At 47.2% G+C, this 139482-nt stretch overlaps 6 protein-coding genes across 16 annotated transcripts; 4 read left to right on the forward strand and 2 right to left on the reverse strand.

Annotated features, from left to right (window-relative positions):
- Window positions 1–368: 368 nt before the first annotated feature.
- On the forward strand, window positions 369–3257 carry GPR84 (G protein-coupled receptor 84). Its single transcript, XM_010964423.3, has 2 exons — window positions 369–1119; window positions 1540–3257. Exon 2 carries the CDS (start codon window positions 1548–1550, stop codon window positions 2739–2741), a length of 1194 nt encoding a protein of 397 aa, XP_010962725.1. The 5' UTR covers window positions 369–1119; window positions 1540–1547; the 3' UTR covers window positions 2742–3257.
- Window positions 3258–12426: 9169 nt separating this feature from the next.
- COPZ1 (COPI coat complex subunit zeta 1) lies at window positions 12427–31062 on the reverse strand. Of its 3 annotated transcripts, none has more exons than XM_010964422.3 (9): window positions 30978–31062; window positions 21042–21110; window positions 19645–19726; window positions 18941–19032; window positions 17489–17544; window positions 16108–16185; window positions 15897–15948; window positions 14654–14692; window positions 12427–13856 (listed from the first exon to the last, which is right to left on the reverse strand). In XM_010964422.3, exons 1-9 carry the CDS (start codon window positions 30993–30995, stop codon window positions 13809–13811), a joined length of 534 nt encoding a protein of 177 aa, XP_010962724.1. In that variant the 5' UTR covers window positions 30996–31062; the 3' UTR covers window positions 12427–13808. The 3 variants fall into 3 exon arrangements, with proteins under 3 accessions (XP_010962724.1, XP_045379517.1, XP_045379518.1); XM_045523561.2 differs by having other exon boundaries at window positions 21042–21194; window positions 30978–31020; XM_045523562.2 differs by lacking the exon at window positions 16108–16185 and having other exon boundaries at window positions 21042–21194; window positions 30978–31020.
- A 13757-nt stretch (window positions 31063–44819) lies between these two features.
- On the forward strand, window positions 44820–52443 carry NFE2 (nuclear factor, erythroid 2). 2 transcript variants are annotated; one of them, XM_010964420.3, is made up of 3 exons: window positions 44820–45081; window positions 49810–49978; window positions 51164–52443. In XM_010964420.3, exons 2-3 carry the CDS (start codon window positions 49865–49867, stop codon window positions 52169–52171), a joined length of 1122 nt encoding a protein of 373 aa, XP_010962722.1. In that variant the 5' UTR covers window positions 44820–45081; window positions 49810–49864; the 3' UTR covers window positions 52172–52443. The 2 variants fall into 2 exon arrangements, with proteins under 2 accessions (XP_010962722.1, XP_010962723.1); XM_010964421.3 differs by lacking the exon at window positions 44820–45081 and adding an exon at window positions 45127–49615.
- A 2372-nt stretch (window positions 52444–54815) lies between these two features.
- Window positions 54816–61373, reverse strand: HNRNPA1 (heterogeneous nuclear ribonucleoprotein A1). Of its 3 annotated transcripts, XR_835998.3 has the most exons (12): window positions 61218–61373; window positions 60548–60664; window positions 60100–60246; window positions 59776–59986; window positions 59589–59681; window positions 59411–59503; window positions 59046–59120; window positions 58672–58830; window positions 57974–58129; window positions 57641–57708; window positions 55194–55264; window positions 54816–54960 (listed from the first exon to the last, which is right to left on the reverse strand). XR_835998.3 is itself a non-coding variant. In XM_010964418.3 (11 exons), the coding sequence occupies exons 1-10, from the start codon at window positions 61230–61232 to the stop codon at window positions 57653–57655; spliced, it is 1122 nt and encodes a 373-aa protein (XP_010962720.1). In that variant the 5' UTR covers window positions 61233–61373; the 3' UTR covers window positions 56696–57407; window positions 57641–57652. The 3 variants fall into 3 exon arrangements, 2 of the variants coding, with proteins under 2 accessions (XP_010962720.1, XP_010962721.1); XM_010964418.3 differs by lacking the exons at window positions 54816–54960; window positions 55194–55264 and adding an exon at window positions 56696–57407; XM_010964419.3 differs by lacking the exons at window positions 54816–54960; window positions 55194–55264; window positions 58672–58830 and adding an exon at window positions 56696–57407.
- A 514-nt stretch (window positions 61374–61887) lies between these two features.
- CBX5 (chromobox 5) lies at window positions 61888–95671 on the forward strand. 4 transcript variants are annotated; one of them, XM_074374723.1, is made up of 6 exons: window positions 61917–62044; window positions 62211–62374; window positions 77679–77857; window positions 82199–82385; window positions 85443–85543; window positions 87220–95671. In XM_074374723.1, exons 3-6 carry the CDS (start codon window positions 77721–77723, stop codon window positions 87368–87370), a joined length of 576 nt encoding a protein of 191 aa, XP_074230824.1. In that variant the 5' UTR covers window positions 61917–62044; window positions 62211–62374; window positions 77679–77720; the 3' UTR covers window positions 87371–95671. The 4 variants fall into 4 exon arrangements, with proteins under 4 accessions (XP_010962718.1, XP_074230824.1, XP_010962719.1 ...); XM_010964416.3 differs by lacking the exon at window positions 62211–62374 and having other exon boundaries at window positions 61888–62044; XM_010964417.3 differs by lacking the exons at window positions 61917–62044; window positions 62211–62374 and adding an exon at window positions 75699–75854.
- Window positions 95672–128745: 33074 nt separating this feature from the next.
- Window positions 128746–135807, forward strand: SMUG1 (single-strand-selective monofunctional uracil-DNA glycosylase 1). Of its 3 annotated transcripts, none has more exons than XM_074374724.1 (4): window positions 128746–128803; window positions 130062–130327; window positions 131925–132226; window positions 133249–135807. In XM_074374724.1, exons 3-4 carry the CDS (start codon window positions 131936–131938, stop codon window positions 133774–133776), a joined length of 819 nt encoding a protein of 272 aa, XP_074230825.1. In that variant the 5' UTR covers window positions 128746–128803; window positions 130062–130327; window positions 131925–131935; the 3' UTR covers window positions 133777–135807. The 3 variants fall into 3 exon arrangements, with proteins under 3 accessions (XP_074230825.1, XP_074230827.1, XP_074230826.1); XM_074374725.1 differs by lacking the exon at window positions 128746–128803 and adding an exon at window positions 128812–129519; XM_074374726.1 differs by lacking the exon at window positions 130062–130327 and having other exon boundaries at window positions 128754–128803.
- Window positions 135808–139482: the final 3675 nt, after the last annotated feature.

Raw genomic sequence — 139482 nt, forward strand, 5'->3', positions numbered from 1 at the left:
CCAGATAGTAAATATTTTAGGTTGTACTGACCAAGAGGCAAAATTGAGGGTATCATGTAGGTACTTACACGACCATTTAAGGTGTGGGTACAGCTCAGTGGCAGAGCATGTGCTTGGCGTGCACAAGGTCCTGGGCTGAATCCCCAGTGCCTCCCTTAAGGGAAAAAATAATAATAAATTAAAATAAAATAAACATATGAAAAAAATTATAATAAACAAAATGTAACCATTTTTAAATGAAGGAAAACATTCTTGGCTCACGGCCCATACAATGACAGAGGGTGAGGCAGATCTGACCCAAAGGCCAAGATTTGCCCACCCCTGGTTTGGAGAACCAATTAGGCATTTATGTATTTGCCTATCTGTCTCCTCTGCTAGACTGTGCACAAGCCCACATACCATACCTTCTTGTATCCCCAGGGTCTAGCTCAGAGTCTGACACATAGTAGGCACTCAATTCTTATTTTTGGTGAGTGAATGGATGAACAAATCAATGATTAAACGGGAGCCTGATTCCCTGTGGGGACGGAAAGTCAGAATCCTAGCTGTTTCATTTCCCACCTTTCTTCATCTGATTCCTCTTCTCAGATGTGAACCATCTCCAAGTTCTGGACAGACAGAAGGCAGGGTTCTCCCAAAACAAACGCAAGGCTTCTGGGGTGCCTAGAGTCACACCTGGAACTTGGTCTCGTCCTTTGGCCCCTTAAGAAGTGGCCCAGATATTCTGATGTTCTCTGTCTCTGTGTCCCTACAATTCTCGACCATGATCTTATAGGTGTTCTGCCAGGCAAATAGAGGAAGGAAACAGAGCTTGGGTTTCAGGAAGGAGAAAGGAAGGAGTGAGCCACCTCTGAGGTAAGTAGTAGGGAAATTTCAACAGGGAAGCCCAGATTTCGCTAGCTAAAATCTAGATAAATAGAACAGAGGCAAGGGAGGAAGTAGCTGAGGTTGAGTAACTGGGGAGTTTCGTATTATTTCTGTCCAATATAATAGGAGACATGAGAGCAGAGCACCTCCTTGTCTGAAGCCTGGCTGCCCACCAGAAAGAACTGCTCTTGGGCGCGGTGGACTTCTGGAGAGAGATTTGAAGACTGGGAGACTTGGGTAACTACTTTTGTGGTGGGTGTACTTTTACATTCCCTGACTCCTCATCTCCCAGGTGGTAAAAACAGAAAAAACTGAGGCCTGGATGTGTGTGTGGCAGAGCGGGGCAGAGTCAGGGCAGCATCCTGACTACAGAGGAGAGGGAACTCCTGGGTAGTCTTAAGGGACAAGGAAGGAATTAGAAAGGACAGAGGGTGCTGGTATTACTGAGAGGATCTGGATGGATATTGAGAAGGCCTGGAGTATGGAGTAGACAGAAACTAAGAGTTAGATAAAAATTTGGGAAAATCTTTGAGAATGGGGAAGGAAGGGGTTAGGGATCCTGTGATGAAGAGGCCTGGGAAAGGCTCCAGAGGCTAGTGAACTCCCGGAGCAGTTCCCGTTCAAGGTTAGGTTCTGACTCCCTCTTCCTCTTCTATCCCCCACCCCTTCTAGCCTCCGTCATGTGGAACACTTCTGATGCCAACTTCTCCTGCTACCATGAGTCCGTGCTGGGCTATCGTTACGTGGCAGTTACCTGGGGAGTGGTGGTGGCTGTGACGGGCACTGTGGGCAATGTGCTCACCCTCCTGGCCTTGGTAATCCAGCCCAAGCTCCGCACACGCTTCAACCTGCTCATCGCCAACCTCACAGTGGCCGATCTGCTCTACTGCACCCTTCTCCAGCCCTTCTCTGTGGACACCTACCTCCACCTGCACTGGCGCACCGGTGCCACCTTCTGCAGGATCTTTGGGCTCCTCCTTTTCACATCCAACTCCGTCTCCATCCTCACCCTCTGCCTCATCGCCCTGGGACGCTACCTCCTTATTGCCCACCCAAAGCTCTTTCCCCAGGTTTTCAGTGCCAAGGGCATAGTGCTGGCACTGGTGAGCACCTGGGTGGTGGGTGTGGCCAGCTTTGCTCCCCTCTGGCCTGTCTATATCTTGGTGCCTGTAGTCTGCACCTGTAGCTTTGATCGCATACGTGGCCGGCCCTACACCACCATCCTCATGGGCATCTACTTTGTGGTTGGGCTCAGCAGTGTCGGCATCTTCTATTGCCTCATCCACCGCCAGGTGAAGCGAGCAGCGCAGGCGCTGGATCAGTACAAGCTGCGCCAGGCGAGCATCCGCTCCAACCATGTAGCTGGGACAGACGAGGCCGTGCCTGGTCGATTCCAGGAGCTGGACAGCGGGTTGGCATCAGGAGAGCCCAGCGAGAGGATTTCGTCTGAGCCAGCTAGTGCTGCCACCACCTCCCAGACCCTGGAAGGAGACTCATCAGAAGTGGGGGACCAGAGCAACAGCAAGGCAGCTAAGCAGATGGCAGAGACAATCCCTCCGGCAGCGCCTGCCAAGGCCAGGCCAACCAAAGGAGCCCAGAGAGCTCAGGACTCTCCGTCAGAGTTTGGGAAGGTGACACGGATGTGTTTTGCTGTGTTCCTCTGCTTTGCCCTAAGCTACATCCCTTTCCTGCTGCTCAACATCCTGGATGCCAGGGTCCGGGCTCCCCGGGTTGTCCACATGCTTGCTGCCAACCTCACCTGGCTCAATGGTTGCATCAACCCTGTGCTCTATGCAGCCATGAATCGCCAGTTCCGCCAGGCCTATAGCTCCCTCCTAAAACAAGGGCCCCAGAGTTTCCGTAGGTTCTACTAGAACCGTATCCCCAGTCACCAGAATCTGGGACTGTCTCCTCCAGAACTAAAGGAACCGACTGGTATGGAAATAGACGAAAGTAAGACTTGTGGGAATTTTCATAGACAACCTCTCCCCAACCCCCAAACCAGGCCCCTCCATCCCTTGCTCGACATTTAAACCCTAGGCTGCACCAGGTGCATTATTAATTATTAATAAATGAATCCCGTCCTTTTCATGCTCAGGTGTGATTTGTGGGGAAGAAGGAAATAGGCCAGCATTGGTTTGCTGCTGGAACTTAATAGTTAAAGATTTGGAGGACCTAGGTTAGAGCAGGGGCAGGAAGCAGGCGGCCTGGGACATGGTCATCAGCTGAGGAGTTTCCAGGTATAAAAATGTGAGCTGATTTAAGAGGATTAGCCCAACTTTCTGTTTAACTACCTAGAAATGGCCCCTGCCTCTAACCACTGCTGCCATGATTCCCAATCTCCACGAACAAGTTTCTCCAGCGCAAAAAGTTTTGTAATCCAGCTTTGATGGCCACTCCAGTGAATGCACCCCCACCCCCACCCCACCCACCGGCCCTGGCCCTATCTTAAGAGAACGGTCATGGAAGAGGACTCCTTGCTCTGTGAGATGGAACTGAGCTTCACTGAGGCAATAGCAGATGTTCTACGCAGGACTCTAGCTGCCTAGCAGGAGCAAGCTGATTGGAGCTAATTCACCTGGGCTCTGGTCTCTCGCTTCCCCTAGACTTGCCCTTGTCATCCTGGGTTATGAAAGCAGAACAGAGACTCTAGTTAAGAGGCTCAGGGGCCAGGCTGAGGGGAGATCATATCATTCCCTTCCTTCAGCATGACCGACATCCTGTTTCCCGTATGCGTGTGCCTGTGCGTGCATGTGCCTGTGCATGCACAAGCGCGAATTTAAAGCACCTGTGGCCACCAGGTGACGCTAGTTCTCTGTGCTTCCTTTCTGGCTTCCCTGTTGAGGACGAAAGGTGTCAGCAAGGCTGAGAGTCCAGAGATACCACCCCTCTCCTGGCCAGCATGGGTAGAGACCCAGGGATCTGCATCCCTCCCTCATCCCTAAAGCTTAGGAAGAAAAGTGAAGAATAAGACACTTATTATTCACAAGACATTTGTTGTCTACTTGGCTGGGGTGGGGGGAGCAAGATGGGCACTGGGAACAGAATGCTGAGAGTCCTGTTGATGGTGATGCTGCTCTGGGTGCATGCTGTCCCCTCCCAGCCCCCAAGTCCATGGTTTGAGAGAACAAAGTGCAGTCCAAAGAGATTAAGATGAAGGGAGAAAGAACTCTAGTTGGGGTGAACAGATTGATACCCTCACATTTCAGGGCCTGGGAATCCTGCCTCCTAATGCAGAATGTGTGCTTCTGAGTGTCCTCCTCCCACAAAAACCACAACAGCCTGTACTGAGTCAAGGTCAGGTGATGGAGCCAGGGGCTCAGACAGGTGGGGTGAAGAGGAGGACCAATAAAGAACATCAGTCTGGGAGTGTAGAGACCAGGGCTTCAGTCAAGGCCTCTCTGATTAGTTCTGTGAATTTGGGCAGGACCCTGGACCATTCTGGGCCTCAGGTTTTCCCATCTGTACAAAAACAGAGGTGGGGTGCACTTTTAGCATGAGCTCAATGCTATCCTAAATCCTGTAAACATATTGTTTTGTGTAATCCTCACAAAATTTACCGTATCTATTATAATCTCTTTCCTACAAATGAAAAAAATTGAAGCACAAATTGGGTAAGCAATTTGTCCAAAGCCAAAGGGCTAGTAAGTGGTATGATTGTGATCTGAGGGCCAAGAGTCTAACTTTAGTACCAGTTCACATGTCTAAGTATTACAGGACCACAGCCTTTCTGCAAGTAGAATCAAGTGACCAGATGATTCCTAAAAATCCTTCTTGCTCAGACCTTCTAAGATTCTGAAAGTTGAGAGTTCTCTGAAGGGTTGTAAAAGGCTTCACTTTTCATATTCCTTGAAGGCAGTTCAAAAGCTTTGGCAAGTAGAAAGGAGCAGCAATAGGGATTGAGGTTAGACCTCAGGAGGGACTTCCCGATTATCAGTCACTGGAAAACATGACTCAGAGGACACAGGAGGAAACCCTGGAGTCTGAGATCAGAGGGGACAGATCTTAGCAAGTAAGCAACCACATCCTCTCTCACCCTTCACAGTCCACGCACCTATCTCAGCCCCCCGCCCGCCCCTCCCTCCCCTCAGTCTCGATAGCCTCTGAGTGAGGGAAAAGAGGCAAATTCTCTCTCAGGCTTTCTCCCTCTTGCGAGTGTGCCTGGCGACTGTGTGCCCGCGCACGCGGTCTCTCGTGGTGCCGAGCTCACGCGTGTCTCGGGGAAGTGTATGCGTTGGTCTTGGGGAAGCGCATCACGGGGGCCCTCCCGAGCGTGTCGGTGTCTGTCTCTCTTTTCTCTTTATCTCTGTCAGTTTCTCTCCCGAGCCCCAGCTCTATCGCTGACTTTCTGACGCTATCTCTCAAGGCTCCTCTTTGTCTCTCTCCATCTGTCCGTCTCTCCTGTAGGCTGTCTTCGTCGCTTGTACCTCCGTTATCGCCTTTTTCCTCCTGAGCTCGTTCTCTCCCTTCTGCCCCCCGCCCGCGCTCCCCGCGCGCCCTCCCCGGTCCCCCGCCCTGGCGGCTCTAGCTCGTCCGCACGCTCTCTCTCTATCGCTGTCGCTTACAGGCAGATTTATGGTCAGCCCAGGGCCTTTCATTGGCCAAGCGCTGACAGGACTTGATTTAACGCCGCCTCTCATTGGCTGAGCTTGACAGGCCGATTTACGAGTCACTCTGCCATTGGCCAAACCGCCTTGACCCTGATTTATGGCTCGGGGGCGGCGGGGAGAGGGGGGCGCAGCTGGGGAGTGAGGATGCCCCTCCCCCTGCACCGCATCCGTCTCCCTCTCCCCTACTTTTTCACCCCTTGCTCCCCCTCCCCTCAAGGAACTGCACTCGCTCTACCTGTTCCTCAAGCCCTCTCCTCCCTTCTCTTTCATCCACCGGGAGGGGAAAATGGGGTGTGGTGGTGGTGGGAACTGAAGCATACAAGGGGGCCAGAAGGGGTAAATAAGAATAGAGGAATCTGACGGATGGGGTAGGGTAGGGCAGGGAGAGAAAAGGAGATTGGAGAGGGAGAGAGGATCCTGAGCTGAAGAGCGAAGGGGAAACTGAGGGGGAGACAGAGAAAAATCTAACCTGAGGAGAAAAGAAGACTGAGGGAAAGAGGGGTGTGAGGAGAAGAAGGGAGAGACTGAAAAGAAAGGGCTCGTTTGAGGGGGCAAATGGGCAGAAGCGCGGAGATCTGGGCACTGACAGAGACTTTTCTTTCCAACCCTCTCTACCCAGACTGAATGAAACGAAAATTTCCTCTTCAGACAATGGCTCTGAAAAGGGAGAGACTTGCAGGAGCAAAGACGTAGAGGAAAGCGCAACAGAGAGGAGAGAGAGGGGCAGGAAAGAACTGGAGGGAATAGCAGGAAAAGAGGGAGGGAGACAAATAGAGAACTAATGGAGAAGACAGAACTGAGGTTGGTTTTTATTGGGGGTGAGAAAAGGCTCATCTCCAGAGGAACTACTGAGAGCCACAACTCCTGCTCCTCCTCTCAGTGAAGACCCCTGGGCGTCTGCCTGGGGGCAAGTCAGACACCTCCCCCAGTAGATGTTCTGCTTCCTCAAGTCTGCAATAGGCTCCCCTTCCCTACATCTCACTCCTCCCCCTTGCCCACCTCCCCAGTTAAATTTATGAGTTCAGGGCTGGCCTTCAGGAATTAGGAATATTTATGCTTCTTTGAGAGTGAGGTTTCGAAGGTGATAAATAAGGGGCTATGGGGGGGCAGCTGGGGGCTCCTATTTTTAGCGTGGCCACTTTCCCAAGGCCCCCACCCACCAATTCCCTCTCATCCTGAGCCAGAGAAGGGAGCATTGAGGGAGGTGGGGAATGGGTTTCAGATATCAGGAAGGGGGTCTGACTATCCTAGAGAGCCCCTCCAAGGACTGCAGCTTTGCAGCAGAAAGGATTGAAGGCAGATGGGGGAGGGACTTTCCAATGATCCTGGCATTCTTATAGCCCCTGGAGTGCAGTTACTGCATTTCTGCAGAAGATGGAGAGAAATGGGGGAGAGGCCAGTTTCCCCTCTGCCCTCCTAAAATCAGTTGCTGAGGAATAAGGGAGAGGAGCCAGGAAATTCAAAGGCAGGCCTCTCTGGCTTGTCACCTCCCTCACAGGGAGAGGAAGATTTGAAATCTCCCACCCCCCACAGACCACAGCCTGGGTCCCTGGGAAAGGAGGCTAGGAATGTGGGGCTCAGGGCATCTCCTAGGAGTCTCAGCCCCCAACCTGTCTACCCCTACTGCTGGCTGAGAATTAAATACAGCTAGTAGTTCATGATACCCCTTGCCCTAGGCCTCCAAGAAATGAGGGAGGGAGAGAGGATCTGTCCTGTGGATCCACATGACTTCAGCCCTCAACTCCAGGAGCCATGTCTGTACAGCCCAGCCCAGGAGCTTGCTCTGGGCTTGGGAAGATAGTGAACAAGAGGGGTGGGTGTCCATGATATAGGGGGATCTAAAGAGAACAGAGAGAGCTGGGGAAGAGCCACCGCCTCCCTACACACACAAACACACACACACACACACACACACACACACACACACACACACACACACACACACTGTGCTTTCCATCCACTGTGGCCTCAGCAAGGTTGGCCACAGTGTTCGTTCGTGCATGTGCATGTTTGTACTGGTGCACACATACACACCAGACTGTGCTGCCTGGAGTGGAGAAAGGAGGGAGAGAAAGGTCTAGACTGGCCCTTTAAGAGCCACTTAGGGTCAGAAAGCCTGGGCTACAGAGAGGGGAAGGAGCTGATGTCAGAAGACGGATGGGCAGCAAGATGGGGATTGATGCTAATGGGGGAGTTAAAGCTAAGTACCCAGACACTCAGAGGGCAGAACTGCAGATCTGTCTTCCTTATGCTCACCCCCTCCCCAAACCTAGGCTGTAAATCTGCCTTCTCAATTGGGGGAAGGGGGAGTGAGGAAAAACGAGATGCTCACTTCTCTCTTTTCCTGTTTTTTTCTTATGCTGTGCAAACCTCCCCAATTCTTTTGTCCTCTCCCAGTCTCTTCTCTCAACCCATGAAACCTTCACACTGAAATTTCCAATTTTTGGCTTTCCATCGGGATTTGAGGGGGTTGTTTCAGTTTGCAGAAGAGTTTCAAAAGAAACCCCAAGAAGGTCCCCCTCACCAGGCCCTGGGTGGGAATAGCTTGGTGGGATTGTGGTGAGAGACTTGGAGACTGGAAGCTCCCAGATGCCTTGGTTTGTCCTCCCTCCATCCTCTTTTCACTTGGAGGTAACTCTAGGTAGGAGCCTTTTCCTGGGACAGGAGGGTAAAGGCAGGAAGCAGGATGTTGGGTGCCAGGAGCCAGCAGGGACACAAGAGCTTCAGAGCTGGGTTGGTGGAGGCCTCTGACACACTGAGATTCTGGAGGGGCCAGTGGGCCTCCGAGAGTGGCCAGGGAAGCCGCAGGAGCTGTCCACCAGAAGATATATGTCTGCTTTCTCGGAAACTCCTGGATCATACCGTTCCCTCTCCTTGAGCACACACCCTGCCTGCTGAGTAGAGACAATTTCAGGCCAATAGTCTATTTACTGTAAAGGCAGAGTCCAGCTGCTCCTCATACCTCTCAGGAGACAGTCGGGATGGCAGGGAGGAAGGCATTCTCAGAGGGGCCAGAGCTGGTAACCCTTGGGGAGTTCCGGTTCTTCTTGTACTTCCTTTTTCAGAACCCATAATCACCCTTCTCTCCCTCTTTATAGCAATCGGGACCTGTTCTGGAGAAGTCCCTCTGTGTTAGAGAGGTTCCTCTCCATCTCAGCTGTTGCAGTGCTAAACCTGAACTCCTTTCTAGTCCTGGAAACAATGGGTGCCTGATTGCTGCCTGGTTTCCAGATCCTCCCTGGTATCTGGTATCTGTAAGAGAATGACCCTAAAACATCAATCTCATCTCTCCCCTCCTCCCAGGTTTTCCTTCAGAGGCCTACAATCACCTCAAGGCCATCCTCTCTGTTTCCTAAGTCTTCAGGGACAAAGGAGAGAGCAAGGTTAGAGTGGGAGAAGGGAGGGGGAAAGTCGTTAGCAGGAGCCATTGGAACCCAGGCTTCCAGCCTCCCAGCATCTGGGCAAGCACTCCCTCCCATCCCAGGGAGGTCAGCCATTGCCCTCAGCCCTGGTCTCGGACTGCTTCTCTATCCTGGTGATAAATCCTGTCTTTGTCTCCCCTCCAACCCAGGCCCCAGGCGGCTGGGGGTCAGAGGCTGGGGGAGGGGTCAGTGTGGAGGAGGGAGGGATACAAGGAGAGGGGAAGAGAAGATGGACAGGAGCAGCTGGTGAGCAGGCATGGGGGCCGCACAGTGAGGGGATAGGGCCTCTTGATTCTACAGATCCTGACTGCACATTCCAGCAGGTCTGCATTCCAAGTGAAAAAGCCAGGATTCCTTGGAATCCTGGAAATACCTTGGGAATGGTCCCTGGAGCATCAGGAATACTGGGGGCGGGAGGGGAGTCAGGGAGGGGGCCTGCTGGGAGAACGGGGAGAATGAGAACATTGTGGGGATCATCTCTATACCCACCACAGATCCCTATGTGCCTGTGCCCTGCATGTATGCACATAGACAGACACACAGACACACAGAGCACACATGTAAGATTTACAGCCCAGCAGGGTGAGGGAGCCCAAGGGGGCCAGCCTGCCCACTGCCTGGCCCCTCCCCAGCTGCCTTCTCTTGCAGTGACTTTCGTAACTCCATCTCTCCATCTCTTTTTCTCTGCTCTCAGCCTTGCCACTCTCTCTGTGTGGGTTTCTCTCACTTTCCCAGTTTGCTGTGCTGCCTTTCTGCTAACTCTCAGCCTCTGTCCTCTTGGTCTCTGTTACTTTTTCTATCTCATTTTGCTTCTCTTTCCATCTTCCTGTCCCTCTCCTCCCACCTCTTCTAATTCTTTGGACTCTCCATCCATCCTGTCCTACCATCCCCTGATCTCACTGATACCCCAGAGCCCTTTGTCTGGCCTGGGGAGGGGGTGGGGGGACAGTCAGTTTGCAAGGAGGAACAAGAAGGAGAAAGAGGCTGGGGTCGGGGAGACAGTATAGCTCAAGTGGTAGAGCACATGCTTAGCATGCATGAGGTCCTGTGTTCAATCCCCAGTACTTCCTCTAAGAATAAATAAATAAACCTAATTACCCCCCCCCACCCCAAAAAAAGAAAAGTGTCTCTAAATGAGGCCCTGCTTTGGATGGGAGGTCTGGGATCATACTTTGTTATGATATGGGATGGGAGGAGGTGGGAGGCCAGGTGACCAGGAGAAAAGTTCAACAAGGGGAGGAGGGGTGAAGTGGGAGAGAAGAGAGATTGACAGTGAAGAGACACAGAAGGGCAAACACTAAAGAGACTAAGGGTTCCCTTGCAGTGTGTGTTTTGGGTCAGCCTGAAGGGGAGGAGCTGATGGGGGCATCTACTGAGTCCTGTTGAGACACAGATCCAGACACAAGAACCGGAGACCCAGCCAGAGAAATAAAGACATGATGTCCACCCGGCAGCCACAGTTCTGAGCTCTCTTGCCTACCTGGGAAGGTCTCACAGACCTCCTTCTCCTCTGCAGACAGTCTTGGAGGGCTGGTTCCCTCCCCGCTCACCTCTTACCCCGCCTCCCCCGCCCTGGCCCATCAGGGAGAATGACATCAGCTCTGGCTGCCAGTGTCCTCGGCCTGCTGATGTACTCTCCCCTGGGTGAAACACAGGCCAACAACCTCTGTCCCACCCATTTATTCTCCAGTGCAGGAGCTGGGGTTTACACAAGCCAGCACCCCGGGGTGGGAGTGGGAGGATGCTGTGCCAGGAAGGCCTTTGCAGGATGAGGTGGAAAAAAAAGGGGGGCCTGGGTACCAGGGGGAGGGAGAAGGACTGGAGGGGGGCATGGAGAAAGAGGGGCTGCAGCACTAAATCACCCTGTGGGGGGGCTGTCTCTGCCTGAGCTCAGTGGGGTGGGGAAAGGATAGATATTTGGGGAGGGGGAGAGAAGAATGGGGAGTCGCCACATCTGGCAGGCAGGTGTCTGGCACTGTTCGGGCTGTAGTCACTTTCCCAGCCAAAGGGGAGGATGGGGGAGAGGGCAGGAGGGGCTTCCCAGGGTCCCTTGTGGAAGAGGGAAAAGCTCACAAACAGAGACAGAGGGCCAGAATCAGACAGCAAGAGACCAAGGGAGGGAGATAATCAGACCCTGCTCCCCAGTCTCTGCTTGTCAGTACTGGGGACAGGTTTGCTCGTGGTCCTAAAAGAAAGTTGTTGGCCAGAGGACTGGGTAGGCCAGAGCACCAGACTCCTATTCCTAGTGGGAAACAGAGAAGGCAGGCAAAGTTCAAACCAGGCCAGGCTGGGGAAACAAGCTCAGAGAACTCAAGTGTGAGGACTGGATAGAACGCCATTCTCCACACCATCACTGATCAGCAGCCCCCAACTCTCACACTGACATGACCCCCCACACCAGGGTCAGTGCAGAGTAGGAAGATTAGGATGGGGAGGCTGGACATTGCTTTTCCCCCAGCTCTGACAGGCAAAGACAAAAATACCTAACCCTTATCCCTTGGACCCAGACTTTCAATGCAGGACTGTGGGGGTGGTATACCCGAGCGAGCATCCTTCTTTTTCTCCGTCTGCTGAGGGGAAACCCAGGCACAGGTGCCCCACAGTTGCTGAGCTGAATTGCTAGGTTCTCACAGAAGAGCAGGCAAGTCTAGACAACTCTAGATTTCACGTTGATGCTCGAGAGGCTCTTCCCCCTCCAGTTACTTTCCTTCCCTCATCCTTTCCTAACTCAGGTCCTGATGCCGTCCCCCTTGCTTAATCCTGGAATTACAGGCCCATCTCATGAACAGTAGAGGTGACTGAGGAGACCTTTAGAATGGCAGTGCAGAGAAGGGCTCCCCACACTCCCCCCTCCTTAAAATCCTGCAGAGGAAGGGGGAAAGAAAACCAAAGCATTCTCCTGTCGCCGCGGCAACCATAAAACCCCCAGCTAAATCCATCTTGTGAGCTCACCGCCCCATTAAGATGCAGGGCCAGGCTCCGCGCCAGCCCAGCCACATTCATTTGTGCGAATAAAGGTGGAGAAGGGGGAGGGGAGCAGGCTCTGGAGGGACGGGGAAATGGCGAGAAGAGGTTATTTACACCACCGTCCTGACCTTCTGGAGCAGCGCTGGCTCCGATAAATAACCCGCTCAGCGCCATTTCAGAGCGGGAGTGGGAGGTGCAGGAAGGGAGCCGGGGCTGCAGGCGAGCCCCCACGCAGGTGCGCGTCTCCGGGTTACTAATGGCTGAGGCGGGAGCAGGCAGCTGGCTTTGGGGTGGTGGGGGAGAACTCAGTTCCCTGGGACTCCCACAGAGAAAATACCATCCCCACCTCACCCCTGGCGCCAATTTCCAGGCGAGTGGACGGAGAGATGCCAAGGAGGGAAACAGCTCCGTAAATTAGGGATGGGGGTGGAATGCTGGGGAGTCTCTGAGGTAGGAGGGAAGAAATATTATAAGATGGGGAGCGAGGAGGGGAAGCTAGAGGAATAGGAGCAGCTGCCAAAAAGAGAGGAAGAGGAACAGAAAACATCACACAAAGGCAGTTTGGAAAAAGAAATGTTTTATTCCTCTTTGCACAGAGCAGTATATGAAGGTGGCCATCATCCTGACCCCATACATCACTGACACAAAAATGCCCCCTCAAGGATGCCCAGTTATCCGCCCCACTTGAGTCCTGGAGAGTTGTCAGTTAGTGAGTCGGGCAGAACACTAAATCTCAGGAAGGTTTTTTGAGACATTTCTGTGGGGCTAAGGGGAAAGATGAGACCCAAGAGTGGGTGTTCCATCCTCCATCTTCCTGGGGACATCCAAATCCCAAAGGTTTTCTGAAGAAAGGCACCTCTCTCAGCATCCCAGGGAGGGGAGGCGCCCAGACCTACCGCCTGGATGTGAGGCTGAGGCGGAGAGAGGACAGGGTAAAGCCGCAGAGATCACAGACCCCAGGCTGAGGAGTGAAATGCATGTGGGGGAGAAAAGGGGACCGAGAGAGCCCAGAGGCCCAAGTCATAAATTCCACCCTGTCCCCAGTATGGAGCAGAAACTCTTCTTCCCAAGACTAGAATAGTTTTAGTTCAGGGACTGGCTTTGCTCCAGGGCACAGAGAGGACAAGCCAGGCAAAGATCCCACGGGTGGTGAAGGTGGAGAGTTAAGGTATCCGGACCAAGCGATGGACACTCCCACAACGAACACTCAGACCACAGGGGGTGTGGAGCTATAAGCCAGGGTCGGGGGAAAAATGCAGCTGTGTGTGTCTGGAATACAGAATTTTTTATCAGCCCTCTCCAATAAAATTTAAATCACTGCTTCTTTGACCCTGTCCCTTGCCCATGAGCTGTTCCCAATCCTTTTTCCCAAGGCAGGAGGACTGGGCAGTAAGAAGGAATAAGAGAAAATATCGAGGCCAGTAAGCAGAGCTGCAGCTGAGACTTGCCCTGCCTCTCCCCACCCCCACTCATTCTATAGAAAAGAATTCTCTCTCCCTCCCTTTGCTGGACATATGGGCTGTTGGGATGAAGGCCGGTAAAGGCAAAGGGAGGAAAACACTCAGCACATTCTTTCCCCTGCTTTGATCTGAAGTCTAGCTGCAGCAAAGGGCACAGAAGTTGAGGAGAAAATATGGGGGACAGGAGAGCTTGGGAGCATAAGCCCGTCTAGAAAGGAAGAGGGTGCTTCCCCTGCCCTTTGTCCAAATTGCTGAGAGCTTTACTCCCACAGCTGCAAAAAAGAGTGAGAAGGAAAGGGAAGTGTATAAGGGTTGGAGCAGGGAGAGAGGGGGTGGGGGGCAACCACAAACAGAACGGAGATTGAAGGATCCTTGTGATCCCCCAAGATGACCCTGAGAGCATCAGCTGGGGGACTGGATGAGAAGTCACAGCAGACATGTGGATTTTTTGAGGGAGTGAGGAGCCAGGAACAGTGGGGTCTTCAGCGAAGGAGTGACCACTTGATCTGCTCTTTGGCTGACTGCAGCACCTGCAGGGACAAGGGCAGCACTGAGGGCGTGCTGGGGGCACAGTGGGGATGGGGACTGCGGCTCTCCTTCCCCTCACTTGCCTTCCCTGTCCTCAGAAGAATGGCAAATTAAAAAATCCCCAAGGGTAGAGGGATGGGAAGAAGCTCTCTAAGGCCCTAGAGGATTGTCAGTTTGGGAAATTCCAAAAACACTCAAATCCACTGGGGGGATGAAGAGAGAAGAGGTATACCTGGGAAGAAAGAAAAAAACTGGGGGTTACTGGACATGTGTTGGGGGGGTTACCACATCCAGATGGACTTCTTGGTGAGAATTCCAAGTGGGTAGAAAACAGAATCCCTCCTCTGCCCACCCCACGGCATCAGGTAGACAATCTATCTGCAAAATAGCAGGATAGATCTGCAAAACCCGCATATTCTAGAATACGCATTTCCAGCTTAGCCCTCATTTGAATAATAAGAGAAAGAGAGAGAGTGTGTGTGCACACACATAGACCATCTGCTTAAGGCAAGCCTCTGCTGGGGAATAAATCACTGAATGAGGCATCAGGCAGGGAGGCTGTGAAGGGTACAGAACAAGGCTGACAGCCACTGCTCACAGGAAACTGGGATGGGAGCTGGGAGGGGCAGGGAGCGGTGGGCTGTACAAGTCCCCACTCTCTGGACTAAGAGGGAGCCAAAGAAGATTTGTCTGCAGTCTCCAGTCTCCTGCAGGCTGGCTGGGTGGGTTGGGGTGGATGCTACGCTAGCCTCTTTAGAGACCCAGTCCATCTGGAGAGGAAGAAGGAGGAAAGTCATACCTGAGACACAGTCTGCTCCGTAAGGGGGACATCTTCTCCCTACGGCACAGAGAGACAAGCATTCAGCGTGGAAGAAGGCTGGAATAAGACCTGACTGAGACTGGGCAGTGCAGAAGGAGGAGGTGGTCCTTTAAACTGAAGCGAAGGGCAGATGCCCTAAATGTCTCAGTCCCTCCTAGGGACTAGTTAGTACAGCCACAATTGTACTTGGCCAGAGGGACCCTGGAGCAGAAAGGGGTCACTTCATCCATCTTCTGTTTTAAGGCAGGAGGACTTCTTAAAAGATTTATTCCATTCCAAGTCATCAGCAGGTTATCTGATCCACAACTTGGAGGTGGGAGACCTGATTCCCTAGTCAGAGAAGACCTTCCCTGAATATCAATATCGCTAGGGAAAGGATGAGGGGGAGCCCGGGGTAGTTTAATGGATCCCGCAAGGCCTGATGGGTAACGACAGCATGTTAATTTGAAGAAATAAACTGCTGCAACAGCAGCCTGAGAAAGGAAAGGAGGGAGTTGGTGAGGGGGGAGAACCTTCTCTCTTGCCACATAGAGACATATGTTAGAGGAGAAGATTAAACTATGCAAATGGAGCCCACGGCAGTTAAGGGAGAAGATTTCCCATTACCCAGCACTGTCAGCCTTCACTCTGTGGAGGTCAGAGCCGGGGACGTTCTGCGAATGGGGGAGACTGGCTTTGCTCAGACAGCTCTGCACATCTACAATTTGCTGGTGGGCTCTTCTGCACCCAGCAGAACTGGAGCTTGCTATGGTTAATTCAGAGGCCTCTTTCTGATTCCACTAGCACCAAACAGGACAGAGGTTCCGGCAAATAAGTACTTCTTGATGGAAACGTGTTATTCTCCGTTAGATAAGACTTTAAAAGACAAGGAAGACATTCCTTTGCCTCAGATGATTGGGATTCATCCCCAAGGGAAGAATAAGCTAACCTCAAATTCCTTTATAGTTTCAGAACCATCAATATTACAGTTCCTTTAATTTCATCTTTGATTTCATAAGTATGTATTAAATGTCCACTGTGTGCAAAGACTGTATGAGATGCTAGGTACCAGGTTAGGGGCAGAAATACATTCCTTTTGCTTCTCTTCTTTGAGACAGTGAGAATTTGCAAGGGAAGGAGACGTTGCATGTATTCCATAAGCCGGACCCTTAGATGCATTTAACAGGTCTGGCCCTGGAGGGCGAGCAGACGGGGGAAGGGAGGAGAGCTTAGTCCCACTTACCCTTAATGCTACCCGGTGCACCACTTGCTGGGGATCACTCTCTAGGATCACCCTGAAAAGACAAAGAAGAGACCACTGTCCATTCGGTCCTGGAGGACCAACTTGCTATGGGGATACTCTGGTCACTCAGCCCACTTGCTTCAGAACAGGGGCAGTGGCCCCACTCCCTCACCCCAGGTTCAGGGAGGTCTGCGGAGGTCAGAGAACTCACCCTCCATCTACGATTTCATCCACAGCCAAAAAGAGCCCCTCCATGTTCTCCAGCAGAGCTCGCTTTTCTACATTTTTCCTGAGTCCACAAGAGAAGAGAAAAACCAGCCTGGGTGTGAAAGGGATCCTAGGACACCATCTGAGTTGGGGATCCTAAACTAGACCAATAAATGTCTCCACTAACCACACAGACAAAGAAGTAAATAAGCAAATAACTTTCTGGCTAACCCACTCTAATCCCCTTCCTACTTTTATTTGATGAGAAAGGATTAGAGATGTCAGGTAAGAGATTCAAAATATACAGTCAGTTTCTGACTGTTCAAGGGCTGATTTCCAGAGCTACTGTTTCTTTCCTACCTGCCATGACGCAGCTGACAACGTTGCTCATGAACACTGACATCAGTGGGTGGAAAAAAGGAAATAAACAGAGCTAAAGCTCAATCTGGAGGTGGTGGGAGATGAGGAGGGGTTGAGTGCAGTCTATTTGCACTCAAGCTCCGACAAACTTTCTAAGCTTCTCTCCGCTCCCCCTCCTCTCCCTCCCTCCCCAGCTCTGCTCAGGCCTTGAAAAGAAGCCCAGCTAGGGGGCTGAGACCAGTCGGGCCCAGCACCCACCAGCCTCAGATCCGGTGGCTGGTGCATACTGCCCGTCACATCCGTCAGTTTGACTCTTTCACTAGATCACCGAAATGAAGTCTATTCATTCACCTGGCTAAGAAATAAATCATCCCCTTCCTGAGGAAATCTGAGCCATTCACCCTGCTGATTTTGTGGGGCCGAGAGTGCCTGCTGCTTTGCTCCGGACGGCTGTCTGTACGGGGTTCACTTGAGAGCCCGGGACGTTTTCAGGAAAAGTATCTTATATCTCTTCTACTGCCCATCTATGTAGGGAACAGAGGGCTGGTGGGGAGGTGGACGGGGAGGAGAAGGTAAAAGGAACATTCCTGTTCTATAGAAGGAAAAACTAAGGGCTAGACTTGAAAAATTAAGAGTGCTGCCTTCGTCCCCACAGTGCCAATGTTTCATCTGAGACATTTCCCTATGCATGTCTCTTCTCTATGTCTGATGCAAAGAATGAAGCCCAACCAGGAAAGCACCTTGAAGGTGCTTGGGCCTCTGACAGAGCCACTGGGGAACATGAGAGCAGATGCAGAGGTGAAGATTCTTCTCCCTCCCAATCCCTTTTCCCAGGAGAATTACTTTCCAGGAGTAACAGACTCTCCCATCCAGTCCTCCCCATCAGTGCAAATCACTCTGAAATAATAAACCCAACTTCTCAAGGTAAATCAACTCCTGGAGCCTCTGCTGATCCCCTACAAACCCCTGGGCCTGAAGAATAGTGACTTTCTCTCCCAAACAGATGTCAAGAATGGCCTGCTCACCTCAGCATCTGGCTCAATGAGTCGAAGAGGCAGTTCAGAACAGCCATGAGCATTAGCTGTTTGGAGACAGAAGAAGCAGAAGGATAAGGTTCAAGGCCCTGAAAGTGGCTACCTGAAAACCCTCTGATTCATTAAGCGTCAAAGGACACAGGCTTTCACAAAGGACCAAAAGCATAAGGTGGAAGTGAGAGCAAAACAGGAAGAGGACCTGTGGTTTCTCACAGAAATAAATTCTGCTACACGAACCTGCAATTAGAAGTCTCTCTTTGACCAGACTGCAAACAGAACTTCCCTGTCACAGTCCACTGCGTGTCTTTACCAACAGTGTATGTGTTACCCTATGTGAGAAATCATTAACCAAGCAATAGCTGAGGTCAGAGAGCTGTGGGAAAAGCATGGACTTTGGAGTCAGACAGACCTGGGCTTCCCTCCCAGCTGGGCCATTTCTAGCCGTGTGACCCTGGGAAAGTTATCTGGTTGAGGGGGGTGAGGCATATAGCTCAGGGTAAAGCACGTGCTTGGCATGCACGAGGTTCTGGGTTCAACCCCAGTGCCTCTGTTAAGGGGGAGAAAAAGTTAAGAAGTAATACGTATTTTAAAAAAAAGTTATCACGTCGAACCACATGAAACTGCCACTTGGTTGTCAAATACAAGTAATTGCATATGGTTCCTCAAGGTTTAGTTTCCTCATCTATAATGCCCAAAACTCAAAGAAGTGCTATAAGGTTTAAATAACAATGTACTCTACAAAGCACTTACAGCAATAAGAGCTCTGGGAGAACTGGTTCTCTCAAACTTCTACTTTTGCCTCAAATTATATGGGGGCCCATTTTTACTTATGTACTCTCCTGGAAGTTGCAACCTAAGGTTAATAGTTTTTCTGCGTATAGGAAGTAAGTTAGAACTATACCCACAGTCCTCTCAAGTGAGCTCCTCAAAATGTATGGCTTCAACATGACCCAGAATGTTGCCTAATTGACCCAAACTCAGCTGGGTGTGGACCCTTCACAGCAGGAGCAAGCATCCCTCTGAACCTTGACCACACCTCAGAAATCCATCTTAAAAAACACTATCCAGGGCGGGAGGGTAGAGCTCAGTGGTAGAGCATGTACTTAGCATGCACAAGGTCCTGGGTTCAATCCCCAGCACCTCCATTAAAGAAAACAAACAAAAAAACACTACCCAGGGAAGGCCACTGATATTATATGTTGGTATGTATTAAAACACAGACGGTGTGTCCCACATGGAAATAAGAAATCTGGGAAAACTTCCAGTCTAGGTTGCTTCAGTTGCTAGGCCACGTCTGTGAGGCTGATGGATCTCTGATAACTTCATTAAGCAGGCAGAAGCCAGAGGGATGTGACAGTCCTAGGGCCCAGAACCAGGCACTAAGTCCTGCCTGTGGTTCAGGAGGTGGGAGCAGAGACGGTAAAGAGGGCTGGGCAGTCTCACCTCATTCTCATAGGAGCTGCCAATCACATAGAAATAGAGATCGATACTGCTTTTGTATACCACCGTCAGGCCTTCCAAAAGGGCAATTTCACCTGGGGGGGAGGAGTGGAAACAGTGAGACAAGGAAGTGGGACAGAGAGAGTTACCATGAACACCTGGAATCCAGCTGTGTAGGGATGAGGTAAGGTAGGTCTTAATGACCCCCCAAGATGGAAGTTGACCTGCTTTTTCTTTTCGGGCCATAGCAGAAGAAGGCAAGTATAAACCTGGTGGAGTCTAACTGTATCTTCTCTGGCCACGCTACCCCTCCCCACCACTCCCCTTATTTCCCTCCTTGTATACGAGACAGGATACTAGTCGATCCTTCGGAGGTGAAAATGCAGAGCGGTCACCTTTACAGACTTCCATTTACCTGCCCTAATGGATGCGGTATAAGCAGAGCTGCAGTTAAATTTGTCAAGTGAGGCTCATAAATCCAGGGACTAGACAGGTAGCTAACAGCCAACCTTCTAGCACGGTATTCCCGCGTGAGGCACACTCACCTCCCCATTACATTTCTGAAGAGTTTATTATACGAGGGGAGGAGGGAAAAAAAAGAGAAAAAGGAGGCAGAGTCATTTTATCCTTTCTCCGCAGTCCTGCCGCCACCCCCTTCCCACCATGGCTCCCCCACCACAGGGTGCAGGGAAAGGAAAACGACCTACTGTCAGTCCGATGGGTCTTGTTGAAAATGTTCTTCTCAAAGGCCTTTTGCTCCTTGACACTGGGGTAGGTGTCGTCATAGTACTGGTCAGAGGGAAAGGAGACGGGGTGGGTCGTTAGAGCCAGGAGCCCAGAATGATTAGTGGCTCTTTTGCCCTGGATCTTGGATTTCTCTCCTGAACTTCAAGGCGTGGGGTGAGGGAGAAATACTGACATGAAGAAGGGAGAACTCCAGAGGCAGGGAATGGGCGGTGAGGGATCAAATACAAAACAAACTGTTGAAGGGCCCTGCTGTAAGCCACCCCACCTCACGTCCCGAAGACTGTAAAGGCAAGAGGCCTACAAGCCGGGTGGTGGGGCTCTGCCCCGTCCGCACTCTAGGACAGCAGTCCCCAGGCCATTGGTAGGCACCCTTCCAGTTCCGGGAGCGGTGCTGGAGGACACAAAAGGCACCACCCTCACTGCGTGCCGTGCCGTGCCGCTGAGGAACAGGGTAGGGCTGCAAAGACCTCCTCTGGAGAAGGGCAAGCCCTGCCCTGTGCTCCCTGCCCTCTCATACCTTAGCTTTCTTCCCAGCACCGATAGAAGCGGGAGGCGAGCTCACACACTGCGGAGCCCACTCCCAAGCTCTCCCTGGCATGGGGGTGGAGATGCAGGCTGCTAAATCGCTCTGCTCTTTAGGGGCTAATCCGTCGCAGTCAGCTGAAGACCTATGACAGGTCTGGCATTTAGTAACTGGATAACTGTTTCAAAAGGTGTCCTGCATAGTTACATCCAATTACAGGGAGGAACAGCTGGTGAATTCTAAACTAATCTCTACCTGCTGATTGATTTATGCTATGCTCGCCCAGAGTTAATACACCAGGGACAGAAAAAAATTTCTTCAGGAGGGGGAGAATATGGAGGGAGAGGAGAGGGGTGTCCTTTCTCCTCTCTTTCAGTAGATCCAAAGTTAGAAACTTCACACTGAGGAAGTCAGGAGGTGGCAAGCTTGGTGCAGACTGCAGACCTAGGGCTGGAACCCTGAGCCTGCAAGAGAATTCCCTGGAAAAATGCAGGCAGGGTGACAAGGGAGAAGGGAAAGGGACAGGAGTGACGGGCATGGGCGGGCTACTTCTCTCATCTAGACCCTGCTTTGTGCAAAAACCAAGGTTCCAAAGCTTTTCTCTGTTCTGATGCTGATGACAGAGGAGGTCAAAGTGTAAGAATGGCAAGTAGGGAAACAGGGCAACTAAGAGACAGAAGCACTTTAGGTTTTATGTGGAGTAGTCACAGGTAGTTGGAAGAATTCTCAAAATTCTGGTGTCAATGAATATGAGTTAATAGGGCCAGTCTCAAGACCCCGAGCTCAAAATAAGTCTCTGTCTTGCTCCTAAACTAATGTGAAAGGAAATCTCACCTTGGCAAAAAGTCGATCTCCATCATTGTCCAGAATCAGGATGGCTTTGACAGTATACAGGGAGGGTTCCTGAAGAGATATGAACATACCTTCAGTCCTGAAGGCTCCTGCCACCACTAGCAAACCAGATACCTTCCCCTGGTCCCACTGGGGCTGCAAGAGGATACAGAAGTGCCTCTGTATGTCCCCATCCCAACCTGGTTAGATTTTGACATTTCCCACCGAAAATGACCAAGTGGTGAATGAACTGAATTGAGGGAGGGGACATTTCAACAAAGGACTCCAAAGTAGCAGAAACAGTTTCTATGAGCCAGACTCACAGAGGGTTTAATCAAGGTAGGTCATGCTGTTATTTCCAAGTATTATGCTACAGTTATTTTCCAAATTACTCTCCCTCCCTGGTCTGCACAGGTAGGTATGGAATGTGACTAGATTAATTAATAGGCACTGCACGAGGCTATCTGAAAAGAGGGCTGAATGCCCTAGTGTACTTGGAAGTTTCTGCAGTCCCAATGCAGCAGCAATGCAGAGGCATAAAGCAAGCCTTCCCTAAACCACCCACACACTGAGCAGAGGGAAATGAGCACGCATGCGCGCGCGCGCGCACACACACACCCACCACACACACACACACACACCCACCACACACACACACACACACACACCCCAGTTCTGAATGCAGCCCAGTGAGACATTTATCTTCCAAGATTTCCCCTAGGATCCCAATTCCTCCACTCTACCCTGACCACCACCACTTAACTCGCCAAGAGAAAAACCAATCTGAATTTGGGGGGAGTTAAGGAGCAGTTAAGAAGAGGATGCGTCTAAGAAACACGCAGGAGCCTGGAGATAATGAGCAGGAGAGGAGTGCTCTTTCATTATCAAGACTCAAGCTCTGAGGAAACTGGCTCTCATAAGGAAATCAGAGCCTTAGCCTTAATGGTTACACTCAAACTCAAAGCATATCCCTTTGCAAAAGCTCCTCTATTCCTGCAACTTCCAAGGAACCAGCTAACCAGGGAAGGAAGAAGAGGAAGGGAGGGGAGTCGGTGGTACATGTGTGGAAGGTGTCTGCAAGCTCACATTCCTAGACTTTCTACTCAACATTACTTACCACTGACATCCTTCTCCAGTGCTATGAGGCAAGGCTGTTGCTTTGCTACCTCCCTTTCCTGGCCTTACATAGGAAACCCACAGTCCTCACAGGAGCCAAACATATCCTCTAAGTGTATGTTTAACAAAGACCCATGAGTACAGAGGAAAGAATCGCTGCCAAGGACCCGCAGCCTCTGCCGAGGTAAAATGCCCCATGAGGCTCCAGGAGGTTTCTGGTTCCACGCAAAGAACCAACCTTAGCTCAAGGAGTTAAGAGTGAGAGTAAAGGGAACCGATTCTTTAAAGAAGAGGGGTGATGAAGAATGTAAGCTTCCCCCACTTGGATTCTTGAGGACAGAAACTTTTGTTTTATTCACTGATTCATTACAAGTGTCCAGAACAAGGCCTGACACATACTAAACTCTCAATATTTGTTGAATGATTATGAAAATAAATGAAGTTTGATAGTAAAGTTAAAATTTACGGATGCAGTAAGCATCGAGAGGACCCCCCTCTACATACAGGTAGGTTTTCTGGTGTGGTCATTTTGTGTGATATTACTACCAACTCCTCCTCCTCTGATAGACACTCCTGAGAGGTGCCCACCCTATATACACTGCTGTCTGGAATACTCTCAATACTCTCACAAACTAAGGGACTCTATCTAGCAGAAAGAGGTCCCATAGGGTCTCACCGAAAAGGTCACAAATAGAGCAGCTTTCCTAACTCCTAATTCCCCACGGAAAGATCTGCCCATAAAGCAGGCTCAATTCTATAGCGACTTGGATCCTCAAGTCACCAAAAGGGAGACACCCCTGGGAAGGAGTTTCCTTAAGAGAGCAAAAGAAGTCCATAAGGAAGGAAATTTAGAAGTAATGCTTTTTCCCACAAAGTCTTCCCTGGAACTCTTTGGCTCTAGCTGCATTCACAGCAACCTTAGAGAGCTTCCCAGTGGTTAAAGTGGGCATTGATCTGGCACAGGCAACTGGTGCTTGCAGCCACAGAGTCTGGCATCCCTAGAAAGAACGGGATCCCAAAGCAAAGAAAAATCCTTATGGCCACCAGCCAAACAGAAGAGTCAGACAAGGTCCTCTGTGGCCAACAGGGTGAGAGAGGGCCTGAAAAACAGCTGGCAAAGAGCGAGACAGATTCCTGGGTTCTGCTCCCGGCTCTTTGCACTGGCTTCGGAGAAGATGCTATCAAGGAAACCTCAAAATAGAAACATGGATCTTCCTGGACAGAATAAAAAACAGGCAAAGGAAGGCAAGGAGAGGACAAGAAGTGACTTACTACAGGTCTGAAAGGCGTAAGAAGGTGCTAGACAAAAGGCAGGTCATTTCAAACTTCCAAAGGAATAATCCACTAAATAAAGCTGAGAACTTAGGCAAAGGCTTAAATGCCGCTTTAACTCCCCGCTCTGCTACAGCCAGAGCCAGCGGCTTCTTTACTTCTCCTGCCACCTCCTGACTGCAGCTGGTTCCACTTCAGCCGGGGGCCTTTACCTCTCTGGAGTGGGGAGGGCCTGGAGTTCCTCTCATAGCATAAAACCAGCCAGTTTAAAGGCCCCAGAAGCCATTACTGATCATGTAATTTCATTTTCAGTTTTTTGCAAAGGGCAAGTTTATAAATAACTCCCATCTATTAAGAAATGGGCTTCCTGGACAATGGACTAGGCTTGACCTTGTAACACGTTAAATGCTGATTACTGAGAAGGACCCTACGGGCTTAGGGCCATGTTCAAAGGACTGAAAAGGTCTAGTCTTCCCTCCCACTCCCAAATGGGTAGCTGCTAGAAAGCTTTCGAGACAAAGTTCTGTGATGCACTGACTTTCAGAGAGCCACAGCCTGAGTGTATAACAGAACTTCACCTCAAATGCTAACGATGCCTGGAAATGATGTGCAGGCAGACTGGTTTGTGGGAGGTGGGGTGGCTCAGACAGATTTTCATGGACGTTTTTATTATCAAGAAAACTAGACTTGACTCCTCAGGAGAGCTGAAACACCACCGAACAAGCAACAGGCCTGCTGCAAACAAGTCTTTGATCTCAATCAGAGGCTTCTGAAGCCCGGTGAAAAACATCAACATCTCCCAGTACCCCGGGCCCCAGTACACAGAGGACTAGAGGGAAAGAATCATTCCTAGTGCTGCCCCCTGTGGGCCTTCAGATGACCTGCAGCTTCCTCAGGATTATGATCATTAACAAAAAAAAATTTAAAAGGCAGCCCTGGAGAAAAGCTCTCTATTTGTGTGTTTTGAAAGTCAAACTAGGAGAGCTGGGGCCTGAAGTGCACTGAATTAAGTCTGCTCACAATGTGTACAATAAGACGATGCTCTGGGGTAGACTGTGATATGCCATCAGAAGAGGACTACGGTACTGCTTAGAGCAGGTAGACAGGATAGCTGGGGGCTGTGACTAATTATTTTATTATTTTTTGGGGGGAGCCAAGAAGCTTTCATGGAGTTAGAGGATGCTATCCACAAAGCTACTGTAAAGGGCACAAATAAAAATCTGGTTGAGATTCCTAGAAAGTTCTTCATTCCCCACTTCTAAAGAAATCTTTATAGCCATGCCAAAAGGTGGCACCCTGGCTTGACAATAGGTCTAGAAACTAGAAACAAGATGCTCTTCCTTCAACTCTATTTATAAAGTAAAATCAAGACAGTAAAAACGAGGAGAAATTTCTAGATACCACTCCCAGCTCCACATGGGTAAGCAGGGATTTTGCTCCCTGATTCTGTGCGAGTTTCTTTAAAATGAAAAGCTCCTGTGGGGTTGAGGGCGCCAATCTGCCAGCCACAAGCCTAGGAACTTCAGATGAGAAGAAAAGAAGAATTAACTAGAGGCTTTGACAGAGGAGTATAGTTCTCACCTATTACCTAAGGGTCTGCTTAGAACTGAGCGGCACAGCTCAGGAGAGAGGAGCCACAGGTCCCACAGAACATCACGCAGCTGACATGAGACCAAATATGGGCTATTAAGAGGAAACTGAACACAAGTCTTAGAAAGGAAGAACTGATGGCAGGAAGAGACACCTAGGAAGAATCCTCCTATCTGACACGGATACAGAACATGAAAGCCCAGTCACCAGCATTCTGCCACTACAGGGAAAAAATGTCTCTAAACTCCTAAAATCCTTTATAATGGTCTGCATCAGCCACTCACTCATGTTCTACCTCTCCCTGGGTCTCCGCTTTCTCACTGGAGAAATAAGAGGCCTGAGCGAGACCAGTTAAGGTTAATAACTTTTTTGAGTAATGGCAGGCCCCTCTGATAAGCTGATGAAATCTAGGGACCTTGTCACCAGAAAAATACACATTCACGAATTTTTATTATGATTTCAAGGAGTTCGTAGACCTAGGTTTGGAATTAAATGAGATTCTCTCTGAAGACAACAAGAGGGTGTGGGGAGGGGAGGAAAAAGGGGAAATGAGTGATATTTTTGTAAATCACCCCCTTTCCTCTGCCGTGCACCAAATAATGACTTCAATAAATAGGTGTGTGGCCTTCATAAATTAATAAATGATTGAGAAAACTAACACAGCCAGCAGGGGGAGCTAAGGTCAGCACCACACACTTTCAGCTCTCAATGGCTAAATCTGGTGGCTGTGAGAGGGGCAGGACAAAGATAACCAAGCCCCAAGTTTTGGGGGAATGCAAAGTCTCAGGTCCTTTCTTGAAATTCAGAAAGCCCATCTGCTAGAGAATTTTTTGCGCAGGGGTCACACAATACCTGATTCTTCAACTATTCTGGAAATGAAAGAGTTACAGAAATGTGGAACAAAGCAGGGAGCACTGCTGGGAAGAGAGATGAATTGAACAGGCAGAAATCAGAGTTCTCCACACCTGAGACCTGAGAGCAACATTAGAACTTGCTGCCTGCCTAGTCTGATCATCCAGGAGCCTTCATTTAAATATCACGCAGCAAAGAGAACAATCAAATGAGGCTAGATCTATTTCTGATCAGTCCTTGGTCATGATTTGTATCACAATTTATTCCCCACCCCACCCCCCATCTGCTCCTGCAAACAAAAAGCTAGTCTCTGAAAGACTGAATTGACAGCCCCTGTGTTCATCTTCCAGTCTATTTGCTTCTCCAAATCAACCCTGGAGGCAGAGTTGCTATCCTCTCCCCCAGTTTCAGTCTCCCTCTAATAAATAATAGAAAAGGAGCTGGAGAAAATCAGTAGACAGAGCTATCCAGGCCAATGGGCTGTGGATGTGGATATCTGCCTTAATAGTGGGAAAATTAGAAAGTCAAATAAGGAGACCTTGGCTTCATCTGCAGCACATAAGACTTAGGTTACACAACAGGAAAGACTTCCTGAAGAGACGGGGGTGGTCAAACACCAGAAGAGGTGACACAGGCTAGGAATCCAAAGACAGGAGAACTCCTCTTATTAAACCTGATCGGAGAGAAAGCCCATTCTATGCAGAATCAGAAGACGCAGGATGTGAGAGGGCCTTGCCAGTACAGGTATCTTTTAATGTGCATGGACTCAACCTCCCAATCCATCTTCATCAGCTGCCCATGGGCACTCTGCCTTCCATCGTCCTAATTACTCTAGCGTAAGTGGGTAGGCAGGCACTGATTCTTTATTCTTGTTCCATCCTTTATTTGCTTCCCTAGCTCCCCTTTTCATAACTAGTTTTCTTATCAATAACTTGACTCTAACCAAGTCATACTGATGGAGTCAGGCAAAAAACAGTAGCAAACATCTAGATGAAAAAGACCCTAAATCTGCCACTAGACTCCCTCAAATACCTGGATAATTGCATTCATCCTCTGCCTCCCAGGGAAGACCTAGCTTCTCAAGGGTCTGGCTTTCTTCATATGGAGGCCCCCTCCTCCTCTTCTGACCGTGTGACAGCTCCCCTAAACCTCTGATATAATTTATACCTTGCCAGGGACCAACTCTTTCCCACCACTGTGAAAGAGAGGGAAAAAATATATATAAATACGTCGGAAATCTATAACGAGGTCTTCTTGGAGGGCAAGACATGGGGAGAGTTAGAAGCAGCGTCAATTGCTCTTTGGGGGTTTTAGTTCAAGCCGAGGTCTGCTTCCAGCAATCAACCATTAAAACAAGCCGGCCAGAGTAACAGCACAGTTTATTCTGATCATTTAATTTGAAGTGTCAATAAATTAAACTTCAATCAATTAAACTAGGTGTGCAATAACCCAGATGGACACCCCGACACCAACATAATCACAATAAAAATTTTTATGGCTGCCAGGGACCTCACCGGGGGCAGTGCTGGCACTGCTCGCGCCCTAGCTGAGAAATATATCTCCACAGTGCAGGAACGAAGAGATTGCTTCTCCTAACGAAATGGACGGGCCAGGCACGGCAAGGACGCAGCTGGGAGAGGGGCACAGGGGACTGCCAGGAACGAGATGGGAGTGCTTTGGGGGCTTAATGTAATTGATACCTTTGCCCAGAGCAGGGGGAGGGGGCATTCAGGCCAAGCACCTCTACTGTTAGTGCCAAAAGAATTTAACAAAAGCCCCATTAAGATGATTCAGGACGCTAAGGCCACAGAGCAATATCAACCTTTAAGAGTCACTGATGTGTTCTGCATAGTTTCTTTCTCCATATATACGCACGCTCTTGTGCACTTTGGATGCCCTGATTTTTGAATGAGGCTTAGAATTCAGGATCTGGTCATTGTTTTAGGACAAAAATTTATTAAGGGGAGTGAAAGAATAGAATGAAGAAGTTTAGTTCGTAAAGCACTGGAAAAGCACTCAGAAAGTGAATCCAAAGAGGATTAGGAAAAATGAAACCTATGAGGAAAGATTTAAGGATCTAGACTGCTAGAGTAATTCAGCTTTGAGGGGGGTGGGAAAAAAAGGTAAAGGGGGAAGGGAGGAAGGGGATAAGTCACTATCTGTAAGATTCCATAGGTTATTAATGGAGAATGGTGGCCTGCAGAGAGCCCTCTCCAGTTACAACTAAGAGAGAACCAGCAGGAAAGAGGAAGCTGAATCCAAAGGTGTAGGCTAGGAGCATTCTTATCAAGCACTGGGAACAGGAGATGAAAGGGTCTCTCCTTACAGAGAGACCTGAGAAAGATTAGACAAATCTGCTTGAAAGCTCGGGCTGGATTACTTAATTCAAGAAATAAATGTGACCCATTGTAAAGTAACTAAAGGAAGGGGCCCCATTGGTATTTAGAAATTCCCATAATCAGATCAAATGTCAAATGATGATTCTTCTTGACCCCCACCCGCTAGATCACTCTTCCCTTCTTCTTCTCAATATCCTATGGCTATGTGTTTGTAGAGGTGAGGACAGAAGAATATGCTTTGATCAGATTTCCCCAGAGGTCCAGCCAAACCAGGAAACAGAAATGTGAAAGGAGGAAGCCTAAAGGAAATTTTTAGAAGGTGTCTAACCTCTCTGAGGAGTGGGTTGTTAAACACTACCCGGGTACAGTCAATTCTTTAGTTCAGGAGGGAGCTAAGGAAAGATCTGGGGAATTCCTCATCTATCTCATAATGAAGATGACCTAAGAATCAGGGGCTGCTGCTGAGTAGGCAGAGGAGGGGATGAGATTAAAAGGAGCAGTGAGGAAGGGTGATTCTGAACCAGAAGGAGCTAAATTTTGTGGACCAGTACAGGAGGGTAGTGAGAAGAGAAAATCTGAGGAAATATCACCTGATTCTCAATCAGCGTTCCTCATCGAAACTACTGAACACTGAAAATAAATACTATTTTCTCACTACTCCCTAGGATAGGACAAAACCAGTGACATTGTGGATACAGAAAAGTTGATTCATTACATTAATGAACACCTTAGGGCTTAATTCTCTCCTGGAACTCCAGTTGAGAGGGCCAAAATGGCGAGAAAGGTACACAAATTCTTAATTGGGGGCCCAAAATACATTGAAATAATACAGAGAAAAAAAAAAAGTTGGGAAGAGCTGACACAGAGGAAAGAAAATACTAGTTTAATATCCTAAGAACTCTGGAGACCAGCACAAGAACTGATACCTGTTGGTACTTTGTCCCCCAAAAAAGCTTTACATTACTAATAGCTGAAAGCACAGTTTTGCATACTGAAGAGGTGGAAAGCCCCTGAGATAACATGAGAGAGACACTTGGTCTGGGAGGATTAGGAATCAAAATCTAATCCTAGTTTTGATATTGTACTTCCTTGAGGAAGCCCTTTTCCCTAAACCTTCGTTTCCCCTCACCCCATTATGTAGGTTCCTCATGACAAAGAATCAGTAAGGTTCCTAAAGCAAACTTTAGGGGCAAGGATCTGTGAATTCAGCATCTTAGGTATAGATTAAAATGGATATAAGGAAGAAGCAGATTGAAACAGACTTCACTGAGGAAGCAGAGACAAGAAAGAGCTGAGGTAAGTGAAAATGTGACAGAGAATTTCACATACAACTCCCTCAACTCATCACTACACACAGAGCAGAGCCCTGGTTAAAAGGCCTCCCCAAGTATCACCTCCCTCACTCCTTCACCTCTAAGCAGGCTCCCTTCTAAACAGATTTAGGGAACAGTCAAAAAATTTCTAAAAACTCCCAAAGAAACCAATTCCCTAGAATTTATCCCAGTACGTTAAAAATATTGGTTAATTTCTTGGTACAGAAAATATCCTACTAGAAACTACTCAGATTTTAAAGTTTTCTACCAAGACTTAACCAACCCATATGATGGAAAGGAATTATTTCTATCTGTGTCATTTTGAAAGAGGGGAATTGAAACCTCTTATTCGCTTTTACCTGATGAGGCTCCAGCTGTGTACATGTAAATAGTTGAAGTGGGGGTGGGGGGGAGGCAAGAAAGAGACCTAGAGTTCAACTCAGTTAAGAAAGGAGCTGGGAACTAAATTCCTAGACACACATATAGGCTAATATCCAGAAACTGAAAGAAAAAAAAAAAATGACACTTGAGAGAAATGCTGCTCTGGTCCAGTTGTAAAGAAGAGGGAGAGAGAGAGAGAGAGAGAGAGGGAGAGAGAGGGAGAGAGAGAAAGAGAGGGAGAGAGAGAGAGAGAGAGAGAGAGAGAGAGAGAGAGAGAGGGAGAGAGAGGGAGAGAGAGAGAGAGAGAGAGAGAGAGAGAGAGTCTTTTTTTTTTAAACAAGCAAAAAGGATCATGTGGACAAGGACGCTAACACACCCCTTTTAGCCACCAAAATTCTCATATAACTGGAGGAATAGTTGGCATCCCAGATCCCACAATAAGAATTCCCAAAGTTTAAATGGGGAGGGAAAAGGAGAACAGAATTAGGAATCTGGAAAAAGATGCCACAATCCATCCTGACTCTATTAGGTGTCCCAGAACTCTGATGGAATGAATACTGATTCTTTACCATAACAAATCTATGTAATAGGGATTAACAGGAAACTGAAGTAAGAAGAAAATAGTTTTTCTGAAGGAATGTGATAGGAAATCAACGAAGAGTCAAACTGTGACAACTATCAGGAGGAGCATGTGATGACAAACAACTGCACTCTATGCTTACAATTTGGGGCGAGTTTGGGGGAAACTCAAATCAGAATACCACCCACAATGCTCAGAATCAAGGGGAACCTGAACGACCCTAAACCAGCACGCTTATGATCCTACGTGTCCTAAGAACTCCATGTGCTCCCTTCAACTTTCCACCGACTCTGCCCTCTCCCCGGCACAGCTTCCTACTCTAAACCGAGGTTTTAGCTCCTGCACTAGGCCACACGCTTATCCCAGGGGCCGGCAGAAGGTTCGGTCCCCGAGGATTACCCGGAACTCCCCTTTCTATCCTCTCCCACTCAGGCTGAACCCCGACTCCCGACCCCTCTGGACACCACAGCATCTCAACTGCCCCTCCGGCTCCTACCAAAATCAGCGCCTCCATCTTGCCCCGCAGCTGGTGCCGACGTGGAGCCGCAAAGAGAACGCCGCCGCTGATTGGCTCTACGTTCTCATTAGACCCCGCCCAAGATGAGGGTTATTGGACCCCCAGGTGCCAGCTATTGTTTATTGACCAATCAGTGTACTAGCCTGCCCAGCGGAAGCAAGGTGTCCAGCCAGAAGGCGCAAATGTTTGATTGTCAGTTTAAACACTCAATAAAACAACAAAACCTCATGACAGAATAGGGCAGGAGGGTCAGTGGGGCGGAGTTGTTTCCACGGGGAACGGAGGAAGCGAGTATTAATTTTCAGTTGGCTGGGCGGGACACGTGACATTGTGGGCCGGATTTAGCGACTTTAATTCGCACTCCCTTCAGGGGGCGCTGTGTCTCTTTAGCCCTTAACACTGGCAGCAATTCACGGGAATCCTATCTTAATCCACATTCCAGAGCCTCCATTAGGTCTCTCCTGTCCACGGTTGCTTTGGCAAACGCTTCTAGCTCTTCCTTCAGACTCGCTCAGATCATTTCAGCATACCCACATAAAGTCTGCGCAGCCATAGAGTAAAGCCACAAGATGGCCAGCGTGTTAACTAGATAAACCAAGGCTGCTAAAAGTTGATTGCAATAACAATCTGCTGTCCCAGGCTTTGCTGGACCCAGGGAAGGACAAGAAGCCAGTGAGTTTCTAAACGCAGATTTTTTTTTTTTTTTGGCTGGGCGTAAATCAGGGATGTTAGAGCTTTGGAGCCCAGAGAGGAGAGAGTAGGAGGGACAAAGAGATAAAGGGTCCAGGTTAAGGAAGGGTGTAGAGAGGAGGGTCTGTGGTTTTCCAACAGGGACAAGCCGTTGCAAAATGAGAAAAGAGAAGTTTACTGAATGCAGGGATTTTGCAATAGGGAAGGGTTTTGATGAAGTTTAGTTTTCCCCTACCCCTCAGTTCCTTGGTCCCTTAAGTCAGAGACACTTTCTAAAAGGTTCTTTTTGTGTTTTGTTTTGTTTTGTTTTCCCATATCTAACAATTATGTCTTTAGGAGTGCTCCAAAAAGAGCATCCCAAACCAGGAGTTTTTCTAATTATTTCAGAGTAGAGTCAGAGAAAAGTAAAGAACAATACAAAACAAACTGCAGAGCTAATGTATGCTATGAAGGAAGATGTATTATTTTCTGGTAAAGTCCCAGATGACAAGTCCCAAATATGGAAAAAGCAAGGGCTTAGCCTTTTTCTGTTCCAATGGGGAGTCATTCAAACGTTTAGCATTGTGCCTGGCATCACAAGGTTGTCCTTGGCTTGGCAGCTTAATGATAGTACTAATATTAATGATCACATACTATGTGCCAGGCACACGCTAAATCTTTGAATACATTATTTAATTTAAAAAAAACTTTATGAAGTAGATGGTTATTACTCTCATTTTACAGATGAGAAAGGTGGAGCTCAAAGCAGTTAAATAGTTTACTTAAGGCCATACAAGCATTAATTGGCAGCTATACATTTGAGCATAGGAGATCTGGTTCCAAATCCATGTTCTTACCCACAATCCACTCCTTTGATTTGTGGTACAGCCTCTCTTGTGTCCCCGTCCTACCTAAAGTACCCTACACCAGTGCCATATGTTCGATAGGGACCACCAGGAGGAAAATGTGTGATGCGGCTGGTTTGTGGGAGGGGGTTAACCCCTCTTTCTTTGTGGAATAACTGACACGTTTTAACTATCAGACATTGTTCCAGAAGACGGCTGATCATTAGCTCTCTAGCCTATTGAGTAACTGTGCTGTGGGGGAAAGACAACTGGCTGGGTGGTGCAAAGGAAATAAAATGAATGGGACAAAGCTCTGGCTCAGATGGCAAGTCTGCTGAATAACATGGATGTATTACAACATGGCTGTGACCAGAGTCAAGGATGGAGGTAGAAAGGAAGTGTCCAACTCCACTTGAGGATATCATGGAAGACTTAATGGGGAGAGGATATTGATTTTGCCCTTTAAAAAATAGCTTTAGTGGGGAGGGTATAGCTCAGTGGTAGAGCACTTGCTTAGCATGCATGAGGTCCTGGGTTCAATTCTCAGTTCCTCCTCCAAAGGTAAATAAATAACCCTAACTACCTCCTCCCCCCCAAAAAATAAAATAAATTAATTTAAAAAAATTTAAATCGCTTATTTTTCTCCATTTATGTATTTAGTTAAGTATAATCAGTTATAATGTGTCAGTCTCTGGTGTACTGCGTAATTATTTTTCTACTTTTAAAGTAGCACCTACACATTTTAGGACACCTAGAATATATGGAAATGTTGAAAAAGTCCTAGCACTTCAAAACAACCACTGGTTACATTTTGGTGTACTACCTTCAAGTGGTAAATTCTCAAACGGTGTTTACCAAATGGAGTGCATGTTTGTGAAAATGCAAAATACAAAGATGAATGAGCAGTGTCAAATGGAGAGTTTAGGATTAAATGCCAAATGAGGGGCACAGATATTGAGAAGGGAGTGATCCCTGGGGATTTGGGGGTGAGGGTGTCAAGGTCCAGGAGAAGAAAGATGTTGAGTTGGGCCTTGATCCATTCATTCATTCATGGAATGATAGGTAGGTTTTGGTATGGATGAAGGAGTGGAAGCTGAATGTGTAAGAAATGTTTTTTTGTTTTTTCACTTTTTAAATTGTAAAATAAATAAAAATATTTTCATGTATTTTATTTGTTACATAAAACTTACCATTTTAACCGTGTTTAAGTATAAAGTACAGTGACCTTAAGTATATTCATATTGTTACACAACCATCACCACCATCCATCTCCAGAACTTTATCATTAGCCCAAACTGAAACTCTCTACCCATTAAACAATAACTGTCCATTCTCCCCTCCCCCCTAGCCTTTGGTAACCACTATTCTACTTTCTGTCTCTGAATTTAACAATTTTAGTACCTTATATGAGTGGAATCATATATTTGTCCTTTCATGTCTGGCTTAGTTCACTTAATATAAGGTCTTCCTTCACGGTTGTATAAATCTTTGAGGGATTGATTTCATGGGACAGAGGATTCAAATAAAGAAATAGGAGAGGATGGAGATGAAACTGGAAAAGTACTTTGTGGCCAGATTGTGAAATACCTTGAATGCAAACCTAGGTAGCTGCTGTAGTGGGACCAGATGATTTTGGGAGTTGGAACTATTACACTCTTTTGGGAAGTATTATGGCAATATCCTTTAAAATTAAATGTAGATACATCCTCTATAGAGAATTTAAAATACACCCAGTACATAATGATACATATATAAGAACGCTTATTGCAACATCGTTTACAATGGTTTAAAAATATATATATTATTTTCTATAAACAGGACTAGCTAAATAAATTATTGTACATCCAGACTGTGGAATGATATGCAGCTAATAAAAAAGTATATTAGAGCTATTTGCATTTACCTGGAGAAATGGTAATGGCATGTTAAATGACAAAATAAAGTTGTAGAGGAAAGTTTGTGGTATGATTCCATTTTATTCATTTTAAAAATTAAGATTCTAATTATGAATAACTATGTTTATCAATGTTTCTATTCTATTCATTCACTCATTCAACAAATATTTATTGAATGCCAGCCATCCAAAGGTTAGCCATTCATTCTGGGATACAAAACAAACAAGTATCCCCGCCTTGGTGGAATTTGCATTCTAGTTGGGGAGCAGGAGCAGACAATAACTGAAGAAATAAGTATGTCGAAGGTTAGGTGGTGATAAGTGTTAGGGAAAAAATTAAAACTGAAAAGAAGGGTGGGGGCAATCCCACTATGTTGCACATTTTGCACAGTTTGGAGTGGTACCGTTCACATTGTGGAGACATGCCCTCACTGGTTTTTTTTTTTTTTTAATGGCCTTTCTAGTTGGCATGAAGTGGTGTTTCATTGTGGTTTTGATTTGCATTTCCCTAATGACTAATGATTTAAGCATCTTTTCATGTGTTTGTTGGCCATTTGGATAATCTTTAGAGAAATGTCTATTCAAGATATATACCCACGTTTTAATTAGGTTCTTTGTCTTTTTGTTGGTGAGCTCTAAGAGTTCTTTATATATTCTGGATACTAGACCCTTATCAGATATATGAGTTGCAGGTATTTTTTCCCCATTTTTTTATGTTGCATGGAAGAAATTTTAAGATAATTAACTTGACAACTGTGTGTGCGGGAAGGATTTTTTTTTCTTTTCTTTTTATTTTTGAGTTTATTCTTCATTTAACTTTTGAAACACTACTATAGTTGAATATTAAAATAAAAACAATAGCAAGTAGTGAGCGTATTATGAGTATAGTCCTTCACTCATTCACTACTGGAGATAAAATGCCAGTGGTGAGTGTTATTCACTGGCTCCATTAAGAGCTCTAACACTGAACAGCACCCCAAGGATGAAGTTCATCACCCTCATATGCTTCTCCATTGTAACGGTGCCAGAGGAGACATGAAAGGCAGAAAGACAAACCAGGAAGCCATTGCACTTCTTCAGGTTGCAGTGAACACAAAACAGGGACAGTAGGAAAATGCCCTGAAAAGATTATGTGCCACAAGTAAAACTAGGAAAAGTCAAAAGTGTAATGGATGAGATCAGTCATATGTAGAAGTAGCAAGTAACCTGGTGTCATTTCAGGAAAGCATAATTCTATCAATACATCTAAACTCTAGCAGCCTAATCACTTAGAGTAAAATGGCTGAAGCCCTAACACAATCAAACTCTAACCCAATCAATTATAATAAAATGGCTGAAGTGAACATAAAACAGAATCAATTATATTAACTTGGCTGGAGCTGAAACCTAATCAATTGAATTGTACCTTGTCTTCATAGAATGAGAAAATAGTCTGCATAAAATTCCTCCCCCTCCTGCAAAAAAATGTTGTCACTATTTCTCCAGTGATGTTTAGGGAAGAACATTCCCTGTTTGGCCAAGAAAGTGAGTATAAACTGTCAACTATTTTGTTCAGTCAATAGGATTGCCTAGGCTACTGTTAAGTTTTATGTCGAATTATGTAAATCAACCATATGGCTTATATATCATGTTCTTTTAAGTTTAGTCAGCATGTGAGTTCTCCCAAGATGAATTAATTGACCAAAATCAACTTCTGGGTGTTCAAGCTAACTTCTGGGTGTTCAGATCCTCTTAAAGAAGTAAAATCAATGTTTCTATCTCTGTCACTCTAACATCAACCCAGGTGTGGGAAGAAACCTTATTTCATGTACTCAGAGAGAGATAGTGAGAGGAGTTTGTTGTTGTTTGCATTTTTAAGTGAAACCAGAGACTCAGAAAACTCAGATTTCCTGGGGCCACACACAGCTCACCTAGATTGGCTGAAGCTGCAGCCCAGTCAATTGAATTGTACCTCTTCTGTAGAAGGGAAAGATAGTCTGCAAAGAATTCCCCTCCCCAGCAGAAAAAAAAAAAAAATGTTGTCACTGTTTCTCCAGTGACGTTTAGGAGAAAAGATCCTCTGTTCCGCTAACACAAGTGAATATCTTCTATATTTACAAAGGAGAGGGATGCAGTTCTGTCAGCTAAGCATTCTAACTCCTAGCCCAGGGCTTGCTCAGCCTCTCGCTAAAGCAATCATTGCTTCTGCTCCAGCCAGTAAGGAATGGGAAACGGCACAGACGGTGGTCATCACAGCCAGCAGTGTTGGCAGCTACAGCTAGTGACCTGGAAATGTGGGCACGTGCCTTCCACAGGATGACCGGTGAGGACACCTCCCGCAAGTCTTCAGTGCTCAGTGGGGCACTCCTGACAGTAAAGCAGGTCTTGAGGAGACAACAGAAGAAGGTAGCATCTTTCTGACCTAACAGCAGTCTGGCTTTGTCTCTGAGGTGTAGGAAGTGTCTCCCCAACACACAGCTATGATGAAACTTAAGACCACAAAGAGGAAGCTTCCTGGGGTTGTATAGCTGCGGCTTTCATCCAAGGGAATGGGTGGGGAGTTCTACCTGGATGAACTCTTAAGACTGCCACCTTGTGATGTAGCCTTGCCTCTGAATTCTTTTATCACTCTTCCTGATGATTGCAACCATGCAGCCACCTTGCTATGGTGCAGAATTCAGTGTTAGCTATGCACTCGGGAGACTCCAATTTTCTCCTCTTTCCACAGAGCTGAGAAGCGATGGCCTTACTTAGGAACAGGGATACTTCTTTCATCGTAATAAGGTAGACAGGCAAGCATGGAGATGCAAAATAAGCTGGTGGATTTGGTATTGGAAAAATAAGGCAGCCTCATTTAATTGCATCTATTTTATCAATGAACTATGGAGCCCTACCATCTGCTGAGAGGAAGTGGAGGGGGTGTTGGAGATTTTAGAAGAGAATGGGGGGGCAGGCTACAGCTCAGTGGTAGAGTGCATGCCTAACATGCATGAGGTCCTGGGTTCAATCCCCAGTACTAACATTAAGAAAATAAATAAATGGAACTAGTTACCTACCCGCCCCCTGCCCGCCAAAAAAAAAAAAAAAAAAAAAGAGAGTAGATGTGAAATAGTTATTGAGCAGAATAGAAAAGAGAATTTACCAGGGAAATGTAGAATTATTTGGAAATGTTGAGTTTAGGGGGCATAAATTTGAAATCTAGTCAGCGAGATTCTGGGATTTTCTCCATCAATATTTAGCTGCCCAGGTATAGATATGGAGGAGCTGAGTTATTGGATTTAAACAGAATTTTTTTTTAATTGTAGTATAGTCAGTTTACAATGTTGTGTCAGTTTCTGGTGTACAGAATAATGGTTCAGTCATACATATACATACATATATTTGTTTTCATACTCTTTTTCATTATAGGTTACTACAAGATACTGAATATAGTTCCCTGTGCTATACAATATAAACATGTTGTTCATCTATTTTGTATATAGTAGTTAGTATCTGCAAATCTCGAACTCCCAATTTATCCCTTCCCACCTCCTTCCCCACCGGTAACCATAAGTTTGTTTTCTATGACTGAGTCTGTTTCTGTTTTGTAAATAAGTTCATTTGTCTTTTATTTTTTTTAGATTCCACATATAAATGATATCATATATCATGCTGATATGGTATTTTTCTTTCTCTTTGTGGCTTACTTTACTTAAAATGACAATCTCCGTGTCCATCCACGTTGCTACAAATGGCATTATTTTATTCTTTTTTATGGCTTAGATGTATTCCATTGTATAAATATACCACAACTTCTTTATCCAGTCATCTGTTAATGGAACCAGAAATGTCTAGTTTTGTTTTGTTTTCCAGGAAGGTTTAGTGGAGATGGATAGGGGCAAGGAAGTTAACAGTGCCTGGATATGAAGTTATAGTTCTGGATATGAAGGGGAGTGGATGGATTATTTAAAAAACAAAATAAAAAGAGAGTACTTATGGTTTAGAGTTCCTTGAGGCAGGAGGGTATTAAGAGGAGAGAAGGGGTATTAGGGTATGAGAAGGAAAGGCAAATAGTAACAGATGAGGTATTTGCGATTTCAGAGGATTTTATCTGGATTGAATTGTTCCAGCTCTCTTTTCTTTCCCAACCCTTGGTTTTCCCTTTTTTCTTCTTTCCATCTCTCCTCCCACCAGAGAGGGAGAAGCAGTGAAATCTGCTCTTCATTTCCTTTGTGGACAACTAAGAGGCTGGCTCTCTACCAAGCCTCAGATGGATGTCTGTCTCTCTCTTTCTATCTCTTCATTTCGGGAAAAGGAAAGCTGATAGTTGGGGGATGAGGAGGCCAGGAGCCCTTGACCTTCCTCCCCGAGGAGGTCTCCTCTGGCAAGCAACCTCTCTGGGGAAAATAAGACCAGAGACAGCAGCAACCAGGTCAGGAGCATGGTTTCAGCGGCAACCAGGGAGAACACAGACAAGAACCACCAACAGGGAGAGTGGGAGGCCCTGGTGTGGAGACAGCCTTTATAGAAAGAGCTTTCAACACAAGAGAATTTGGGAAGAGGCCCAGAGGCACTCAGCAAATTTGACAACCTTCATCCTGGGTCTCCATCACCATACGTGAGTCTTCGGGAATCAGAAGGACCCCAGCTCACCACACTGAAGAGAACCCCACGATGCCCCTTCTTGTTGGTTTTGGCCAAGACAGACCCTCGAAGAGACTGGAAGCACCTCAGGAAAGCTCTCTGAATTTTCCCAGGGGAGGGCAGCCCAACCTGCCCCTGAGTCCTTGGAGGGAGAGGACTATCTAAGAACTTTGATAGGCAACTAGACTCCTGGCAGGGAGTGAGCCCTGAGCCTGGTCATCATGACCTCTCCTGCTGTCCCAGGAAACTTCCCCTCTGCGCAAACCTCCTTTTACAACCCTGGGACTCCCAGGCTCTGTAACTGATCAACCCTTTATAGAATTTTCCCCCACAACTGTGCATTTACATAAATTGTTTCTTCAGCCCAGAATGTGTCCCCCATTTTTATCCCTAGTAAATTCAGATTCTTCTACTTTTCAAGATTAGTTGAAAGCTTACCTCCTCTCTGAGGCCTTCCCTGAGGCAACTAGTTGCTCCTTTTCTGTGTTCCCAGAATACATAATTTATCCATTCTCACCTCACTGGCCATATCCATTATCTCTTTATACACATATCTGTTCCAAGGCAAGGATCACTCAGTTATCTTGGTATCCTCCAAATTTAGCAATTTGTTAAACACTCTAAACATTTCTTGAGTTAGTGACAGTATACTAGTACTCAGAACTAGACACCTTGAAATATATCTAAAAGAGACAAAACATCAAATGCAATCCCCCATAAGAAGTTTATCAGTTAACTATAATTTAATATTTATTTAATCATAATATTAGATGTACCATATATGTACTGTTTAATAGTGCTTACTATATCCTACACACTGAATTGCTAAATTAAACATACATACCTGGGTTTTTAAAAAATTTTTTAATATCTTTTTTGGGGGGAGTTAATTGTTTATGTTCATATATATATATATATATATATATATATATATATATATATATAAATAAATGGAGGTGCTGGGGATTGAACCCAGGACCTTGTACATGCTAAGCACATGCTCTACCACTGAGCTATACCCTCCCCCCCATACTCAGTTTTTAACTTCTCACAATATCATGAAAGATAAGTAATGTTATAATCCCCAAATTACCGATGGGTAAAATTAAACTCAGAGAGATTAAAGAATTTGCCTGAGATCTCAAAGTGAGGGTCAGAGCCAAGATTGGAATGCAGGCATTTCTTACTCTAAAACTTGTGCTCTTAACCATTATACTACAATGCTTGAGACAAGTTTTATATAATGCAGTTTCTATCATCATTATTACAGGATGGTATAACAAAACACAAAATCATATGGTTCAGTTGGAAAAGAAGATATTTAAATGAAGTATTAATTCTCTGTTACATAGAACAATTGCAAAAGGAGGTAGACAAGAGAACTACGTGTAAGGGCTGAGGCAGCCAGAGAAAGTGTTGTGGAGCTAGAACTTGAACTGAGCTGGGCCTTGGAGAGTGGATCAGAGAAAGGGATCCAAATTAATGTACTTTCTTATAAACACTGTATGTACATTGTCTCTTCTGATCCCTCACAACAACCTGTGACGGAAGCTCTGTTCCCCCCATTTACCAGGGGGAAACTAAGGCTCAAGGGGTTATATAATTTGCCCAAGTCCACACTGCTAAGTGTTGAGCTTAGCAAACCGAGTTCTCTCTTCCACTCCATACACCCTCTGGTTGGTAGGAAGAGCCAAGGAGAGCATTCTGGTGCAAGGGAGGAGCAGGAAGAAAGACAGGAGGCTGGAATGAGCAGGATGCTTTGAAAAGGAGGAAATAAATAGTCAAGCATTCAGCCTTCCATCCTCTAAGGAGCAGAGAGGGTGGGACTTCCTAGGCAGCTCCGCCCACTGTGGAGGATTGCAACAGGGTGGGGTGGAGGGAGGTTCTGAGGTTCCTGGAAGGTGACTGAAGCCCATAAGGCTGGCACTATGCCCATTGTGTGGCTAAAACTGGCCCCGCCCAGTAGTGCTGGGGTGGGAGAGCCATGGCCTGAGGGCTAGTTCCTGGAAGTCTACCACCACCCCCAAACATTGCTGCATCCCAGTCCTGGTTCTTTCCCAGAACCAGGCTGCCTACTGGTTTCAGTTCTGTCCCAAGCATCTCTCTACCGGAGTCTCGCTTCCAGATAGACTGTTCTTAGTCCCTAAGCTCCTGAGGCACTCTGGCCTCCAGGTTTCTAAGCTCCCATCTCCTAATAATAACAGACTCACTTTCTTATTGATCTCATTTTATCTTCCCCAAAACTCCATTGAATAGATATTATCATTATGAGAGCTCAGAAAGGTTGGGTTGCCCAAAGCCATATAGCCAGTGAATGCAGGGACTCCAGCCCAAGTCTAAGATTCATGGTCTGGTCCTCTCTCACCCTATTCTATACCATGCAACCTACTCTAGATTTAGAATTAAGCCCCAGGGGTTATTTCTTCTGCACTATTCTGGACTCATCTATCAGCCTTCATCTGATTTGGGTTCAGAGCAGGGCTCTGCTGGCGGGACATAAATCCTAGATGCCCGGGCCTAGGAGCCTAAGTTTTGCCCAATTGCCTGGACCCTTGAAAGCCACAAGCTCTTTTGGCCTGTGGGTCCAGCTCAGTGTCCCCTCAACTCCTGAGTCAATCCTCTAAGAATTTTTATCTATGGAAAGGAACGTCCTCAAAGACTTTTTTTTATCTTATGCTCACCCAAACTAAAACACAAGAAAAACCCAGTGGATAGCTTAGGAGATCTGGCTCCACCAACTGGGCCTCAGTTTATATCTCCACTGCCTTACTTTAGTTAAGAGGGGCCTCACTATTCCCTGGTCCTAGACCCCCTCCAACACCTCCCCCAGCCATCCGGGGTAACCGCCAGGCTCTGCAGCCTAGGATAACGCCCAGCCCTCCCTTGCACCCTGTGGCTGCCTCCCCTTTCCGTCTGTTGAGAGAGGAAGCCAGGGGGTGGCGGGTGCAACCCTGCAGGGCACTGATAAAAGGGCCAGCCCTGCCCCCGCCCCCTGGGGCCACTGCGGTCAAACCAGCCGGCAAGCAGGCAAGGCAGCCAGCTCCCTCTGGGACCCATGGCCCTCCCCTGGTTCCACCTCTACCCACCCTGCCCTACTCGGGAAGCTGGTTGCATAACCCAGTGGGCTGTTTGGCAACATTGCTTGTGGCTTGCCCTGATGCTGGTGGTGGTGTGCACACACACTGGGGTGAGGGTGGGGTGGAATGACCAGGGATGACAGCAAATCAGCCTTTTGGGGGTGCATGACAAGCATGGATGCAGACTGGTATAACAATAAAGATATGTGGCCACGTTTTTCTCTATACTCTGCCTCTGCCACCTTTGCTGAAGCAGGAGGATCTTGGGGATGGGAAAATCGTAGGTATTCTGCCTTGTCTAGCCACAGGCACGATCCACGCCATTCAGGCTCCTAATCCCCTGCTAATCAATTCAAGGAGATTTAAAATAGAAGGGAATTGACTCTGAACATCAGGAATCTGAGAGAAGGGGGCTAAAGGAACCATCCCCACTCCTGAGGGCTGTAAAGAGTGTCCTGGAGGCAGGAGGCAGCCTAGGAACCGCAGTAACAGCCTCTTCCTACAAATGGGGAGTGCTGGTGAGGTGGGAGAAACAACTCAGCGTGGCCAGTTGCCTAAATGAAGGCTGTCTGTTCAATTAGCTCAGCCTTGTCTGTCCCCTAAATAAATAGTAAACTGCTTCAAACATTTTCATTCGTGCACAGGATGAAATACAACCTCCCTTAGTTTGACTTGCAAGGCTTTACAATCTAGCCCCAGTCAAACTTCCCAGTCTTATCTTTTCCGACTTCCTACCCCACACCCCACCCTAGGGAACCCAAAGTACTCCTCTGTGTTTTATGCCTCGGTGCCTTCACATCTTTGCTTGGAATACCCTTCTCCCCATCTCTGCTAGGGGAACCCCGAGTTATTCTCCACAGCCCAGATCAACTGTCAGCTCCTCTGTAAAACCTGCTCTGAATTTCACCAGGAAGAAATTCAGCTCCATAGGATTTTATGTAGATCTTTATTAATGTAATTCCCTATCTACACTGTCGATGAGGATGCAGACTATGTCTTATTCATCTTTGTGTTGCTGGAGTAGGAAGCATAATAGACACTCAATAAATATTTGTTGAATGAATAAATGATGAGTAGATACTCAATAAATATCTGTTCATTCATTGGCTAATCCACGTTATCCATAGTTGTATCTGCATTGCCACAAATAGTGTCCTGAACTGGTAGCTTTCATTCAGTAAATGTGTGTTGACTAGCAGTAACCTGATATCATTATTTAATCAGCCACAAGTGTGATTATCACCACCCCTCAACCCCTCTGAGGGGCCCAAATAAACATACAAGTGAGAGAGCTATATCTGAATGCTCATGTCTGTGACCCGGATTCACACTCAGGTCATCAAGAGATTCTGAACCCACAGGTAACATACCATGGGTCACCCTCCTGTCCTATACAGATCATGCGTGTAGAACCATGATCTCCTGGGATGGGGATGGAATTTAAAACATTGAACCATGGGTTTGGCATGGGTATTGATCCAACCCACACACATAGGCTGCAAAGAGGTAGATATCTCATGGCCTCTGGAATTGCATGGTTGGGTTGCTGAGTTGTGGGGTGTCCTGAGAGAGAACTGGGGTGGCTGATGTACTGGTGTAATGGTGGGGAACACTTGGAAGGCTCCCAGAAGCTATTCTTTACCAACCAGGACAGAATATTTTCATTATTTTAATAGTGAACACAGCCCTATCAGAGAATGCTGGCTGAATGCCAGCCTGGCCTCAGAATGGTACCTGCCTGCCTCCTGTGTCTTTGTTCCAACTTAATTTGAATATCATAAGAAGAAAAATAGAAGGAAAAACAAATGTAAGTTGTAGCTGTAAGGACAGAAGCTAGACATAGGAAGGACTTTCCATAGAGCTGAAAGCCACAAAAAGCTAGGAGGAAGCAAGACTTTTCTCTTAGTCTCTGGAGAGAGATCTGTTTGGCCTGGGACTTGGGCTGTGTGTTGGAAGCAAAGGGATGAATGAGTGACTTCTGGGGGCACTTACTGGCCTGCCCCAGAGCTGCTGTGGGTGCTAGGGGATGGACCTGATGTCATATACACGTGTCCTGGTCTGTCCAGGGTATGTGGCTGCCATGTGGCTAGGGTGCCTTGCCTGGAAGAAAGGACAGAGGGCATCCAGGGTCCCCTTTAAGGGAGGTGAATAATGTCCCTGCCGGGCGACTCCCCCCTCAACTCCCCTCACACACTGACAACAAACCTGGCCAAGAAAGAGGTCTTTGTCCTAGGACATCTGAGGCTGCAGGGGGAGGGGAGAAGGCTACAGGTGAAAGGACACATCAAAGCAGCCGGCCCCTCCCCCCCCAAATCTCCCTTACCCTTTTCCCAGAACCCAGGCTTTCCTTAAATAAAAGCAGTGCCCCGAATGCCCACCTGCCTAAACATCTGTGATGCTGGACACCTGGTCCTTTTCTGCCCTCCACCTTGCCATGACTCAGTTTCCCTGTCCCTAAGAGAGTTAACGGGGCAGAGGGAAGGAGGTTACAACTTGTATAAAGTTTAGAGGTCACTTTGCCATGGATCTTCAGCTTGGAATTCATCATATGCATGGGGGAAACGCAGACCTGGCTGGACTCCTGGGCTCAAAAGGAGGACTGGGAGAGGCTTGCAGCCTTGTGTGCCCCCGCTGGCCAGGAGCAAGGTGGGGGCGGGGTGTGGGCAGAAACCACACCGGGCTCAAGTTTCCTCTCTTGGCCAGAAGGGGCAGGAGGAGAGGAGGGCCACGGGGAAAGGGGAGGGTTGGAGGAAGGACGGAGAACTCAGGCCGAGGGCTTCAGAGAGGAGGCTGGTGCGCCTGCCCCGGAGCTCCCCGCACTCAGCCGGAGCCTCCACGCTCGGCGCTCAGCGATGGCCCGGGGGCGGGGCTCGGCCCTCCCCGGTTCTCAGAGGTAGCAGGGATCCTCACCCAGGAGGTGTCAGCCCAGGCCCAGCCTCCCCAGAGACAGCACCCGGAGCCTCAGCTCTCCTCACCCTGCTCGGACCCTGCCACAGGTGCCTGAGGGGCAGGGTGGGAGGAGGATTCCAGTGGGATCCAGGGGCAGGCTGGGGAGGTGGAGGAGGCAGAGGGAGAAACTAACCAACTCGCTGCGCATTCCTAGGAGATCTCAGGCTTTCCCAGGCTGCCCCTGGTTTAGGAAATTGACGTCTTTGGGAATTTCCCTGGGAGAAGACCTAGACAGCTCCTTGAGCACTGTGGGAATCTAGGAGTGAAAGGCTGTGGACCGGGGACCAGACAGTGGTCCCCTGAGGCACCCCTGAAGGGCTGGGGAATGACCCTGAGTAACCCTTCAGTGGGCTGGCTGCCCTGGGGCAGCTGGGAGAGACTCTCAGGTATGTGGTACCACCCTTTCCCCTACTCCATTCCATCATGCTGCCCTGTCTAGCCAGCTGGGAAGGTTTGGGGGAAGCTGAGGACTCGGAGACAGTGGATGCCTGGATGGCTGAGAAGAGTAGTTGCAGCAGGACCGGCTGGTAGGGGTAGAGGGTGCTGAGTTCCTGCCTCTTTTGGCCCCTTCTCTTTTCTGCACCTGAGGCAGAAGAGAACAGCTGGTACTGGAAGGGAGAGGGAGGCATCCCCCCTCAGTATAGTTCCTTCTGCCTGGAGACCTTGGCAGCTTGCGGAGTAGAGGGCTGGGAAGCAGTGGAAGAGAAGAGGCCAGGTATCAGATCTGCTGGGGCTGAGATTCTCTAGCCATTGGCCCCCAAAGGACTGGAGTTTGGAGCCTAGTAACCAAGTGACAGGATGGCAGACACTTGTCCCTCTCTCCCTCGTTCCCATACACCTGTTTGAGTCATATATGCCCCAGGAGGTTGAATCTTACTGTGATCAAATCTCCCCCCCCCCCGTCCCTGACCCCACTCACTCTTCCTCCCCACCTCTCCTCCACCCCCTTTTTCCTCCTTTCTGTTTTTTTCTCTCACCTCTGTGTGCCTCTCCCTCTTCTGGGATTCTTCGTAATCTTCCTAAATAGGTTGCTCACCTGCCACTGCGCACCCCCAGTTTTACTGATCCCTCCCCATCCTTTCACTGCCTCTGTTGACACCTGGTGAGGTGCGGTGGTCTAGTAAGCCTCAAAACAGGATCCCAGAGGCAAGCCTTCTCTCTGTCTCTCCCCCTTGTCAAGGCGTTAGAGCAGATGAGGCCAAATACGTTCCTTTCTCCAGCATCCCTCCTCAAATGGTCCTCATTCTGTATCCTTAAACATAAAGCTCCATGTCATTCCATGTGTACTCAGGGACTGTGATGAGATCTTCCTGGGTGGGCTCATCAAGATGAGAGTAAAGAGGACAGATTACAGTCCCTGGGGATAGCACCAGTCCTACCTGCAATGTTGGGGAGCAAGATGGCTGTGTGACCTCAAAGTGTGGGCTAAACTGGAAAGTGGGGACAGTTTGTACAAGAAAAAGGACACAGGGAAGTGTACTCCACCTTCCCAGTGTCTCTCCAGCTTCTGAACCCTCTGTGATGGTCTATTTGATCCAATTCTGACTATACCCTCTTCCCTGACTTATAACACTGGCTGCCAGCCCCCTGGCCCATCTTCAGGAAGGTAGGCTCCTAAGACCTAGAGGGGCCTATACCTGGGGTATAGACCACCACGTATCCCTGAGTGTCTAGAGGAAAATATACCACCCCCTTTGGGCCTGGTGCAAACTTGTCACTGCACCATAGGGCTTGTTGGAGCCAATCCTGAGGTTCTTAACTCCCTCCTCCCAAACCTCCTGCCTCCCCCTAGCAACCCTTCTGCATTCTCATTTCCCTGTCCCAGCATCAGGGGAAGGTTGAATTCCTGGTCTTTATGAGAAGGGATTGCTATTTAGTCTCAGAGACTGGGGCAGTCTAGAACCCAGCCTTGCCTGGGTCAAGGATGTGAAGCTAGACCCAGAACTCTAGAGATCATTTGCCAGGCTCCTTTCTGACTTTGTGTTCTTTCAGATAAGTCCACATGATTGGATTAGTTTAGTAGTTTTCAAGCTAGGGTGGGCCTCCGGCATCAGAAACACCAGCCTGCTTACTAAAATGCTGACTGTTGGGTACCTGCATCTATGAATTCAATTTGGTAGGTCTAGGGTAGCTTTCAGAATTTTGTGTTTTTACAAGTACCCCCAGTGATTGTGGCCCACGATAAAGCTTGTGGCTGCCTCAGTCAGATGCAATCTACTGCAAGGGGGTTCTCCAGATCTGTCTCCACTGAACAGGAGAGACTGCATAGAAGCGATTTGCCCATGATGATGCATCTGGAAGGCCAGAGAACTTGGTCTCCTGCCTCCTAGGGCAGGATCATTGTACTGCACCTAACAGTCAGATCCGGGAAACTATAAGGAGGGACAAAACGGGATGTGTATGTGTATGTGACTGTGTGAAGGACTATGAGGCAAGAGTCATTGTCCCTGCCCCCTAAACCCCTTCTCCATTCACTTTGCCTTTGGGCAATTTCCGCCAGAACCTGGGTGGGGGAAGGTGGGGTTCCGGTGTTGAAATTGCATCCTGGACAGACATAAACACCCCACCCTCTGCCCACTGGCCAAGGGCTTGAGCCTACACCCACTCCCAGCTCTGAGGATGGCAATAGAACAAGATGGTGGGGGCAGGGGCTGGGGAGATCCTCCTTCAAAAGGATAATTTGCAATTCTCACTAATTTTGTGGCGAGTCAAAGAGTGGATTCCATATTAAATAGCTGTTATAGGCCATTTTTGTGTGATCTAAGGTCATCCAGCCCTATGCGCTTTCCATCTATAAGTCCCTCCCTGCCCTCAGACTGCCTGCCTTTACTTACATGGCAAAGGTAGGGTGTGGTGTCTGGCCCTAGGAGATCAGGAGGCCCCTGCCAAATCTACTTGGAATCTCTTGCTGAAGTCTGATGGAGGGCCGATGCAGGGTGAGACAGGTGTTCGGGAATAGGGAATTCGGATGAGGACAGGGGCTGACCGAGAAGAAGATGAAGGCAGGGGTCCAGGTTTGCTGAGAATGTTGAGCTGTCCAAGCAGAAAGGGACCTCTAAGTTCAACTTGTCTAACTCCCTGGTTTTACAAATGAGGAAACAGAGGCTCAGAGAAGTGTGATGGCTTGCCCAACATCGCACTGCTGCTTTGTGGCAGAACTCTGGCCAGAGCCCAGACCCAAAGAAAAGGGGCTGGAGGTATTCAAGCCTCTAAAGAGACACCCCCCCAAAAGATGAACAAACAAACAAACAAATAGACATTCCCCAAATACACATTACTGTATATAAAATAAACAACAAGGCCTACTGTATAGCACAGGGAACTATATTCAATTTCTTATAATGAGCTGTAATGGAAAAGAACCTGAAAAAAATATGTATGTATATATGAATTGCTTTGCTGTACACCTGAAACTAACATTGTAAATTGACTACATTTCAATAAAAAATAATAATTTTTAAAAATGCATACACATATAAGCCCTTTGATGGGCAGGAAAATCTATAGTAGCAGAAAGCAGATCAGTGATTGGAGGCAACGGTGCAGGTGGTGGGATTAAATATAAAGAAGTATAAGGGAAACTTTTGCAGATGAAGAGATGTTATGTATCTTGACTGTGGTATCTGGTATATGGGCATATACCCAATGGGTGTGTGTGTGTGTGTACATATATACACATAAATGCATCAACCTGTACATTTAAAACTGATGTGTTTTATTGTACATAAAATACACTTCAATAAACTTGATTAAATTAAAAAAGAGATTCCCTAGAAGAGAAGGGACTGAGATTCCAGAGAGAGTTGACTGATGGAGACCACCAAGAGTCTTGCCACGTGGAGACCCAGGAGTGGGACTGGGAATGTCTCTGGAAGGCAGGCTAAGCTAGTAGAGTCAGCAACTGTAGGTTTCAGACCTGATCCTGCTGTTTATCAGCCTGAGTCTCCATTTCTGAATGGACCTTATGGGATCTTCGTGAAAATCAATCTCGTAGACGAACACTTACAAAACACCAGCACAGTTCTCGACAAATGCTGAATGAGTCTTTGCTATGGTTAGTATATGACTTTAGGAGAGGAGAGCCCCCTGGTTGTATGGGGTGGGGTATAGCCAAGATGACCCTGGGGGACACAGGGCAGAGGTCCGGTGTCTCCAGAGACCATTCCTCCTCTGCTGCCTGCAGCTGATAAACTTCTTATCTGGCCCAGGCAGGGGAGCCCGGGGCCAGGATAGGAGGAGAGGGCAGGGCTGCTATCAGCCACCAGGCCTGGGCCATATCTCAGAGAAGGGGAGGGCTGTCTCCTTGGCTTTTCCCACAACATGCTCCTTGGGGATCCCCAAGCACTCACTCTCACCTTGGAAAGAAAAGACTGAGATACTAAAACTGAGGGCAGAGGAGGAGCAGAAGTGATCCCTGATGTTGCTGCAGGAAACAGGAAAAAAAAAAAAACCACCCTAGATGATGTGACTTCTGTCCCAGCCAGCAATATGCTTTTGGAGAGTAAGAAGTAGGAGACAGAGAAGATAAAAGAAGATAAAAACCTACTGCGCTTCCAAAGGAACCGCCTACAGCCATAGCAGGTGAGGTGGAGATAACACGGCAGAAAAAGGCCTTATAGCTTAAGGAGTTGTTTGATGAGTCCAGCATGAAAAGAGGGGGATGAGGTGTCTCCTTCCCTCAGGAGAAGCTGGAGGGAGCCTCTCCATGGAGGCAGGACAGAATTGCTGACTTGTGGCAGGAGAAGCCCTAACCCTCTGTTTCTCCTTTGACACAGATTGCTGGGACCATTTGGGCTTTCGGGACCCTGGACCAGGCCCTGGCCCAGTAGGATGCCCCCGTGTCCTCCCCAGCAGAGCAGGAACAGGGGGACACAGCTGCCCACTCCGGAGCTGGGTGAGATGGAACTGACTTGGCAAGAGATCATGTCCATCACTGAGCTGCAGGTGAGCGGGGTTGGGGATGGGGGAGGGAAGAGCAGAAAAACAGGGAGTCTGCTGGGACTGAGACAGGGGCTGGAGCAAGCAGGGTCTCAAGATGGAAGTGTTCCAGGCACTGTAAAAGGAAGGGCTGGAGTCAGGGGGCGATCTGGATGGAAGACCAGAACATTAAGAGGGAGGGGGTGTGGATGAGCAGGAGATAGGAGTGGTGGGGAAGGAAGGATCTGATTGGGGGTGTAAACTCTCTCAGCAGCCACTCTGTTCACGTCTCTCCACCCCACCTCCTGCCCCGCCTTTCCTTCCTCACCTTCTCTTCTGACCTCCTCCAGTCCTGCCCGTCTTTTTCCCTTCCTTTCCCCACCCTGCCCTCAGCAGCTGGGCCCCTTTCCCTCAGGTAGCAGAGCTGTAGTTCAGGGGCCTCAGGAAGGGGGGTGGGTCAGACTATGCCGGGGTCCTCTCCTCCTGCTAGTTGGACAAAGGGGTGTCTGTTGGCCTAACAATGATGCCTTTGTCCCCAGCTGGGCTGGAGCAGGGTGGCTCCCCGATGTGGGTTGGGGGCCCTGTTTCCAGCATGTTCTCTCCTCCTCTCTGCACCTGGGCAGGGACAGAGGGACTGAAGGGGAGAGGGCAAAGCTTGTACTGGCTCCTGGAGGTACCTCTTAGCTCCCGACCTGGCTCTGCGCCCACCCCTTTCTGTCCCCTGCCACCTTGCCTGGGCCCTCAGGATCTGCCCTAAGCCCTCTTCCCACACAGCAGCTCCCTCTGCTGGGCACCCAGGGCACGGCCAGGGTCTGAACTTGACCCTTTGACCCTAGATAACAGCAGCAGGAAAAGGTTCTGAGGGGTCATCTTGGATAACAACTCCTTGTCTTCCTGAAGGAAATAAAGGGACTTGAGCCATTTCAACCCAGTAAGAATTTCTCCTGAAGAGGAGGGACTCCACAGTTGTGGCAGCGTTAGATAGTCCTCTTTGAAGTCTGACCTCAGTGATGTCCCTTCCTGTTTAAGCTGCTTTCTTCGTGAAATAGCTGTATCGCAGCTTTGCCAGAAGCTTTTTATGATTCTTAGAACCTTTCTGTTCCCTTGTTATTATCTCACTGGGTCTTTTAGCAGAACCCAGCCTGGTTCTCAGAGAGAGCTGGTTTCTCACCCTCAGCCTGTCTCCAAACCTCTTTGTGTCTTTTCTTGCAGGGCCTAAATGCTCCAAGTGAGCCATCGTTCGAGCCCCCAGCCCCAGTCCCATACCCTGGGCCCCTGCCTCCTCCAACTTACTGCCCCTGCTCAATCCACCCGGATGCCGGCTTCCCCCTGCCCCCACCACCTTATGAGCTCCCAGCACCTACAGCTCATGTCCCAGACCCCCCATACTCTTATGGCAACATGACTGTACCAGTCTCCAAGCCACTGGCCCTCTCGGGCCTGCTCAGTGACCCCCTCCCAGACCCCTTGGCCCTCCTGGACATTGGGTTGTCAGCAGGGCCATCCAAGCCCCAAGAAGACCCAGAATCTGACTCAGGATTATCCCTCAACTATAGTGATGCCGAATCTCTTGAGCTGGAAGGGACGGAGGCTGGTCGGCGTCGCAGCGAGTATGTAGAGATGTACCCAGTGGAGTACCCCTACTCACTAATGCCCAACTCCTTGGCCCACCCCAACTATGCCTTGCCACCTGCTGAGACCCCCTTAGCCTTAGAGCCCTCCTCAGGCCCTGTGCGGGCCAAGCCCACTGCACGGGGGGAGGCGGGGAGCCGGGATGAGCGCCGGGCCCTGGCCATGAAGATCCCCTTCCCCACCGACAAGATTGTCAACTTGCCGGTAGATGACTTCAATGAGCTGCTGGCGCGGTATCCGCTGACGGAGAGCCAGCTGGCACTAGTCCGGGACATCCGAAGGCGGGGCAAGAACAAGGTAGCCGCCCAGAACTGTCGCAAGAGAAAGCTGGAGACCATCGTGCAGCTGGAGCGGGAACTGGAGAGGCTGGGCAGCGAGCGGGAGCGGCTTCTGCGGGCCCGAGGGGAGGCCGACCGGACCCTGGAGGTCATGCGCCAACAGCTGACGGAGCTGTACCGTGACATTTTCCAGCACCTGCGGGATGAAGCAGGCAACGGCTACTCCCCTGAAGAGTATGCACTGCAACAGGCTGCTGATGGGGCCATTTTCCTGGTGCCCCGGGGGACCAAGATGGAGGCCACAGACTAAGCTGGCCAGAGGGGTGGGACTGGTGATGGAGATTTCCTGCCTTCTCTTCTGATAAAGGTGCTCCCCAACCCCAAGGCCCAGAAGGAGCTGAATTCTGTAGACCAGAAGGGGATAACAATGGGAAACCTGGCATTTGGAAGGTCCAAGGTGTGTTCCATGAGGCTTGCCTGGAGGCAAGGATGTGAGGGGAGGGCTGGAATCTCTCTTCCGTGATTCAGGTATCTGATCTCTTGTTTGAAGCTTTGGTGTATAAAGCACTCTACTGAAACAGACTTCCACTGTGTCTTCCTTCTTGAAGGGAGGGTGACGGAGCGGAGGGCTCCTCAGGGCTTACCGCTTGTGGGTGGCAGAGAGTTCTGCCAAGCTTGTTTCTTCCCCCTGCAGCTCTGTATAAGCGGGACACACGACCCTTGGGCTTGAGCAGTGTGTAAATCTACCACCTTCACCCCCATTTTCAGAGCCAGGGGCCATAGGTGATTTGAGGAACACCACCCTCTCTGGTGGCCCCCTATTTATAGAGCAGGTGTTGCTGCCAAAGCAGGTTAGACCCTCTGTGAGAGGGCCCTGAGGGTTAGGCCTCTTCTTTTTCAAACTTTGGAGCACCGAAAAGCCTAAAATGCCCACAGGCTTTTTGTTGTTGCTGTTCTCTTGCCTGCTTCTCCCGGACTCCCTCAGCCTGGGTCCTGATGCGCCCAAGTTCTGCTCTCTCAGGAGACTGAGTGAGCTCCTCTTGCCTGAAGTGAGAGAATTTGATCGGACACCCAAGTTTCAGGGGATTTCACACCCAGGTCTGGGTAAAACCTGCTCCACAGCAGAGCACAGTATGCATTTTGGTGAAGTCTATCTCCCTGGTTGTGTTAAACAGATGTTACCCATTCTTGCTTGGGGGCCGCCCTTTTCTAGATCTTGTTGTTCTAGGATGTTTTATTAGCATGCACTTTTTTCTTAGAATAGAACACAATTAAGTTTCAGAATTCTTAGCCACACCAATCAAAGTCCAATCAAACCTCCATGACACACCCTCATCTCCTTGCTTGGAGCTGGGTGGTTCCCAATCTTCCCAGTCACTTAATTATACAAATTATCTTTTTGAAGTATTTTACTTCTATTTACACTTTAATTTTACTAGCTCCATTCCCAACAGGGAAACCTTACTCCCAAGTTTGGATGGTCACTACAGTTGTGGGATGTAAAAGCAGACAGAAGTGATCAAAGATGTGGAATCTTCATGCCTACAGATTCTGAAAAACAGTTTCTAGCCTAGGTTTAGAGGATGAAAACTTCCTATTCTGGATAGATATGAAGAAAGTTTGACTTGCCAGCTTTCTCAAAAACTTAATGTGGGATCAACTTGTAGCGGGCAGCACCTGGGAGCTAGCTGTTCAATTTGATGAGCTCACTTTAAGATTTTTACCATTTAATTCGTAAGCTCGCAAAGATGGTAATTCAGAAGCCAATTTAGACATTCATTTATTTAACAAGTATTTGCTAGGCACTTAAGCTGTAGGCATTGCTCTAGGCATTGGAGATACAGTGAACAGGAGACAAGTACTTCTCACCGAGGTACACCGTAGTGGGGGAGACCCTCAGATACACTTTGGTAAGGGCCCACCTAAGGGAAAATGTGGAAGAGCAACCTGGGCTCTCCACAAGTCTCCAAAATTTGAATAAGCTAATTATCTTCCTTGAAGCTATTTCCTCATCTAAAAAAGTATGTAACTTTTTAGCAAACTGGTAGCCTGAGTCGTCCCATCTCTCCCAACCATGACTGTATCAAAGGGAAACCTCATTTAGTAACTTCAAGTTAGAAGCTTAGATTATTCCAAATTCCAATTAGGTGACTGACTTTTGGATTCACACACCTCATTCCCCATCCCTCTTCAGTTGGGCTGAAAATTGAGGCTGAATAATGACCTTTTCTGAAGGTACAGAAAAATCTAAGCATTTGCTTATAAATTGGGTTATCTTACTTCTAATTCAGTATTTTTCAAGCTTGAAATAGCTAATACTTGTTCAAAGAGGAGATCCAAGGGGGTGGGAATAGCTCAGAGGTAGAGCACATACTCAGCATGCACACAGTCCTGGATTCAATCCCCAACAGAAAAAATAAAATTAAAAAAAGACCTACTATGCTCTTCCAGAACCTAACAGGCATCGCTCCCAGAAGAGACTCACTGAATTCAACAGCAGCTGTTGGCTTTTACTACAACTTCATCTTCCCTTGCCAGAATAGCTACAAAAACGACATGCTCAAGAAGAGCAATAGTAAACAGCTTACTTCTAACTGGGTCAAGATATACTCCTGCAGTGGGAGCCAGTTTCTGGTTTTATAAAACCACGATGTGGACAGGGGAAACTTTTACTTAGTAAACCACTTCTAAAGCCAACCCTTTCTCCTTCATCTGAGTAGCACAAAGTTTTACTTAAAGCATCTATATTAGTTTTCTTTAAACTGCTAGCTTCAAAAATCTGTAAGGAATGAGGGGAGAGGGTAGCTCTGCTAAAAAATCTGGTTTGCCAGACCTCTGGTATGTCATTAATTTCCGTATTTCCCATTCTCAAACTTGAAATGGTTTAGAATGTGCAGTTATCTCAAGTTCCCATAAATACCATGAAGGGAGACAAAGAAAACAAGAAACAGAACCAAGCTAATAAAAGCACTTTATTTTTAAAAAGTCCATTCACAAAATTGAATGACTGATTCAAGCTGCATAGCAGCTAATGGCTACTGCATGGCAGTGGAAATGAAATGCACAGTGGCTCAGATAAAAGTCCTCATAAGGATGTTCCTGCAAAAAAGAAAAAAAATTTAAGTCTATATACAAGCAGATGAAAGACTGTAGTTATATCCATTCTCTTTACTGAGAACCAAACTGCTTTAATAGCTCTCTACTGGCTAAATCTGAGACCAAATAGACTAAATTAGATCTCAAAATGGGGGGGGGGGGTTCTGAGGCACAGCTTGTGAATCTTTCTATTGGCTAATACTGAACACTATTGCTGTTACTTTATAAAAACTTACCTTTTGGTCATGAGCTTTAACTGATGAGTTTCTGTTTAAGAGTTGAAAAGCCTGTAGTAGTAGACTCCTCCCTAGAAAAGTAAACAGCCTTTAGAACTAGCTTTTCTATGGCACAAGTCCCATCTCAGGCTAAATCCCCTCCACACCCCCATTAGTGGTCCACCCACCCGCCCACCATCATTTTGGGGAAGATTCTAATGCATTACTTTGAGCCATTGTTTTAAAGAAATGGGTCAAAGGAAGGTAGGAGATATAGAAATTAAAGGGTAAAGTTACATTATTACAGTATAGAAATTCCTTCAATTGGGAGCCACCAAGAGTAGGGTGAATTTAAAGCAAATTTATCTCCAGAAAAACCAAATTCAGCTTAACTGGACTAGTTTTGGCTCAATATATTAAGGAAAATATAACAGAAAACTGGATTTTAGGTTAACTATATGGATGTAAGTAAAATCTGTTCTTACCTACCAGCATAGTAATAAAACCTTTTCTCCTGGTTCTGACTGCTAGTCCTAAGAGTCAGGTGTGCCTTACTCTTGTCTGCCTCCTTCCTGGCGGTGGTCACTGAAATTTCACTCCCTCCTAGCTTTCATGGAGGGTGCCGTGGCCTGCCCCTGGCTTATCTGTACTCCACATACCACAAGTGTCTACTCTCAGCTGTAGAGTGTCTGAGCTCGGAGTCATTCGCGCTATACTTGCTAGCAGTTCCTAGTAGCTGAACATCTCTCCTGGATCTTTAAAGGCATTTTCACGAATCCTGAGGTATCTGCAAACTCCCTCAATAGTTAAGGTTCCACCTGCCATTGCAAACTCAGCCAGTATCAAACCCATGGAACTATTATCCATGCTTTCCCACCCACCTCCACCTCCCGCGCAACCCCACCCATCCCTCCCCAAACTTCCAAGTAACAAACCCATGGGATGGAATACACAGTCCTAGTGATAAACACATCTCTATGCTACTAGGTACAATGGCACTGAAATTGAGGGCAAGGGAAAGGCTCAAAGGAAGCTATGTACAAATAACAATGATTGGATATTGTTATAACAGTAACCTGTTATAAAGATTTAGAAATCATTTTCTATACAATCAACACTTTAGGATGGTTGTGTAATCTTGTGTCACATTTAAAGGAAAACTGCAGTTAGCATGAATGTAAGTAGATAATATGGTTCCTCACTGCTTCCAATTTTACTCTACATGTTACTATGATCAATCTATAAACCTCTATAAAGACCCACCCAACCAGAAAAACTGCAGTTTTCCTTTAAGCCTGTTTTTGTGTCAAGAATAAATTCTTACTGGTATTACTTAATTTAAAAGGTCTCTCAAACCTTCTAATCTGTGGGTTTATGGGGTGGCATTAGCCAGCAGCTAGTTTCTATTCTCTGGCAGAGTTTTGCACTTGAATTGTGATAGAAGCATTCAACATTATCAGGGGTAGTGGGTAGGGAAAAGTCCAAAGCTCTGCCAGTCCCAAATCCATACAGTTGTCATTCCATTCAAGAGGGTATTAAATCGTTTATTGATTACACATGATAATGGATGATACACAAGCTTCATTCCCATCTATAACTTTATCTGGTACCATAATTCAATTTAGATATATTGCATAGGATGTGCCAACAAACATATTAATAACCAAAAACTCCGTGACTGCTTGGGTGACCCTTTTAACGGTGAACTCCAGGTCACAACACAGTAACTGTCAGTTCAACTACACCAAAGTTTCTGAAGACAATGGCCTCTCCACCCAAGCAGATTGTAAATAAATTTTGAATGGAACCTGGCATCACCCTGAAGGAATTCTAACTTCACACTGTTGGGGTAGTTTACCAAAATGGCTTCAGAGTAGACTAACTTTACACAGCACATTTAAAAAAAGACACATTTATTCAGCGTCATGATCAGACTATTACATTTAGCAATCAACAGCATGGGTGCAAAAAAAAAAAAAAAATCTACATTAAAACCCTTGGTTGGAATGCTTTACACTTTCCACAGAACAGAAACTAAAATAACCTGTTATACAATTAGTCACAAATACAGTCCTCGAGTTTTTTTGCCCATACACATGAGTATTGTCTAAAACATGTCTTCTTTGTAGCAGCTAGGCCCTGCCACCACTGTGCTTGGCTGAGTTCACAAATCTGTTGTAACCTGTAGCTTCCCTGTCACTTCTCTGGCTCTCCTCTCCTGCTAAGCTTTGTTTCCTGTTGAACAATACGGAATAAAGTTGTTAATCTAAACATATTAAGACTCAAGGCTACAATCCAATAGCAAGTTGTTTCCCACAAATTTTGCTGATCTGAACATTAACTTAATATCCACAATTTTACTGCAATTATAACGTTAACTATGTTGCACTGCTCAGCTACATTAGGGTTACTGGGTTCATTATCAATTATAAAAAATTAAGTGAAAACACAAAAAGGTGTTTACTTACCTGGGCAGTTAATTAAAATCTTCTGCCACTGCCATAGCTACTGCTGCTGCTGGAACCGCCATAGCCACCTAAGAAAAAAATTTGTTCCCTTAAACTTTGAAAGTGCTAATTTAACAGTACAAACAGGTTTTCTATTTGGGGTGATTCATGAGTTTGGGCTCCCATGATTTTCCCAATTCAATTACAAGCTACTAGTTGCTTAAAACTTTCTCAAAGTTTAAAATCATCAGCTTTTTGTTGTCTACACATGCACTGCCTAAAGATCTAGTGTTTTCCTTAACTGTACTTACTGGTTATGGATATGCCTGGCTCTCCAATACATTTATACTATACCTTGGTTTCGTGGTTTGGCAAAATATTGGCCACCACCACCATAGGGGCCAGAACTTCTGCCTCCGAAGTTTCCTCCTTTCATGGGTCCAAAATTTGAAGATTGATTGTTGTAACTGCCAAAATCATTGTAGCTTCCACCACCTCCAAAATTGCTTCCTAAGAATGGAAAAGAGGGCCCTTTATCTGTTATTTGGGGAAAATGAGAAATTCTCGTGTTCAGAGCACAAGTTACATGAGTTTCCTGCCTTTCTCCCAAACTCTATTATCTGTATTACATCCTTTCGGGGCAAGGCATTCAGTTGAATAATCCAGTAGTTAAAAAATCACCCCCAACTTACCACAGTATAGCACATAGTATAATGTATTTTCTAGCCTTGAAGGCCTTTACCCATCCAGGGGCACTGCAAACACATGCTGGATACATCAACTAAGTGCCTAAGGTCCCAAAAGAGTTAAGATACTAAAATCCTGCTAGAAGGCAATCTAATTCCAATTGAGTACACCACTATCCACTTATCCATCTATTTGGGAGTGAGGCGGCCCCAGCTTAAAGCTAGGAGGAGGTAGCATTGCAAGCCCATTAAAAAAAAAAGCACCATGCAGTATACCAGACGTTTCAAAGCATCAAGTCCCCATACGGATAAACTAAAAGGCTAAGCTAGCTATTGCACCAAGTACCTGGATCACTGGATACCTACCACTACCACCGCCAAAGCCGCCTCCGCCTCCTCCGTTGTTATAGCTGTCATAGCTGCCACTCCCGCCATAGCCACTGCCCTGGTTTCCATAACCCTGTCCACCACTTCCATAGCCTCTGCTTCCTCCAGAGTAACCAGGGCCGCCTCCTCCATAACCACCTACAAGAATACAATTCTTCTCAATAAGACAAAAGTATTGAAAAAACAGTCAAAATTTGTGCAAGCATGATGGCTAAAGGCCTGCTCACAACATGCTGTTATGGTCAGAGTTGGGAACTTATCATGCACTATAGTTTTAGTCTCTACTAGCCTATTCTAAAGGTTGCCAAAACTTTACCTATGGTTCCTTAAAAAAAAACAACAAAAAACCTTACCATCATTACCAAATCCATTGTAGCCATCCCCACTGCCACCATATCCACCACCACCACGACTGCCACCAAAACCACCTGAAAGAAAACAGAATTTTAAAACCAGGTTTTAAGTATGTGAATTGCGTAAGTTACACCCTACTAAGTCTAGGTTTTAGGGACAATTAATAAAAAATTACAACAATTATTTCCACATTAAAGACTAACTTCTGGTCAGCGAGAAGTCGGCACTACAAGTGTATAAAATGTAACTTTGGAAATGTTGGACAGGAGTTACATGCCACCAGATTGCAAAAACAAGTCATCTGGGGGTAATTAAGTTACAAGTTTATCATTAATTCTTAGTAGTAAACCATAACCACACATACCTCGACCACTAAAGTTTCCTCCGCGACCAAAATTGTCATTCCCACCAAAACCACCTCCACGACCACCACCGAAGTTTCCAGAACCACTTCGACCTGAAGGGGTAAGTTTGAGCGTTAAACTCTAGAGACTAGAATTACTCAAAGTTATGTTTAAGTTTCAATTTACAAATAAACCCACCTCTTTGGCTGGATGAAGCACTAGCCATCTCTTGCTTAGATAGAGCTTTCCTTACTTCACAGTTGTGGCCATTCACAGTATGGTACTTCTGAACTAAAAAAACAAAGATAAAAAGCATGTGACCTCAAGGTATAAACTACTACATGAATTTCAGAACCCTTACTTCCAGGATTTCACCTGTACTTACTGACAATCTTGTCTACGGAGTCATGGTCGTCAAAGGTTACAAAAGCAAAGCCTCTCTTCTTGCCACTGCCCCGGTCAGTCATGATTTCAATCACTTCAATTTTCCCATACTGTTCAAAATAATCTCTTAGGTGATGTTCCTCCGTGTCTTCTTTAATGCCACCAACAAAAATCTTTTTCACAGTTAAGTGGGCACCAGGTCTTTGAGAATCCTAACAGGAAAACAAAACCCAAGTTATTTGTATTAGTAAAATCTATCCCCAAAGTCTATTACACCCCCAAACGTAAAGCCAAATGACCAATGGGAGGGGAAAACGTCACTTACTTCTCTTGAGACGGCCCTCTTTGGTTCCACAACTCTTCCATCCACCTTGTGTGGCCTTGCATTCATGGCTGCATCCACCTCCTCCACAGTGGCATATGTGACAAACCCAAAGCCTCTGGAGCGCTTGGTGTTTGGATCCCTCATTACCTTAGATGTTAGTTTAATACATAGTAAGTAGTATCTCAGAACCTAGTGTCATTTCTACGTTGAGTAAGGCAATAGGAAAATTTGCACCAACCCTATTACTAAGCCTTTCAATTTCCCACTAGCCATTTTGTAATCTATTGAGAGGGAGCTTTTAAAATCAGTTAAGAAAGCCACACCCTCTATCATATCATTCCCAACCATAATCTCATTAGTAATCTTCATAAGCCTTCAAATAGGAACTGCAGCAAGATAGCCCAAGGAAATCGACTAGTTCTACGGCTTTGTCACTTCCAAGTCTTACCACACAATCTGTGAGCGTTCCCCATTGCTCAAAGTGGCTCCTCAGACTCTCATCGGTTGTTTCAAAGCTCAAACCTCCGATGAAGAGCTTCCGCAGCTGTTCGGGCTCTTTGGGAGACTAGAAGGGGGAAAAAGCGTTAAGTGGAGCTATAACGCAAAGCATCTCCCAGTTAGCAGAGGCAAAATTAGCTAGCAACACACGAAACACATATTGTTCCTTTGGGTCGCAACAAGCCACGTGCTTCCCCCTATCAGGGGACACGGCGTGTTGGGGGCTGGGAGTGCTGGGAAGCGGCGAGCGCATGCGTCCCTTACTCTCCCTCCAACGCAAGCGCAACAAAAGGATTCCGGGGGAGGACCACACCGCCAATACTGGACTATAGCTGCTCTTTATAAAGTCGCCTACTGAGACAAGGTAAAAAAAAATAGACCTAATGTGCCTAAGAGTTTTGCAAGGAGGAACGAGACCGGCGTGATAACTAAGGGCTGCAAGACGGCAGCCTCATGGCGACGAGGACAAAATGGCGACCTGAACTCAGGGAGGAGTAGGCCCTGGCAGCGACCTAAGAACTGCCGAAAGGACTAGTGCTAGCAGCCAAACCAGGCCGCAACCTACCGAACTCAGGAAAGGGCGAGGAACAAAATTCAGCTAGAGAGAGCGTCTTACTCACCTCTGACTTCGACATGACGGCAGCCAGGAGGGGACGCTTTAACGATGCTTACTCGGCGGCGTCCACGGGCAGAAAGGAGCAATCTAACCAACGTATCTGCCAGCCTACCTTCGGCCTCGCTTTTTTATCCCGCCTCCTCGCTGTCGGCATTGGTAGACTCCGCCCCTGAGCAACTCTGATTGGATATTTGAAATAGCTTCCCCTTTCTATTGGTCTCTGGTGCTGCATTGCAGCGTGCCGTCATCCGTCTGGGCGTTCTACGCAGTCTCCACCCCTTGGGGGGGGTCCTTTGGCTCTCGAGTAGTATTAGTCTTAAATAGTCTGATTGGCTAGCCAACCAATCATTCATATTTGAAAGCACTTAAGGTAGTTAAATAAATTTTTTATCTTCTACGCCCCGAATATTATATTCAACTCATTCGGCTAATTATGACTGATACTATGCATGAGAAAAGTAGTTAGCAAGTAACTTTTTTTTTTTTTTTTTGGCGAAGACGCCTGCTGAGCGCATGTGTAGTAAAATGGCGAGTTTACGCAGGCGCGTTAAGAAGTTCCGCCTGGCGCTTGGAACACGTGAAATGGCGGGCGGGAGACGGCGGCTAACCTAAGGCGCCTGCGCAGTGGCGGGAGTTGGGCCCCTTTTTGCGCAGACGTAATGGGCGGGGAAAGGGTCTGGGCCCAGGATTGGTCGCGCAGGCGCAGGGAAGGATCCGTTTTGGCGGGCGGTTGGCGTTGCGCAGAAGGCGGCGGCAGCGGTGGCTTGTGGTCCGGCCTCTCCACAGAGGAACAGGGGCGACGATAACGTGAGTGATCGGTCTCGATCCCGGGTAAGTGGCGGACAGTCTTGCCTACTCATATGCGGTTTTGAACCGACTCCAGTTGGGCCCGTTATTGTGTGAAATGAATGGACCGCGGGGTGGGGGCTCGTGAAGGGGGAGCGGTGGGTCCGGCCAACCAATGGAAGAACAGGGGCGGGGTGTTTTATCCCCGTAGGTTCTGTGGAGCTTTGCAGCCGAAGAGTTTGACTGGCGAGTGTATAGGCCAATTGGGTCTGCCTTTAGCTGCCGAGTGATCGGTCCTTGGGCCATCGGTATGTGAGAGGCGGGTTTTCTCCTCCTGAGCAGCGTCTCGCTGAGCCAATGAGCACGAAGCGCGCGGTAGGTCGGGCTCCTCCGGAGGCAGCGGTTTGACTCCAATGGGGAATGCGGGAGTTGGGCGGTTAAATGGATGGACCAAGTCTGGAGCCAGTAGGCGGGCAGGCTACGGAAAGCGCTCGGGCAGGTCGTCCAATCAGCGCTGCAAAAGAGGGAGGTGCTAGATTTGGGGACGCGAGGAAGGGGATTCAGTGCCTGTGATGGCGCGTGGGGGTGGGAATTTTATCCACGGTGACTTTAACGAAGCCTTTGGGCCTCCATGCCACACACATCTCTGGTAGGGAAGCTCTAAGTTTGCTCCTGTATGCTGCGAGTTTGGCTACCCACATCGACACATCCCACCGTCCACCACTTTTTAGGTTTTGCGGGGGAACAAGGGAGGTCTTTTGACTTTGAGAACTCGCTTCTTTAGGAAGACTGGCTTGAAATGTTAGAACGAATAGGATAAACTTCTGTATTGTTGTGGAAAGGCACCCAAGAAAAATCGCCGTCGTAGCAACAATGCTTATTTCCACGGGCAAACAGATATGTGTATAATCCAAAGAAAAGTTGTGGAAAGCTACATACCGAAGTGTGTTACCTCTAGGGACACAGTGGGGTGGAGACAGGTTGGATCTCCAATTTATAAATCTTTGCAGGGATAATTTGTGATTAAAATTAAACTTGAAAGCCGGTTGTTTTTGTGTTTTCAGTTATAATCAAGTACTTCTCACCACCTCCTTACTCATTACACCTCAAAAATTTGCTATTTTTCCATTAAGAACTAAGGTGACTTTCGGTTTGAAAATACAAATTTTCGAAAGGTAACTTAAAAAATACTATCTGGTACCTACTAGGCATCATGCTAAGTGCTTTTCAAGCATTGTCCATGTCCCCAATACTTTTATATTAGGCTCTTCTCTAGGAACTTTTCCCTCCATGTATGTCTGTTTCTTTACAACATTAAAGATCTTCTAAATCTGTCTTTCTGCTATTCCTTTGAGGATATCTGAACTTGGATAAAAAGGAAGTTGCTTAAAGAGGGTGATACTTAGGGTGTTGGAGACTAATTCATCACTTGGGTTATTTTTTGCCTTTGAATATATTTCCTTCAAAATATTTTATGTGCAGTCCATATCCTGTTGGTAATGCCCATTCTATTCATTCCAGTATGTTTTAGTAAAATATGGAAATTTTCATTACATATTGGCTGTACCAGAGTTTATACAGCTCTCTTCACTGATTTAATTAGAGTCAAGGGGAAAGTGTTTACTGTATTAAGTTCAAATACAGATGAAGTACTCTTATGACTAGAGATCTTTTTGACATTGCACAAAAGAAAGATGATTTTAACTGAGCTTATCAAGAATAGAAAAGAGATGTTCATGTTCTCTGCACTTGAAAAAGGAAAACCTATTTCATAGTTACAACTATTTGAAGGTATGCTAATAATGCAGCTGCTTAGTTTATAAGAGCGAAAGTGATAGAGGTTAAGTGTATCTGTCCCTAATTTAAGTTTGAGAGGAATACAATCTTGATCTACTACAGGGTTTCTCAACCTCAGCACCATTGACATTTCGAGCCTAATAAATGCATCTCACTTCCCCCACACTTCTGCTTGTGACAATCAAAATGTCACAAATGTCCCAGGAGGGAGGGGTGCAAAAATTTCCACCTGAAAACCATTGATCTAAAATGACAGATGGTAAAGTTGATTATCTTGTCAAAAATCTTTTATTTTGCCAATTGGAAATCAGAAGGAGAAGATGAGTGAAGTGCTTAGGAAGTGTCCTTTGGTAAGTGGATCACTAAATCCTTATACTTATCTGTTCAGATACAAAGTGATCATTGTTCCATTGGATAAAAGGAAAATTTCATTAAAGGTTTTTACCACTTCTTACAGTTTAAACATTGATTGCATCTTGTGTTTATTTGACTTCCTAAAATAATGGCAAATATGCTTTTGAAGAAGGTGGACTTTGTCTCAGGTGCTTCTTACATTTTCACCTGATTTATTCCTCATTCCTTTACTTGCATTCTTCTGTATCAGTATCTCAAACTTTAACTTGACCCTCAGTAAGAAATACATTTTACACTGACTGTATACACATTGAAAGTTTCACTATGCAAATAAACGTGCAAAGCGTTCTGGTACTTTCTCATGTATAGTATACTATTTTATTTTCTCAAAAACATGGGTCAGTTTCTGCTGAACTGATTTTACATTGTGTGGAGACCCACACTTTGGGGAAAAAGAAAAACAACTGATCTGAAGAATAGGTAACCAAATCATGCCACCTTAGATTGCTCTCCGAGTAGACTCCTCTCATTTCCAGCCTCAGCTACTTGGGTCTATAAATAAATTAATCAGTGACCCCTTCTTTGATGTTCTTAATGGTATATTTTTATTTGTAAAATTTCAGGACTTGAACCTAGATTTTTTTGGTTTTCTGTGGTATGCAAATAAAAACTGCTTGTCTTTTTGTGGATTCTCTTACAAGGTCACAGTTAATAGATCTGATAAACATTTCTCTCTGCTGGGGAAGTTTTGGTGGGTAATTTTGCATTGAAATTCTGAGACTATCACATTAAAAAAAATCCTAAGTTTAGGCTTGTATTTCTTGCCTTTGGAGAACTTGGCTTGGTTGTTAACTTGTACCAGCCACTCTGTTCACAATACAAAATGCTGAGCCTGTGTTACAAAAGTTAAATTTCAGGCACTTAGAGGCATACCATAGCATCCAAACATAAAAGGATTGTTCACTAAAAGGGAAAATAACATCTTCATTGGTCTTTCTGAAATCCAGACGGCTTCTGTTTTGTAGGAGGTGAGCAGGATGACAGCTGAGGAAAGAAGAAAGAACATACCTCTGAAGTGACTGGATTTTTATGTATCTAGGGAAGTTCTGGTGATTTTCAGAGGCTTTGACAGTAGCTCTAGAGACGAGAGAAAGGTATCCAGGGTACAAGGGTTTCTAAGGAAGACTAGTATTTTTTGCTTTTATTGAGGTATTTTAATTTAACCACATAGCATGATTTATACATCTTATTGAAATAACCCATTTAACAACTTCTGGTAAGGCATGTCTTTCTTCCTGTCTTTTTCCTTTTACTTGGTCTATTTTTTTCTAACTTGGTCTATTTTTATTTCCATTTGCCTTACATGAAATTGGACCTAAGTGCTCTGGATGTTGATTTTAAAAGCAATAAATTGCAGTGTGACGTGTCACTTATAACTGACTCAGTATGGTTGATATTTACATATTGTTACTATCAGTGAACCTGGACTTTGGGCAGTTGTCATTTTTCCCCCACGCAAACTTTGATTTTCCTTCCCTCCTTATAGAGGATGGCTTTAGCTGATCATTGTACTTATGGGAAGGAGTCCAGGTCATCCTGAGAAGAGTTGGCTTGTGCAGAGTCCAGGACGCAGATTTGTTGGATTTCTGTAAGCCACTTGAAGCCACATACTCATTTCTGATGACAACTTTACACTTGTGTTGGCAGAACACCCACAGTGACAACTGTTGCCTATGTTTAGTCTGTCCGGGAGCTCTACCAGCTAGCATGTTTGGGGAAAAACCTACACTGTTCTTGTTAGCAGCTATGTAAATATTAGACCTTTCTGAATTTGTCTTCTCAGATTTGCCATACTTCTGGGTAAATTGCATCTTTGATCACCTCGATCACAACTTACCCTTTAAAATGAAGGATTAAAGGTTTTAGGCATTCTTTGGGTCACTTAAGGAACAATTCTTTTGAGGTTAGTAATTGGTTTTATATGTCTGGTTCATGATTTAAAAATTTTAATTTTCCCCGTGTCTTAGTTTCTTGTGGCTTCAAACAACAGGAATTTATTCTCTCACAATTTTGGAGGCCGGAAGTCTGCAATCAAGGTGTCAAGCCCATCCTGGAGGCCCTAGGGGAGATTTCCTTCCTTGTCTTTCCAGCTTCTGGTGGTTGTCATTATTCCCCGGTTTATGGCCATCTCTCCCTGCTCTGTCTTCGCATTGTCTGCTCGGTGTGTCTGTCTCAGAACTTCTGCCTCTTAAAAGGATACATGTGATTGCATTTAAGGCCCTCGCTGTTAATCCAGGATAAATTTCTTCTTTCAGATCTTTAACTCACATCTTTTGCCATATAAAGTAATATTCATAGGTTTGAGGAATGAGGTCATGGATATCTTTGGGGGGCCATCATTCAGAGCACTACATCCTGGTTGTCTGTCCTGTAACCAAATAAATTTTACCTAGTTCAAAAGAGAAAAGGTTATTTTTTAAAAATGAGGGGCAAGTGGGGAGGAAAATGCCTCAGAAAACCTAAGTTTTCTTCCCACATCTGCTATTAGCTAGTGATAGAACCAAAAGTGAGGCATTTGCCCTGTTTGGTCCTTACTTTCTTCTTATTTGGAAGGAATTGGTTGGTGATAGCTAATAGCCCTTTAGACCTAAGACTTCTATGAAGTGACATCTAGATTGTCGTGGAGTTTGTTTTTGAAGTTAATAATTTAAAATGCTAATCAAGAACTCATTCTAGTATTTTGGACCAGTGTAGTCCCCTGGTGGTCTTGCCTAGGGCTTGAGGGACAGAAGACTGAGTTGTAGTTGTTGGCTGGTTTTCAGCTTCTCAGGGTAGTAACATGGGATAACAAACCTGTGCTTGTTATTGTGTGTGATTTTCTAGAGTGTAATAGACTAGCTGGGCCATTTTTTACTCTCATTCTAATGAGGCCATGGACTGTGTAGTCTAGATTTCCTTTCCACTAAGAATAGTTCATCAAAATTAAACACAATTTAAAGTTTTTTAAAAGGGAAGTGAATAAGAATTTTAAGGGAAAAAAATTAACGCTGACAGATTTTTCTACCTGAAACTAGGCCATAGACCTAGTTTTTAAATTTTTCACGTGCAGTCTTATTCTTCAGACTTATTAAGTGCCTGTTCTATCGTATTTCACGATCAAGTTTTATAACACACTCTTACTATTTATTTCTTCTTGGAGAAGAAGAACCAAATTGCATTCAAGTATTTCTCTGATTGTAATCTACAATTCTTAGAATAAAGCAAGTTCACATCTGAGCCAGCGGGTATAATTATGTCGGAATAAAATGCCCTGTGCTGAAGAGGTCAACCAACAGGCTAGGATATTTATTTGAAGTTTGGTTTCTGAGGCAAATCCTTGAACTCCATGTACCTTGTTTCTCATTCCTAAATCAGCAAGACTCACTTACCTCACAGGGAGTTGTGGAGGGTAATATACTGCTAATTTGTTCAGTTATTTCACAACAGTAAATTATATCTAAGAATCTGATAAAACATAGGCAAACCTCATTTATATGTGTAGTTGGAGACAACCATAGATAAAACTTACAGATAGTCCAGGAAATTCATTAAAGTTATTTTTAACTTCCTCCAGCAAACATTTTACCTTCTGTTTCCTGTATATTTTCCAAAGTATTTTCTTGTTCTTTTACTGTAACAGACATGAGGTAGGTAGGGCAAATATCCAATACCAGATTAGATAATAAATGGGTCAATTGGCAAATATCCAATACTAGATTAGATAATAAAGGGGTCAATTCATCAAAAGGACAGAATCCTAATTTTACACAACTGATAATTGTCAAAACACAAGAAAGAGAAAACAATAGAACTGAGGTAATAGATATCTCCAATTATATTTGGAGATTTCAACACACGCTTTAAGTAATTAATAGTACAAACAAAATCAGTAAGGAAATAGACTTGAACACTGCTGTCAACCAACCTGATATAACAGACATTTGTAGGATATTCTACCCAACAACAGCAGAATACACATTCTTTTTAAGTGCACAGAAACATTTACCAACACAGACCATCTTCTGTCATAAAGCAGATCTCAAAACTAAAAGGATTTGATCAAATAAAGTGTGTTTTCTTGAATATAAAGACACTTTATATACCCATTGGTTTCTCAGATTTCTCTTTTTATAAAGAGGATATTATAAATGTCTTCTTTTTTCTATGGAGTTTTTACTGGTTTCAGTTTTTTTTTTTTTAATTTGAAGGAGCTCATTGGTATTTTATAAATAAATCCCTTGTCAGTTTTAAACATGAAAAAAAAAGTGTTTTCTGACCATAATGGAATTAAATTAGAAGTCAATAACTGATAGACATCTGATAGTTTCCAAATATTTGGAAACTAAACAACACACTTCTAAGTAACCCATGGATCAAAAAAGATCACAAAGAAAATTAGAAAATATTTTGAACTGTGTAAGAACGATAACATGATATCAGATGTGTGCAATATAACCAAGGCAGTGCTTAGAAATTTATATTATTAACCGCTTTTATTTAAAAAGCAGAAAAAAGTAGAGTCTGTTTTTAGGTTAAGAACCTAGAAAAAGAAAGGATAAGAGTAATGGTGTTTAAAGGTGCAAAGTTTAACAAGTAGTAAATAAACCCTAAAGATCTAATGCACGGTATAATGAATATAGACAGCAGTATTAACACCACAATTATGTAATGTGATAAATAGCATTACACTGTCCATCATATTTAAACTTACACAGTGTTACATGTCAAGTTATTCAAATAAAAAGAACAAGAGCAAATTAAACCCAAAATAAGCAGAAGAAAAGAAATAGTGAAGGTAAAAGCTGTAAATAGTTGAAATGTAAAACAAAAACAGGAAAATCAATGGAACTGAAAGGTTTTTTGAGAAATTCAATAAAATTAATGAGCAAGTCTGATGTGGGGGAAAAAGACACAAATTACTAATACTGGGAATAAGAAGAGATATCACGACTGATCCTACAGACACTAAAAGAGTAATAAGGGAACGTTATGAATAGTTAACGCCATCACATTCAACGTCTAAGATAAAATGAATCGCTTCCTTGAGAGACTACCAAAGCTCAGTTCAGAAGAAATACAGAACCTCACTAGTCATGTATTTATTAAGGAAATGTAATTTGTAGTTAAAAACCTTCCACCAAAGAAATCTCCAGGTCCAATTGGCTTCACAGGTGAATTTTCCAAACCTTTTGGAGGTAATAAAATCAATTCCACACAGACTTCCAGAAAATAGAGGAGGAGGGAACAGTTACTAAAGTGTTATTTTTAACATCATTTACTATCAGACATTTAATTTCTATTTGCTTTACATTTTTGAAGTGTTTTCTCATTCCCTCCCCGCCAACAGCAGACCTTTGAGATAATTAGGGCAAATAACTAACACCCTTAAGGGTAAATAAACTGTCCAATTCAACCCTGCAGTGATCTAGTTGGGATAGGACCCATATCTCCTTCCGAGTCCTGATACTGCCTCTGTTAACAGATTGCCCCTTTAGCAGCTTGTTTGTAACAACCTCAGGACAATGCTAACTGGTGCTGATTTAACCAAGAGAAGCTGAAAGTCCTCAGTCCTTAAGTGGAAGACTGGGCTAGATTCAGTGCCCATGCAATGCTTGACACATACTAGGCCCTCAATAAATGTCCCATAACCAACCAATTTTAGAGGAAGGGTCAGAATTACTGTATTAGTCATCCTTTTGGCATAGGATTTGAATGGGATGATGGTTGGAAACTGAACAAAAAAAGTCAGAAACATCTTATTTGGCTTAAGCAGTGTGTCAGTGCTCAGCAGAAGAGTTAGGTGGTCTGAGATTGGTCATCCCTTTAGCCATTTATCTGATGGTGGCCTCCTTTCTTTGCATTTAACTATCAATATATCTGAAGTGTAGAGCACACTTTTATGATATTGTGGCATAGTAACTCACACTTAAATGTCAATAGAGACACTTGCAAAGATGTACAAGGTTCAATAATTTCTGGTGTGGGTTTGTTTCTCCTGTCATCACCCATTATGTATTTTTTTACAGCTTTTAAATTGCCACAGAGAGAAATTGGTCAGGATCATAATAGATGGCCAAGGAGCTGCCAAGGATACCACTGTATGGGATGGGGAAAAGTTCAATACTGGCTTGATTTTATTTATCTAAATTGTAGGCTATGACTTCAATATAATTCATGTCACTAATACACTAAGGTAATGGCAAAGCACAAAATTATGCCTCATGTTGAAGGAACGCTCTCTTTTACTCCCTGAAGTTTTACAGTCTGAGATACCTTTCTATTCCAATTATATAAAAACTCCTTTTTTATCAGGATATATTAATCAGATTTTAGCATATTGAGTTAAAGTCTAATACCATCTCAACAGCTAAATTAGAGATTTTTAGAGATTTTAGTTTATGGTTATGCAAATTAATTTTTATGTCTTTTGAATGTCTGTTAAACTAAGACTATGAGAGAATGTAAATTGTCTGGCATAGCAGAAATTCTCCCTTAAAATAGAGGATTTGTTGAAATGACCTGAAGGGGCCCTTGTAACCCTTAAGCTGCTAATGTCCCAAATCTGTACAAGCTAGATAAGCATGAGTCTTAATTTTATGGCTGTTTGAAAAATGCTTGTATGGCCATAATTTTATTTGAGGCTGGATACCTCAGTTCTCTTTTAACCCTTCCATCCTGTGTGAACGTGGTCTGCCAAAGTGGCGTGTAAAAATCTAAGATTCATGGTAATCTACTCAAACATTGCTGTTACCCATTTTTCTTAAGATTTATGATGAAATCACTAGGTTCTTCATGAAAGGTGACAAGATCTACTAGTTCATGTTTCATCACATTTAATTAATAGAGAGGAGTGGGTGTGAAATTAACACCCACCAGAGACAATGGTGCTTTGAGATGAGTTCACTACATTCCAAGGAGAGGGTCATTGGAAGGCACCGTCTGGAAGACATTTGCCCATAGAGGTACCAAATTCTACTTCCTCATGAATGTTGGAACAAGTGAATATCTGACCTCTTGCTCAGTGATGGGTTTAGGTGTGACCTAACTAAATTCAGAGAGGACTGACCCTTGAGAGAAGAAATTTAGTCGATTTGAATAATGGGAAAAAAAGTCCCGTGTAAAATTATTTTGTGGGATTGTGATCTGGTAATGAGATACCAAGAATTTGTGTGTTATTGCTAAATATACCAGTGAACTGGACTTAAAACTGCGAGCAGTTCTGAGAATTGCTGGAGTAGACATTCATTTGTATCTTTTAATGGTGGTCAGAGCTTGGAGGATAGTACAGCCAATTGAAATTTACAAGGCAGCCTTTATCTCCATTTATAATGTATATGTTTTAATCTAAAAGAACAAAAGGCTTTATACTACCTTGCTCGCTGGAGCAGAAGGCTGAGATAATCAACAAATAGGATACTTTGCCCCAGAATAATTCTGTGACTGGTTGAAGCAGTGCCTTGGCCTGATTATTAAAGGATCACGAACTGGAGCCGTGCTAGCCAAAGGAGAGCATTTCCTCTTTCCACACTCCTCTCTATTAATAAAGTTTGTGTTGTCTGTATGTGGCTTGTTAATGATAGGGGTGTTAACGACCACAGTTAATCTTCCTCAACTCTTTCCTAATCCAGTCTCTTAAATAGACATTTAAAAAGCTTTTAACTCCTCTTGAATTGGGTGCTCATAGGCTTTTGGTGGAGGTGGAGTGATAGTTATCAGCCCATTTAACAAAACCTGAGACAGCCAGGACAGCTGTAATGTGCATCTCTATGCTGTGTTTCTGTTAAAATGCCACATGGCTAATACTTTGGAAATCATAAATCTAGTGGAAGAAAACATCTTTATAGAGGGTATTTTAGTTTTATGCTGTGTGTGTTACAAAACCTAAAACCATTGGTACTTCTGGATCCATAAAGAGCAGAGAACATAGACCAGATTAAAACGGTTCTGTAAATTTGGTTTCTTTTCATCTGTTTTATTTGCTACAATAAGGCTATAAAAGAGGATGCCTTGAAGAGAATGCTGTAGCTGACAATTTAATCTTCACATAAGCCACCAGCTTTCCCCAGGGGCCTTAGGGGGAGAAATGGAGATTTCTCAAGCCTGGACCAACTGAAGTTAGCCATCAGCGGCATATTTAATTAATACACGTGATAGGGACTTTTGCATATGCCCTCACCCTTTCCTACTCTTTAGAATGGCTTTCTGTGTAGAGGATTTTGCCTTCTTAGTGGGCTTACAGAATTTATATTGAAACTCTAAAATGAAGACAGAGCTCATTGATTCTGCATTTTGACATTTGGTCTGACTACCCCCTCCAGATAGATCAGTGGGTAGTTGAGTGAGGCAACTTAGCAGTTGGTTTCATTACTTTTTAAATAATACAAAGAAAGCTTAGAGAAAGTTTTAGAATTATGTTTTTATATTTATACACACACACACACACACACACACATTTTTGCTCATTAAGTAGTGATTTTAAAACACACACGCTACACCAAGATCTAAGAAAAGCCACCAGGACAGCTGGCATTGAAAAGTAGTAACTGGAGGGACCAGAGCAGAGCCTGAACTGGACTGAGCAGACTGATACTAGCGATTCCATGTGGGTGGCTCCATGCTTCCAGGATGGATTGGTTAATGCAGAGAGCTAATCATTACATCTGTTGTTCTTCTGGATTGCCCCAGCTTTCTGGAATGCCCTCTCTAATTTCTGGGGACTGGCAATTTTTACCTTTTTTTTTCTTTTACTCTTATAATGTATGGGATTTTTTTGTCCCTCTCTGCTTCACCTCCTCACCTCCACTACCACCACCCCCCCTTTTTTTTCTGGAAGATTCATCTGTTAAAGAAGATTCCTGTCATCGACTTGGAATGTGGGTTCTGACTGTGCCTGACCGCAAAGCTCTTTGATGTTTGTCCAAGGCTGAATTCTCACCAGATCCCCGATTTAGGTGTTTTTTCCCCAGCACTCAGAGGCCTGCAAGGTGAATTTGCTTTGTGTTGCTGATATGAAAGGTTGGTGGGGCCTGCTCTTTCTCGTGATCTGACGGGCAATTAAATTGCTCGCCTGTGTCTGTGGTTGTTGATGCGTTTACCAGAGAGTTCCTGTGTGTGTTCAGGAAAAGGCTGAGAGCTGTTATGTCTGAAAGACTCTCTAGAAACTTGAGGGGCTACCCACCCCTTCCCATGGAGATTTCCACAAGGATAATAAGGTTGTGCTCAGAGGCTCAGCCTCTCTTCCTCTGTCATGGTATCAGGATTGTACCTTAATCACTCCATCATCCTGCCAGCCACGTCTCATTTCTCACCCTGGACCTCTCCCTCGTCCCAAGCTCAGCGCGAACCACCAGTCTTGATGCTTTATCTGGTCCAGGCTCTAGCTCTTAAATTGTCCGTCTGGCTTTGTGTTTCATTTGACCCTAATACACTGGGTCGCACTGTCTAAAAGAGAATTATGTCCCCTCCGATGTCTGAGTGCATTTCTCATTTCTTACTGCTGCTCCTGAGCAGATCTGTAACTTCAAGGTTAAGATAAGACACATTCCATCAGAACTATGTCGTCATCCTTGCCAGCTTCTGATCTGTGACTGTCCAGGAGATTTATAAGACAATTGCATGCCATTCTTTACAGAATATTATGGTTGGACTCTGACTCCTGGCATCAGGCCCAATTTGATTTGTCAGCTGTTACAAAACCCATTTCCCAAAGAGAAAGGGATCTTAGCCATGTGCCTTTTAAGAGTGGGAAGGAGGGAACTGATTTGGCTCTTTATTTCCTGATGTTTTAGAGAGAAGGATCAACACCAGAATATTTGTGTCCCTTTCCTTATTGAATTCACTTGTTTTCCCTAAAAGGTTTCACTAATATGTTAGTATTGCTGTCATTCTTTCCTGTCCTTTATCCCTTCACACAATTGCTATTAGTTAGTCTTTCCAGTCTGCCATCTCCAGTGCTTTTCTGAGTTTTAAGGAGTAAGAATAAGGATTTTGCCCTTGGGAGAAAAGGTACCTGCTTTTTCTCTGAAGGTTTATTAGTTTGCTAGCGCCAGTTAACAAAGACACTGTTCCTCTTTTCTTGCTGTCTAACGTGTTGAACTGCAGGAGTTACTACTGCATGTGATATGGTTTAATGGCTTAGGAATTTAGAAGGTCACGTATTTCCTGCTGCTGTTGTATTAGGCCCTATAATATTTTTACAAAAGGTTCTCTTTGGGGGACTTAGCAGACCTTTGGTTTCAACATAAACTCACTCTTTCCCTAGGAGGTAGGCAATGGGGATTTATTTGGCACATTTTAGTGATTCTGGGGTTAGATCTAAAATTTACTCAAGATCACACATGGCAAGTTAATCACAGAACCATAACCCTGATCTAATTCCTTTGGCATTGTTTTCATATCCCTTAACCACGAAAAGTTTTTAAAAGTTAGGAAGAGTCAAGAAAGGCTGCTTTTACTCACATTTCCTGATGGATCTACTCAAGGTTAAAGAAATCCTCTGTAGTTGAAAACTGTCCACTTTGCTCTCATACTCTGTAATTTCTCCTGTTTGATAACCAAAATAATCATTTTTTTTTCCTTAATCGGGTTCTTTGCCTTTGATTGTCCCTTTTTCTTACTCTTCTATGGCACCAACCTCTCTCTGGTTCTAAAGACCTGTATCTATCTGTACAGCAGAGCTGGGGTTTGGGGCTCTCTAAAATGTTCTTTATGGCCAGGAGAAAGGAAAATTCATGGGACTGCAAGTCTCTTAAGCATCTCTTTATCTCAATCCTCCTTTTCTCAACTATTAGGGGTTCTTAATATGTGGAGTTTTTAATGATTATATTGTAAAATTAATGTTCCAGGTGAGTATTATTTAAAACTGTTTTATAACATAAGAACGACTAATGAGAAATGGTTTTAATTTAACAGTAATGGTTGTAACTGGACTGCTCCCTCCCCTTTCTTGTTTAAAACTATTTAAGGATTAAAATTTTTTTTCTACCTAGAGTTTCAGTTTAAAAGTTCTTTGGTATTGCTTCAAGTCTCTAGATTCTGTTTCTAGATCTAGTAATCGCCCAAGAAGGAAAGTTGTATAGTATCTTTGAAATACTTCCCTTCCCCCTTTTCTGTTATTCCCCCCTCCCCCCTCCAAGCAATTTTAACTGTTCAGTGACAGATGGTAGGAGAGGCCTTGTCTAAAGTGCTGCTGGTGGGCTGGATTAGGGGGCGGGTAATTTGTACTGATCTTGTTGTAGAAGGATCTAGCCTTACCCTGCCCCCCACCTTCCAGTTGAGCTATAATCCTGTTAAATGATTTTAAAACGCTATTGATTAGTTCCCTGTGCTCTTAGAGGAGTAAGCACAAGTTTTGGATTTAAAACCCAAGAGCCAGTTCCCCAGAGCTCTGAGTGCCTTGGCCTTGAGGCCAAGGGAGGTATCTTCCAACTTCTCCACCCAGTCTTCACTGAAAAGGAAAGTTAAGCCTTTTAACTTTTCCGTTTGCCTCTCTCCCCCTTAGTCTAGTGCTGCTGCCAGTTGCCATGGCAACGGACTGGGACAGCTGCGCAGTGGCGCCTAGGCAGCTGGGTGGGGGCGGGGGAGCTGCCAGCCCGCCAAGCCCCAGACCTGGGAGGGGAGGCCCCTCCTGTTAGCCCAGAGGGAAAGAAAGAACGGGGGCGATCCGGTAGGTAAAGGAGGGAACCCCCATTCATCTTCTACTTTTGGGGCTCCTGATCTGCATGAAGGTAGAAAGAGAGATTTTCCTCTTTATTCCCTCAAACTGAAGAACACATATGTAAATCCTTGTTTTTCCTCGTGAGGCAGGGGAGGCCATAGCCACAATGCTTAACTGCATGCATCTAACCCGGGGCTGGTTTTAACCCCAGCGCTCTGACCTAAACTGCTCAGCTCCCGGAAATTCCAAGGTGAGTGGGGGTGGGGGTGGGGTATTCTCCCTGGAATATGACATTTCCTGTCTCTGGTGAGGTTGGAGGCTGCTTTTATTTTAAATAAATCAGATCAGATTATTTTCCTTGAAGCTTAGGACTTTCTTCTCAATTCATGGAAAAATTATTTTGAAGCCCCTTCCCTACATTCCCCTACCCTCCCACCCACTCTTCCAAATAAAGCATTTTAATGAAAACATAGTTTTATTACAGGGCAGTAATGAGTACAGACAGTTTTTTGTGTGGGCAGACCTATTGCTAGTAAGTTCTAGAGGTATTGTTTCCAAAGAAATATTCTTGGAATAATTCCCACATTTTGCTGATTTGAAGTAAATTGATAAATGCAACTTTTTATGCTACTCAACTTGAACAAAATTTTTAGATTTTTAGTGGCCTTCCTTACTCCTGGGGGTGGTCTTCTGATCAGGATGGAAATATTTTTAGAGTGCTGAAAAACAAAAATCTTTAAAGATTACAGAAAAATGAAAATGGAGTTCAGCTAAGAAAACAATTCTTGCTACTCTGTAATCCAGAATCTAAGCACCATTTAACATGGTTAGGGAAGAGTTCTTAAAAATGATGATGGTGACAACAACGTGGGAATTTAAAAAACTAGAATCTCTGTTGAGTACCCCCTGGTTGTGCATATTTCTGCGCTTAACTCAATTTCCATTTGTGTTGCCTTGCTTCAGCTTTCCTTGGGCCTATGAATGGCTCCTCTGTGTTTTGAGGCTTCATGTTGATGTGAGTCTGGGACCAGACTTCTTTTTCCTCCTCCTCTTCCTTTGGCTCAAAGTCAACTCCAGCTAAGAGGAGAGGTACCTCCTTAATATTTTGATTAATTGAACCTTAAGAATTACTGAACCAACCCAATGACTAATTTTGATTTTTAGGGCTAAAAAATGTTTTTCTCCTCCCTGCCTCCCTCCCATCCTAAATAAAAAAGGAAGCTTAGTGTGTTTGAGATGTCAGCCTTGCTTTTGTGAGCTGATGGATGCTCTGAAGGGACAGGCTCAATTTGTTTAAGGGAAATGTACCGAGTCACTGAAAATGTGGTGAAAGATGCCTGAGCAGGCCTTTTTTGTGCTCCTAAGAGACCGTTTGAGATGCTCAGAGCAGAGGAAAGTTAAATTTTGATGGCTGTTTTTTTTTTTTTTTTTCAATTTTTATAAAGAACTTTATTCACTTTGGAGGAATTCTATCATGGTTCTTTTAACTGAAGATTATCCATATTTCTCTTTGAGTTTCTGGCTTGTAAACAGTTACAGGAGTAGCCAGGAGTAAAATCCCACCCACTACTTGTCTTTTGGAGTCTGAAATTAGAGGAGTTAGATAATTGTGCCATCTAATAATTTACATCCTGTTAGCTGAGGAGAAAGTTGTGGTTGGGAAAGTGGGGATCTACCCATTTTTGATTAAATTCTTAGGTCTCATCTGTAGAGTGCTTCAAGAAGAAAAGGGTACATGGTGACTTTGTGTTATACCCTGCATCCCATCAAGAAGAGACAGAAAGTTTTAACTGCTTACGTGGATTCTGACTATTTTGTCCTTTCCATCTGCAGGAACCCGGTGGCCTTAGTCTTTCAGGTGGAACAGCGTGAGACATGGGAAAGAAAACCAAGCGGACAGCTGACAGTTCTTCTTCAGAGGATGAGGAGGAGTACGTCGTGGAGAAGGTGCTAGATAGGCGTGTGGTTAAGGGGCAAGTGGAGTATCTACTGAAGTGGAAAGGCTTTTCCGAGTAAGTGCCTTCTCTGAGGCTTTGGGACTCTGTACACATAGACACCTTTGGTTTACTTGCCCAGGAACCATCACCATCTTTGTCTTTTCAAAGACAGAGCAATAAACTAAACAAAGTCTCCCCCTTCTTTGAGCAGGTATTCTAATGAGAATGCTTTTGAGAGGCAGTAAAATGAACTGGTTAGGAGCATAGCCTGAGGGCCAGATTGCCAGGGTCCAGATTCTTGCTCCACCACTTAATGGTGACTTTAGTGAAGTTCCTTCATCTTTTTCCTCCTCAGTAAGATAAGGGTAAGAAATAGTGTATATCCTAGAGATGTTGGGTAGCTGTGTAGTCTGACACATAAGCTCAGTGTAAGTATAAACTATTATTGTTAATATTATTTTGGATATAATTAAGCTAAAATACATATGTTTAAGCAGAAGAAGTCAGAGTTGATCTCATAGCCCATACCTTTCCATAATGATCCTTGGACCTCAAAAGTGTCCTAGGATGAAGCACTCATCTAAAGGAGATACTAAATCTGAGGCCACATTGTTCCCCCAATATTTATTTTAAAATTTTTCAAATATACAGCTGAGGCAAAAGAAATTGAGTAAACACTCAAATACACCCCACCTAGTTTCTGTAATTAACATTTTAATCTGTCCATCTATCCCTTTATCCATCAATCTATCTTTTTTTAGTATTATGTAAAGACCTTAAAATCCCTCTTTTTAAGTCAATGAGCTTTAAAAATGATACTGAAGTTGGGGGAGGGTATGGCTCAGTGGTAGTGGGCATTTTTTTAGCATGCGCGAGGTCCTGGGTTCAATCCCCAGTACCTCCGTTTAAAAATAAATAAGTAAACCTAATTACGTCCCCCCCAAAACAAATAAACAAAAAGAATGATACTGAAGTGTTGACTCCCCATAATTAGGCGGTGATTGACTTTATGCTAAAATGCTAGATTATTCTTTCCTTTGGAATAAATAGAACTAGATACATATTGAAGCATAGAAGAGGTAGCTTGAAAGGTGAAATACATGAAGCTGTGTAATCATTGGGTATTTTGCCTCCATTTTGCATTAATTCTCTTCCCAGGATGCCTGATAACAAAGAATGGGTTTCTCAGAACCCCCAGGATAGGAAGTGGTTTAGGCTCCTTAGAGTGGTGTTGTCCAATATAAATGTAATGCAAGCCACATATGTAAATTTTATTTTTATTTATTTATTTAAGGGGTAATTAAGTTATTTATTTCATTTTTTTTTTGTGGGGGATAATTAGGTTTTTGTTTATTTTTAGCGGAGGTACTGGGGATTGAACCCAAGACATTGTACATGCTAGGCACACACTCTACCACTGATCTATACCTTCCCAACCACATACGTAATTTTAAATTTTAAGGTGGTCATATTAAAGAAAAGTGGAATTAATTTTAATAATGTATTTCAACAATACATGAAAATGCTGTTTCAGCATTAATACAAAACGATGAAATTTTATATTATTTTCTCATGCTAAATCTTCAAAATTTGATGTATATTTTACATTTTATAGTACATCTCAGTTTAGACTAGCCACATTTCAAGTGCTCATTAACCGAATGTAGGTGGTAGTTATCATATTGAACATCATAGCTTTAAAGTGTGGGACTTAAATATAATAAAAGATTCAATGTTTTGACGGTAGTTTTGGACAAAGGTATGACCAGGAGCCTTTGAAATATATTTAAGGTTATTTTATTGTGTGAATCAGGTTTCTCATCCGGAGCACTGCTAGTGTTTTAGATGGGACAGTTCATGCACTGCAGGGTATTCAGCACACAGAGCACTAAATGTGGGTAGCACAGCAATCAGAATATGCCCTCTGTTTTTCTAAAGAGGAATGGGATCACAACATCCTCTAGAGATGAGAACTGTGAGTTTGAGAGACCTTGAGCACTATGAAATCGGAATTAAAATACACCTAAAGATTTTAAGGGTATTTTTGTGGCCCATTGAATCACCATTGAAAATTGTTGAGCGTTTTGAAAAATTTCAAAACTGCATCTATAATTGAGGTGCTGGTACCTTACGTCGATAAATGAGGGAAAGAAAAGGTTTAGGGTAGATGGATTAAGCATTTGTCAGAAATACCCAGGATTTCATTTGAAGACTGGAACAGATTTTGCCCGTTTAGCATTGTGTACCACTAAGTACCTACTGTTTGCCAGGCAGTGATCAGAGTCTACTTTATGCATTTTTTTGAATTCTTGTAACAGCCTTTAGAAGTATTTTTGGTTTATAGATGAGGAAATTAGTTGTTTGCCAAAGATGACATAACTGGTAAGTGCTGAAACAAGGATTCGTCGTCAGATTTCTTTGGCGCTAAATCCCAGATTCTTTAAAAATTATACCATGCTGTCTTTTGGGTGAAAATTGATTGATGTAGAAATAGCAATACCAATATGGTAGGAAAAGTGATAATCCCATTAGAGGACTGGCTTTCTTTGCTAGCAACAGAAACTCCCTCCTACCTCCACATCTACTTGCTTATTATGCTATAGTGTTGGCATGTCTCTTGATTTTAGTGTCTTAATTTCTTCTGGGATAGTAAACTATATGTATAGTCTGGATTTGGGGGGTTACTGTATAAGGAATTTTTTTTTTCCTTCCTCTTGAAGAAGTGCTATGAAGGAGAGGGTTTTCAATTTTAGCTTAAATGGTTTAGAAATAAATTTTGTCTCATTCTTAACCCTTTTTGCAGGAAGTTTAAATCTAGAGTAAATATCTCAGATTTTTCCATCATTCTTTTTACTTGAGTTATTATGGCATTGTTCAAACCGTTCCTTTCTAAAGGTATCTTATTTTAAAGACAAAAGCAATAAAATATCTAAAATGGATAGTATATAAATTTAAACATTTTTTCCTAAATCAATGAAGGAATCATAGAAACTGCTTCTATGATATATTTATAGAAGTATCTTAATAAAGCTAGTTCTTGGGGTGGGTATAGCTCAGTGGTGGAGCTCGTGCTTAGCATGCACAAGGTCCTGGGTTCCATACCTAGTACCTACATTTTAAAAAATAAATAAATAAAATAAAGCTAGTTCTTACTATATAACCCAAAGAACCTCTGCCACTGTCTAGGAGTAGAGAGGATGCCTGGTCTAGTTTTTCCCATGGAAATACATTTCTTGCTTTGATTCCGTAAGCTACTGTGTAGTTGATGGTTTGCTTTCCTAAAACCTATGCCAGGAATACACAGAACAACTTTGTGAATACCAGCTGTTTGTTTTCCTCATAATAGGAGTCCATTGATCCAAGTTTAATTAGACCCAATTATTTAGTTTGTTTTGTTTTTTGGGTTTTTTTTTTTTTTTTGCTTATTAATATAAAAATGTATTTTGACCACCTAGTGACAGTGGACTTGAATCCAGAGCGTTGAATTAATGCAGTCCAGATTCTACTTTTTTGAGTCTTCTCCTTCTCATGGTTTGCCTGTATTCTAAAGATTTAAGCCTTTACTGCTTTTTCTAATTAACTATTTTCAATCTTCCAATAATTTGTTGATATTTCTTCAAAATATAAGTAACATTAAGACAGTATAAGCTGGAGGATTTGCATAGATGGTTATAAGTATGAAATCCTCTCTTCAGGATTTGCATAGATGGTTATAAGTATGAAATCACTTTTATTTTGTACTTACAAAGCAGAATTTATATTTGACTTTATTGAGGTATAATTTACATACCGTAAAGTTCATTTATTGGAAATACACAGTTCAGTGATTTTTGGTAAATATATAGAATTGTGCAACCATCATCACACCCCGGTTTTACAACATTTCCATATCCTCCCCAAATTCTCTTGAACTTGGCTATTTGTATTTGATCACAAACCCCAGCCACATGAAACTACTGATCTGCTTTCTGTTTCAAAATTTGTCTTTGCTAGACGTTTCGTATAAATGGAATCAGACAGTGTATAGTCTTTTGTATCTGTTTTCTTTCGCTTAGCATAATGTTTTTAAGGTTCTTCCATCATGTAGCATGTATTAATTCGTATTATGTTCCTTTTTGTTGTTAAATAGTATTCCATTGTATGGATATACCACATTTTGTTTATCCATTCACCAGTTGATGGGCATTTAAATTGTTTTCTGTCTTTGGCTATTAAAATGCTGCTGTAAATAATTGTGTACAAATTATTATGGGGGATATAGTTGTTCATTCTCTTGGATAGATTCCTAGGATCAAATTTGTTGCCTCCTGTAAGCATAAGGTTCTTTCCTTTTTGCCTACTTGTCTTCTTTAAAATAAGACATTGGATTTCCCCCCACTCATTTCTTTCCTTTTTTTCTCCATTCCTCTTGGCCAGGGAGCACAATACTTGGGAGCCTGAGAAAAATTTGGATTGCCCTGAGCTAATTTCCGAGTTTATGAAAAAGTATAAGAAGATGAAGGAGGGTGAAAATAACAAACCCAGGGAGAAGTCAGAAAGTAACAAGAGGAAATCCAGTTTCGCGAACAGTGCTGATGATATCAAATCCAAAAAAAAGAGAGAGGTAAGCTTTATTTCCCTCTTTTCCCCACAAACTGTTCTTCTGCGCCGCCCCCCACCCTCACCCCCAGCCAAAAGGCATTATTTTGGTTATTTCTGTTCCGAGGTAAATTGTTGAACAAAAGAGCTCCTAGGGAGATAATGTTGATTACCTACAGCACCCTCTCCTGGCTGAGTGAGAAACATCATAATGTGTCCACTAAATTGTAGTAAAGTGGCAAAATTAAATCCCTATAAAACATTCAGCCACTCTGTGCCTTATCCATGAATAGGTGGCTAAGTTATCTTAGAGAGGATGAGCCTTTGGTGAATTTTTTAAGAATAGAAGGGCGCTTTAAAATGTTTACCACTTCACTTTTTTCTTTTGTTCTGAAGATAGCACTTATTTTCAACCCTTTATATTCTATTTCCTTTTTTTAATTGAGGTGAAATTCATACAACATACAATTAACCATTTTAAAGTATACAGTTCAGTGGCATGTATATTCTCTTCTGATCCTTTTATTTTTTACATACTCCAAATTAATTAATTTTCACCTTTCTTTTGAATCCCTTTATTCAGTTTGGACAGTGTGTTTATGAAATTTTGGTTTGATTCAGTTGCTTTAGTCCTTCTGATCTGTAGCTCTCAGGTAACTAGCCATGAGCACTGTTACTGCCTCTTTTTCCATCTGTATCATTTCCATCTGTGTACACATATACACGTACTCATTCCACTCCCCTAGCTTCCATTCCTTTCATTTATTTCAAGGTTGTGAAGCCCTTTGTGCCGAAAATGTGTCATACCCTTAAAGTTTAATAAAATAAAAACATAAGTCTGCTTCTGAGTCTGCTAGCATCACTGCCATAAGCATCCCTATTTATCTTCATTCTCCTTGGGTACCCATCTTTCTAGAGCATTAGTTCTCAGCCCTGGCTGCACATTAGAATCACAGCAGATGATGAGGAGAGGGGGTGCATCAAAACCCTCCAGTGCCCCAAGATACGCACCCTAGACCAATTAAATTCAAATTTCTGTGGGTTGGACCTAGGCATCAGCATTTTATAGAGACTTACACAAGTGATTCCTGGTCTCCGTAGAGAGAAAATGGAAGACCAGCTTTCCAAAAAGAATTGAAATAAGAGTGGAAGATTGGAGGCTACCAGTGAAAGTGCACTCTAGGTTTTTGTCTGCCTCCTTATTTGATTCCCTGATTAATTTTAGTTTTTGCAATCTTATTTTTAAAACTGCCCTATTCTGGTGAGGGGTGTCTATCATTATGACACAGTGTACAGGTAAATAATTTGAGAATGCCTTCCCTTCTTTAAGGAGCTAGGACTTGGTTCTTTCTTTTTTCTTTCACTAGTCTTTTGTATTCTGGCTTTTGTCATTTGATTCATTTCTAGCTAAGTAAAGAGACTGGAAAACAACACAGCATAAGACTTCTGTAGCCATTGTGACATAATAGTGTGTATTTCTTCAACCTAAGGTTTCTGTCCTTCTAAACAGGAGTAGTCTGGGTTTGAGCCACTGGCCAGTGCAGAGAGTTGCATTCCCAGGCCAGGTTCTGATGCTGCTGACCTTGAAAACCACCCCCACATGTCCCTTACATTGTAATGTTTATCTGGGGCCCCTGACAGCATTCTCAGCAGTGCTGGTGGCTGTCAGGTAGGCAGCTGGGAAGATAGGTGATTGTATGTTTTAAAGGTGCAGGAGGGGATTGCATTTCTTGCTTTAGACCACTGCAGAAGAAATTTGTTAGTCGGCATTATGCCTGATTTAAGATTACTGCCTGTGTGATGATTTTAGCATTTTCCTCGCTTCGGCTCCTTTTCAGCAGCTTGAACATTTTTCTTCCCTTCCCTCCCTATGTGGCAAACTGTTTTCAGCCGCCAGCGATGATTTACGATTCATTTCGGCGCCAGCATTCCAGCTGTGAGCAGCTGTGTGCACATCTGGGAACCTCCTCCCTTTAAGCGCCCCCAAAAGAGGCTATGTTTTTGAGTCTGTATGTCCCCTGATCCATGCATGGAATTTCCTTCCCAGTGTGGGTTCCGGTATCTTTGGGGACCACCTGGACCCTGAGTGCTTTGTATCTCTCAGAAGAAAGCAAGGTGAATGTCAGATCAAAGAGATTTTATTATGAAAATCAGACATTAGAGATTTAGTTCATTTGAGCTGTCATTCTAGAAATCTTTTGTTGTTGTTGCCACTAGAAAAGCTTGCATTATTTTCCGTAGTCAGGTTTTTAAAATTACCAAGTTTGTTTAAAATTTCACCATTTTGCTCTCACCAGTACCAGCACATCTGAATCAGACCCTATGCTCCTTACCTAGATTGCATAATTGCAATTTGACCAAGTTTGAATAGTCCTGTACAGAATTATCAGTTTGTTTTAAATCGCTGTCCATTTCTGCTCTCTAATACTAATAACCCATCCACTTGCGGGGGAGGGGATGGGGTGGGGGGCACAGACCAAGGCCCCTTCCTCAAGTGTGTGAGTATTACAGTATGTGAGCTCTGAAAGAAATTTGCTGTTTTATGGTAGTGCCTTGAATCATTCTAATTCTGTTCTTTCATAAGTATAGATGATTATGTGAAAAGAAGTATTAAAAATATTGGTCAGTATTAGGTGAACTAAAAGTCTAAAAAAATAAAGATTGAGGTGTGGTATATTTGAAGTTCATAAAATGAAAAAGGGTTTGGTTTGTTTAACCATGGACAGAAACAACAATTCAGGGATAGTCAATTTATAGTATTAAAGAGATTAGGGGACTAGAGGAGTTCCTAGATGGTGACTTCAGAATATTTTAAGGGAAATTAAACAGTTTTAGGGGCCACTCCTAATCCTTTGAAGGAATACTGGAAGGACAACTGCATCTTCCTACAAAAATATCTCTTGGCATCACTGTCACTGACTGACCCAGTATTGTATTTCTTAAGTTCTAAGAATTTTATGAATTGGTGACAGAAATGGTATCCAGCGATATTAACTTAGGCTGTGCTTTGTTGAGTTGAGAAATGATGAGGTTTTTTATTCTTATCTCCAAGCTGTAACCTTTCTTCCTCTTCTATTTATAGCAGAGCAATGATATCGCTCGGGGCTTTGAGAGAGGATTGGAACCAGAAAAGATCATTGGGGCGACAGATTCCTGTGGCGATTTAATGTTCCTAATGAAATGGTGAGAGAGAAATTGGATTTCTGTGCCAATGACTTGAATTTGTATGGAAGATAGTGAAGGAAGACTGAGTATTCCCCAGTTAAGAATTTTGATTGTCAGGAATCTTTTTAGCTGATACCAACTGTTGGTATTAAATGGAAATTATGGTTCAGAATGGATTTAAGACATTCTGAAGCTTTGATATTAAGCCAAATTATATTATATTATATTAGCCCACATACCAGAAAATGGTAGATTTGAGGTAGGAGACGTATAAACCTGAGCTAACCATTTATTTACACAGTTCTGAATCATTTACCGTCAGACCATGAGCCTGTGGCCACGGGATAGGAGCTGAGTGAGGCTTTCTGCCATCGCTGAGGACCAAGACCACGGAATGATGTCTAAAAGAGAAAAATAATCTTAACAAAAAGCATTAAGAATAGTACTAGCCAAAGCACAAGTTATTTCATCCGGTAAAGAGAGAATGGTTCTTAGAGGAAAGCGTAGTTACTTCCCCTCAATTTGGTTTCTTAAAGACAGTGATTTATGGTGAAGCCCTCATGACCTCTCTGTTTCCATGTGTTCTGGGCTTATGATTTAATTTTGTTTTCTAAATAGAGGGTTCGTTCTACACTGCCACGAAGGAAGTTAATTACCTTAAAAGTTGTATAGTCAAGAGGTTTAATATTTTATCTGATCGAAGTTTTGCTGGTAAATTACCCAGAAGCCTATATTTGAAGAATCACTATACTCTGTCAGGAGTAAGTAGCTGTATTGACTGCTTTTCCCACTCAGACACATGTGGTACTTAAGATTTACATTCACATATTTAACTAGCTTTCTCCACCACAGTCCAAATTTGGGTGTCTGCTCTAAGTTGTGTGTTTCCCTCTTCTCATCTGTAATACTTAACGTCTGTGAATTCAATGTCTCCATTTTCTAGAAAAGGAGGTAGTTGCCTTTGCTCACATCTCAGTGGAGATTTTAATTTAAAATATCTTTTTTTCTTGGTTTGGAACTCTGTTTAAAGGACTTGCTAGATCTTGGTGTTATGCTTTATAATAGAGCCTGCGTAACTTGGGTAATAGAAATTTGCAGCTGATTCCTACATTTCATTTTAGTGACTAGATTTTACATTCTCCCTCACCTTCCCTTATCTAAGTACTGTTGCTGACTTAAATTTCTGTTTTCTTATTGTTCCAATCCACAGTTCTGACCAAAAGGATGAGTGTTTAAAAGGCCACAAGATGGAGGAGGGTTAGGAACCTTTCATGATCCAGATGATCCAGAAACTGGATTGAGCAATTTATGCATAATCAGTAGGGCTGAATGTAGGTTTGGTTGTGTGTTCGTTCACATGCTCATACACACAAGTAAAAAATTATGGGAGCAGAATTTTATCTAGTGGTTTAATTTTCACCCTTTTGATTAAACCTGCTATGTTTTCCATCTATTCTAGCTGATGTCTTCTGTTTCTGTCTGATGTAGTAGTTAAATGATATTTACTAATAATTTGATTCATTTACTTAAACTTCTTGAAAATGTGGCACTCTTAGGGTCCTTTTTTCTTTGAAATCAAGATGAAGAGGCGATCAAGTCAGCTAAATCATAATGTAATGACATAAACCTGTGTTTGGACAGACTCTCTCACTCTTACTTCCTCTTGTTCTAACTCTCATACCCTTTCCCTCCAGGAAAGACACAGATGAAGCCGACCTGGTTCTTGCGAAAGAAGCTAATGTTAAGTGTCCACAGATTGTGATAGCATTTTATGAAGAGAGACTGACGTGGCATGCATATCCTGAGGATGCGGAAAACAAAGAGAAAGAAACAGCAAAGAGCTAAAGGAGGGGGTGGTCTTTGTCATTTCTCTTTGTACATAATACATCCACCTCCCTGCCTCCTCTCCTTCTACCCATCCCCTTCTCTCTTAAACACATCCATAAAAATGTGCTTATCACTGTGCTCCACAGGAGAAATGTTGGTATTGGTTCTCTTGTAACATAACTGATGGTCTGATTCATGATAAGTGTCTCTCTGTGAAGACCAGGCATTTACATACTGTGTGTAATTCCCACAATTTTTTCCTTTGCCCTCCTCTCTACCCTCTGCTCCCTTGTGACCTCAAGATGAGTTTGAACTTTTTAATCACCTTAGAGTCTTGATCTTTTCAAGGTTGGTCGCTTTTTAGATGGGGGATTTTGTTACAATGATGATTCATTTTGGTTTCTTGCTTTGGCTCTTAGAACATGTTGATGACCAGCTAGCCTTTGTGTTGAGATGTTGGGATGGAAAAGATGTTGCCCATCTTTTTAAAAAGCCAATAGCAACTGCCTACCTGTTGGGGCTTTCCCAACCTCATTCAGCTCTCCCCAGGAGAATACAGGGTTCCCGGTGTGGTCTTCTGGGCCACCCTCTGTTGTTCATCCTCACCCATCCTCCCATAATAGTTCCATCCTTTGGAGGACTTGAAATTTTACATTCAGATTTGTCAAGGCACTCCTTTTAGCCCCAGGACTTTGGGCCTTGTTTCTTTAGCAATCCCTAATTCTGCTTCTGCAGGTTGGTGTAGTCTGTCATAAAATGACAAGATTATTAACTGTGGAGATTTTTAGCTGTTAGTACATGAGGATGATGGGGTAGGATACAATTGTCTTTATTATCACATACTGTATATCTGTACTATTTCCTTCCACCCCTCCTGTTTGGACTATGTGTTTATGTAGGTGTGAGTGACTGCCTGGTGCTTGCTTGTGCCAAGGTGCTAGGCACCCTCCAACCCTGCCAACTTTGGTGGCCTCCCAAAACATTCCTGTTACCAAAGAGGCTTTGAACCTGACCCTCACTTCTCAGTGAACCCATTTCCCCTCCATGCCAATATTTTCAGTGGGGAATTCTTGGAGGGGAGCCATTGGCCACAATATCAATTTTAAATATTCATAGCATTTGTAATCATAAATTTCCTGCTTTGTTGACTCCTGGATTTGCCACCAAGAGTCCCCGAAGTGTTAATACTCTTTCCTTTTTCCACCCTCAAACTCTTAGTTGTATCTTTTTTTTTTTTTTTCAATGCATTTATTTGGAAGACTATCACCTCAGAGAGTGACAGGCTTCCCATATTAGCATGTTGACACGATCTTCTCTTCCTATTCAGCAAAATAGTTCCCTTTTGGCTTCTTGTGTTACCATTGTATTGAGAGGTTATTTTTCCGATCATATCCTTCTGCCTTTGTTCCCCAAGAAGCGCCCTACTTCTCTTCACCCTTTTTTTCCTTGTAGATGAAGGAGGCTAGAGAATCAAGACTAAAAGTAAGGAAATAGCAGGGTTTTGAGCATCCTTGTCCCAGCCCAAAGCTGAGGGAAAAAGAATAAATGCTTGAAATAGCCTTAACTCTAGAGTTCATCAGCCATTGAGGTTTTTGTGGTTGCTTCTGATTTTTAAAACATAGCTGTCTGGCGAGGAGTATTCAACCATTTCTAGATTATTCAGAGTAATGAGGGGAATGGAGAGATTGCTCCAGTCCACAGATGAGCCGAATAATATGCAAATCATATACCCATTCATAGCATTTGTTAACATTGCTTCCCTGCTCAGCTGCTGATTGAATTCTGTGTGCTTGTATAAATTATGTCAAAAATTATACTGCACAGTTGAGAAGACAGCTGTTGCTGCAGTGACATGACAGACTGGAACAATGAAGCTTTTGGTCTCAGCCATCCAGGAAAATCCTTCTGAATGGTAATGTGATTGGGTGAGAACTCATAACCCATGCCTCAAGTGGGTAGGAGTTTTATCTCCATCTTCCTTAACTCTCTGAAGGAATTAAAGGCCTAGATCAAGTGTTGGATAATTGACAGTTGTTGGTGCTTAATGTGATGGGCATCTGAAAGAAAGAAAGGATGGTCAGGAAAGAGATTTTTCATACAAGTAACTAAGGATATCAATTAGGGTATACAGACTAGGACAGAAGTGGTCCGGAGCCCCCAAGGAGGCGAACTAGGTCTCAGTTTGCAGGTGTGTCCACGTAGCCAGTGTGTCCCCCAGGAGCAGTAGGCTTGTAAGCAGACTATGGCCATCATATTTTTGGAGCCCAAATCTAGCATGTGGACAAAGATTGCAACAATTATTTGGTACTGAGATTGGTCCTGAGAAACCTGGGACATGTGGTTGCCTGGGATATAAGTAATATTTAAGACATTCATCACAATCTGATTTCTTTTAGCAAGATAACCCCATTATCATCTGCTGCTACTCACCACCCCTTTAATATTTCACTGCATTCATCTTTTTCTGTCCACAGTTTACTGAATCATGGTCTTGTACTTGTATTTAGTGCTGTCCAAACAACCTGTTCTACCCCTGCCTACCCACAGCGACTTCTGCAGGAATGAGGGGAGCCAGCAGCCAATACTGATCTCAGCCCTCAGCAGAAAGGAAACCAGATACCTGCCTGCGCCTCCAGCATTTGTCAGTGCTGAGTCTCAGCTGTCTGGGCCCTTGGAGAGTTGCAACCTCAAGCGGGAACCTGTTTTCACGGGGCTGTCTCCTCTCAGAAGAGTTAGTAGTCCTGGGCTAAGCACTCTTAAACATCTAGGTCTCAGGTGCTCACAGTTTATTTTTTCTGTTTTAAGCCCTCTTTCAAAACATCTTTCTAGTGCTGAATTTTTCTTCCTTACTGTAATCAGCATTCAGGGATTTCACCTTCCACAGACTAGCAGAACTTTGACCAGCAGAGTCTACCAAGGTCAGCATAGCTGCTTTTCCAAGCCCTGGGCTGGGCAGATGGCCTCACGTTAAGATCAGCTGTTAGAGAACGTCAGCCCTGATGGAATCACCATTTTTAACCTGGAGAGGTCTGTATATTTTCCCTCCTGCAGTCTGGTTTTTGTCTGCCCAAGGGAGCATTTGGACCTGTGGTGTTCCTTAACATTCGAAAGTCTAGTGGTCCCTGGCTCTCCCCCAGCCGTATGTCTGTACTACTGTTGTTGATGAAAAGTTGGGCCTGTTCCTGTACTTTGGGCAATTTTAGGTTATTCTTAACTCTTCGTTCCTGTGCCGTGGCCTCCCTGCGGTCCATTTCCCTTATCTTCAGGCCAAATCCTAGGGCCCTGAGGGAAATGCTTGTGATTTTCATCTTGTGATTTTCTTGGATCTGTTTTTGCCCAGTTCACTTAAGGTACAGCGAGGGGTCAGAGGAATCTCTTTGGGATGGGGAGTGGGAGATTGTCGTTGCCCTTAGGGTTCAAATTTGAGGGCCTAAAATGCTAGTTTGCAACAACATGAGAACCCCAGGAAGGGTTATGTCACTAGATTGGACATGTGGAAATTGTTTTCTCACAAATTAGGTCAAAGGAAAAGCTCATTTTGCAACCATGACTCCATCCTTTTGGTTTAGGTTTTTAGAGTGAAAATTTTTAGAGTGTTGAGGTTTGTACCTTTGTAATCAGATCACCAAGCAAGCATACCTGCTGCAAGGTGGAGAGAGGAAAGGTCTGGACCCGGTGTTTTCCAGTTTCATTTTGGCTCTACTTCGTGCATAACTAATCATAAAAGTTATGTTTTCAAAAAAAAATATGTTTTCAAAAACAGATGTTACAAGTCTTGCACCCAAGAACATATGCTCAAAATTGGGTGCCCCCCCAGCCCAGTTAATCATGATGGCTTTCTATTGAGCCACCCATATTCCAGCCACGTTAGTGTATGTCGGCGTCCATTTCATTCAACAAAGTTTAAAAAGGTGTAGTCCCTGACCTTAATTTTCATACTGGTGTGGGATGAATAGTTCAGTGTAATAAGTGCTATAAATGGGTACACAGTTCAGATTTGGGGCAGAGACAACTGGTTGGTATAGTTTGTGGCCCTAGAGTAGGAGATTGACGGTTCATGTGTAGAAAAGACGTATGACCTTGGATGAACTGAACTAACCGGCCATAGATGGGCCACAACAAGGACCTGTTTGATTCCAGGAAATAAAGATAACTGAGAGTTGATTAGAAATGCTGTTACTGAGAGAGAAAACAACACGTTGAGAACCCCTGGTTTTGCTCCCTATTTTAGGCTCTTTGCCAGCAGCGTATTGAATGGTATAGTTAATCCTTGCTTGTGGAAAGTATTAACTGTGGCAGTGTTGTTACATTATTGTAGGTTCTGTAAAAATGTATTCCTCGTGGATATTTTATCAGAGTTGCTCACACCTTTTTCAGTTTCTCATCCCTTTTGAAGGAATTAACATGAGGCTGGCTTGAAGCCTAAAACATAAAGGAGGAACATGCTTTCCAATGACAAAAGAGTTGCTAAAGTGAAGGCTCGGGACACTTCTAGTAACACCTGGGCATCTATTCTGGGCAGTTCATTTTTCTTTAGGACTGTAGGATGGTGATTTCTAAGCAGAGACTTGTTTCAGTTATGTGGAAACCTCTCCCAGAAATACACATGCCCTGGAGTCTGGGATTTAATCAGTCTAGGGAGGTCTAGGGTGTGGGCCAGCCCTGTTAAGAAACAGTCTGATCTTAGTTCTGACCATGTGACCACAGGAAAACAGTACTTTTCTCTGCCTGGGTAATTGAGATTTGGGTGATTGAAAGTTGACTAGCTTTGGAAGTCAAACTTTCCAAGAATTAGAATAACTGTTGGAAAATTAAAGTGTGAAGGCTTTTTGGATAGTAAACATTCTAGTTTCTTTTTGCTTGTGCTGGATTTCTTGAATTTTAAACTACCTCATCTTGTCTTTTTAGAGTTACTTCAGCTTGTCCTTGCCACTTTAACATCGCGCTTGACTTTGGTTGTTTTCTAAGATGGAATATTTCCTATTCACTGAAAGCATATTTCTTTGCCTTTTATCCTGATCCTCATTTCACCTATCGTCATCTCATGTTGCTCCTGTCAGAGAAATCTTTTAAGATAGTTTAAAACCTTGGTTTATGGGAAGAAAGTGATCCTCCAGTGCTGTTTGTCTCTGAGGTCAGTAAGAGAAGGAGTTAAAACAAGGTGGTGGAGGAGGGGACAACCTGCACTGGAGGCAGCCGACAAGGGAAGAGCTATTAATTAAGACAATTTCAAAGCCAACTGATTGTGATCATTAATGTCACAATAGATCAAAACCTAATTATCACACCCTAGGTAAGAGCCATCAGTATTAATCAGAAAATCTAATAGGAAACTATTATCAAGAAATTAGGCCAAATTGAATGCAATGAACTTTTTATCGTCTCTCTCTTCTCTCTCTTTTTTTTTTTTAAATTTGGAGCTGTCCCTTGGCATTGGCAGGTGTGACCCTCACAGCTGACCCAGGTCCCAGTGGCCTGTTCATCATGCCTTTTGAGAAATTCCAACACAGACTGAACCAGAACTGTCACTGCTGCTTTAATCAGTCTTGAACTTTCTTGTCACCTGGACTTATCCAGGGTGATCAGCAGTCAATGAAAAAAGGGTTATACTTAGGTCTTGGAATGATTGGTCCTTCCTGGAATGTGAGGATCCCTGGTGAGCATTGTATTGTGTGTGTTGATAAATCATTTTTTGGGCTTCTAATGTACATAGGGTCTTGTTGCTCTGGCTACTACAAGAGGGTACAGAGGAAAGGAGGGCTTCCTGCCCGGAGAGTCTTTGAGATGAGCTGAGAAGACAGTTTCATCGTGTCCGGCACTTATAAGGCTCAAGTCAGAGTTTTGCAGCTTCTAGTAGCTTTAGGATTTGAGTCTAAACCAGGGCTGGCTGTGGGTTTAGAATTTTCCCCCTAGAGTTAGGATAAGGGTCATAATGATTTCCACCAGAATTCAGTGTAAGTCCAAAGGAGGGGAAAAGAGTGTTTTTTTCCTTTGCCTTTCTTTTGTTAAAGAGTTATGTCTCTGGCAGGAGGTAAGAACATTACAAGAGTCTTCTGACCAGTTACTTCACACCTTCTCCTTGAATGGAAAAGTAGATGTCATCATTTATATCCTTAACTTTGAGCTATTTGTGAAGTTGCTGAAACTTCTGAAGTTGGAACAGGGGCAGAAAGTTTGGAAAGATGCTGCCCCCCGAGTGTTGTGGGGAGGGACAGGCAGCAGCAGGAGGGTGTTCGGTAGTGCTAGATCCCTGCACCCCTTTCCCCACCGACCTTGCCGCTCAGAGCACTGCTGAGGAAATGGTTCTTAGCTTTCTGCTTGAGTGTGGTCTTCGTTCTGAATGTTAGGAATTTGGGTTAGTCGGTGTAGAACTTTGAGAAATCAGTGTGACTTAATCCTTCACCTCTTAGGATAAAGTATTTCTTTACAAGAGAATTCATGCCCTTAACGTTTAAAATGTAATTTTATTTTCAAAACATCCATTAACAGATGACTTTCAGAAGCGGTTTGTTTCTTCTCCAAGGTTCTTTGCATTATGCTAGGTAAAGTAATAGGCCATCAGTTAATAGTTGTGGGTTGATTGAGTTCATCTAGTTTGCAGTGAGGTGTGCCTACTGACTTCCTTTTGTTCCCAAGTGCACTCTAAGAAGTGAAATGCTCCAGGGCGTGGAATAAGAATGGAGTGGATGCTGACTATGTGTGCCAACCTCCTCAATTGATTCATAATGACTGACCTTGGGCAAGTCACTCCTTTCAATGCCTCAGTTCCCCATCTGTCAAATGGGGGTAATAATACTGACCTACCTCACAGGGGTGTTGTGAGGCATTGTAAATCAAAGTTGATAGAATACTTTAGGGTCCTCAATGGAGGATGCCTTGAGCCGAAGTCTAGGCCTACCATAGGCTTCTGTCCTCACTGAGCTGTCCCAAGGTTGGAACTCCTTAGTGACCTCGGCAAGTTTTCTGCCCCCCACCCCTCATCAAAGCTGCTAGTTCAGATGTTGACAGTGTTTTCGTGAATGTTGGAGTCTTAATAGTCCAGATTTACTTAAGATGTTATAGGGGGAGGCACTTAGTATTTTCTATGTCTTGCATCCACAAAGAGAGGCCGTTTGAGACCCAAGAGCATTGGATTAGGGCATCTGGGATGCTCTGCTTGTTTCTCTGCAGGTTGGGAATTAAGGTCCCATACCCCACGGGCTTGGAACAGACTTGGGCTGTCTCAGGAGCAAAGCGCACACAGTGGGTTTGATTTATGTCATTGCTTGTTGCTCCCTGAACTGATCCCAGGACAGCTGGGTCACTTCACCCCTTCGTGGCATCTGTACCTGAGCCTCCGCCTCCACCTCCTTATAGGAACCAGCCGGTTCAGTAAACATAACCACTTCCTTTATCCCCCACCAAAAAAGAGCCACATTGGATTTTTTTTTTCTAGCGATACGTTTAACATTCAGAATTGGGCATTGATACTCCTGAAAGCTTCATCCAATTCACTGTATTTCATCATCTGTCATCTCTTTCTCAGTGTCCACAGTCTAAACTTTCCTGACTTTGACCTTTTTTTCCCCTGTGGTTTGGGAAAACTTTGGACACTATTTCTATTTGCCCAGGTGTGGGCTCAAGAGCCTTACTCTCCATCTCAGTTTAGGGGCTCAGCCAGCTCCTCTTCCCAGTAGGGCTCTTTCTCCTCTCCCTCTCCTTGGCCCTGATGTGTAACCTATGAAAAAGCACAAGGTCCTGTCCCTTTGCCGCGGTCACATTCCGGTTCTCGGTGTTTTGTGGACTCAGCTCCTCTCTTCACTGCACTGGCGGCACCAGGCGGTTCTGTGGAGTCCTGGAGGATGGAGAGAGCATGGTCTGACATCCTGCCGAGTAGCCAGGAGTTGATTCACCCATAGCCCATAGGCCTCCCCACCCCTTCCCACAGGATGGGATCTAAGAGACTCAAGAGGCTGGGTTTCGTTCAGCGCTCTGTACCATCCTGAGGAGCAAAGCAAATCACACTTTGTAGCCAGATTTCTGAATGGAAACATGGGAAACTGAGTTCTCTATGGACCTTTTTGGTTTGTGGGGGAGTTTTGGTTGTGTTTCTTGGTTTTATTTCAGCCAAACATGTCTGCTTTCGATTTTTTTTTTTTTAGGATAAGTGGTATATATATATGTTCGCCTTTTAAATGTAAATGTTTAAAAGTAGGCAATTTATGTGTTTCCACAACTGACATCTGATGCAGACCTCATTCTCTCCCCCTCTTCCACCCTCCTCTTTTCCCTCTTTTCATACTCTTGTATTGGTTCTAATAAATGGTTGCTTTTCAAATACGGATCCTGAGTGGTGGTTTGACCATCTGGGTCTTACACTCCATACTTAATTTGGGCCCCGAATGTCAGCCAGCAGTTGCGCATGTGTTTCTGAAAGAGGAGGGAGATTTGGAGAACTAGGGCTTTTTTCTAAGGATTGATGGTCTCTGACTTCCTGCAAATAGCCACAAGGTGGCGCAAGCCTGAGGGAATAAGAAGGTGTATTCTGTTCCCCACTCCATTCCCTTAACCCCTTCGGGTTGTATGTCTTCCTGGGCTCCAAGCTCCATTCTGCTCCCAGTGGCTCAGAGAATAAACATTAAACTTTAGCAACCCAGGGACCCCTGGGAAAGTCAGCTCATGGTTATTACAATTTGTGGAAGGCCAGGGGTGGGTGTAGCTCAGTGGTAGAGTGCACACTTAGCATATACAAGGTCCTGGGTTCAATCCCCAGTACCTCCATTAAAAAAATAATAATAATAAATTTGTGGAAAATCACATTGACAATCTGAATCAGGTTTGAAAATCCCCCAATATTTGTGAGATGGTAAATATAATATCTTTTTGATTTGCTTCACAAAAACCAAAGAAACTGTCTTCTCTAAGGATCTAGTGATTGTGGGTCATGGTGGAGGGGGGCTGCAATTGGAAGGTGGATTAGGAGGGAAAAAGATAATCAAGAATTTATTGGGTTATATAAGCCTGATGCAGTTCTGAATCTAACAGAGATGTGCACAAAAACAGGAGTTGAGAAGCAAAGACAAGGGATCCCAGGACCCAGACATCCTCCCGCTGAGGGGTGCCTCCTCCAAAGGCTGAGCCCTCTCGTTCCACCATCTCTTATCAGCAATTCTCCCTCTTTTCCCTTCGTGCTGCTGAGTTATAGGGTCTCCGCAGTCTAATCTCGTAAAGTCTTATGAAGACATCTGTAGGTTGGCTGGTTTAATGGTCCGTGACCCCATAAACATGGGACAGGAGAGCCATTTGGTCCACCTCAGAGCCAGACCCTTCTGGACATTATTTATTTCCTACCTCTGATGCCTGGGAGTACTTGCCCTGTCCCTCTCGGTCTCTTTCTAGTTCTCTCACCATCTCGCCACTTCGTCTCTGCCTTGGGCCTGTCAGAAAGCACAACTCCAGGGTTTCGACACCCGCTCCCACTCCGAACAACTGTGTGTGGGTTTTGTCTCTCCCCGCTGTGTTGGGGTGTGCCGCTTGGCACTCACTCGGATGAGCTCACCATCGCTCATAGCTCTCCTCCCGGGGTCCCTGCCTCTCAGTGTGCTGGGGAAGGCCGGGCGGCCAGTCGTGCCTCCCCTTTTGTCTCCACTAAAGGGCTGCAGAGCTCGTGAAATCGATGCAGCCCGACAGCCCGGGGAAAATGGAGGATAGCGGTGTGGGAGTCCGCGCTTGGTTGGATGGCTGAGCACACAGCTTGAAGCCGGCCTGTTAAGGGGAAGCAACCCCCACAGGCAGCCCCCGCCCTTTGCACAGGAGCGTGTGCAGCGGGGAGCCCATTACAGCCTGTGGATAGCCCACCTGCTCCCTAAGCCTGGGGTGTGACCTGTGGCAGGGGAACACACAAGGCAGAGCTGGGCCGACTGGTGTGCGAGCCTGCCGCAGGGGCACGGTGGGTCTGTTACTCCAGCAGAGTGGGGGCCCTTGTGGCCTCCCCCGCTTACAGTCGTGGACACGCTGGGGGCACACAAATGGAAGGGCCTGGTTCTCAGCTCCTTGGCTCCCGGGCCTTTGTTTCCTCCCCGTCACTGCTCTCCTGTTTCCCCCACCCCGCCCACAGCTGTAACATCTTGCTTTCCAGGTGCCAGCTCCCTCCTCTCTCAGCTTCTGTCTTTATTTGTGCGTCTGTATTTTTTATGGTTTCTCCCCTTTGTCTACTATATCGTGTGTGTTTTTCTCCTCCTTTGTCTTTTTTTTTTTCTTCTCATTTCTGGTCTCTGCACCCCGTGTTCTCTCCACCCCCTTCAAATTCCATAAGCAGCCTCAATTTGGACATTTAATTTCAACCCCATCAAATTATTATCTTTCTTGTAACAATCTGGGACCCTTTACGAGCTCGTTCTACCCCATGCCACCTCTGGAAACAGGTGCATCTCTTTCTGCGAATAATACGATGCCGCCTCCCAGACTGGGAAAGGCAATGCTGGCCCAACAGCCTCGTGCCTCTTCTCAGCAAAGCCTTGTGTGATTATTTGGTTATGAGCCAAGGAGAGAGGAAGAGCCACTGAGAATTGAGCCTGCTGATAAATATGGGGGCAGCTGAGATGAAAGGGTTTGGGGTTTATTGCCCCCTCTCCTCCCCCCCTTCCTGCTGCTGCTGTCTTCTGGGGAAGGAAGCTGGTGGGGAGCTGAGGTATTGGCCACAGCTGCTGCAGCCTATGAAATTCCGCTTCTGCATCTGCAGCAAGGGTAGGGGTGGGGGCAGGTGATATCTGCAGCGAAGGGGAGGGGGGCAGGTGAACTGAAACGCCTTGCCTCTGCTGCGTGGGAATGGGATGGACCATTCCGTCCTGCTATTTCCAATACCGTGCAGCACCTCTCCGTGCAGCCTGTGTCCCCTCCTCTCACCCTTGCTGTATCCCTCTGCTGCTCTCTGTCTGAACTCCCCCTGGCAGGAGCCAGGAGAGCCAGCTCCCAGAGACCTGGCCTGACTGTGCTCCTCTGTCCTCTGTCACATTCCCCCTTTCTCTAGTTCCCGCCTCACTGCTCCAGTCCTGTCTGCGCAGGGAGCTGGGAGGTAGAGGGGATGGAGCTGCCTGTGATCCAGGAGCAAGTAGGGCTGGGGCTACTTGCTCGGCAGGGGTGCTGGGGAGGATGCAAACTCCTCTCCTGCTTCTAGATCAGGACACAGCATGCTCTCTCTTCCCACGTGTTCTCCGCCCTTCTCACCTCTCCCGACTGCTCACCTCTCTCTGACTTTTCCTCCTGTTCATCATCCTTTCTCAGTTGCTGTTTTCCCCTTTTTATCATCTTCTCAGTTCCTTTCCCCTTTTTTTCTCTCCCTGTTTTTTATTTCCATGTTTCTAGGAGCAGACCCTTAATAAGAGGGCTTGAGGGAATGGGTTGAGAGATAAAGGACACAGACTTTTTTTTCACTTTCTCTTTGGAGGTGTGGGGAAGAGGAATATGCCCGTCTTCCTGGGCACTGGAGCTTCTCTTCACCCTCAGCCCTCCCGATTTGCTCAGCAATGATGTCTAAAACAGGAATTCTTAACCTTGAAAAACAGTTTCTATTTTTATTGGTTTCTTTGTGATTTGTAGGTGAGAGAAAAACCTTGCCATCCCTACAAAAACAAAGTTCACTGTGTGATATTTTCCCCTTAAAAATATTAAGATAGTCACTTTTAAGAATCTCATAACCCTCCTTGAGAAGATTGGAATCTGAGGTGTTGTAACAAGGCTGGAAATCACTGGTATTTAGGATCCGGCTAAGCCAATTGGGTCCTTATTTCTGTCTGAATATTTTGCTGCCATTCAGCATGGGAGTGAAAACTTTCTTCTTGAGGAACTCCCCAATTCATCAGCCTAAGGGATCTTGGGGCAGGTAGAAAGACTTTCTCTGATTCCGCCCCCCACCCCTAAAAGGCCAACGCAGCCTGCCTGTAGTGGGAGGTGAGGCTCAGTGATTGGATCTCTCATCCCCTCCCTTGACTTCTCCCCATGCTTCTTTCACTCATTGAGGGTTTGAGGGTTTGGATCAGAGAAAAGGGTGTGGATAAAGGAGGTGAGAGAGAGAAGAGGGTACAAGGTTGTCACTGTGAAAACCTGGGAGACTAGAATGAAATGAGGAAGGATGGAGATGAGAGACTTGGAAAACCATGAAGTGCAGGGGGTGTGTGCGGGGTGGGGGGCATGTGATAAAACAGATGCGAGGATTGTGGGTGCTCACAGAGGGACCTGCAAGGCCCCCTGAGTCTGCATCCTCTGCCTCCAGGCATGATGTCTTCTTCACCCAGACACAGCCGGCTGGAACTTCACTACTGAAGAGTTCTGGGCCATGAATCAACACCGTGTTTATCCCCTCATGTGTTCCGAGTTAGTATAGTCTTTGCTCTGGACTGGATGACTACCCTGAAAATCTAAAAAATGTTTTTGATTACTTCAGAAGGCCTGTCTGCATCCTGAATGACTTCAATATCCACCCTGGTGTAGGGGGTGGAGGGCCTGGAATCCTGCTGTTTCTTCCTTCAATCCCCAATCCTGCTTCAGGTGGTGCCAGGAAAGGTCTGAGAGGAGAGTGTGTCTGGAGGGTGGAGATTGGGGGGTCGGCAATGCAGGGGGTCTCATGGGCTGCGGATAGGGGTGCGCTAACACGTATTAGACATTTCTCAGAACTGAATAGCTGTTGTCTCCAGAGAACAGATGGGGCAAACAGCTCCCTCTTCGCCCCCAAGGAAATGGCAGGTCTGTGTGCGTATGAGAGTTGGAGGGATGTGTTAATTTGAGTGTAACTCTCCAGATACATGTTTTGCTCATTTGAATATATTAAATGGAGTCCAGGTGAGTCTCTGTAACAGAGGGGAAGCAATGGTCGAGGTAATTCAGGGCAGCAGATAATCCCCAAGTCATTTATGAATATGGTTGAAGGGCGCTTTGGATTGTGCTCAGGGTGGGCTTTGGAAGGTGCATGGCGGGCTTCTCCGGGCCAAGACAAGGGAGTCGTTAATGACAGCAAAGAAAAGCTGCTTTTCGCTCTGCACCAGGACAGCCATACAGATCAGAAGCAGAAAATTGCAGGCAATGTGTCTGTTCAGGTGGAAAGGCAGGGAGGCCAGAAAGGGCCTCAGGGGCAGGCAGCACGCTACTGTGAGGCCAGCAAGCATGTTGGGAGGCAAGGGCACAGACAGTGGCAGGATAAAGTGTGGCTTGAGAGAGGTTAGAAAGTGATAGAAACTCCCAACTGACCTTGCTCCAGAATTAGCCAAAGCACCAGCCCAGCACTGCCCGGGCACTGGGGAAAAATCATTAGGTGAGAATTCAAGCCGGGCTCTGTCATTCACGGGCGGTGTGAAATGGGTTAGATAATTTCCCCTTTTGGGCACCAGTTTCCTGAGGGGAGTCAGCTCAAATGTTGAAGAATTATTTCACTTTTCACAAAATAGTTTATCTTTTATTATTATCATAATAAAACATTGGTAAAAGAAGAAAGTGGAAAAATCCGAATCCTATCACATTAATATAATACATATTTTTACATTTGTGTGCTTGATCAGATTTTGTCCATAGAAAACAAACTTCTATTTTGATACCGGGTACTATTTTGTATGTTTCTACATATCATAAAATAGTTCCACAGTACTATTTCTTTTTCAGCTTTTTTTTTTTTTTTTTTTGGTACCCCCAGGTGGGACACAAATAGCACTATGTATTCTTAACAATTGTTGTTTAAAATTATTATGAATGTGCTGCGTATGGATTCTATCAGGATCTGGGGTCTGGAAGGCCCCCTTCTACCTCTCTGGCTGATTTAACCCAGACTCGTACCTTCAAACTAGTGGTGGTTCCAATGTTCCTCCCTCAGTTCTTATTCTCATCCCTCTGTTTCCTTCCTCCTCCTGAGAGAGCTCAACTTCTCTGATAATTTCAACCACTGCTTAGGATAAGGCTCATGACCCCCAAATCTGTAACTCTGGGCCTCAGCTGTTTTCTCTGTCCCCTCTGTGTCCACTTGCCTTCTGCTGCCTCCCTCTGAGGATCCTGGAGGCTTTGCAAAGTGCAGAGCTTTAAGGATGGAGTTATACGGCATCCCTGCCTTGTGGAGCTCACAGTCTGGGACACAGTTCATGCTGGGGGATGGTCATTACAGACTTTCTAAAAGATGGACAGTCAACAAGCATATGGATATAATTTAAAGAATGACATGACATTGAGGGAGGTTGGGTTTGTCTCCATCAGCACCGGCAAGTGTGGGATTCACCAAGAACACCAGCATGGCTGGCAAGACCTTCACTGCCCGGACTGTCTGGCCACTGCTGGCCCAGCTCCACAGTCCTCCCCTCTGCCCTCCTGCTTTCTCCATGGGACTGTCTTGGTCTCAATAATCTTATGAGTGGAGCTGTCCCAGCAGTGAGGTTGCACATTATATCCCTTGAAGCACCAGAAGATGTTGGTTTCTGGGTTTGAGAATCTCCAAAAAGTGGCTCATAAATCCTTTAGTGCTCTGGTGGAGTCTCAAGTCTGGGAGGGGAAGCATAGAGAACAGAGGAGGGATTTGGGGGAGAGGATGGAGAGCTCCGCTAGGAGATGAGGGGAAACATTTGGGATGGAGAGAGGACAGGATTTCTAGAGGGTGAAAGGATGGGCAGAAGCTAAGTGCCAGAAGAAAGAGGAGAGAGGAAGTAGAAAGTATGGGTGCATAAAAAGAGAAAAAGAAAAGAGAGAAGGAAGGCCAGAAGGGTGAGGTATGGTAGAAAGTAGAGGAAAAGGCATCACACAAGGGAGGGGCACCTGAGTTGTGTCCAGGCACCTCCTGGACACCATCGCCATGAAACAAAGGTGATGAGAGTCTTGACAGGGACGACTTACCAAGCCACCTGTCTGTGGGATGGGGTGGAGGAAGTGTGGGTCTATCCAAGGGGGTTTCAGAAGGATGATGGTTCTTGTCACCGATTCAAGGAAAATGAGACTAGACCGGAAATAGGGCTGATACGAGGGAGGCTCTGGCCTGAGCAGGAGCAGGCTGAACCCTGGGCAGAGTCAGAAGGATCAGCGTTGAAGGACATAAGCAGAGAGTCAAGTAGAGCTTTCTGTGCAATGAATGCATTTACACCTCACACTGAGAGGAGATCAAGCCCTCTGTGATCTGCCTGTGGTGTCACAGTTGGTTAGTGGTAGAGTCAGGCCTAGAACCCAGGTCTGTCTTCCCCAGAACTCCCTGCTGTGTTCTGCTCCCAGAGGCTTTGGTTGTGCCCCGCCCCCTCCCCCCAATCTGGGGATGCCTATTTAGGGCAAGACTGGCCATGATCAAGGAGAGGCTGGTCAGTTAGGGGGACCTGGGAGTCTGCTGTAAATTGGCCAGGGGAGCACAAAGCCACCAGAGACAGGAGGCACTGGGTGAGGGGTGGGGGTGGGGTAGAGAAGATGGACAGGACACCAAGATCAGTCTGGGGGAGGGGATGGTAAGAACAGGCAAGGGAGTCAGGGACCAGGACTCAGTTCTGAGAATGGCGCAGAAGGTTTCCTGCCTCTTGCGATCAAGCCGCCTGCGGTGGTTTGGGGGTTTGTGCTGCCCCCTGGTAGCCACTAGGAGAACAGCAGTGAGAACGGTCCTCAGCGAACGGGCAGGACGACCTCCACCCAAGCCTGTGAACCTCTTGCTGAGCCACACGGTCTTGCAGAATGCATACTGGTGAAATTCGAGGCCCTGGAAGCCTCAATCTCTTTAGCTTCTTGGCTTGGTTTGTTAGTGGAGGTGCTCTCCTCCCCAGGGGAAGGGGGCAAGGTGGATCCTCACGTCATCTGCCTGGAATCAAGGAATTCAACACTTTTTGACATGTAGTAAGCATTTCATTTGATCATTATGAAGTCCCTAGTAAGTGGTCAATATTATTCCCATTATTCCTGGTTGCGGGAACAGCCTCCGTGGGAGGTAGTTACTTTTCCAAGGTCACACAGCACTAGAGTTGGACCCTAGGGCTCAAGACTCTCAGTCCAGTGCTCTTTCAGCACACCAGCTCTCCACTCATAATCCTTCTGCTTTCTCACTCCTCACAGTCTTGGGGGTGCTTGGAGAGGTGCTTGGACCAAAAGGGAATGTGGTGGGGAAAGGAACTCTCCTGTGGGTTCACAGATGTCATGTAAAGGATGCTTGGGACCAGCAGAGTGTCTCATATGTGTGTCATACTCCAAGTGCCAGGGGGAATGGCAGCTTCATTCATTGATTCATTCATTCATTCATTCATTCACTCACTCATTCAGTATTTCTGAGCATCTCCTGGGCACAAGGCTCTGTGCTTGGGAACTGGGGACACAATAACAAACATAGTCCCTGACTTAACTGAGGGAGCTCCACAATCTGTGGGTGCAACTGACCAAACATTTATACTGTAAGTGTTAACAGATGTCATTACAAATTGCTACAGTTGAGAGAAATTAGGGAGGGAACTCATTTCTCCCAGAGGAGGGAACGTTTTAGCACCGACTTAAGGGTGTGTTTGTCAAGCCGACAAGAGCGAGGGGCAGTCCAGGTAGAAACAAGGAGCAACTAAAGGACAGGCAGAGGGAGAGAGCTCGTGGGGAGTGTAATGCCTCTCCTGCAGTTTTGTGTGACGCTAGGGTGTGCCTGGGTCTGGCTACGATGCAGCGGACAAGGCTAAAGATAAAGAAGAGAAATTGCAGCAGAATGTGAGGGGCTTTCCTTGGTGAGAGAACAGTACAAGCTTCATTCTGCAGGACTAAGGAGTCCATAGTTTTAAGCTGTTGACCATGATTAGTGCTGTTTTTTGGCAAAGTGGGTCCAGAGGCGGAACTAGCACTTAGGAGGCTACGCACTAGTCCGGGCAGGAAGATCCGCCCAGAAGTCCCTGGCCCGAGGTGTCAGAGAAAGTTGAATACGTTCCGGAGACCTTGACCGGGTCGAGTCCCGGAGAGACGGAGATCTGGGATTTCAGGCTTGGCCTGCGGCCGGCCGAGGCAGACAGATGCCCAGAAGGTGGCGCGAACCGGGAGAGGCGGCTCAGAGAGGCGTGAGAACCGGCTAGCGCCCAGGGCGTGCACAGACACGGCGGAGGCGCGCGGAGAGAGTGCCCGCCCTGCGTGGAGCCCGCTGGCCCGCAGCCACCCGCCACGAATTTATGGCCCAAAGCCGGATGCAGCTGTGCGCAGCTGGGCATGCAAATATATGCAAATTTACTCTGCCCGGGCCCCGGCTTGGTCTCTGGCTGTGTCGAAGGGTGGGGGAAGGGGCGCCGCCTGGTGAGTGCTCTTCCGCTCCCCAAAGGAGTTCAGATAGGCTGGGCGGTAGGGGGGAAGTGTGCATCTTCCCTGCCCTGACGGTCCCCATTCAGGACCGTGACACTGTTGTGACGAACGTGGGGTTTCCTCCCTGTCCTTGATAATCTTGTGCACCCCCTCACCCCGTCTAGGGTATGGGCAGAGGAACTCCCCCCTCCCGGCGCGGACCCTACCTGCGCACCCCTGCAGCAGAGAGCTTCCTTCTCTGTGCGGAAGCAGCCGCAGGGCAGGGGCTGATAATCCCACACCCGCCCCAGCCTCAGAGACGCCTCTCTTCTAGCCGTCAGAGAAGCGGAGGGTCGGAAGGCCTGTTTTCTTTCACTCTTTCATTGCGATTCGTCCTCCCAACCGCTTCTAGAGAGATTCTTTCAGAAGTCTAACCACAGTCACACATGCTATTGTTTCTGTCTTATTTTTTCCTGTGGTTTGGTGAGAAAACTATTCCCAAAGTCCCATTTGTTGTGTTTTGAGGGTGTGGGAATGGGGTGAAGGATTACTGGGCACAGTTAGCCACCAAGGCCCCTCAGGAAATAAGTCTCCACCCCAGGCAAGACCTAGGAGGATGTCTGGGCTGGGGACTGTCATCTTCCGCTCTTGTCCCCTTTCCTTGCCAGCTCTTCCCACAACAGCCACAAGGGGTCTTCCTTGCGCTAAGAATGGGAAATCCAGCGCCCGACTGGAGCGCTGGGAGGCTGGGGCGCCTGGCGCAGTGTCCTCTCTGCGGTCCCTGGGCACCCAGATAGATCTGCAGGCGCCCAGCCAGCTCCGCCCTAACCCCAGTGGCTTCACCCGGTTGCGGACGACCTGCAGTTTACTCTGAGCTCCAGACTGGTGATGGGTACTCCTGGATCTCCCCTTCTTTCCTCTAAGCCTAGGGAGCAGCCGGAGGGCTGGCAGTCGAGATGAGGCACTCGGGCCGGACACACAGCAGGCGCTGAATAAACGTTTTCTTGAGATGAATGAAAGAACGTGGCGGTGTCCTGTTCAGGAGCTGGGGGAGGGGCGAGATGACCTAGATACCGTGGAGCAGGACCCTTACAAAACAGGAAGGCTCCACAGAGGCAGCGCAACTCCCTTCCGGGGAAACTGAGGCCATCTATGGGTGCAGGAGCCTGGGACTTGGATATCAGTACAGCTGGGGAGGTCCTGTACCGAGAGGGGGAAATTGGAAGGGAGGGGGCAGCCAATCAGAAAACAACCTTGGATTACTTCGTCCATGAAAGGCAGAAGAAGCATAGATCTTTAAAGGGATGCTTGTCAGGTTAGGGAGATGGGATGTCAACGTGGAAAAGGTGCTAGAGGCGTGGATTGTTTAGCTAAAGGAAAGTTAAAGCACCCATTTTCTCCCGTGAGGACAGAACTTGTTAAGTTTAGCTGCAGCAGGAGGAACGGTGGTCAGACACCAAGAAGGACTTCCCCACTGGAGTCAGACCTGCAGGGTATGGTGTAAGGGGATGATGATGTCCCGTACCCGAGGGCTGGAGGCGAGTTACCTGAAACCCCGTCACCATAGAAACCCGTCAGGGTTGGTGGGAGCGGGAGAGATAAAATAGTTAAAAGAGTTAGACATAGTTGGCAGAAGCCTAAGTGGAGGCGGCCGCCCTTCCCCCACGGAAGCGGCTGCGCGTCCCGAGGGGTAGGCGGAGTCCGACCAGGTGTCCCGATCGGGACAGACACTGGGTGGCTGGCTCTGCGACCCGCCCCACGCCTGGGGCTTCCTGGGGCCCATCCCCAGCCAGGTGGGGTGAACTGTGTCTGGGTGAGCCCAAGTCTTGAGTCTCGGACCTCATACTGGCGGCACAGACCTCCTGGAAGTTCTGCTCACAGGTTCCCGCGGCACCTCGCCGGCACGCTCGGGGCACTTCCTGAAATGTCCACTCTGTACTTCAGGGAAGGGGCTCCTTTGGGAAGCCTGCTCTGCTCTCGCCAGCCGGGCTGGTATGCCTCTTGGTCCTCTAGCTTGTTTCCCTAGGTGACCCTTCGCCTGTGAAAGGTGACCACACCTTGATTCGCAGATAGTATGGACACCAAATACAACCTTCTGGTGGAGGCTGGTTTTAAGTCTTGCACTTACTAACCGTGTGACCTCGTTTTGAAGCCGCCATTTCCTCATCTGTGTAATGGGGATGCAGTCCTGTCTCGCTCACTTTCCGGCAGTTGGAAATAAGAATGGAAGTGAAAGCACTATTTTACGCAAATTGTGAGCTGTGGGAGTTCAGGCCACACAGATGCCCTCGTACACAGGCAGAGGGACACCCACACTCACAGACACAAGTTGAGGCTCTTGGAGGCGCTAGGTCCCAGTCCCTGGAGGCGGTCAAGCAAAAGCTGCAGGGCCAACTGTCAGAGATGCTAGAGGAGGAACCCAAAGATACGACAGGTGGCTCCCAGAACTGGCTGTCCTAGACCTAGGATCCGATATTCCAGGGCGGGACCCCAGTTCTCTGCGGGATTCTGGGTGTAGCCCAGCAGGCGCGGCGGCAGAAACCCGAGATGGGAGGCTCCGCCGTGGGAGCCGCGAGCCCGAGCTTCCGGGCCCAGCCCCCAGCAGAGGGCGCCCCTGCCCTCCAGCCACCTGGGTACCGCCCTCTCCCGATCCAGCCCGCCTCCTGCGCGCCCTCTGCTGGCGACTGGCAGCACCGCCGAGCGGCCCCTCACCTGAGCCCACCATTTGGCCGGGTTTCTGCTTATCTCTTTTCTCCGGGCCACGTCCCCTGCTGAAGCCTAACTGAACCCAGACTTCGGACCCTCCAGCCAGGCCTGGCTCTAACTCCCCCAATCTGCCAGCTCTGTGGAGGAGGGTCCAGCTCCTCCCCACCCCTCAGAAGTGTGGGTGAATCGAAGTCCCAGGTTTCCTTCCCATCTCTGCACCTGCGCCGGGTGGCCGTGCGTGGTGGGGAAAATCTCGGCAGCCTGAGGCTGTCTCTATATCCAGACTTAAAGAGGCTTAAAATCCAACCTGCCTGGTCCCAACCTGTCAGTCCTTCAGGATCTTAGCCTGGGCATGCTTCAAGTTCTAACTGGACCCAGTCTCTCCTCCACACCTTCCGTATTCTCTTTCTAAGACACAAGTCAGCACAAGTCGCTCTCCTGCTTAACCCTCCAGTAGCTTCCCCATTGCCTATGAGAAAAGGTCCAGACTTCTGCTCAGGCCACCACCATCCTTGATGATCTGGCCTCCAGTCTCATCAGGTTTCCTCCTTGCCTCCCTACTCATAATTCTCCAAGCACCTCCTGCTCTTCCGTGTCTTCGCACATACTTTCAGTCTTCACGTGGCACATTCCTACTCATCCCTCAAGGCCCAGTTCAGATGTCCTCTCTTCGGACTGTTTTCCTCTGACACCCTCAGGCAGGATGTTCCTGTGCACCTATGGATTTCATACATGTCTCTTTTTTTTAAAATGGCAACTTTCCAGGGGCGTTCTCTATCTGCAAGTCTGTTTTTCCCCCCACAGAGAACTTGAGTTCCTCTAGAGCAAGGTTTGGTTGTTTGTCCTTGCACATACTGGCGGCCTAATACAGGTCTGACCTATAGTGAATGACCAACTGGTACCTCAGCCGCAGAGGTGGAGAATCGGTGTCTTGTGTCTGCCCCTTGGTCTGGAATGTGGCAGGGCTACCCACTCCCTGTTTAAAGAAAGAATGGATGTGCCAATCATCTTCCTCCGTCAGCCCTGAGGCTGGAATTCTGCCTCCCTTCCCAGCCTCCAGGAGATCAGCTGTCCCCTCTTTCTCCCTGTTATTTGCTTCCTTCCCTCTGGGGGTGGGGGGAAACTCCAGACCGTCTAGATTCTAGAAACTCAAATTTAAATCCTACACAGAGAGCTTTATTTCTCAGGAGCCCGGAAATAGATGGTAGCGAGAGGTCCCTCTGCAGAGTCCTGGAGACACCCCGCTGATTCTTGGACCCCACCCTGAGTCACTCCACCCCCACCCCAGGATTCACTCCGTCCTTGCTTGTCTAGTCTGGGGCTTGGGGGCAAAATCATAAATTTGGGAGACAAGAGCCGAGATAAAGATCATTTGTTGAAAATGGTGTCATTAATCATTTGCCAGAGAGAACACATCCAAGAATTCCCCAAACCTGGGTGTTCAGCTACCCACTCCAACTCCATGCTATGGTCTCCTCCCCTCCCCCCAAAAAAGTGTCCCCCCAGCCCCAGCCCTGGACCTCCCCGTCTGCTCCTTCCAGGCTGGGGGTTGACCGGTCGGTTGGTTTCAGCCCTTGCCATCTGCATTCCCAGAAAGCCCTCAGGCCCTCTCCTCTTCTATCTTGGGAGGGTCTCAGGCCGGACAGATCCCATCCCCCTGCCCTTCCTGGTTCACATTAATGATCACGTTTCTGAAAAAGCCTGGAGGGGAGATTCCCAAACTCCTAGTTGCAGAGTTTCAGGCTGAGGATGAACAGATAAATAATGGCTTGCCAAATTAATTAATTATTTTATTAGCCTGAGTAATTATTAATCAGGTCATTAATCACCCAGATGTGCTCTAGGAATAGTAATTGTGTGGTGGGGGTGGGGTGGAAGTGGGGGGTGGGGACGAGCAGTGGAGTAGGTTATGGCTCTAAGGTCTGGTAGTGTCTGGACATTCTTCTGGTCCTAGGAAGGTGCGGGAAGGTTTATAGACCCCATCACCCCCCACCCTCACACCCATGCTTAGAGGTTAGGAACTGGATGCTGTCTAACTGGATCCCTTTGCAAAGGCAGGTACCAGCTTCATTCTTTTCTTCCTGATTTCCAGAGTTCAGGTGGATGCAGGACACGGAGGCTAGGATATGCACACAGAGGTGAAAGAGAACTTGTACTTGTGAGTTTGAGCGTGTGTTTGTGTGTGGACAGGGTGAGAACAAGGAAGGACCTGGTGGGGAGAGACAGAGAGACAGAGGCAAGTCCTAAATATCCGGATATCCCCATATTCTCAGCCTGACGGGTCAGTTGATATAGAAGAGCGATGCTAGGATTTACTCAAAGTTTTGCCTTTGAATCCGATGCTCTGGAATGGTATAGATGCCAATGGAAAGGAGGGGGAAGTAGAGGAGGTTGAGACCAGAGAGGGGAGGAAGGGAAGGTGAGATAGGAGAAGGGAGGAGGAAGGAGGGAAGGATGCTGGCTCTTTACCTTTGAATTTACAACCCTGCTGGCTCCAATATTCCATACTGTTTTCTTGCTGGGGTATCTGATCATTCCTCCTGTGTCTCCTTTTCCATACTATCAACCTTACTCAAGACCTTCTCTCTCCTGGGTTTGGAGTGATCCTCAGCTTCTGAAACTTTCCCCTTGGCTATTTCCTGGGACTCTGCGCACTGCCCTGAGGGGTTACAGGGAGGGGGGATATGAAGATAAAAAGAAAAGGTGAAGTGGTGGCAGATGGCATGCCCTTGACACCAGGAAGTCATTCTGTAAGTCTCACCTCCATCCCTCTTGCTCCATCAGCTCATATCCTTGTGTGATGCCTCGTCAGATAGCAGTGAGCTCTTGTCCCTCACGCTGTCCCTTCCCCAGGTCTCCTTCTCCCTGGGTAGGTGCTCCCGTGTCCCCTGCCCTTCCTGGCTCACTTGGGAAGGGGTCAGCAATCATGTTTTTAAGTGTCCCAGGCCCCTCTGTCATAGTCCATTTCACTTTCTGTTTATGGTGAATTTCACTCTTTATTTACCATAGTCCTGCTTTGTTTATGACCTGCTCAGGGTCAGTTTCATTTTTGTAGCTCCAGTTTCTCTCTCATGCACTGTGTGTTTATTCCTCCTCTGGGCGCCCTCTTTGCAGGCCCTTCCCAAGACCCCACTCTGAGAGGGCAGCAGGGCGAGGAGGGGGGCTGGTGGCTCACAGGCCCAACCCCACCTGTTTAGGGCTCGGGCTGCTGTGAGGATATGGACCCCACACTCCTGAGGCCCTGGCCCTGGGGGTGCCTGTCTGCCGCGCATCCCTGCTCAGTGTATCCTCCCGGCAGAGCTCTGGGGGCAGGGCAGGGGGTCAGGCACAGGGGCAGCTTCTGACAAGACAGAGCCTGTCGTGAGATAAACACAAACACGGGGCCTGGAACCCAGCCTTTGTTTGGAATTCTTGACAGCTGGAGGTTGGGGGGGGAGGGGGCGGTTGGCAGGAAAGGAATTGGGGGTGGGAGAGCAGACCTACTGGACAGTTTAGGGGTGCAGAGAATGGGGACTAGGGCCCTGCAGCCCTTGACATTGCTCAGGGACTCATTGCTGATGACTTTGAGGAAAGGTCTAGCATCCAGTCCCCTGAGATTGACCTCCCTTCTTAGGAAGTCACCCAGTGGTGGGTGCGGGTGGGTGAGCAGAGACTGGGGCGACCTGTGGCCTCTCAGTGCCTGAGGGTCAGGAAGAGGAATGCAGCGTGATCTCAGCCCCAGTTATAAGTTCTTCATCTTGTCCCACTTCCACGCCTCCCTCTGTGAGGGACGGGGGAGTGGGGAGGGCGGGAGGGAGAGTGGAGGAGGCCGGGTTCCTGGCTTGTTCCTCCAGATTCTCCCTGGGAGTTGTTCATCTTCAGCCAGGTTCTGAGCGTTATCTGGAAGACACTCCAGGGAACAAGCTCCAGCTCCGCCAGAGTCTTTATCTTGCCTGCAGACAGACTCAATTAACCTCTTCCCATCCTTGGAGTGTGCTCCAGGGCGTCCTCCTCCCAACCCCAGTGTCCGCTTCCCGTCCCCCTCTGGGGACATCAGACACCCCTCTTTCTCCATGACCCCCCGCCCAGTCTTTGTCAGGTTGGGACGTCACTGGAGAGGAGGTGCCGTATTTTCTCTCTCCCCCTTCCCCTAAACTATCCCCTCCTGCATCACTGGGCAGCCCCTCTGGAAAAACTTTCTTCATCCTCCCTCTTCCACTCAGCTTCATCCGGCCAAACTTGTCCCTAGCACACAGACATTCTAGTCCTCGACTCCTACTCCGAAACCTCTCTGGGCCCTATTGCCCTTGGTCCTTTTCTGGGTTCCATAGAGGTTTTCCTTGACACCTGGAACACTGGAGAGATCCTCCCCACCTTCCTGGCTTTTCTTTCTTTCCAAAGCCTCAGGTTTCCAGGCCCCAGAGGGGAGAGCAGGCTGCAGTTCTGCCTGTTGCCAGCAGAGAGCAACACACCCAAGCCCTGGCAGAGGGTGTGGAGGCTGAAGGGCCCAGGGTGGGGCCCACAGTGATAAGAGGTGGGGCAGAGGCAGCTCCTGGCATAGGGACTGGCTTAGGGGTAGAATTAGTGGAAAATGTCTAGGGCCACTAAATGGGGGTGGGGATCTCTAATTCTTTGCCTTATTTACAAACTTTATGTGGCTAATAATATCACCTACAATTGGGGCAGGCACTTTATATATAATATGTCAAATTCTCAAAATAATCATGAGGTCCTATTATTTTGATTTTCCATCATGGTAAACTGAGGCTAGGGAAGGCTAATTCATGTTAAATCATATGCCCAAGATCACACAGCGAGGAATCGGCAGAGCTGGGATTCCGTCCTGGGATTCCTGGGTCCTTGGGGGTAGCCCCTGCCTGGGAGTCTGCCTCCTCCCCCCAGACATGCAGTAAGGAGCCTGGAAGGGGCCCTTGTGGCGCCCACCCGGCCGGCCCCCTCCTTCCGGCGCCCAGCAGGGTTCAAAGGAGGGGTTGGGAGGCTGGGGGTGGGGACCGCTGCCCCCACAAGCCTTCCTCAGCCTGGCCAGATGCCTTTGGGGCCTGGAGACAAGGGCTGGAGAATGGGGCTGCCATAAACAGTGTCCGGCAGCACCGCAAGGCTGTAAAACCAGCCCGGCAGAGGCTGGAATGTGGAGGGATCCAGGAAGGATTTTCCGGCGGGTCTGGCCTGATAGCATCTTTGGGGCCTTGGGGTCAAAGGGGAGCCCGCCTCCCTCCCCTCCCTCTTGCAGCCATCCTGCTGCTCTTTCCTTTCCCCTTCCCCACCCCCTCCTCTCCCACGTTTCTGTAGCTGTGTCCATGTGTCTCTACCTCTCCTTGGTCCCTCTCCGCCCTGTCCTCTCTGAGGGGTGGTCCAAATTCTGTGGGAGCCCACTGGCTTTGTAACTATGTGACTTCTTTGCCTCGCTCCCCTCATCTGTAAAATGGGGAGTCACCTAGTACCTGTTTCAGAGGCTAGATGAATATTTGTAAAGCATTAAGGACAGTGCCTGGCTCGTATTAAGTGCTATCTAATTGTCTGTTAATATAATAAGTATCAATGTGTGTAGAATTTACTTCTGTTTCCTATTTCTGTTCCCTGCCAAGGGATTCAAAAGAGCTGATGGGCTTCCTTGTCTTCATTTTTTATCACAGTCTTCACCTGGATCCTGCAAAGGAAGCGACCGAGGGGCAGTTGACTCTAAGGACAGGGTGCCCACTGGACATCCCACCTCCCACCCCTGCAGGCCACCCAGGCCTGGCTCTGCAGGCCAGGCAGACATCCCTTGTCTAGCCAGCAGGGGGCAGCAGATGCCTGACTGTGCTGCCTGGGAAGGGGTGTGCCCGGGGAACTTGGCCCCAGTGAGGGGAGGGCCCAGGAGGACCATGAGGAGGGCCCAGGTCTGTGTCTGCGGCAAGACCAGGCTGATTCCCTCCTGCCTCCCTCCTGCCCCTGTGCCTCTGTGTGTGTGAAGGTGAGATGGGGAGGGGAGTGTCCTGCCCTGTGGTTACCCATGTTGTGACACATACGCGGGCAGGTGTATGTTTTTAAATGTCCCAGAACCAATCAGAATATTACAGCTGGAAGGGACTCAGAGATTGTCTAATGTTCCAGTCCTCTTCTGCAGATGACGAGGCTGAGGGCACAGAGAGGGCAAGCTGCTTGTTGAGGCTGGCACAGCGAGTTTGTGGCAGAGCTTTCAGACTCCTACTCCACTGCTCTTCCCAGTGTGGGGTCTGTGTTTCAGTGTGATCCAGGTGCACATATGGCCTCATTCAAGCTTCAGAACAAGTGCCTGCTGGGTCCCCCACTGTGGTGCCTCCTGGAAGTGGTCCTATCCTTGCCTTCCTGGCTCCCCTTCCAAGAGGTTCTGCCCCAGGACCTTACTCATGGCCCAGCTGGATGAAGGAAGCTAGGTTTCTGGACGTCAGAGCTTTCGTAATAATAATGGTAAAACTATTTGTCAAGTAGTTATTGCTGCATGCATCGGATCATTTAATTACTTAATCCTTCAACAATCTTACAAGGGAGGTACTCTGACTGCTCTCAGTCTACACACGAGACAGTGGAGGCACAGAAAGGTCAAGCGCCTTGCCCGAGATCACACAGCCAGGAGGTAACCAGGCTGTCCCGGGGAAGCTCCAAGCACTAAGGATAATGTATACAGGACGGTGTGAGCCCTGGCTCCAGTAACCACTCTGACTGCTTGCTCAGCGCTCACCGCGTGCCAAGCACTGTGCCAAAACCTTCTCATTCAACGTGGACGGGAATCCTCCTGATGACTTTGCGGGGTAGGTTTTGTCATCACTTTGCAGAGGAGGGAAAGGAAGCCAGGTCAGTGAGCGGAGGAGCCGGGCCTGTGTGGCTCCCTGTGTGGCCATTTGCTGGTGCGGGGCTCTCAGACTTTATATCGCTTGGGGATTTTGTCAAAAAGCAGATTCTGTCCCAGGCGATCTGGGGCCAGGCCTGAGATGCTGCCTTTCTATAAGCTCCTTCCCGTTGTGCTGGTGCAGCTGGCGCACGGGTTGTGCTTCAATCGCTGATGACCTCCAGGTCCAAGCATGGTGGGCTTTCTCTGGCCTTAGCGCCCCCATCTGAGAAGAGGCTTGTCTGAGTCTGGATTCTCCGTTCAGGCTCTTCCTCCCTCACCAACGTCTTAGACCATCTCTAAGCACTGGCATCACCATCTCTCGGAGTGGAGGCTGAGGTGATCTTAAAGACCTCCTGGCGTGCCCCTGTTTTTTAACCGCTGGGAAAACTAAGGCCCTAGTAGGCTGGGTCCTTTCTCTAATCACAAAGCGCATTCGTGGCAGATCCGGACCGAGAACCCATGTCCCAGCCTCGTCAGGTGCCCTGCGTTCTTCCTGGAAAGGGTCTTGGGTGCTCCAGGAATCTGCAGGGAAGCCCAGCCCAGCCTCTGGGCAATGGCAGGACTGGGGGCCCCCACAGGAGGCTGCATGATGGGTCCTTGCATTGGTGCCATCGTGTCTGTCTTGCTTTCTCTCTCCTTCCTCCCCTCCCCTTCTCTGTCCCTTGCTGTCCCTCAGCCCCGGCAGCTCACCTCATCTCTGGTTGACTCTATCCCGCCTGTTCCCCACCTGCCAGCACTCAGTTGCAGGGGTGATCTTGAAGGGCGAAGACCAATGTGCACAGATAGCCCCACTCTCCCGCCTCCCCCCCACATCGGGTCTTCCCACGGTCTGTGTCTGCCTGGCCTCTGCAGCAGGAGAACTTCGGGGCTGACAGGCCCCTGACGGTGACAGAGTGGGACCTGCCTATCAGGGATGGTGGTGGCTAAAGCAGGAAGGTGGGTCCCTCCTGGCTGGGGTGGACCTCCTGCAGAAGCCAGGCTGGACAGGGGCCCCAGAACCTCGCCCCTGCATCCAGCGGCGGCCTTCAGGTTGGTCTCTCTCCTGGCCTTTGGCCGGGTGTGCTGGGGCACCCATTACCCTTGGCCCTTCCATGCCACCGGCCCTGCCTGGTCTCCCTAGGGGTCTCCTGACCCCACAGGTCCACCTGGATGACGCTGATGATAAGTAGACTAGCCACTCACCAAGGAAGCCCCCAAACGGAGCTGGGTCCTCATGCTCCCCTGACCCCTGGTGGAGCTGGCTGAGGAAGGACTGGGAACCCAGGGATCTGGTCCCAGGTCCCTAAGGGACTCAGACTGGAGGGAACAAGAGCCCGCAGCTTTCCTCCTGGCCTTTACCCAAGGGCCTCCAAGGAAGTTCCTGAGCCATGGGTGGAGGCCGGGGGGGACTGATGCCTCTGGAATACCTCCTCTGTGTTGGGTGTCGGGATGGACATCAGAAGCTCTGGTCCAGCTCAGGTCCTGGTGAAACAAGAGGCCCTGGACATGGGCCAAAGAGGGGGAAGGAGGCCCCCCTGACCCCCGCATCAGGACTGAGAGGCAATGCCGGGAAGACCTTTCCCGGAGTCTGCGGTTGACATGGCCCGGAAAAGGAGAGAGAAGCTCTCTGCTCTGCGCGTGTGGGGACCAGTGTGCAGACAGCGACCCGGGCAGCTTGCTTGGCCTCTCCGGGCCTCATTCCCCTCCCCTGAAAAATGACAGGCGAAGCTAAGCCAACGGTTCTCAGGTGCCAACTCAGAATCACCTGGGGGCTGCTTAGAATTCACATTCCAGGGCCCCTCTGACCCAGGAGCTCTGGGGTCATGACCTACCTTGCTCCCCCCTGTCGCCATGGTTCTGATGGGCAGCCAGGTGATGGGAGTGGAGCTGGAAGGCTGCAGGTGGGGTCTCCTCGGGCCCCTCTTGCCTCCTGCTCTGATCTGGTCACCAGCCTGCCCTTGGGAGGAAGCCACCGTGCCAGGCACTGGGTATTCATTTAGAGCCAGGCAGGTACTATCACCCCCGTCGTAGTGAGCGAGACGGAAGCCCAGAGTGGTTAAGGGGAACAATCGTAGGTCCTCACCACTGCAGGTCTACTGCATTTTTCTCTGCTCTGCGTTGTTTTCTCTCCTTTTTCCCTTTTTCATCTCCTGCCATCTCCCTTTCCTCTTCTTTCCCTCTCTCTCCCTGTCATCTCCAGTTGTTAATAATCTAAAATATTTTTAGACTCCTCAGCCCTTTTCTGGGAGGTCCTCTGTCATCTGCCCTGAGTCCTTCCTCCAAGGCGAGTCTGTATTCCCTCTTCCGTCCTCACGGATGGGGAGGAGAGCATCATAAACCTCACCTTTCCACCTGTCACCTGTCCCACCTGACTCCGCCTTGTCTCTGCCTCCAGCTCCCACCCTCTCACCCATTGCCAGTTTCTCTCCTTCTTCCTCAGTAGGTTTCAGAAGTGTGTGCTTGGTTTATAACAGAGGCAAAAAGCCAGAATAATCCCTAGGGAGAAATCCTCTCTGATCCCAGCAGGAAGGATTGAGGTTAGATGCCTGGAAGGACTTCCAACCAGCCAAAGAGAGCAATCTCGAAAGGAGGCTGTGGATCCAAGGTTGGAAGCCTGGTGTCTGTCCAGGCTTATGACCCTCTTCCTGTCTCTGGTCCATCTTCTTCACACCATGGAGCCCCTGTTAGGGTGAATCTCTGCCTGTCCTCTAACCACTTCATGGACACTAGTTCGGAAGTCAGTGCTCCTGGGCTCCTCAGGGCCCCACTGATGCTAAAGGGTGGGCTGGGGTATCCTCCCACACTGGCCTTGCCCACTGTCCCTGCTCTGGGAACCTGTGCCCTCACTACCCACTCCAGCCTCCCTCACCTTCTCAGGATGGGGCAACAGAGAGTCTGGAGAAGCCACGTCTCTGTGGGAGGATCCATGTGTGTTGTTACATCTGAGAAGCCAGGGGTGTGCATGGCTGTGTGTGGTTGTGTGTGCTTGCCTGGCTGTCCTGGTGCGGTTTTGCATCAGCCCTTGCCCCAGTGCTGCACAGGCCCTTCTGGTTTCTGTCCCCACCTTGCTCCTGGGCTTAGCTGGTGGGTGTGATGAGCTCAGGGCTGCAGGTCCAGCCTCTCTCTAAAGGTGGGGCACTAAGAACTGCCTCCCTGAATCAGGGCGCCAGGTTCTCCACCCCCAACCCCTTAGGGCAGCCGGAGGCAGAGCTGCCTGTCTTACCTCCACATGGCCACAAGGGGGCTCTGGGACCAGGATTTTCTCCTTTCCGCGGGAGCTGCGAGGATTCCCAGCAGCGCCAGCACTCTGAGCTTTTCTGGAAGTGCTAGCCATCCTCTGGCAGCTGCCACTGAAGGGTCTTTGCCAGGCTGGGAGGCCACCGGAGGAGGACACAGCCTTTTCCCTTCATAATCCTATTCTATCAGGAAGTCATCAGCTGTCTACCCTCCATTTTTTATTGGTACTGGGGAAAGAGACGTGGCTGAGTGAGCCACCCCCCCCCCTTTTTTTTGCATTACCACTCCGCCCTTCCCCTAGGTTTAAAGTGAAGTGCTACTCTCTTCCCCATGCCCTGACCGTTAGAGCACAGACTGCTCTCTGTCACAGCCAAAGACTGGACAGGCAGCAGCAGGAAAGATGCAAGCTAGACGTCAGGAGGGACTGCCTGACCTAGAGGAGCATGAGCCACTGGGTTTGGTATCTGAGGGAGGCTGGACGCAGGGAAGTTGCCTGTTCATCTGGGTGAGGCTCTGGTTCTGTTGGGTTGGGAAAAGTCCTCTGTGATGCAGTTCCCACCTCTACTTTTCTAATAGGGGTAGAGAGGAGAGCAGGGTACAATTGCTTGCCCCTGGGCATCTCTGAGCCTCAGAGAACCGTGGATGTTGCTGGATCCTTGGGCTTTGGGCATGGGGAAGAGGTCTGTGAGGGGTCATTCAAAGGAAAACACCTGAACCACTCCCTCCCTGGCTGGTGATCACTGGCAGGAGGAGGAATGAAATGACAGCAGATTGAGCACCATCAACCTACCAGGCAACTACTCTATCGATGCAGGGGGGCCTTCCTGGACTGGGAGACGGCCCCCCACTTCCCAGTCCTCCACGGAGTTTGGAGGTGACTGATAATGCTCTGTCCTCTCCACCTCGCCTTTCCAAGTGGGGCGTGAAATGTCATCTGCCCCTCCCTCTTGTCTGTCTTCAATGCTGAAAGGACCCTGAGGTTGAGGGGAGAGCTGGGTTTTGGAGTCAGACCCCACGTCATAGAGGCAAAAGGCCTCAGTGCCTCCATCTATAGGGTGGGAAGAGTAACTCCTGCGTCTCAGGTGAGCTCTGAGAGGCAGTGTGTGTGAAAGGGCCTCAGGGCACACAGCCCAACAGGTGCCTCGGGCCACACCCCGCCTCCACCCCGGCCTCACTCGTTCTTGGAGCGGCGGAGATGTACCTGGATGGGGAAAAGGGGCCATGAGTGAAACTCAGGCCTAAGGCTAGGGTCTCTGCTGGCCGTGCTTGAGGATCAAAGGCGTGGTCTTCCCGAGTCTCCTCCCCTTTTCCCTCACTGCCTTTCTCTGGCTCTCCTCCCCTCTGCCCCTTGCCCCACTTCTGTTCTTCCTGTTTCCCCTTCTCCCTTCCACTCGAGTCCCTGGTCCCTCCCCCTCCCTCTCACCACTCAGCATTAAGTTAGGTGAAAGGAATTATTTGGCAAACCAAGAAATGCACATCCTGCCCCCTAGGCCATCTTCTGGAACTTCTCTTGTGTATTGCTCTGACTTCTTGGCCTCATTTCTTGTCCTCCCCAAGAGGCTGATGCTTCTGTTCATGGGCCTGGGTTGGGGAAGGAAGGTGGTAATGAAATCTGGCCCAATTAAACAATGTATGCTCCAGGGAAAGAGCTGAACAATATGTGGTGATCTCTGCCCTTGAAGGACTCGTTCAGGAGGGAGGCTGGGACGTCAGCACCAGTGTGACAAGTGCTGCCTCCGAGGCTTAAATATGGTGCTGAGGAGCCACAAAGGAACATCAGGGAAGGCTTCACTCAGGAGGTGATAGCTGAACTGGGTTTTGAGGGATGAGCTGGAGTTTTCCTGCTTCATAAGGGGGTAGGAAGAAAGGCTGTCCTCTCAGAGGGACCCACCATGGGCAGAGACATGCTGCTAAGAAAGGGCAGGGAAAATTCAGGGAACTGCCAGTAGATCTGTGTGGCTGGAGCCCAGGGAGCTTGTGGGAGACTAAGATCTGGATCCAGAGGGGGAGGGTATAGCTCAAGTGATAGGGTGCATGCTTAGCATGCATGAGGTCTTTGGTTCAATTCCCAGTATCTCTTCCAAAAATAAATAAACCTAATAAATCCACCCCCCCCCAAAAAAAACCGATTCAGGAGAAGTTAGGCACAAGATCTAACGGTTAGCTCACTGACTAGACAAGAGGCTTCCAGAATGGGGCATTGCTCCCGGACAAATGAGGAGAGGGTTGGAAAGGGACATTGAGAAGAGAGACCTGGGCTCTCACATTCTCCCTACTTGCTGTCCATACTGTCCCGGGAAACTTACTTATCTGCTCCTGGACCTCGGTTACCTCATCTATAAAATGGGGATAGTGATGCATCATCTACCTGAAGACGGGTAAGACAAATTGCGTGCTTTCTTGAGGTGCTTTCCAGTATTGAGAACTGTAGTTTTATGATCACTCTGGGCTATGTGACCAGAGAGGGTTTCATGGAAGTGGAGGGCTTAGTGCCTGGCCGTAAAGGATGCTCATATTGAGCTCAACAGAGGTGGGGAGCCTGGGGAAAGCTGGGGGAAATGTAGGGACAAAGGTCAGAGGCAGGACAGTGAAAGTCATATCTGGAGGAAAGTGTGTGGCTGGCATGTGGGATTGAGAGGCTGGCTCTAAAGTAGGAGAAGAGGTGCCTGTTGGCAGGGCAGGAATGAGACTTGTGCTAGCAGGAGGGATGGAAGAAGACTCCTGGGCACCAGTGTGTGATCCCATCCTTACTCCTACCTACCCTTTCTCCACCCCCAACACTTCTAGGGACAAGACTGAGCTGGAGAGAGCCTGGAATTGGAGAGACAGGGTCTAGGGGATGACTGGGAATCAGAGTCATGCTAATGAGGTGCAAACAGCATGTAAATCAGCCACACCCCCCTATACCCACTGTCTGAGGTCAGTTTTGTCTGAGGTTGAGCCACTGGAAGAGGTGGTGGCAGAGGGTCATTTCACCTTCCCTGCCAGGGCTGCTCCTGCCTCTTTGGCTAAGTCTGGCCAGACATGGGGACATGTCGTATGCTGCGCTTCCCCTCCTGCAGTCCTGGGAGCTACCCCCGAGCTGGAGCCCTTGCTCACCCTGTCCATCCCTGGAGGATTGGCCCCGTTCCTGTGGGAGCCTCCCAAAGCCCACAGGAAGTGTCTGAATCTCTCTGAGAAGGCAACTGAAGGCAGGGCAGAAAGATGACCTGAGACACAAGGAGCCATGGGAATGGGGCATGGCCAGGGAGACTGCAGGGTGAGGGACAGGGCGTGGAGAGGCCCAGGAGCACACACGTTCCCAGGACAATGGAGAGATGCAGACCCAGTGGGCAAAGAGCCCCAGAGACCCTGACTGACAGAGACAGACGGAGAGAGCCCTTCTCATGTGTCCAGCCTGGGACCTGCCGTACTGGCACCTCTGTTGGCTTCCTCTCGCCTGTCTGCCTGTCCCTGGCTGACGGTCGGTCCCTTTGTCTGTCTAGCTCTTTGTTTGTTTGTCTCTTTGTTTGCCTGTCTCTCTCCCAGCTTCCCCCCACCCCCTTTCCCCTCTGCTGTCTGTCTGTTGATCCAGACCTCAATATCTGTTGTCGTCTTCTGCCTTGTCCGTCTCTATGGGGAGAATACTGCTTGCTGGGACTGTGGGTCCTTGACTTCTGGTCTCAGACAGGTTCTTGTCTCTCCTCCTCCTGAATTTGGGTCTCAATTCCTCCTTTCTAGGGTGGCCCCATACTTTAGCTCTTATTGGGTTTATAAGATTCAGGAGTGGGGACTGGTGAATTTATGACTGCTTAGGCATTGGAACAAAGAGTATAATTCATTTGAGAAGTAATACTGCTTTCCAACCTTTTAAGGACCAAGCAAGAAGAAAATAATGACTGCAGCATGAGGCACAGTGGTTAGACATTCAGAGGGACTTCCGAAAAGGTAGATGTGGGAAATATTACATCAGATCAGCTAAAAGAGATTAAATGACCACCTTCACAATCTCCAGTGAAAGAGCCCAATGGAGGGTAGGTTGGGCAACATGAACTTCCCTAGTGTGTGCACTCTAAGAAAAGGTCTTTTGATGTGGTAAAGTAGCAGGGACTTGCCTGAGGAGGCTAGGGTATCAACCACTGCCATCAGCTACCCTAAAGTCCCACCTGCACAACCTCCCAGGCGGCCGCGGAGAGAGCCCAAGGGGAAAGTGGCATGGAGAAAGTGCTATCTCCCCACCTCCACCCTGTTTCCCCACCATCTTCCCAAGCTCAGGACCACTCCCCCCCCCCCCCCCCCCCCCGCCAATCCATGAGAGATGGCTGCTGGGGACGGAGTGATGTATGTAATGCAGATAAAATGTCAGCAATTCTAAATGGGTCCGGAGATGCAGCCGTGGGGGGTGGGGTGGGGAGAAAGGGTGGAGCAGGGGGGAGAGAGGAAGGGAAAATGAGATGTGGGTCCTCACCAGGATGGCGGCAGGGACAGATACCCCCTCCTCCCAGCAAAGGCCAGAGGAGGGGTGGGCCCAGGCGGCAGGAGCCCAAATGAGATTTTGAAGAGGGAGCTGGAAGGTGGGGGGTGGAGGAGAGGAGGAGGCGGGCGGGGGCAGCAGGGCCGGAGCTGCTGATGTATAGCGGTTTCATAACTTCCTCAGTATTAAAGGCAGGTTCATGGGGAGGGCAGCGCCATTAATCACCGGGCTGAATGGGGCTGGGATTTGCTGAGAGGCGCGCTTGCTGTCTGCTGTGCCCGCCCGGCTCTGGGCGGGAGGGGGCGGGCAGGGATGCCCCTCCTAAATTGAGGGGTGAGACCCCCAGAATCTATTTTGGGTGTTGGGCCAGTGGGTTCTTGAGGGTAAGGAAGCCGGGGCTGGGGACACTGGCAGGAAGGGGGAAAAGGATGAGGAGGGTTGTTGGCAGAGGCCAGGGGAAGAGGGGCAGGGGCTGGGGGGAATTATGGGGGGCAGAGCTGAGGGGACCCTGGGGGAGAAAAACTGGAGAGGGAGGATTTTGCATTTGAACATGAAATTGATCACATGTAAATATAATGCAAATGGCATGCAAACGAGCACAGGATTTCTCTGAGTCCATAGCTCAGGCATTCTCTTCCTCAGACTGAGAATTGGGGCCAATTTGCATCCAGTTCCATGCCCAGTGCCTTGATTCTTTATTATTAATATCTTCAGAGGGAGAACACAAGGTCTCACTTGTTAAGGGGGAGAAGGAGCCAAGGTGGGGCTGGTCCTCTGGGCTCCCTGGGAAAAGGCAAGGCCACTGCCCCCCTCCCTCCTCCCCTGAATGGTAGCATCAGGAAAATTGACATGCCTGAGTGACAATGAGGGAGCTGAGTGGTAGGACTCCTGGGCTATGCGCCTGAATTGATGGGGGTCTGAGAGGCAGAGGCTCAGCACTGAGGCAGAAAGATGGAGAGAAACAGGCAGATCCCCACAGCTCAGAGACAGACCCTGGGCTGATAAGACAAAGATGCCTCACACGGCCTCCGTGAGGTAGGCGTTGTCATCCTCTCTTCCAGGTGAAGAACGAAATGATCAGAGGTGATGATCTTCCTAAGGTCACACTGCTGGTAAGTGCTAGACCCTAAACCCTTGAGTTTCATTGGAAGTTCAGTGATGCTGAGCATCTCTGAGTGAGAGAAAGAGAGAGAGCAGATATTTACATTTTAAACAGGTATTTCCTGAGCACCTAATAGGTACCAGGCAGTGGGCCTGTGCTGGGGATAGAGAAGAATGAATGTCGATCCCTCAAAGTCCATGTCTAGCAGGGGCTGTAAGGCATTTTAGCAATAAGTGAAACTTCACAGTTGGTGACAAGGTCACCAGGGAGGTGCAAGCAATGGGAGGATTGGGGACTGCTTCCAAGGGGAGGTGGCATTTGATGGTGGGCCTTGGGGAGTGGGTAGAATGTATTCAGTGGCAGAGATGGGAAAGGAAGAATGTTCTAGGAGGGGGGCAAGATGGACCATGGTGCAAAGGCAGGAGAGGAAGACTGAGTCAAGCTCTCCAATGTGTGGAGAGGTGTGAGGGAGGTCAAGCTATGATGGTAAGGGAATGGGGTGGTCAGGACATGAGAGAGCTGGGAGGCTAAGCCGGGCATGTGGATGTTACCTGAGGGCATCCCAAAGTAGAGCAGAGGGCAAATCATTCATTCAATCATTGATTCGGTAAATAGACATTTATTGTACATGAGCCACACGCCGGGGCTGCCCTGGTAGCTCGGGATGCAAAGATCAGGTGTGGTCCCTCCTTCAGGAAGTTGGGTCAGCAGCAGTGTCCTCATCAGTAAGTGGGGATATGAGAGCATGTCCCTCATGGCGTTAGTGTAGGATCAGATGGGAGAATCCATGTAGGGTACTTAGGGCGCTGTCTGGTGTAGAAGGAGCACGCAGTAAAGTCTCCTTCTTGTTATCATCCTCATCACTATTCGAAAAGGTGTGGAATGGAGGACAGAACAGGGAGAGGGGTCAGCAGTTCATTGCAAAACTCAGCGAGAGATGGAGTGGGGCAGTGTGGGTGGGAAGCAGGGGACAGGTTCAAGAAGGCTGCAGGGATGAGAAGGCAAAGACAGAGCCAGAGGCAGGGACACGGGAAGTGTGGTCTGGGAGCACTACAGGGGGAGGAGCAGGGCTGGGAAGACTCCTTGGTCAAATCCCTGCTCTGGTGCTGATTCGCTGGGAGTGTAGGGCAGGGTAGGATCCCGAGTGGTGGGTAGGCTGGAAGTTGGGGTTCTTGGCTGCTTGGACCCTCTTCCAGTCTCATCTTGACTCCCCTTCTCAGGTGCTTAATTTGGCTCAACCTGTGGGAGACGCACCTCCCATGCTGCCCAAAGTGTAACTTCCATCCTCCTGCTGCATGACCTGGTGATCAGACGAGTCCCCTTGGCTGGCTGGCTGGCTGGCTGATGTCTGTGTGGTCCCCTCAGGATAATTGCTCTGGACAACTCTAACGCCACTCAGACGGATTGTCCGGACTCCTGGCCCGGACATTTTCCTTCACTGCATCAAGCCAAATTACTCAGCCCCCGCCCCAAGCCCCAGGCTCTGGTGAAATCCGATTAGCGAGGAGAGCACTGCACTGAGCTGACAGCTCCTCCGATAATTGCTTCCCAAGTAAGTGATGCAAATCAGCCCAACCAGCCAGTCGCTGCTCCTCTCCTGGGGACCCAGGCGTCCAGGGTACAGGAGAGGGAGAGACTTTGGAAGCTGCCACCTGCCTCCAGCCAAGGGCCATCAATCCATAAAGCTGATCTGTGCTGCCTTGAGGCTGACGTGGGGGTGGTGGGGTGGTGAGGCTAGACCGGGGACCCCATTGGCTCTGCATTTCTGTCTTAATTGAGAGGGTGTCATTCTGCCCCTCACTGCACCCCTTGGAGAAGAATCCTATATGCCCATTTCCCAGTAAGGTAGATGAAGGCAGGGATACTGATGACACAAGGACATGGAGATGCTTGAAACTGTTAACAAACAAATGGATGAACTCACAGCCTAGCCCCCGCCCTGGTTCTCCAGTTCTAAGAGGGAGGTGGGATGAGGACCTCAAGGACCTCCAGAACCTCCAGATAGCTTTCTCCATTTGTGAATCCCCTCCCCACCAGCCTGGGGGAGAGACATTGAGGGTTAAGTCCCCCCACAACTCTGGGATGGGGCTGGGATATGATGTATCTTTGGAGGCTTGGGGAGCCTGTTCAAACCCTGAGACATTTGTGCTTGTACCAAGGAGGACATGTCTTTGGGATGCAGTGGTCCTTGCTCACCCCACGCATGAGGGACTCCTCTCTACTTCTCTAAATCAGGGTCCTTTTAAGGGCCTGTTAATGCCTCTTCCTTAATGCCTTTCCTTCCTCCATCTTTACCTCAAGCTTTTTCTTTCTCTGACCCCCTCATTCTATCTCCTGCTGATCTTGGAGAACTGAAAACACTTTCCTCACAATCCTGAACTTCCAGCCCCCAATCCTAGCCCGTATGGGCCACTGTCTTTGTGGAACTCTCCATGGATGAGTTGTCCAGTTTTGTCCTCTGTGCTTGTGTGTCAGGTGTGACTCCGTGGGCCTGGAACTGGGGTCCTGAGACTAGCGTCTGCCTAAGACCCTGGCATGTGGCCATAACAACAACAACTAACCTTTATGGGGCATCATATCTGTGCTACACACCATACTAAGAACTTTACATAATTAAGTTGAAAGCAGCTCTTCTGCCCTTTTCCTGTTCGCCCATTTCTATCACCCTCTAACCTTAAAAGAACTTAATTACAAGAATGAGATCCCTAAGCAATTGAAACTAACTTATGCTCTCGTGAATGCACACCACGCCTTGTCTAACCTGTTGATTCTTTGCCTAGATAAAAAGAAGTAAGAATGAAGAACTACGCAGTTAAAGAATAATTAGCCCTCTATCCCCAGCAGCCCCCTTAGCAATCCTGCAGGCAGATCACAGGGCAAGATAGCATCTGAAGAGTCAGCCAGTCTGCACGTGATGGAGACTGATGCAGAACCAACCCCCTGCCTCGATGAGTCACTCAGATTCCTCCCCTCCATTTTTCCCTTTAAAAACTGTCATGGCTGAGCAGAATCTTCCAAGATGGTCTCTGGACATGAGTCCACTGTCTTCCATATTGCTGACTTTTCTGATTAAAGCACCTTTCTTGCCTCTCAAATGATTGACTTTTGAGTGGTGAGCAGCCGAACCTGAATTCGGAAACAAAGTCATCTAATTATCAAAAAAAAGAAGGTGTGGATTACAATGATTATCCCATTTTACAGTTGAGCTAACTGAGGTACAGAGAAGTTAAGTAACATATTCCAGGTCACCACTAGTAAGTGGCAGAGCTGGGATTCAAATCCAGGCAGTCTAAGTCAAGAGAACGTACCCTAAATACCTCTCTCTCCAATGCTTTTTTTTTTTTTTTAATGTTTACTGTACTGAGACAGGGCGACTGCCCAGTGTAGTGAGGGACATGGCTACACTGAAAGTCCTGAAGCCCTTTTGTGTTCTCAAGGGCAGAGGTGGAGGGAGCTAACATTAAGGAAGAAGCCTGGTACTTGGGAGAGGGGAAACAGGGCCCTCACCTTCTCCAATCCCCGATAGCTGTTTTCTGCTCTAGAGCCTTGCAGCGCAGCTCATCAGCTCCCTTTCCCTCCTCCAGGAGTCTGGAGGCAGGGGAAAGCCTGAAAGATCAGCCTAGAAGCCCAAGTGAGCTGGGAGTCAGAGCTAGGACCTCGAGAGGCCGATAGATGGTGCTCGTGGCCCAATACAGCCCAGGCAGGCCGAGGAAACCAAAGGAAAACAAGCTGGCAGATTAACCCCTTCCTGCCTGGGCTCCAGCCCCAGAAGCAGGCTGGTGGGCAGCAGAGGACCCTGCCCCAGGCCTGGCTGGCCCCAACAGAGTGACCCAAGTCTCTAGGCTCTGTCCAGGCCACAGCCTGGGTCTGCTTCTGCTCCTGCCCTACAAGCTCTATCCATAAATCCCAGTCAGCCAGCCTTCTGCAGACTTTCTAGAGACTAAGACATAGACAAGGCAGGTCGCGAGGCCCCACCTCAGCCCAAGTTTCATCTCTCAGGCTCTGTCTTTTGTTAGTCTATGGACCTCTGTTTCGAATCACCCCCACTTCGGGAGAGGGCCTCACCTCCATCTTCCCCAAGAGGGACTCACCAGGTGGCGAGGAGTATGAACTAGAGACAGGGAAGGCCCCCAGCCCTCTCTGGGGTCAGCTACAGGGACTCACTGTGGGTTGTCCAAGACTCAGGTTCTCCCCATGTTAGGACTCCGTATCTCTGGGCATCCTGCGGTTAATAGGGTTACAGGGACAGAAATAGTTAAGCAACACTTCCAGGAAGATGGACTTGGGGGTGGGGTTCCTGGGGACTCTGCTTGCCTGTCACTCATCTTACTCATTGCTCTCCTGTCAGGAAACTTGGAAAGTGGAGGGGCTGCCATGGTGATAACGTGGAAGTGCTTGACAGCAAGTGGTGAGGGGTGGGCTGGCAGAAGTGTTATCCAAGGGATGGTAAGACTCCTAGAATTCTTAAGCAATGAGATGACACCACCAATGTGGCTCTCCTTTCCCCCTAATTTTTATTTAGAAATACACAAATGCATAGATCTATAGAGACAGAGGAGCCTGAGGGGAGAGTCAGTCAGGATATTCTTTCACTTGCTCCAGAGAAAAAGCAGAGACAGGGAGGTAGATGTACACAGAGAGAGACAGAGACACAGATACAGAGAGAAAGCTATATAAGAGACTAGGGATAGAGATACATTTACATAGGCAGAAGTAAAGACATGGAGAAGGAGAGAATCTGGGACAAATGAAAGCTCAGGAAACAATGGACTGTGTTGAGGTGGATGATTAATTCAGTTTCCAAAGTCTTGCAAGGGTGGGGGTGATTTCTCACCTGTGGTTCAGAAGGTCACTGCTCACAGTTCTCTGAAGTTCCTGCCACACCCTTTAAGTTTTTGTCTGTTGGGAGGGGAGCAGGGGAGGATAGGGAAGGGGATAGTATCCTTGTTCTCTCACCTCCCTCTGTTCTGGGGCTCATTGGTCTCCTTCCTTGCCACCTACAGGGAGACTTAGCTTCTGCCTGATCTCAGTTACAGCTGTACTGGGGTATGCAGAGGGTGGGGACAGGAAGAATCTAGGAGATAACTGGCCTTAGTGGGTTTCCAGTCTAATGAAAATCTTATAGTCAGGACACAGAAACAGACCTAGACACAGGACAAGAACAAAATTAGGAGTGGGACATCTTTGGACATTAGTATTGGGTTTGGGAGGTGGGAGGGAATAAACTATTAGGTGCAGCCAGGGGATTGGTCAGGGAAGATGTCCTGGACAGTATCCGAGACGGGGATTGGGAAGGATGGGAGGTCACAGGACTGGGCAGACAGCAGGGCAGAGGAGGGAGAGAGTGAAATGGTAAAGCCATGGAGACAGGGGCTTGGACGGTAATGGGGGATGGAGGAGTCTCAAGATCATTACTAAAGAGTTGTTAGAGATTCCAGAAGTACTTCTGAGGATATCCTATATACAGTCCTTGGAGGGTAGCAAGGGGAGGTCTCTTATACCCAGGGCAGCAGGTAGGCTAGAAATGGTCTTTAGCCGCAGGTGAGTTGAGAGACTGAGGATAGCTGAAGCTCCTTGATTGACAATCCCTTTGGGAAAAGTGTTGTGGCTGAACTTTTGGAAGGGTGATGCCCTTTATGGTTAGAACCCAGGGTCTCCAAGGCCCTTACAGAGCCTAGCCTCTCACATCTCAAGTTTTCCGGATTTAGCCCTAGTGTAAAGAACAAACTACAACCCCCAGCATCACTTAGGGCTAACTTAGCACGCCTTCCGGGAATTTGAGTATTTCCGGCGGAAGTGGCTGCGGCTACGCCAATCCCCTTTCCTAAACAAAGTAGACTACGACTCCCATGGTCCACCGCGCCCGGGGGCGGGGAAAGGAACCGGAAAGCGGATGGAGCGCTTGGCCAGGTGAGGAAGTAGGCGAAGCTGGGGCGCCAGGGGAAGGCGGCGGGTTCTCAGGGCTCCCGGGCGGCGGCAGGCCGGGAGTCGGGATGTCTGTGTTTCGGGGCCCCTCTGGACGTCTGGGTCTCGCCCGGCACAGGGAGAGGCGAACTTATAGAGTCGCCCGGGGGGCCTGCGTGGACGACACTTTCCCGTCGGGCGGAGCCCGCGGGCGGACGCGAAATTTCTAGTGGAGCCTTAGTCGTCGGCCCCATCGAAACCAGGAAGAGAGTTGAAGTGTTATTTTTGAGTCTCTGTTCTATTGTTATTATTGTCATCTTTATTAGTCTGAGGATTTGCTGAATGTCCCTTTGGATTTCTGGAGTGCCCCCACGGCACAGGGGAGTGGATAGTGTCTTGGATTCCTTCTGCACTTGCTGAGTTTGGTGTCAGAGAGCTTAGATGGCCAGACTTATCGCTGGATCACCCTCCATTTCCTTTGCACTTAATATAATACGACACTGTAATTTATAAAGTATCTACATTTCTTAAGTCTCTGGTTCTTGGTGACTTAAGATAGGCTTCCAAGTTTCTCCTTTCAGCTTTCGTGGTGTTTTGTTCAGGACATTAAAGCTGGGATTATAGTGTATTACAGTTGTTTATCTGTCTTGTCACAGTAGTTTATGAGTCTGGCCTACATTTGGATTTCTTCCCCACCAAGAGACTACCACAGTGCCTATCACGTAAGAGACTCATAAATATTGAAAAAAAAATGAGTTAACAGCTGGTGGTACGTTGGATGGAATTTGTGATTTTCACTTCATAGAGAGGAGAGTTAAATGACTTGCTTAAGAGAACCTTAGAGACAAAACCAGAACTAGAATTTGAGTCACTTGACACACAGCCTGTGACTTTTGTCATCAAATCAGGCTTTGAAATTCTAGAACACTGAAAGTAAGAACTTGTCACTCTTTCATGTACCCCCGGCCTTGCTGTCTTCAGCATGGGTCCCTAAAGATCAAAGGTAGGCTCAGCTTAAGATCTGAGAGAGAGCCCAGAATTGGAGCAGACAATCCACTAATGTTGGTGCTGCATGGGGCCCCTGAGACATTTGGGTCCTCTGAAGCTCCCTTCTCAGCCATTTTTTGAGTCCAGTTGGCCCTGCATAGCCACCTAGGCAGATCAGTTAGAAACTTCTGAGTTCAGTCTTGGGAAGGATTTCCTAAGTTTGGCCCTGATTTTTTTTTTTTTTTTTTCTGTCTCTCTCTCACTTTCCGTTGGCTAGGGTCAGAGAACAGGTTGATGGATCAAGCTGTTGTATCAACCTTGACGTCCCATGTGGAGGAAGAGGTTACTCTTGACCTGGGCAAGGGGTTGAGAGGGAGAAGAACCATGGTCCCTGCCCTGTGGGAGGCCCAGACGTGATGGAAACACACCCAGAGCCTGGCAAGCCCTTGGAAGCAAGCAGAGTGCAAAGCGGGTAGCTGACCCTTGAATGAACTCGATGTAGACGTGGAGAGAAGTCCATCAGGAAAGGCTCCTTGTTAGAAGGTAGTTTTAAGCAGGATTGAAAAAGATGGGATGGACAGCTGATCAGGTGTTGACTGCCTAATAAAAACTAAGCCCTTTGGGAAAAAGATAAAAAAGCTAGGGCCCTGGAGATATGGAGGGAAATTGAATAGGACCTCCTCTCTGATCTGCTCAAGTCTAGTCTGGGAGGTAAGGTGTGACTTCATGAAGACGCCACTAACCATGGTGACATACAGTGGTTCTCAGCCATCGCCAACCATCAGAATCACCTGAGGAAGCTTGTTTAAAATACAGATTCCCAGGTCTCAAGCCAGTAGGCTTGAGGGGTGGGGCCGGGAAGCTACAGCAAATGCTGCAGAGTGTCCTGAAGAGGGAAGGCTTTACCAAAGGGATAGCTTGAGCTGCATCTTGAAAGGGAGGTATTATTTGGATGAGCGGAGGGGTGGGGGAGTCACAGTCCTGGCTCGCTCAAGGAGTGTGTGGGGTTGGGTTTGTAGAAATGGCACGTGCAAGGTTTTGGGAGTTGAGGGAGGAAAGGCATCTTGAAAGTGTTAGTGGAACTGTCGGGCTGGAACGCTGGGTTTGCATGGGAGTGGTGAGGAGGAAGATTGGAAGGAATGGCTTTTGCAGGTTACAGAGTTCACTGGGGTGCTCCCTGTGCTCCCTCCCTCTTCTTGTCCTTGTCTTTCCTCCCCCAGCTCCCCTTTACACATAATATCTCCTTCCATTTTGTAAATCAATATTTTAAGTGGTATTTGGGTGAGGAGACCTGAGGCTCTGGCCACGGTTGCATAGTTTGCAGAAGTCTAGTGTGAGCCTAATAATCATCTCCCTCACCACTGAGGGTTCTGGAATGTGGGCTAGAAGCTGGGCTGGAGTTGGGGAGAATAGGAGAATTAGCAGGGTGGCTGCTCGAACCATCCTTATAAGGCAAGATGGGTGTGGATGGTAAAGAGCACAGCCTTGAGTCAGATAGTTTGGGTTCACCTCCAAGCTTCATAACTTGCTAACTGCATGACCCTGGGTAAGTTGCTTGATCTTGCTAAGCCTCAGTCTTCTCACCTGTAACATGGGAGCAGTAATTCCCACCTCATGGGGTTGTTATAGCATCAGTGAGATATACCTGGCACAGAGCAGTTGCTCACCACCTGGAAGCTATTGTAATCAGCTCTCTGTAATTAGTCTCTGGGCTGTGGCTGTGTACCTGCATCCCGTTCTTCAGCACATTGGTTTCCAGGACACAGCCCATCCTGGTTGGGCTGGTTTTATTAAGGATGATGTTAAAGGTGCTGAAAGTTTGCCATGTAAATATTTATTGAAAACCTAGGCATGGCCTAAGACCTAGTGACTCAAAACCTATGCCTGATGAAAAGGAGGTTTGGAGTGGGGGATGATACGTGGTTATGGGTTATTCTCAGCAGGTGATATATGAAGAGGAAGGATACTCAAATCTGGGAGGGGAAAGGGTCCTTCATTACCAGGAACCGAGATGAGCACAGCCTTCCTGGAGGTTGGGGGATCCTGAGCCCAGGAAATGGTAGTAGGGGCCCTGGCCAGCCCGGATCCCTCCCACTCTCTGGCTGAGGGCTTTTGAGGCCTCTGTCTATCTCTTTTCCAGGTCACAGTGGCATGGCTGTGCCCCAGGCTTTCCCATCAGGGCCCCTCCATGAGCCTGCAGGTGCCCGGATGGAGCCCCAGCCCTCTCCCCGAAGCTTGGCCGAGGGCTTCCTGGAGGAGGAGCTTCGGCTTAATGATGAGCTGAAGCAACTGCAGTTTTCCGAGCCTGTGGGCATCATCTACAATCCCGTGGAGTATGCGTGGGAGCCACATCGCAGCTATGTGACCCGCTACTGCCAGGGCCCCAAGGAAGTGCTCTTCGTGGGCATGAACCCAGGGCCCTTTGGCATGGCCCAGACTGGGGTAAAGAGCTTGGCTTCCCCTAGGGGATGGAGTGGGAGGCTCTGAAGTGGATGTGTGGCTGCATGTGCTGTGGAGGAGGGGCATGTGCGTGGCTGTGGACATGCGTGGGTGTGGCCCCCCCCCCCAGCTCCTGTGGTCTCAGACTCTCCTGGTCTCGCCGCCCATAGTTAACCGAGCACATTAATGGTAGTTCCGTTTCCCCTGTGAGCTGTCCACTAATTGCCTCTAAGAGGCCTTCCTTCCGCCAGCCCCATCCTTACCTTACCTTGCCGGATCTCCCCTCTCCCTAGAGTGTGTTGGAGTTAGGAGAGGGACCAGGCCTGCCAGGTCCTCAGGGGAGACTGGATGACAGGGATGGGGTTGGAAAAGATGCAGGACATTCCGGCAACCTGGGTTCTGTTCCTGAGCTGAGGAGAGCTTCAGAACGGAGCCAGGCTCCAGCGCCTGCCTGCTTCCCTTTCAGACCTCCGGATGAGTGACTGCCCCTCCGTGGGGGTGCTTGGCAGGTGGGGGAGGGGAAGAGGCTTCAGGGCAGGAGGCTCAATCGCTTTTATTGACCCCAACTGGGGGCTGAAAGGTGATCAATGATGATCGATGGAAATGACAGCCCGAGGCTTGGGGCTGAGAGGGCACCCAGAGAGCAGTGGTCAGCCCTGTCCTTGTGCCTCCTCTAACCCTGGCTGCCTTTCTGTCTCAGGCTATCTGTCTGTCCCCTGTACTACCCATCATGCCCTGTGTAGGGTCACATCTCCCGCATGTACTCCCTGTACCTGGTCCCAAAGGCTAGTGGGAGTAGAAGCAAACAGATTCTTCTGGACCACAGTCCACATAAAAAATTGGAGAGGATGGACAGGCTCAAATCAAGGGCCAGGAATCCTTGCCTCTGGCGTTTGGGTGAAGGTGGTTAGGGTTGGGGGCTAAGTGGGGGGCAGCATCCAGGCTAGATCCTCATGGAGGGTGGAAAGGGGTTGGAGCATCCGGTCTCCAGTTTGAAGCCCTCGTGTCCCTCTCCTTCCCCACAGGTGCCCTTTGGGGAAGTGAATGTAGTCCGGGACTGGTTGGGCGTTGGGGGACCTGTGCTGAGCCCTCCCCAGGAGCACCCCAAGCGACCAGTGCTGGGACTGGAGTGCCCTCAGTCCGAGGTGAGCGGTGCCCGGTTCTGGGGCTTTTTCCGGAACCTCTGTGGCCAGCCCGAGGTCTTCTTCCGTCACTGTTTCGTCCACAACCTGTGTCCTCTGCTCCTCCTGGCTCCCAGCGGGCGCAACCTCACCCCGGCCGAGCTGCCTGCCAAGCAGCGGGAGCAGCTCCTCGGGGTCTGTGACGCGGCCCTGTGCCGGCAGGTGCAGCTGCTGGGGGTGCGGCTGGTGGTGGGCGTGGGGCGGCTGGCCGAGCAGCGGGCACGGCGGGCTCTGGCCGGCCTGATGCCCGAGGTCCAGGTGGAGGGGCTCCTGCACCCCTCCCCTCGCAGCGCACAGGCCAACAAGGGCTGGGAGGCAGTGGCCAGGGAGAGACTGACCGAGCTGGGGCTGCTGCCGCTGCTAACGGGATGAGTGCCCCTGCGGCTGGCAGGACACGTTCAAGTCCCCCAGGTCGTTCCGGCCAAGCAGAGGACGATGCGCCTCCAGGACTGGAGCGACAGGGTCCCCCTCGGCTCCCTGGACGCTGGGACCTGCCAGGGCAGTGCTGACACTACTCCTGCTCGCCCTCCCGATTCCTGCACGCTTCACCTTCCTCTGAGCTTGGCTCTTCGGTCTGTGGTCCCCACCTCCACAGAGAACCAGAATCTGCGAGCTGCTCTACCTCACTGTTACCCTGGGAGCCTCTCTTCAGCTGAGAGTGACCTGGACAGTGACTTCTGAGGTCCTATTTGCGGTTTTAGAGAAAAGATCTGCCAGGATCCCCACCTGTCCTCATGGAACAGCTGCCTTCAGCTCACCCCTTTCCTCGTGGGGACCAGGACAAAGCATGGGATGAGGATGCTAAGAGTGAACTTCTGGTGGGAGACTGAAGCTGGGTCGGAGAGAGAGAATCAGTGTAGCATCGTGGGAAAGGCCAGGAGACCTGAATTTCCATCCCAGCCTTGAGACTTGTGAACCTTACGACTTTGGATGAGTTGGTTGACCTCCTCAGGCTTCAGGCTCCTCATCTGTAAAGCAGGATCCCTTCCTCATGGGGCTGGTGTGCAGATTAGCTGAGTTAATACTTGGAAGTGCCTTGTGTAGGGCCTGGCCTGTGGGTGCTCATCACCCCTCTTCTAGTTTCCTTGCCTCGGCGTTGGGGAGGCGCTCACTACACTACACTGCACTGCACAGGAAGACCCTCCGCTCCCAGGATCTTGCTAGGGGTGGTCATGGGAGTCTGGCCCTCCACCTGTGGCCTGAGTCAGGGGCAGATTCTTGCCCTGCCAGAGGTGGACCGGTGGCTTTCTGGAAAATCCAGCCTGTGCTTTCAGTCTAAGCATTAAAAGCTCCTAAACCCTTTTGTGTTGGCCCTTTTTCTCCTGCATGTGGAAGGTGGTAGTTTATATCTTCCTCTCTTACCTTACCTCGTCCCTGTTTGCAAAGGGTTTCTTGGGTAGCTGCAGGATGGTGTGTATGATCAATAATTGCCTTAGCAGAGCTGCAGGGGTCTCTGTGAGGGGCTTGTCCAGGGTCTTGTGTGCTACTCAGGGCACTGTGGGGAACTGGTGATGGGTGGATGGGAGCTGGTATCTCCAGCTAAGTTCTTTCTTTCCTTTCCTTTTCTTCCTTCCTTCCTTCCTTAGAAATTACCCCTTCTTTATTGCCACATTCATACAAAAAGTTTGATGTATCTGGGTGGGTAAAAGAAAGCGTCAGTGTATACAAAGAAAGTTGGAGGAAGTTAGAAAATATATGGCTTTAGCATTCCAGCTAACCTGTTTCTAATGGCTGCTCAGTGACTGGTTGGCATCCCCTTTAGTATGGGCTGGGAAAGCGAATCCAGTTGGGAGCAGAGACCACCTTAATAAGGAACATATGGTTGGACCCTAGCTTCTGGGACAGGTCATCTACAGCTCTCAAAATTAATAAGATTTTTTAGTATATAAGTGCCCCCCCCAATTGTATAATAAATAATTTGAGTGATCTCTATCCTTGGTTCTTGGGAGGGAGCCTCTAAATCCTCAGAATTTCCCAAGTGATGGGATTTTAATTATTCTTGGTGGGACCCTCAAGCCACACCTTGAGTTGATGCTGAAATTTGACTCAGGAGGGCTTACTGTGGGGAAAAACCAACCATGTGAGTAGAGGGTTGGAGCTTCAAGCCAGGTGATACCAGCCTGACCTCCAGGGAGGGGAGAGGGGCTGGAGATTGAATTCGACCACGTGGTCAATGATTGCAATCAATTATGCCTACGTGAAGAAACCCTAATAAAAACTCTGGACACTGAGGGTGAGCTTTCTGGTTGGTAAACACATGGATGTGTCAGGAGGATGATGTGTCCTGCTTCCATGGGGAAAGGACATGGAAGCTGGGGCCCTCTCAGATCTTGCATTATGTGTCTCTTCATTTGTCTGGTCCTGATTTGTATCTTTTATAATAAAACTATAATTGTAAGTAGAGTGCTTTCCTGAGTTCTGTTAGTCATTCTAACAAATTATTGAACCTGACGGGGTTTTGGGAACCCCTGAACTTGTAGCCAGTTAGTCAAAAGTGCAGCTAACCTGGGGACCCCTGAACTTGCAGCTGGCATCTGCGATGAGGGCAGTCTTATTGGGGGCTCTGCCCTTAAACCTGAGGGGTCTATGCTAACTCCTGGGGTTTGGCATCAGAATTGCATTACCATTTTGCATGTGCCTCATCCCCAACGCCTTACATTCCTTTCCTCTTTCTGCCGTCAGTGCAGTGGTGCTATGTAGTGATTGCCCCATGTTGCAGAGCACTGGGTCAGGCACTGTGATATAACTGCATAGAGATAGAAGCCCTTGTTCCCTTACATACTTAGCTCGGGTAGTCAGGGAAAGCTCTCCAGAGGAGGTGGCATTTTAAGTGGCCTTAGACACTGGGAAAGTTTTAAAGAGCTTAGAGAAGAGCATTGTTTTGTTCAAGGGATGGCAAGTAGATAAGTGTTGACTTGTCCCAGTTGGGAGAACAAGCTAGAAAGCTAAGTTGGCATCGAAGGGTCTTGTGAAGGGTCTCGAAGGCTAGACCAATCTTGTAGAATTTGCAGTCCAGTGGGAAGACGTGAGATGCACAAAACACACACACTTAAAACACCCAACGGATGGGGGACGAAGGGGCAAGCCATATAGGAGGCAATGTAGGTGCGATGGGGTCAGGAATGGGAAGGGATGGGATTAGTGAAGGGTCTCGAAGGCTAGACCAATCTTAAAGAATTTGCAGTCCAGTGGGAAGACGTGAGATGCACAAAACACACACACTTAAAACACCCAACGGATGGGGGACGAAGGGGCAAGCCATATAGGAGGCAATGTAGGTGCGATGGGGTCAGGAATGGGAAGGGATGGGATTAGTGTGCAGGGAAGATGTTGTAGGGGGATGGAGTTGGGTGGAAGTCTAGCATGGGCGTGGGAACCATGAGATGGTGGGACTAGGGTTGGGCAGCGTGTATAGGTTCTCGAATAGTGACCCAGATGTTGCCTTGAAGAGGTAGGTGTGGTAGAGTCACTGCTGGATCTGGCTTCTAGTGGGGCTGTTGCCTTCAATTCTTGGGGTGCATCTTGCTGGGGAGAGGCTGAATAGAGTCCTGGGCCTGCCTTTTCCCAAGGGTATTGTGTCAGTCCACTAGGGCCACCACCACAAAATACTGCAGACTGGGGGCCTAAATGACAAATTTATTTTCTCACGGTGCCGGAGGCTGGAAGTCCAAGGTGCAGGTGTCAGCAGATTTGGTCTCTCTTGAGGCCTCTCTCCCGGGCTTGCAAACGGCTGCCTTCTCAGTGTGTCCTCCCGTGGCCTTGACTGTGCATGCACCTCCTTGGTATTGCTCTTCTCATCAGGACACCAGCCATATTGGATTAAGGTCCCACCTTTACGACCTCATTTAACCTGAATTACCTCTTTACAGGCCCTCTCTCCAAATATCTCCCCAAGTCATGTAGGGGGTTAGGGCTTCAATAGAGGAATTTTGGGGAGTCACAGTTTGGTCCATAACTGGCACCTGAAGTCACATCACTGCATTTTCTTCCCCCATCAGTGTCAACCTCCAACAAGAGTACTCAGAAGGGCCTTTTGTCCAGTCTGGAGGTGGAGGCTGGCATGGTGGCTTAGCTAGCTGGTAGGACTTCATCCACCAGACTGGGCCCTGCCCCGCAATTCATTCTAGATCGGTTTCTTCAGTGCAGATGAGAGTGCCCGCAGGGAGGGGCAGCTCAGTGTTTCCCCCTGGATCAAAGGAAGTGGAAATGTCAGCTGCTACAAAACAATACTATGAGAAGTATTCTCAAGCTAAATTGAGGTGATTAGGGATCATCAAGAGTAGCTGACATGCTAGCCACCAGCCACATGTGGCTGTTTCAATTGATTAAAAATTAAATTAAAAAATTCATTTCAATACCCTCACGTGGCTAGTGGCTACTGACTGGATGGTGCAGATACGGAACATTCCATCATTGAGGGAAGTTCTTTTGGTGAGAGTTGTGAATCAGTTCCCCTGCTGAGGTTTAGAAAGAGGCAAGTGTCCCAGCTGCACTTTAAGAGATTTTGATTAGGGAGGTCTGAAGGCAGCCTGGGATTTATGTTTTTCTGTGCTGTGAATATGCAGCCAAGGTAAAGGCAGGATTGCACTGGCTGCCCTGAAGGCAAGGAGAGGGCCTCTTATGTTCCTTTCCCCATATGTAACCCCAAACCTGGCATGAAGTAGGTGTTCAGGATGAATGTGCGTGTCATGCACGCATCTGGTTTGGGATTTCTACCCCAGGGTGCCCATCCAGTAACGTGAGTGTCCCCAGAGCTGGTCGTTTTTTGCCCAGTGAAGGTGATGCAAATTCTGGTTTAGAGGAGTGCTGGGGTCATCCAAATCCCACCCTAACGTGTACACATGCAATTATACACACTCAACTTGATGGAAGCCAAGCTATGCTTGGGGTGGGGGTGCCTCAAAGACTCTGTAGGATGGATAGTGTTGGGGAGGAAAGAGTCTTCCTCTTTTTTTCCTTACAGAAACAGGATGGCTTAAAGGAAGACTGAGTCTTGAGTTTAACCACTGTGGGGTCCCTCACTTTCCTTTCTCATTCTGACAAACGTTTATTGATGTCCACTGTGTGCCAGTCCCCACGCTAGGCACCGTGGGCAGTGACAGAGGTGAATTAGATGGCTCTTTGCCCTCACATTGCTCACTGTCTGGTGCTGGGAGATACAAGCATATAATTATAGTATGAATCAAATGGAAAACGTGTTGTGAACAAGTTCTAAACACAGTGCTCCAGGCACACTGAGGAAGGGATTAGCTCTCAGAGTGTGGGTAGGATGTTGTGTGCCAGTGAGAGAGGGCGCTGATTGGAGAGTTCTCTCATCATTTGCTCAACCTTGTCACCTCCATGGAATGGATGTTCTGAAAAGGGGACCACTGTGTCAGATCTCCCCAAGAATTTCTCAGCCCCAGCTGCAAGGACGAGGGGAAGGGTTCAGGGGCTAGGAATTGACCAGAACCAAGGGTTGGGCCTGGCTCTATAAAAGATGGGAAATAGGGCTTTCTTTTTGATCTCTTGCTCTGGGATCTTCTGGGATGGCAAACCTGCAGCAGGTGTGTTGGGGAGGTCCAGGTGCTGGAGCAAAAAAGAACAGAAACCCAGCCTGGGCATCGCTGGGCAGAGAAGATGCATGGAATGGAGGGAGGGACTAGAGCTTCTGGTCCAGCCCAGACTGTGTCACAATTCTCCAAACATTTGTTTTAGGAGGATGTAGGCCAGCTGTTTTCTATTTTTTCCTAATGCCCCAAAGAAGGAAATAATTTTAATTGGTGCATGAAACATTAAGGTTAGACATATGGATAAACTTCCCAGATTTGACCATCAGGTGATACAGAAATAAATTGCTTTGGGAGAAGCTGAATTGCTTTCTTCTTCCAAGGTCTTAATACCAGTCTGGCCCCAGCCCAAGCTTACCAGTCAAGGTTGAATTATAATATATTTGGGGAAACTTTCTCTCCCTTTTTCTCTCTCTCCTTGTTTTGGCCCTTGTTCTGTCAAAACCAAAACAAACAAGATCACTGCAATTGACTTTTCCTACACATCTTCTTGCCAGTTCTCCTGCCCCTACCTCCTGCTTAAGGCCCT

The sequence above is a fragment of the Camelus bactrianus genome, chromosome 12, assembly GCF_048773025.1.
Source record: "Camelus bactrianus isolate YW-2024 breed Bactrian camel chromosome 12, ASM4877302v1, whole genome shotgun sequence".
NCBI lineage: Eukaryota > Metazoa > Chordata > Mammalia > Artiodactyla > Camelidae > Camelus > Camelus bactrianus.

Excerpts from the sequence above, each read along its gene's own strand:
- GPR84 (XM_010964423.3), top strand. The coding sequence starts at position 1,548 with ATGTGGAACACTTCTGATGCCAACTTCTCCTGCTACCATGAGTCCGTG.
- COPZ1 (XM_045523561.2), bottom strand. Across the intron at positions 19,033-19,644 it reads CAAGACCCATCGGACTGACA|GTGAAATTGCCCTTTTGGAA; the intron begins GTAGGTCGTTTT and ends CCTCCCCCCCAG. Across the intron at positions 14,693-15,896 it reads TGCACCGGGTAGCATTAAGG|GGAGAAGATGTCCCCCTTAC; the intron begins GTAAGTGGGACT and ends TCTGTGCCGTAG.
- NFE2 (XM_010964420.3), top strand. The coding sequence starts at position 49,865 with ATGCCCCCGTGTCCTCCCCAGCAGAGCAGGAACAGGGGGACACAGCTG. Across the intron at positions 49,979-51,163 it reads TGTCCATCACTGAGCTGCAG|GGCCTAAATGCTCCAAGTGA; the intron begins GTGAGCGGGGTT and ends CTTTTCTTGCAG.
- HNRNPA1 (XM_010964418.3), bottom strand. Across the intron at positions 60,247-60,547 it reads GAACGCTCACAGATTGTGTG|GTAATGAGGGATCCAAACAC; the intron begins GTAAGACTTGGA and ends CTAACATCTAAG. Across the intron at positions 59,987-60,099 it reads AGAGGGCCGTCTCAAGAGAA|GATTCTCAAAGACCTGGTGC; the intron begins GTAAGTGACGTT and ends TTTTCCTGTTAG.
- CBX5 (XM_010964416.3), top strand. The coding sequence starts at position 77,721 with ATGGGAAAGAAAACCAAGCGGACAGCTGACAGTTCTTCTTCAGAGGAT. Across the intron at positions 77,858-82,198 it reads AAGTGGAAAGGCTTTTCCGA|GGAGCACAATACTTGGGAGC; the intron begins GTAAGTGCCTTC and ends CCTCTTGGCCAG. Across the intron at positions 85,544-87,219 it reads TTAATGTTCCTAATGAAATG|GAAAGACACAGATGAAGCCG; the intron begins GTGAGAGAGAAA and ends CTTTCCCTCCAG.
- SMUG1 (XM_074374724.1), top strand. The coding sequence starts at position 131,936 with ATGGCTGTGCCCCAGGCTTTCCCATCAGGGCCCCTCCATGAGCCTGCA. Across the intron at positions 132,227-133,248 it reads TTGGCATGGCCCAGACTGGG|GTGCCCTTTGGGGAAGTGAA; the intron begins GTAAAGAGCTTG and ends CCTTCCCCACAG.